The sequence below is a fragment of the Lethenteron reissneri genome, chromosome 39, assembly GCF_015708825.2.
Source record: "Lethenteron reissneri isolate LAM-NWPU_2019-01 chromosome 39, ASM1570882v1, whole genome shotgun sequence".
NCBI classification, from domain to species: Eukaryota; Metazoa; Chordata; class Hyperoartia; order Petromyzontiformes; family Petromyzontidae; genus Lethenteron; species Lethenteron reissneri.
Window position 1 is genome coordinate 3,355,322 of NC_083817.1, and position 144,179 is coordinate 3,499,500.

General features: G+C 48.6%; 2 protein-coding genes and 1 long non-coding RNA gene across 3 annotated transcripts in view; 2 read left to right on the top strand and 1 right to left on the bottom strand.

Annotated features, from left to right (window-relative positions):
* The window catches only part of MXRA8 (matrix remodeling associated 8), a 15,274-nt gene extending 6,099 nt beyond the window's left edge, over window positions 1-9,175 (top strand). Inside the window, exons 9-14 of the mRNA XM_061567736.1 lie at window positions 1,629-1,654; window positions 2,955-3,071; window positions 4,665-4,784; window positions 6,613-6,738; window positions 7,330-7,416; window positions 7,682-9,175. Of these exons, the coding sequence (XP_061423720.1) occupies window positions 1,629-1,654; window positions 2,955-3,071; window positions 4,665-4,784; window positions 6,613-6,738; window positions 7,330-7,416; window positions 7,682-7,807 (602 nt within the window). The 3' untranslated portion in view covers window positions 7,808-9,175. The remainder of the gene's footprint in view (window positions 1-1,628; window positions 1,655-2,954; window positions 3,072-4,664; window positions 4,785-6,612; window positions 6,739-7,329; window positions 7,417-7,681) is intronic.
* Window positions 9,176-36,978: 27,803 nt separating this feature from the next.
* Window positions 36,979-113,164, bottom strand: LOC133351936 (zinc finger protein GLIS3-like). The gene is given in 16 exon segments (XM_061567557.1): window positions 36,979-39,559; window positions 42,443-42,598; window positions 46,247-46,394; window positions 46,396-46,570; window positions 47,423-47,544; window positions 47,546-47,586; window positions 55,958-56,099; window positions 58,445-58,555; window positions 65,294-65,455; window positions 72,334-72,933; window positions 72,935-73,307; window positions 73,792-74,008; window positions 110,169-110,187; window positions 110,189-110,371; window positions 110,373-110,525; window positions 113,030-113,164. Coding segments are annotated over 15 exon segments (2,667 nt in total). The 5' UTR covers window positions 110,448-110,525; window positions 113,030-113,164; the 3' UTR covers window positions 36,979-39,416.
* LOC133351937 (uncharacterized) lies at window positions 39,493-60,304 on the top strand. The gene is made up of 3 exons (XR_009756238.1): window positions 39,493-39,615; window positions 40,106-40,233; window positions 60,080-60,304. It is a non-coding gene; the product is annotated as an uncharacterized LOC133351937 (long non-coding RNA).
* Window positions 113,165-144,179: the final 31,015 nt, after the last annotated feature.

Sequence of the window (144,179 nt, forward strand, 5' to 3'; positions counted from 1 at the left end):
AAATTTGATGGCTTTGCAGTACGAATCCCATCTGTGGTGCTTGCAAAGAGTTGGAATGTCCTGCACCAGGATGGGAGAAATATTGCCATTGCAAATAACACAGCTCAATGTGAAAGGTTGCATGTGTGCTGCAACAAGGAAGTTTGCCACAATTCATACTGAAAAGGGAAACGGAATAATTACACACGTTATATTTAAAGAATCACAAGTGGTGCTTATCCATTAGCCGCAGTGAGATGCAGTCATTTTGGAAAGTGATGACAAGGTCCTCACACAGCTGTGGTGGAGAGAAGGAAATGTATAAAGGATGGAAAGATAGAGGGCCCACAATTTACATCGCTATTTATGTCACTTTTTGGCAGACTAACATCTGGTTCTTGCAGAAACACAGCCACATTTCTCGGTAAAAAGAACACATTTTGCCGCAATTCATTTGGCAATTGCGAATTGGCTCACAGCTGGCGTGATTCGCTTGGGCTTATGACGGAGGCTATTTCTTGGCAATGTCCAGATGCTTTCTGCTATCCTATGCAGGGAGCAGTGAGAGGGCGGGGCAGCCCATTCAACCCGACATCACGGCTACCCAGAAAACATTTTTTTGATAACTCTTTATACAATGAGATTTTTACTCGTCATTATTTTTACGTCTGAAGCATTTGTTACTAAATATTCATGAATGGGTAACCGTCTATATACCAATTTAAGACTTCTGTTCATCTAGAAAAAAATTGACAAATTTAATTTCTCAAAGGTCCTCATAATATATATTTAATCTCCAACTATTATTCACTCAATCACGCTGCCCTCTATGTCTCTGCTATGAAGGAGCGACATTTGCAGAAATGTCGCCTATTATATATACACATACACTACGCACATATATATTCCCCCTCTTTAGGGCAGTGTTATGAGATGAATGCGTTTGAATATAAATATTTGGGCTTGTGTACCACGGCCAATGCAGTAATTTTCTTGTTAATTCACGTGAAAGTCCCCTTCCATTCCACAAAAATGTTGATGAAATTTTTACCAGTATGTGGAAGTCTGCTAACGAGTAAAACCAGCCTGTACAGGAATTGGGCACAGAGAGCAAGCAAAAGAGGAAACTACATCATGGGACATTTTTTGCCAGTATCAAAGTATGAAAAAATAAGAATAGGTTTACCCTTTACGGCAATAAAAAAGGTGTTAAGATGTTCAAAGACCAAATAAGATATCTTCTGCAAGGAATAAAGTCTGCATTAACTATACGTACTTATGATGAACAATGCAAACACACATGCTCGCTCTGATGTGTTATTGCCAGAAAGGGTAAAACATGTTCTTATTTTTTCATACTAAAGAGGAAACAGGTCACCAGGGTACTGTCGTCATAAGGTTGTTGGACTACAAATACACCCTTAACACACACACAGAGATGTTGAGAAGTTTAAGCAAATTGTGTATTTGTCAATCTTTAAAAATTGCTTTCAACATTTCCAATTAATTAAACTTTCGTAAAATAGTAAACATGATGAAACATGATGAATGCAACTTCGGTTAACAAAATTAGCAAAATCTGTTAAAACTGCAAATGGATCCTTGACTTAAATCAGAGTTTAACATCATCGGGTTTTTGTACTTAACAGACAGAACCACGGATGAAAACAGACAGGTAATTCTGGAACATGTGAAACAACTTCCCCCTGTTTATTCTTCATTGTAAAATGTCTTGCCTGCTGTGGATGACTTGGAAGTCCAACTTGGTGTAATCACAATTATGGCATTTTTAAAATCCACTGCTGGATGAATGCCTCCCTACACCTTGGGGGTTGTTTGACCACTCTTCATCACGCTGATCAGTGCGGGTTGTTGAAGGCGGAAGCCAGAACTGGTTCAGATATCCCTCACCACTGTTGTTATGTGTGGCTTGCGTTCAATCTTGATTCGCCAGGTTCATAATAATTATTATTTATAAAGTGCCCCTTACCAATCCTTCTATGGCACAACATGTGAACGGCTGCACCACCACTCCACCCCAACACGGTATTGCTGTTATTTGAATACCCGACTGAATATTGAACGATAAATTCAACAATGCGTTGATCATGTTTCACTAAATACTGCCTTTGGCATACAAGGTTAACGTGAATGCATACTCACATAAATGCATTCATACATTTAAAGTACTCTACATGTGACGTTGATAAATAGAAATAATTATGCAGTTGTGGGTGGAAGTTCCATAGGCACCTCCGATTAGCACAGTTGGCTATCTACGGTGCGAAAGGAGTTCAACATCCATACAAACATACAGTACATAGTGCCCACATCAAGTTGCTAAAGAGGCACATGACACCATATGGCTTGCCCCCAATTAACAAGTCGGGGGAAATCCCCCCCTTCCACCTGCCCACTGTTCTCATGCCCACAATTACAGTGGCACCGAATTAGCTGATCTATCTAATCCCTAAAGTAATCGATTGCTCTACTGATTGATAAGCATTCTCGTCAACTTCGCTCCTCTCTGGCCATTATCTTTCACACCCGGTTCTTTCGTTATTATCCGTGTCTTGTGAACCACGACACCGAGGCGACATTGTGAAAGGCACTCAATAAGTGCACATTTATATTATTATCAGTACTAGAGGTTTGACTGCTCGAAAAAAGGTTTTACCTCTGTTGCCACATGTTCCGCTTGACAGAAAGTGACGGAGCGGGGCTTTGTGATGTCACCTGCATCGTCAAGACACCTCGTTACAATAAACGCGGCTTGGAGGGGGGATTTTCCCACCTTTGGGAGACACAATGTGGGGCGCAGCAACCTTTTTTTTTTACAGGCGCCAAAGTAATCGACCATCAAAAAATTATTTGTTCATGTTTTAGTCGATTAATCCACTGAAAGTTGTCTCAGCGCTACACTGAATGGTTTCACCATGAATTTTCAGTGTTCATGTTCTCTGTGTGTTCATCAGGCCATTGAGGAGGAAGCGCTCGTATACAGCCAGATCGAGGTTTCACCGGCAAGCAGTGGGTCGCGACCTCAACATAACCAAAATGTCGGAGTCATTTACGCATCTGTAAACGCAGAGGTGATGGCGCATTCTGATTAAAACAATAACAGTAAAACACACGCGCAAGTGTTTTAGCTCTCCAGTGTGCATTTGGGTTGTTCTGGGTGTTGTTCGGCACGATGTCCGATGTTTCGCACCGCGTGCTGGGAGCTTCTTCAGCAAGAATTTCCCAGCGTGTGGAGCGAAACGTCGGACATCATGCCATATAACACCGTGGCACAACACAAACGCTTAGGAGAGCCATGAAGCACAATTGCAAAGAGCTTACACGGTAATGCCATGCAAAGTTTAACAATCATAGCAGCTTTAGTCATCTTAATGACTCCAAACATAGGCCCTTGTGTGAAAGTATCATGATAAAACGTCTGCTACTACAGTGCTTTATGCTTTCTTGTGATGGATTTGTAAGTGCATTTGTGCATTTACCATTAAGGAAAATATTTTGCAAAATAACTATGCATGACGCTCTGCTTTGTAATTCTGCATTACTTTTTCTTTGCCTGACAACTCAAGCATGAGACGAGATGTTTTTATTATTTGAACTACTAGGTCCGAGTTATTTAAGGAAAGTCACCATTTATATTTTTCATTCATGGTCAAAACCTATTTAACTTTTTGTGTGAATATATATGCAGTACTCTTACTAGAATATTTTGAGTATGACACCACGGCCATTTTATTGGGCGAGTGTAGGCTGGTAGTGGTGTGAGCTCATTGGGGTCACGAAGCTTTTGCTTTTCTAATGCCGGTGATGGGGAACCTACCGATTGTGGGCCTTATCCAGCCCTCAACTTAATTCCATACGATCCGTGTCCACAGGGGGCCCCACAAACGATGTATCCCTTACTGCGAGCATATAAGCTGCACAAATCGGGTACTAAGGGGGTCGAATATTATTGTCCTGGCAACACTGTATTTTCTAACTTTAACTTTTCTAACTTTAACATGCTAAGTTACATCTGTCGCTGCAAGGGCCTCTTTTCCACTCGGTCAGCGAACACGTTATTTTTCACATTAGTATTGGATAACAACACATAAGGAAAACGTTCCTCACCTTAAGTTCATGCCAAGTGCCACCACTGGTATAAGCAATGAGGATTCCGACCCTGATGCCTGCTGTATATTTGGAGTTTGCACGTTCTCCCCATGGTCACGTAGGTCTTTTTCTCCGGGTCCTCCGGTTTTTCCCTCCATGTTTAGAATCATGCGTTTTGACTATTTAGATTATTTTGCTGCTATAAATGTACAAATGATAAACCACTTTGTTGAGCTATCATTTGTGGCCAGGTCACTCTTGAACAATAAGTTAATACCTCAGTGGACTTTGTCTGGTAGGATGGAGATGGTTTCGTTGTATTTTTATGTGTTTGGGTGAATTATTTACCTTTCTTGTACAGTGCACTCCTATCATGTTTTTTGTATTGTTTGTTGTTGTAACGTTCTTACCCGACTGTACATGTGAAAAAGAGCTTCATAGCTCATCGGATTCCTCCTCCAGTATAAATATTCTGAATATTGTTCCTTGTGACAATGCAAGGCTATCTGGCTTTGTAACGTTGTAGCGCCGATGTAGTTGACAAGTGCTCAGTAATCCTTGTGTATTCTTTTAAGGATCAGCACAACAATGAGGTTGTTTACAGCGCAGTGCAAGCCCCAGCAGCTGATAACATGAAGCCCAAAGTCAAGCTGAAGGGAGATGGTGGTGATCCCAATGCAGTCGTTAACAGACCGGTAATACCCACACATGCAATTACAGAGTAGCAAACATATACTGTACTAGCTTTACTACCCGGGACTTGGATTCACCTTTGTCTCCCCAGTGGCGATGTTCACACACCACACCAGTTACTCGTTTAAGGCTGAGTCGACCTAGGGGAGGCCCAGGACCAGTTCAAATAATCGTCACCGGTGGTGGCCGTGAGCGGGAATCGAACTCGGGTCGTCGGGTTCGTAGCGCGGCGTAGCGCTAACCACTACACAATGCGTTACGCTTCCACATGCGCGGGTCACATGACAGATTTGACGTCACAGCTCACTTGCCGTGCAAAAAATATATGCATTATTGAGCTCCCCCCCCCAAAAAAAACCAAAAGTGTATTTTTATAATGTTTGCATGGTTTACAGTCTGGAAAGTACCCACATGGCAAATTTCCAGTTTGTTGCATGTCGGGAAGTACGCTAAACATTTTGAACACACACATATTCACAACTTTGCCTTTTATATATATGGAGATATCTCGGCCTTTAAAATGGTATCCCAATAGGAGATTTTCAAGCATGCGAGATTTTACTCAGATTTGTTGATGTTAACGTAAGGGGGGTAACCTCTTATGCCAGTGGTGCGGAAACTACAGATTGTGGGAATCCTTGTGTATTATTTTCAGGACAACAGTGAGGTTGTTTACAGCGTGGTGCAAGTTCCAGCAGCTGGCAACATGAAGCCAAAGCCTAAACCAAAGAGAGACAGTGGTGATCCCAATGCAGTCATTAACAGATCGGTAATACCCACACATGCAATTACAGAGTATCAAACATTTACTGTATATCTCGGCTTTTAAAAGGGTTTCTAAACTAAATATGAGATTTTCAAGCACGCGATATTTTACTCAGATTTGTTTGTTGATGTCTCGGCCTCGCTGTGCGCTGCGTTGCACCGCTATCCGAGTAGTTAACCTCGCATCAAATAAACCTTCAAAGCCAGGGTGAACATCCGAATCCAAACGTAATTTATTAAATTGAACGAGGTAAAACTGATGGAAAAACACAGCACAGATGCAGCATCTGTTAATACTTGGAAATATCAATACAATGAATGAACACTACAGCATCATAACATTGTCTTAGATAACCTGAAACTCAACAGTTGATCCTGGATGGACCAGGCACCCACATTAGTACTGAACAGCTATACAAGAGTATAAGCTACTGTGTTAATTAAGAACACATCGTGTATTCATCATACTACAACCTAAATGTACAGCACTAAACATAACACTGAATTGTGGATGAGATATTTCGTCATCCTTGCTCTCAAGATCGCAATGTGGTTACATGGGTACGAATCTGACTCGACTTATTCAATTACAAATAACATTCACAATAAGGCAAGTTACAGGCTTCGTTGTTAACTAGGCCTCATTTTATCATAACAATTTAACAGCATTATAAAGGCATTTACAGCATTATTACGGTCATTCTAACATTATAACAGCATTCCCAATATTATAAGAACATAAACGAACTTACAGACAATGCTTCTTAAAGTCCCACTATGTACAGTTACAGTTGTCTTCACTGGGACGCGATGTGTGCCGCCATTTTGAATTCTGTGTAATGGCAGACGCCAGCCTCGTGGTTGAAAGACTTTCAAATCGTAACTTGCTGTTCACGTGACCAAACTCAACCTCAAGACAGGAAATTCCGGTGTACTCACACCCCCACTTCTGCCGTGGAGTAAAACACCTGCCGTGAGGCAGAACAGTTGATGTTAACGTAAGGGGGTATCCTCTTATGCCAGTGCCACCTACACATTGTGGGAATCCTGGTGTATGATTTTCAGGAACATGACAACAATGAGGTTGTTTACAGCGTGGTGCAAGCTCCAGCAGCTGCCAACATAAAGCCAAAGCTTAAACCTAAACCAAAGAGAGACGGTGGTGATCCCAATGCAGTCTTTAACAGACCGGTAATACCCACACGTACAAATTACACAGTAACAAATGCATACATCTTGGTTGTGTTTCGGGTTGTATTTGTTGATATTAAAGTAGAGCCATCCTTTTATGCCAGTGGTTGGGAACCTACAGATTGTGGGAAGAATCCGGCCCCAATGCCATGCCATACGACCCTGGTCACATGAGACGCATCATTGAAAAAAGGCCCACAAATTATATATATGTACATCATTGCAAGCATATTAGCCACAATAATTGGGTGCTAGCAGGAAATATTAATGTCCTAGCAACACCGTTTCTGGTTTTAATGCACTCAGTCACATATATGACGTCAGAGTCTCTTTAAACTTAATTGGGACACATTTTTTGCCCTTATTACTGGATTATGACAAAATATGTATGTGGTCCCACAAAGGGATTTAAAGCCATATTCCACCTTCCTTAAGGAAAATATTCGCTACCTCTGGCTTATGCCTAGTGCCACCGCTGGTGTAAGCCATGAGGATCTCTGCAGTGTTTCGTCTGAGAGTATATGGCTACCTGACTTTGTAACATTCGCAAAGATGACAAGTGCTTAGTAATCCTTGTGTGTTATTTTTAAGGAACTTGACAAGAATGAGGCCGTTTACAGCATGGTGCAAGCTCCAGTGGCTGGAAACATGAATCCGAATGCAGTCGTTAACAGACCGGTAATATCAACACATACTACACAGCAATAAATATATACATTCGGACCTTTAAAAGGTCTCCAAACAAAACCTGCAATTTAAAAGCATGTGAAATTTGGATAGTTATTTTCAGAAAATAAATGTCATTGTGATCTCTGTATTGGCATCAATGTCGAGATATCCTCCATTTACTGTAAGAGTTGAGGTACAATTTGTGAATCATAGTATTTTTGGCCACGTATTTAATTAATAGTGTAAGCTGTGTTTTTTTTGCTCTTTGTACCAGAAGCCAGAAGAAAACCAAGTTGTGTACAGCCTTCTTTCAACTCCCAACACAAGCAAGCCAGCACTAAAGCCCAAACCAAACAAGGAAGTTGAGGCCCTCTATAACGTGGTTGCAAAAAAAAAATAGACATGTTTTCAAAAACTCAGCAAAAACTGTGTAATTTTGAGAAACTGCTTATTTGTCCTCAATGGCATTGTACCGTTATTTGTTTTTTTAAATCTTAACCCAAACCATTTGTTACATTTACGAAGCGTATTTTCATAATGATTTACTTGTATGTTAATTGGTTTATATTTGTTTCTTTTGTAGAATAACATTGCTTGAATTTCTAATTTTAAGTTTTAATTTAGAACTGTACTGTAGTTTATCTATGCATTGTGGTCAGCCCACACATTGTTTCCCAAGTTCTGTTTTTCACGGTTTAAATGTATTATGTAAATATCGGCTTCCTTTAAAAAAAATATTTTTTGCAAATACTGTGTGTGTGGGGCTGTCCTATACCAGTTTAAAGTTTTATTCAAATACTTTAAAATTTGCAGCTCTGAACATGGTAGTGAAATTACGACAGCATTTATCCAGTACTTTCTAATGTCACTGCAGTGATGTCACTAGAGTGCTCGTTAATGTATCTGCTCTTTTTTATCTTCAACAAAGCCTTAAACTTGTATCAGACGGCCCAGGTCAAAGAGTCTTGAGAATGATTAAAACATAATATCTGTTTTTGTTTTATAAGAAGTATAACTGAAAAAATAATGCTCATAAAAAATGTCGCTTCACTCTTAACTCTGAATCCAAAATATTTAACCTAACATGGTTATCCATGAGTATTTTAAACTTTAATGAAAGTGCCTTTTTTTGCAAGTAAAAAAGCTTTTAAAGATATATTTTTGAACAGTTGTGTTTTTTAAGATTGTGTTTTCAATGGTGGTTTTCATTATTTAACTTGCACCTCCACCCATAAGGCATTAAGTCAAAAGTTTAACATTGCCTGGTGTTGAATAATAGCAGGTGTACTTCAGGGTAAATCTACCAAATTCTTCGGATACTCTTATCAGTGATCTGGCAGCCCCCACCTCCATATTTCTGCAACTTACAGGCCCTGCCTACTCCACTGACCAACCACACTCCCCACGTACTCGGGTAGCAAGGGAATTTAAACAGGGATAAAAAGCTAAAATGTCCCAAAGACTTTAGGCTGTTGAGGTAGCCGTTCTCAAACCGTGACTCTTCCCGCAAATCCGTGACTTTTTTAAAACGTTATATTAACTTGAAATGTCAAAAACATATTTAATAATTCAATCCTTATTTGATAAAATACTGTAAATAAAATCCTCAGTTTATTTTTCCATCTCTGCGTCCTTGAAACCCCTTGTAAAGGATGTTGCAGTTTTGTAAGAAATTCAAAAAGCCCAATGATATTTGACAATTAACAACATTGGCAAAAAAAATCGATTTGCCTCTTTGTTGATGCGGTTTAGTGTGCGTGCTAAAAGAGAAGAGGAAATAAAAACTGTGCAGTGATATTGCGAAATATGCACTTGGGGATGTTTTATTAAAATTTCCAAACAAGAAGTAAAATAAAAGAAACAAGAAGTATGAGGATTAACTGTGCCAATTGGAATCCACATGTCATTGTCTAAATTTACGAACATGTGCGATGGGAATACACTCACTACAGTAGATGCATTGTTTAACAGTTTCCATTACTTATAAATGGTTGGATAAAATCCATCATGCGTAGCTTATTTTAGCAATTGAAAGGCTTAGAGGATTTCATTTGAATTCGAGCTATGTATTAAAATAATTATATGACGAATCATTTTAATACCTCCTTCCGAAAGAACGTGCAACAATGTATAGGAGGAAGGTAATAGGGTTTTAATTTTAAAGAACCCGATGCAGTAAGTGACTAAATCTATCCAATCACACGATTGCGCCTGCTGTGAAGCTGCCCGTATGACCAAATCACTCGGAAATCCGTCTCTCATCCGGTCAGATATCGGAAGCTAAGCGGGACTGAGCCTGTGTAGTGCTTGGATGGGGCAACGTGGATAGTAGAACAGATGCTGTAGGCTGCTGCGGGGCTGCTCGTCAGAAGAGGGAAGTGAAACCAAGTCCATTGCACTTGACAGTGCTGTGCCGTCACCTTCAGCAACCCTCGTTGGCTACTACAGTCAAGTATGGTCAAGTAACCATCACGACTCGCAAGGCCTGTGGATGCCTTCATGTGGCAGTGGATTGACAAGGGCCGTACGGTGTAAGAACAACGTGCAAATCACCACGTGGTGATAGGCGTGGCTGTTAAACGTTATTAGAATGAAAGGTATTAATGGTACAGCCCTGCAATTGCTCGCTTACGCCACCGTCAGCGGAAGGGTCTCCACAGAGGCTTGGTGTGTATTTGGCAGAGGTGGGACAAAGTCATTGTTATGCAAGTCCAAGTCGAGTCTGAAGTCATCAAATTCATGACTCGAGTCTGACTCGAGTCCAAGTCACATGACTCGAGTCCACACCTCAGAGGTGGGGCAAAGTCATTGTTATGCAAGTCCAAGTCGAGTCTGAAGTCATCAAATTCATGACTCGAGTCTGACTCGAGTCCAAGTCACATGACTCGAGTCCACACCTCTGGTATTTGGCCTATTCTTCCACGCCAACCGGACGTAATGGAAAAGGCGGACGTACCCACACTTTTACCCCATTCACTGTGGTGAACCCATTCATACTGTACTGTTGTACTGTTGGGTGGACCAGGTCAGGGCGGGTGCCTTCGTGATCTGCAGGGTGCCGCGGTAGCTAGGAGATGTTAACTACCTCGTCTGGTATACAGGAGGTCGTGGATTCGATCCCGACCCGACCCCTGACCCCTCACGCCTGCTGTATATATTTGGAGTTTGCGTGCCACTCTCGCTCCGTGGTCGCGTGGATTTTTCTCAGGGTCCTGCGGGTTTTACCTCCACATGTAGGATCAACATGCGGTCAGAGTATTTGGTTGCTACACATTTCCACACGCGAAGCCACTTTGTTGAGTCGTCATTTGTGGCCAGGTCACTTTTGAAAAAAAATATCTGTATCGTTCAGTGGGCCTTCAACTAGTAAAATAAAATATGGTAGTTTTATTTTTTTATTCACTTGCCGCACCAGCAGAGCTCTTTCGGATCCATCGATGTGTACTTGGGTGAAGGCCACGTCGTAGTTTTAGGCCAACATTATTGTCATCAACCCTCCACCACCCGACAGCGCCTGTCACGTTTGCAAAGACGAGAAGATGCCGAGACCCCTCTATGGTCCTGCGGAAGAGCCCTACTAGGAGGAGCCCTAGTTGCTTCAACTCGAACCTATGACGAAACCTCTCACGGAAGGTCACAACAGCCTTCATGGGTTAGAATGAGTAAAATCGAAACCTCTCTTATGACATTAATAGACAATAGCATCAAAGAATATATCCGTTTCATTTCAAGGACGACGTTTTAGCCATTTTTAATGCTATAACAATGTTTTAAAAGTCCCCGAGTGCTGTAGACATCCATAGGTCAAGAGTTCGAAGTGTCCAGTACAGGATCATGACATTTTTAAAATACCGAAATTGACACAAAGCAATGTTTTTTTAAGTCAGTGTTTAAAATAACATTTGTTTTATCTCTTCTTCTTCCTTCCTCTGCTTAAGTGACTTCGACCTTGTGAGGAAAACTAAAACTCCACTTTCTACCACGTTGCACGGCAAATGTGCCAAGAGTCTTGATGGGTGATGGGTCGTAAATAAAGTTTCTGTGCTGTAATTCTATAACATTGGTGGCCTTATATGGACGGTCGTAAAAACGCGCATCGCAAATCTGACTCGTTAACCTGTTCCTGATGACGACCGGTTGTAATGTTTAGCAAACTTTAATTCAACATTTTCAGTGACATTTAAAAAATACACAAATTTAATACGTAATTGAAAAGTGATGTTCCACGAATGTTACGCGCTAAAAAAATATGGCTTTAAAAAGCAATCCGGACGGACAGAGTAACAAACTCACACTTGCTCCAATATAGTGTGTTTTTATGAGATGATGATACTGTTTATACTTGCCAATCTATTGATAAAATTGTGACCAATAAACACTCCAGCTCAGCCGGGCGGCTCAAGACTTCTCGTAAGATCAATTCGCCATGATGATGTTTCACTCAAACGGTTTTTTTATAGTTTCATCAGCAGGTAGTGAGTTCGGTCTAACGCTTAATCAGCAGGCAGTGAGTTAGGTTTGGAGCTTCATCAGCAGGTAGTGGCTGATTTTAACGTGCTTAATACATCAAACAATTTGAATGATAAAATAAAGGCTCTATCCTTTCTGGCATAAATATAGGTGTTAAGATGTTCAAACACCAAATAGAAACCTTTTGCAAATAATCAAGTCTGTGTAATATTGTAAATTACGGCGGGAGACCACTTGACGGGTAGCACACTTTATTAACACTTTTCCTTGCCACAATAACATGTGTGGTCACTACAGCTCACGCTACACGTTCCACCCGGCTACACACCCACGGGCTCTCCAGCCCCGTAGCTTCCAGGGGAACTTACAGACCCACCCCAGCTTGGGTATGGATCACGACCACTGGGTCCCGCAGCCCGGTCCTCACACGGACGTCCGGCCGCGGGTCCCAAGGTCCCGCCTCTGAGCCACACAGGGTCCCGGCCCTTACAAGGACAGCGGGACTAGGCGTCTCAGGGCCCTATCTCTTCCTCCTCCGTCTTCCGTCTTCACTGGTTACCAACTCCCCGAGCGCCCGCGCATCGCCTTTTATAGTCCTCCGCTCCCGAGGAGACGGAGCCTATGCGGACCGCGATGTGAGCACCCATCCTAGTTGACCAATCACCACGCGCTGCCACACAATCCCTTTTTGCCAGCGCGTGTCACCACCACATAACCAATCACCACGCGCTGCCACACGATCCATCACTGTCAGCGCGCGTCACCACTACACAGCCAATCACCACGCGCTGCCACACAATCCCTACTGCCAGCGCGTATCACCCCTACATCTGCATTAACCACACGTACTTGTGGGTGAACATGCAAACAAACATGCTCTGATAATACTGGTAGGAACCTCCTGGTTACACCAGCCCACAGGGGATTATTGTGTCCGTCCGTCGTGCAGGGAGAGGCTGGGTGGGGAGGGTCTGGGAGGGGAGGGTGGGGAGGGGCTGGGTGGGGAGGGTGGGGCTGGGTGGGGAGGGGCTGTTCACCCCGTGGTGCCCTTATAAAACTCAACGTTTAACCTACTCACGCCGGCTTGTCCCCACCCTCACAGTCGGCCATATTTTCGGAATACACCACGCCGCCGTTGTCACTGGCCAACGTTCCTACCAGCTCCCTCCGCAGGAATGTGTTTATATATGGGCATTGTCTTTGAAACGGATTGGCCTACACCAGAGACAGCCTTCTTCATGGCCCAGTCTCACCACCAGTGTCTGACCAGAGAACACCAAAAGGCAAACAGTACAACAATGCCACTATGAGAGCATTTATAGATCAGGGTGGGTAGCTATGTCATGGGACTTTTTTGCCAGTATCAAAGTATGAAAAAATAAAAAGAGATTTTACGCTTTATGGCAATAAAACAGGTGTTAAGATGTTCCAGCACAAAATAGATAGCTATTATAAGGCATCGAATCTGCATTCACCACACATACAGTACACGGTGGTAAAACATTTTTTTTTTACAAATATTTGTTTGCATGCCTTGGCCTGTTACTTTAATGTTCTTGTTTAAATGAACAATTTATTAAGAGTTGCTTCTCCCATTGCTATGGAAAACGCAGCCGATGTGCAATGAAAGTTGTTCCTTTTTCCAGATAGCGTAGTGGAACAATCTGTAAGCGGAAATTATAATTTAGAGAAATGGGGCAAGTTTGTGATTTGGTTCCCTTAAATATGTCCACGCATGTGTTGTTTAATAATTTTCTTAGGATATATACCGTTTACAGTTTGCACGGTTTTTGTTATGTAATTTGGATTCAAACCGATATGTAGCCTTAAAATAATGAAAATCGATGTTTTCATTGATACGAGCTGAAAACCAATAAACATATCTTTCATTTTGCAAATTGGTCGTAACATATTCAAACCAGCACTCAATGTTCGTTTTAGTTAATCTTCAGTTTTGTTGTAAGTAAATAATAATTAAATGTCAGACTGTCCGCGATGTGGCGATACCACGATTTTGTACAAAAGAGATCGAGGATTATCGCATGGCATTTGTTTTTAATATCATCACATCGTGATCCCTGTTTCTGGTTAATAACTATTTCCCCCAATTATTTTATTTCCCGACAAAATATAGGTGAAATGACGATACTTAAAGTTCACAATAATGGTTTAAGTAAAGAAATATAAGCTCTTACTGTGTAGACGTTTTCCAGAGCAGTGGTTTCCTGTATAGATTGCAAAGATAAGCGATTAGAAGACTCATTGGAACAGTTGTGTTGGGTGACCTGTAGATGAATGACTTTTAAGTAGGTCATATTTATTCGTACTCGAAGTACTCAACATCAATATATAAAAGTAGGACAATACAACTGTGAAATACATTTACAACTGTAAGGGAAACTAATATTGCAATAATCGTCATCATTAAATGTATACAGGACTGTAATTACTCTTTGTTTTTTTCGGTAAAGTCACGTTGGTAAAAAACAAAATAAAATAGATTAAAATTAAAACAACAAAATTAAAACAAATACGACGTTTCGAAGGCAACACAAGCCTCCATCACCAGGTGGCTGCTCCAGCACAATTACTTCAAATCTAGGACTATTATTATATCGCGTGATAGAGCCCTAATGTTAGTGGGGTTCTAACGGTGTTATAGGTCAGCATAATGGACTTAAGTGGTCGCGGGGTCGATTGGATTTCCCGACGTGGCAGCTGAAATAATTGACAACAGTCTTCAATCCTATGATTGCTTTTTCATTGCTTTCATGGCTTTATTTTGGTGATTTCGAAAAGTGTATTGGTTTAGCCATGTTTGTTTGTTGTAGTACAGAGTTAGACTGATGGCCTTAATCTAAGTTGTCTTGTGGTTGTTGTTGTTGTTTGACTTGCATCCCACTGGGATTTTTGCACACAGCGTTGGTGTACGGTGTTTTTTCTGCAATATTTTTGCTGTCTTTTCTTGGATTTTCTGTTTGCACTTAGTCACATATTCACTTTAAGATGTTTTTTGTTCATGTTTTTGTTTTTTGTTTGTTGCGGTTGCACCCGATTCAAGAGCTGAATGGCTCACAGGGCTATACCTAATAAATGAACTTGAACTTGAATCCCCACGGCCGCTGATCTATCCAGCAGTCGACATGGGTTCCGCGTGCGGTGGGCGAAAGTGTGGGCAACCCGGGACCCCTCACAAGATGTTTGGCAAATGTAAGTTGAACTTCTCTCGCGCCGTACACAGCCAACCGTGTTAATACGAGGTGCGGGGCGGGAAGGACAACAAATATGGAAGAGTAGGCCAAGTACACTCTAGGGGGGGGGGGGGGGGGCTCCTAGGGGAGGCCGGTTCTTTCGCCAGCAGTGGCATACATTTCAGGGCAAACGTCTTTGGGGCAATCCGTAAATGACGTCACGCACCTGGGGGGGGGGGGTGTCAGACATTTGTGACGATGTGTGACGGGGGGGGGGAGAGATGTGACGTCACGTCAAAATGCGCAACTTTAAATAAATATGAACAACACGTTCTACTTAATTAAATAGACTTTTTATAAATGTTTGCTGCTGCAACATCAGAGTGCAGCGCCACATTAATTACCCACTACAATGACAATAGTTTAAAGCGATTTAAATGTTTTTTTTCGGGGGGGGGGGGGGCAGAGCTTTGTGACGTCATATTTGAAGGGGGGGTCTGACTTTTTGTGACGCCGTGTGACGATGGGGGGGGGGGGTCCAAAATCGTTCAAAATCGCGTGACGTCATTCATGGACGGTCCCTTTACCGTTCATCGCAGGTCCGTGTGGATGCAGTGCTCGGCTTTCTACGCACGATGACAATCTCGCTCAAGAGTTTCGAACTTAAGCCTCCAGTGACGCGATCGCAAACGCTGAATTCCGCTAATTTGGAATAAGCGCAGCGTGACACTGACTTGGAGTCTCCTTCCCATGTCTCAGGCCTTCGCTGCTGAGGCTAGCCCTGCTGTAGTTCTCTCACATCGCTCAACTATTTGCCACTCGCCTCACCCCTTTCAACAGCGACCTATTTGCAAGCCTGGCGTCTCGTTCCGACTGAACTGAAATCGATTTGTTGGCGTTCCAGACAAAGACGACAAAAACGCCGTCAATGTAGTTCACGACGCAAAACGTTGATTAGTATCTTTAAAATGCAAGTGTCGTCGTGTGTTCACATGGAACTCTCCCGCTCCGAGGTTTCACACCGCTCACCTGCTGCCCGCGTGTCACCTGTTGATCAGGTGACCTGTTGATCAGGTGACCTGTTGATCAGCTGACCTGTTGACCAGGTCACCTGTTGACCAGGTCACTTGTTGATCAGCTGACCTGTTCATCAGGTGACCTGTTGATCAGGTGACCTGTTGCTCAGTTGACCTGTTGATCAGGTGACTGACCTGTTGATCAGCTGACCTGTTGCTCAACTGACCTGTTGATCAGGTGACCTGTAGATCAGCTGACCTGTTGCTCGCGTGTCACCTGTTGCTCAGGTGTCTTGCTGGGCACATGGGGATGCTGGTTGCAAAGTCCAAGGGGGGGGGGGTGGTATGGAGGGGGGAGCTGAACATGGCCATCAGGGACCTCCTCGAAAGAGAGCATCTAGAGAGAGAGAATTGTGTGTTGAGGACACCGGCTGAAGTGAAGTAGCCTGTGTACAATGCGGTGTCAAACCCAGGGGAAGAGCAGTTTGAGAGCACTGTAGGAGCACTGCTGTTGTACTGCGAGAGTGCCTGCTGGTGGAACTACCACAGCAAACTGCTGCAGTGACTGATGGAACTCAGCTGCAGTGACTGATGGAACTCAGCTGCAGTGACTGATGGAACTCAGCTGCAGTGACTGATGGAACTCAGCTGCAGTGACTGATGGAACTCAGCTGCAGTGACTGATGGAACTCAGCTGCAGTGACTGATGGAACTCAGCTGCAGTGACTGATGGAACTCAGCTGCAGTGACTGATGGAACTCAGCTGCAGTGACTGATGGAACTCAGCTGCAGTGACTGATGGAACTCAGCTGCAGTGACTGATGGAACTCAGCTGTAGTGACTGCTGGAACTCAGCTGCAGTGACTGATGGAACTCAGCTGCAGTGACTGATGGAACTCAGCTGCAGTGACTGATGGAACTCAGCTGCAGTGACTGATGGAACTCAGCTGCAGTGACTGATGGAACTCAGCTGCAGTGACAGCTGTAGTGACTGCTGCGGTGACTGCTGCGGTGACTGTTGCAGTGACTGCTGCAGTGACTGCTGCAGTGACAGCTGTAGTGACTGATGGAACTCAGCTGTAGTGACTGCTGCAGTGACAGCTGTAGTGACTGATGGAACTCAGCTGTAGTGACTGCTGCAGTGACAGCTGTAGTGACTGATGGAACTCAGCTGTAGTGACTGCTGCAGTGACAGCTGCAGTGACTGCTGCAGTGACTGCTGCAGTGACTGATGCAGTGACAGCTGCAGTGACTGCTGCAGTGACTGCTGCAGTGACTGCTGCAGTGACTGCTGTAGTGACTGCTGCAGTGACTGCTGCAGTGACTGCTGCAGTGACTGCTGCAGTGACAGCTGTAGTGACAGCTGTAGTGACTGCTGCAGTGACAGCTGCAGTGACTGCTGCAGTGACTGCTGCAGTGACTGCTGCAGTGACAGCTGTAGTGACAGCTGTAGTGACTGCTGGGCTTGTTTCAGACGCATGAAGAGCTTGTTGCACAATCCATATGACGCATTTTTTCGGTAAATTCTTTATATGTCCTCGCAGGAGTCAATGCAGACCACGCACTTACAGCCAACAACGCGATTTCCCTGACGAATATGGTTGGCTCTGATGTCATCTGTGTTGGTGTTTGTGTGGAGGAAGGGAGCGGTAGTGTAGTGGTTAGCGCACTACGCTACGAACCCGGTAACCCGGGTTCGATTCCCGCTCACGGCAAAAACCGGGGCCTCCGGTAGGTCGACTCAGCCTCAAATGAGTACCGGGTGGGATGTGTAAGCATCGCCACTGGGGAGACAGAGGTGGTCGGGCGTGGTGCTGGCCCATCAACCCGCTCGTGTTCCGTGACGGCCTTCATAGGTGCTTGCTAACAGCACTTGCCCCAACAGTCTGCGAGGTTACACGGGGGGATCTTTGATTTTTATGTACGTGCGAGGTGGTTAAAACTTTCCTGCTCTGCTCTCTCACAGTCCGTCGTTGGTGTCTCTTGGGACACGTGCAGCTTGAGTTGGACTCACACAAGGACCCGTGGCACAGGGATATGTTTCCCCCTTCTTGCACATTCGACTGCGACCGAGTGCTTTTGAACTCAAGGGTTGGTGAATCACAGGAAGATTTGTGAAAAAATGTGCGGTGGTCAGCAGATGGCAGTACAGAAAGTGAATTGTTGAGAATCCATTTGGGCAGAACGTTGAGTATTAGCAGCGGCTTGTATGGGATTTTTCTGCGGGTACTCCGGATTCGTGCACAGCATGGAATAGGCCAAACATACCAAATGCAGGAACCTCAGAGAGGGTCTTGAGGCTTAGCAATGATTTCTTATCACATGTAAAGATCATGAATATCATTGAGAGCCATTCCCTGAGGATTAACGACTGAGTGGAAAATACGTATGGGGTTAACCATTGTACAAACGTTGGGTCTTTCAAATAATATTTCATGCTTGCTTAACACAAAGACAGTACGTAAAATAATTTGATATTAAGTCGCTACTGCAGTAAATTCACGCATAAAATAGAAGGTTAATTAACGAAATAACGGTTTTCTTTAAAGGCACAGAGAGTAGATTTAGACAAACTCAGAATTTCCTGAACCACTCCAGTCATCCAAAACATGATTTTTGCGACTTGTCAAACACGGGCACCCTGCTCACCCATGGCATACGATACCAAACAACATGGATGGTGGTGGCACAGTGGTCAGCACACTGCTCTATAGACCTGGCAACCAGAAATAATTATTTAAAAAGTATAGATTCTGAAGTAAATGATAAAAAAATGTTGGATTTAAAAAATCAAATTCATCAACGTTGTTGAAAAGACATGTATCCATCTTGGCCAGGCAGTTGAAACAATTAGCCATTGCTCCCACTCTTTCTAGCTGCGTAGACAAACATCACGACTTCTAAAAAGTAAAATTTTGATTTAAAGCTTTCGTGACTGCAGGGATTCATATTCATATTCTTGGTTCTTTCGGTAAAGTCACGTAGAAGGGAAACAATAAAATAATAAAAATATAAAACAATAAAATTCTCACGACGTTTCGACTGCAACACAAGCAATCGTCATCAGTTACTGTTTCCATTCTACGTGACTTTTCTAAAAAGTTAAGAACATTTTCCAATAAAAACCCCCCCAACCTTCGCTACAAACCCCCTAATAATAAACTTCTTTATGTAACATTTACCTGAACAGACCCTCTATAAAATGTAAAAGCGCAGCCCTGCACTACTTCCACTCACCACTGCAGGCGGAAGGGGCCTCTATTGGAGAGCGCTCTCAAGAGCCTCTTCTTTCATGTCCTTGGCCTACTCCTCCCACGCTGACCAAACGTCTTGGAAGAGGTGAGAGTAGCCACACTCTACACCCGTTGTTTCAACCGCCGCGTGGGCGGAATGAACCGGCGACCAACAAGTGTGCGAACCATTGCACCACGGCGTGTGCATCCAAAACGTCTTGAACTATAAAAGTTGTATTTCAGGGATTTGAATGAGCACGCCGAGCTGCCCTGATGGCCAAAGAATGCAGGGCAGTGTGGACGTGTCTATTGCTGTCCGCCGATGCATCGTTATTCTCAACGCTTAATTGTCCCCTCTCATGCTCCGCATGGCGTGGGCCACAAATGCCCCCTTGGCTGCATGCGCGCGCGTACGTCACATTGACCGTGCCATTGTGCACGCTCCCAATTATTTAAGTGGCCTTCTGAGTCCACAAAGCTGGGCAGCCCTGGCTCTGGGACGTAAACACTTTGCGCGCTGCGCGAACGGCTCGCTCTGTGGAATTTTTACACGCGTTCGGTCACACGCTCGGTATTTATTTGTTCTGGCACGGCCATAATGATGCCTTTCACACGACGGCGAAGAGAAAAAAGAGGAGAGTACAGCGTGCCGTGTTTTTTAGTATCACCGATCATTTCGAACGGAGTGAAATACGGCTCCGATAAATTATTCATTTTCTCGAGGCCACAGACGCTGGGCCCCCCACCCACCTAGAGAAAGTGTCTGCTAGCACTGGCCCTGGCCTTCAGTCTTAAGGACGTCGAACAGATTTTTAACCGAGCCTTGTCTTAAACCTTGACCTTAGTTATCATAGGTTACCAGGCATTGAAGCGAGGATTGTCGTGGTGCTTAACGGACCAGGATGGGATCAACTGAGTCGCGGTATTGACAACAAGATCGTTTTGGAAATGACTCTTTGGTTGCGTGTCTCTGTTGTGGCGGGATTCACATTACCACGTAATTGTGAATGCACCTGCCTTTGATGGATATCGGAATGCCAAGCAGGTTGTAACCTGCTGAGTGAGAGGGAAACTGCCGAGGAATATCACGAGTTGCAGCCTTGGGTTGGGGAGTGGCCAAGAGATAGCAGCACAGCAATGGATTCTTGACTCAGTGGCTTCTGTGCAAAGCTTTGTGTGTTTTCCTCTGGTATCCAGGGGTTTTTTCCCATGAACTCAAATAAATGGCATTGACCTTCCTGCAAAAGAGTCTTCAGACTCAGTGAGACTTTCTTGCATAAATAAAGGCTATTCTTAGTACCTGATCATAGAGGTGTTGCTGTCACGTGAACACTGAACTACTTATCCTCGACGATGATTAAACCAGAGTGCATGTCAAAGGCGCGGATGAGCACGGTTATTTTGCAACGCATATAAACTGCCCGCGGATAATTGAGAGTTAGCTACTCCTAACAAAGCTCCTAACACGTGAAGTGAAACGCCAGATATTAAGCCAAAAAAAACATGTGGTACAATCCAAAACCGCTTCGGAGAGCATATTAAATTAATGGTATTGATTATGACCATAATTCTGAAAAATATATTGTGTTTGATTAGCTTTGAAGGCATGCGTCTTATTGCATAAAACAACGATACATTTCTAAAAGTTTTTACGTCTACACTTTCAAAGCGTGTTATTTGCTTTAGCACTCAAAATATTATCCTCGCTTTGCATTTTCAGTGTATTTCACAGATTTATTTAAATAAAAAGTGATGAATTAGATATATATCGACAGCAATTTACTCGAGAATACAGGAGAAACGGCAGCGATTAGCAGAAAAATGAGGTTTGTGAACGCAGAGCGTTACGATTGTTTGCTCAGGAGGTTGAATTCTACTGAAATAAGTCCCCGAACAAATCCAAGAAAACAGCACTCCTGTTCAGACGTGATAAATGACACAACTACATTTATGAGCTGGCAATTTAGGGGCACTTGCTCAGCCAAAACGCGCTCAATTTATCAAACGTAGCGCCGACTCTAACCCTAACAGACCTTTGAATTTAATGCGTTAATCGGGGCCCTTTGATTAAGCCATAAAAGTGTCTGATGAATAATGTTGCTTTTTCTAGAGACGCGGCAGTGTAATAGAACATTTTCTTTATTTCTCGGTGCGGTTCAACTGCAAAATCTAAGAACAAAAAAAACTATGCGCCTGTTGCATGTAACCCACATGTGGATGAAATTGTTATTTTAACATCCTGCCCGCCGCCGCTACTCTTAAGAGATGTCGATTTGAGTGACCGTCTGCTCATTTAATTCAGTCCTGTTGCATAGGCAATAGCGCCAGTGTGAGCCCAAATCACAACGCTGGCTAAAGAGCACGTGTGAGCCCCGTCAATTTTCCAAATAAAAAAAATGATTTAAAAACAATTTGGGGGGGGGGGGGGTGGGGGAGGAGGAGTTCATATTTAAAAAATATTTTTATTATATATATCAAAAAAATCACACCCTTGCCAACTTAACTGGCGCGGGGCACATGCAGGTTGGCGGTGGCTTTAAACACATACATTCACCCGGGAGGTCTCCAAACAAAACAACGCTTGTTTGAGCATTTCACATTTTTTACTTTTTATTTTACAGATTTATTAACATTGTACGGCGTTGGCAACAGGCGCTCATGTGGGTGTGTGTGTGTGTTCCTGCGCGCGTGTGTGGCTCACTTACGCCGCGCTGAAAGAGAGCGCACATTTTCACAGGAGTCGCAGCTACAAAGTGGGACAAGACGGAGCTTAATTCCAAGGCGAGTGATTTGTGCAGGGGGGGGGGGGGGGGTGACGCTTTCGAAGGGGCGACCACGCGATTCGCGATGCCCGTTAACTAGCACCCTGGCTCAAACCAAGCACTGCACCACAGTCGGAATGTATTCACAAGATGCCCTGGCGACATTTTAGAATGACCGTCTTCATCATCATCAAAAAAATAAATATTTCAAGAGCCGCAATGCACGTTCATACGAAACGGTGGTCCTTAATAAATCACGTGTCACGAAGCAGTTCCTTAAAGAGCCACATGAGGCTTCGGAGCCGCAAGTTTCCGACTCCTCTTCTTGGTTCTTTCGGTAAAGTCACGCAGAATGGAAATAATAAAATAATAAAACATAATAAAATAATTCTCACGACGTTTCGGCCACAACGCAAGCAGCCGTCCTCAGGTGAAGAACAGGTCTGTCGGAAAGACAGCGTCTGAATGACCTGTTCTTCACCTGAGGACGGCTGCTTGCGTTGTGGCCGAAACGTCGTGAGAATTATTTTATTATGTTTAATTTTTATTATTTTATGATTTCCATTCTACGTGACTTTACCGAAAAAACAAAGAAGATGAATCCCTGCAGTCACGAAAGCTTTAAATCGAAATTTTCCGACTCCTGTTCATTAACATAATTGGCCATAGTTAATCCACCGTTGTATGAGGGCCTCCCCAAGCCACCGCCGTCTCCCGCGACAGTCCACACAGAACCTGCACTCCAACTGACTCTCTTCCTCCATCTCCTCAGTGGATGTCCTCTGAGATGCATTCCATTCCTTTCTGGCGATGTCATCATCATCGTCGTCGTCACTATTTGTGACCATTGTCATCCTTCGTAACGATGTACAGTCAAATCATTCCCAAGCGCAACATTTTTATATAATCGATTTTTTATTTACATCAAACGCGAACTTCTGTTTTCTTAAATGTAAAATATGCGCAGGTATTTAAAAGGTCCCTGCGTGTTTTGCGCAGAGAGGATTGTTGGTCTTGGGTGCCCCAATTGGGGGTTCTAAGGCTGTTGGGGCCCTGTGGAAATCAAGGGCAGTCTTTTCTTTAAACAGCAAAAAAAAAATCTCGGACCGTCTGTCAAATGGCAGATTTCTCAGAAATCCCAGCAGTCGTTAAGAGCAGATCTTGAAGGAGTTTTGTACTCGCACTCACCCGAATAAAAAAATTCAGACGCACACCCATCCGCAGGGAGCCGACCAATCAATCACCAACGGCCTTAGCTCGCCAGGGTATTGCAAAATGGGCCGAGGGAAAATTGGACACGTATCATCTTCTAGAAGAAGGAGCCTTACGCGTCAGTTAAGTCTGTGACCAAATCACACGGATTGCACTTGATTTTTGCCGGATCTCAGAAGCTTAGCAGAGTTGAGCCTTGGATAGTGCTTGGATGGGTGACAACTAAAGCTTACCACGTTGTTATAGGCTCTAGGGATAAGTGGTGAAGAGAAGAGAGAATTCGAGCAAAAACTCTGCTGTATTGTATTTCGTTGATACTACATGTATGCCAACGTGCACTAATTAGCATGGTGAAGTATGGTAAAATGAACCCTGTGATCCACGTGGCATGAGCAGGCCCTCGCCCGGCAGTGGATTGGCAAAACTACGGTACATGTACAGTTAAAGGTCAACTGGTAGCATATTTTCAGGATATTCACACACTTCCCCCCCGCCGTGTGTGAAAGCAATCGTTGGTAATGTATTGTGAGAGACCATATTTTAAACATTTTATTGACGCCGGGCACAAGTTTTGGAAACGTCTTATTTTCCCAAGCGTCTTATAATCTCGAGAATACAGTTTACATTTGGATTAAGCCTAAAGTCTGTCCTCGCCGAGAGAATAAACCTGCTGCTGACGAGGGCGACTCGTTAGCCCCAGTGGTGCCATGACCCCCATGACAGCAACTGGCACCACGTCCAAACCCCACCTCTTTAAGTCCACACTTAAGACCGTCATTCTCTCCGCCACCACTGCCGCTGCTGCGGCTACTGACTGGTCACTTCCTAACGAGTGTGCAGCGCGCGTGCGTTTGAGAGCGGCATTCGTAGAGTTGGAGCTCAATTTAAATTGATTCGGTCACCAATGGTTGGTTGGATCACTAGCTTCCCCGGTTGGGGGTGGCGGTCGGCCTGGGTATTGATGCGGGGGACGGGGACGTGAACGCTGAATGAGTCAGTTGCCCTATCTTCCTAAGAACGCTCTCCCTACTGCCTGCATTTGTTCGCTCGTGCTGTATGGCATTATGACGTGGTGGTCGTGGTGGCGAGTTTGACGACGCGTTTATATTTACGCGATCTAATCTCAAAAAACCTCGATTATGTATTGTGATGTGTTTCACCGTTGTGCACTTGAATCTGTCATAGGGCACAACCAAAAACATTTCCAGTGATCACTCCTCTCATTCTTGCGATGGTTTTATAGCTCGATTTTAGGTTTTTTTTTGTTCATTCCGCATGACAGTTCCGTACAATTCACCGTCTCCCCGCGTTAGTGTTGATTGACTTTTATACGCAAGTGTGTCAGGCCGCTGCTCAATCTGTACCACTCGTGTTTTTGGTTTTAATTTCATTGTTTATTTTGTCCCAATGTACCGTTTATGTTTATAAGCTTTCCTCTGCGCGGTATCTCGAGATCCTTTTTCGTGTTAGACGCTACGTAAATTCCAACTATTATTTTTGTAGTGCCCACGCCAGCACAATCTGTAGTGGTAATGAAGAGCTACATTTGCACACAAGTTGAGAGTAGCTCAAACACCGCTGCTAATTCTAGCGAGGTGTGGTTTGTGTAACGCTGCCCAGTCAATGAGTGCATGCAACTGTAGCTGCCAGAACATGGATTTGTTGGATCCACTTTCAATTTCCATTTATATTCTGTTTTAGAATTTCTGTTTTTGCTCTTAATTCTTGGGCATGACTTGGTCTGTGTACCTATTACGTAATTCACATTTTTGTTCACTGAGATTCATATCTCTGTGCGTGCCTATTTTTTCGTACCATAAAATGTTCTGTATTTACTCAGATCTGCTCAATTTGCAAGGCTAAAAACAAGTTTTGAAATATTTAGCAAATGTTCTGGTCGCAGGCTTTTGGATATGGCTTTTGCCAAGAAGCCTTCAATCCTGAAATGTTAAGGTTTACGCTGACCATTCACTCTCCTTTTCCTATGTTAATGTTTAAAACGTTTTATTTTTGGTGGCATGTAAACGCACGCACTGAGTTCATCTCTTGGAGCGTAAAGGTTCGTTCTCGCAAGTGACGCTGCGTTAAAGACGTGAAAGAAACATTTTTTTTTAAAAGAGACGTTTCCATTTGTTTTCCTGTGCAGACGTTTGGGAATACTCCTCTTCTATCAAAATATCCTGGAGGAATTTTGTTATATATATATATATATATGTAAAATTTGAATTTACAACATTGGATCGAGATATATTGCGGGCCTAATTCTGTAGGCTTTACCGATTTCAAACAAGAATTGTCCTTTGAATCGTATTTGTGAACACATGCACGTCCGTATTGTGTGCCGTATTTTTTAAACCACTTAATATCCTTTCAAAGTAAGTCCTAGGAGAAGTCTTATCATTTCCAAAATTTTAAATCGCCGAGAAATATTAAAATACTGTACTACAGAGAATCCATTGTCGAGAAAATTCTTAGATTTTTTTTTCCAAACCACCGTGTATACAGCATGACAGTGTCACGGAAAGCACTGGCAAAAAAAATAGATTTTTAGAATAAAAAAAATAACGACATTAGTCGGGACATCTTTGCCGTTTGGCGGTTGCCAAGGGGGGCAGCCTGACTCTGACATCGCCCTGGCGGTCCCCACTTCCCTCCCCCCCATCCCGCTCATCAGCTCGCCGTGCTCCTGACTCGCACCGCTCACGACCCCCGATCCGATGCTGTTGTTCTGAACGCCGCCTACACCCTGTCTGCGCGTCGTATTTTTTGCGGCACTGTACAATACCATTTGGATGCATAATTACGTCTAAATGTGACTGCGTCTCAAGGCACTGCACACACAAAAAGTGTGCCATGCTGCTCATCGTAAACATGAAAGGGAGGTGGGTCATGCTGTTCGCCAAGTTGGCGTTCTGTGGTCTGAAAGAAAGAAGAAGAAAAAAAAACCCCACATATTAAAACAAATATTTGCCTGGCCAACACAAGCACGACGTCCGTGAAATTTGGACCTCCGTTAGAGGCGAGCACTGCCAGCAGCAACATATGTGGTCAGCTTCTCCCTCTGTGGCCAGACACCTGACTACCACCACTACCAACACCAACCACCACGTCCTTCCTTCTTACGATCCATCAATTGGCCAGTCAGAGAATCTCAATGAACACCTGCCGAGAATCCCATTAGGGAGCACACGGACTCATTCCTTTTTTTTTTTCCAATTGAGACTTCTGAGTGCATGAGCCACAGCAGAAGATGGTACACAGTACTCGAGGTGGATCTAGAGTCCTGCCAATGGGAAGAGGGCGCTCCGGAAACGTTTAGGCTTAAAAAAAAATAGGGCCCTGCATTTAAAATAATATCTACGTATTTTCTCTGGTAACTAAAATAAAATACCCCTTGGATCAGCCACTGGTTGGTACAACCCGAGATGGCAGAGCTTTAATTTGTTCACATGACCAATACAAGTAACTATTATCCGATATTTTTTATTTGATTTCGATTTAAAGCTTTCGTGACTGCAGGGATTCATCTTCTTGGTTCTTTCGGTAAAGTCACGTAGAAGGGAAGTAATAAAATAATAAAAATAAAACATAATAAAACAATTCTCACGACGTTTCGGCCACAACGCAAGCAGCCGTCTTCAGGTGAAAACCAGGTCCGTCGAGGCGACAGAGTCTGAATGAAACAGCACACGAGCTTGGAGCATATATATAAGCTGGGCGCATTGACAAAGGAATTTGCATATCAAAAGGAATTTAGCATATTTATGGGAAATGCAGGAATGTGATTAGTACTGCATATGCATGTGCATTATGCAGGATTAACAGCATCAAAGGGAGCTGCAGTTACTGCTGCTGCTGCAGTTGCTGCTGCTGCAGTTTCTGCTGCTGCTGCAGTTGCTGCTGCTGCTGCAGTTGCTGCTGCTGCTGTTACTGCTGCTGCTGCACTTGCTGCTGCTGCTGCAGTTGCTGCCTTATCCATTTTAATATAACACTATGTATTATTCTACCCACCCTAATGTGTATCACACTGCTATATGTTTACTATACAATTACGACACCATACATTACTCTGCACACTGCACCATGCCAGTGAGTGGAACGCGGTCTGAAAGTCACCGTAAACGTGAACACAATCAGTTAAGATCCGAAATGGTTTATTACGTCCTTCCAATGATTGCTAAGCCAGAATCCATCTTCTCGGTTGAAATTGTCTCTGTGTTTGTATATGTGGATCGCCTCATGAACGAATCTCTCATGATAGCCAGATGGCTTGCAGAGAACCTCTGTCTTGGAGAAGTCAATATCATGTGAGCCCACTGAGTTGTAACAGTGATCTGCCACGGCTGAGGTGTTTGTCCTACCGTGTTTCAGGTCTGCCTTATGTTCACGACATGTCTCGGACCGCATCCGTGAACATAAGGCAGACCTGAAACACGGTAGGACAAACACCTCAGCCGTGGCAGATCACTGTTACAACTCAGTGGGCTCACATGATATTGACTTCTCCAAGACAGAGGTTCTCTGCAAGCCATCTGGCTATCATGAGAGATTCGTTCATGAGGCGATCCACATATACAAACACAGAGACAATTTCAACCGAGAAGATGGATTCTGGCTTAGCAATCATTGGAAGGACGTAATAAACCATTTCGGATCTTAACTGATTGTGTTCACGTTTACGGTGACTTTCAGACCGCGTTCCACTCACTGGCATGGTGCAGTGTGCAGAGTAATGTATGGTGTCGTAATTGTATAGTAAACATATAGCAGTGTGATACACATTAGGGTGGGTAGAATAATACATAGTGTTATATTAAAATGGATAAGGCAGCAACTGCAGCAGCAGCAGCAAGTGCAGCAGCAGCAGTAACAGCAGCAGCAGCAACTGCAGCAGCAGCAGCAACTGCAGCAGCAGCAGAAACTGCAGCAGCAGCAACTGCAGCAGCAGCAGTAACTGCAGCTCCCTTTGATGCTGTTAATCCTGCATAATGCACATGCATATGCAGTACTAATCACATTCCTGCATTTCCCATAAATATGCTAAATTCCTTTTGATATGCAAATTCCTTTGTCAATGCGCCCAGCTTATATATATGCTCCAAGCTCGTGTGCTGTTTCATTCAGACTCTGTCGCCTCGACGGACCTGGTTTTCACCTGAAGACGGCTGCTTGCGTTGTGGCCGAAACGTCGTGAGAATTGTTTTATTATGTTTTATTTTTATTATTTTATTACTTCCCTTCTACGTGACTTTACCGAAAGAACCAAGAAGATTTTTTATTTGATTAATCATTATGATGCTCCCCCAGCGTGACACTACTGACTATGCTCTACATTAAATAAAAATTCCATCCCAATTGTTAATTGGGCTACTCATTGCTTGTCATGAATGTTAACGTGTTTAAATGTAAGCCTACATTTACCTCTAGAGGTGTCATCTAGAGCTCGCTCTAGTGGAGTGCCCTTCCTCCAACAGTGGCGTGAGCGAGCACTTGCAGGTCTGCGCCTTTACCTTGTGCATTGCATGACGGTAATTGTCGTTGACTGGTACTCAATTGTACATTGGTATGATTAGCATTTTTTAATAAATGTGTTCACTTCGCACAACAATGTTCTCAGATTGCTTTATGTTTTAAACCTTTTTTAATATATATATAAATGTTGATTTGGTAACTAATTTCCAATTGAAATGAATTAAGTAAAATTTTTATTTTATTTGGTTTGATACTTATTTTTTATTTTGGCTACAAGTTTTGAGATCAAGGTCTACCTTAAAAATGTACTTCAAGAGAATAAGTCACAATCTTTATGACAAATATTATCCCCATATGGATCAATAAAAATGTTACCAACTGAGGTGACACTGATAGGTAAGATACCTGGTTCGGTTCCAATGGAGAAAATACAAGGGGGAGATCATGTGAACTTATAAAAACAGAAGTTTACAGACAGGCCCCACCATTACAAAAGGAAATTAGAAAGGAACTGGCAATTAGCCTCCTGGTGTGGCTACACTTCACCGTGAATGGCCTTTGGAATGATGGTCAAGAATAATGAAACAAAAGGAATTTTTGAAAGTAAAGTCAAAACACGATATGTTTTTTCACACAATAATCCGACTCAAATTTTTTAATATGAACTTGTATGAACAAATTCCCTGCGCAAATCTGTAATTAATGGGGTAAAGGTCGTGTTACATTACATATAAATGGCTCAAGGTTTAATAAGCAGAAAATAAAAATAAAATATATGAAAGTTATTTGCAAGCGGCCAGAGTTGCTGGCGAACTTCCACACCACTGCCACGCACACACGCGCGCGACACGCAAGCACGTGCGCCTCCTAATTATTGCACTCGTTATATAAGAATGCACGGATGCACGTTCAACTTTAGTCGCACCATACGTCGCCAACCGTGCCAATCGTACGATTCATCTTCTTAGTTCTTTCGGTAAAGTCACGTAGTCTTTCCGACAGCCCTGTTCTTCACCTGAGGACGGCTGCTTGCGTTGTGGCCGAAACGTCGTGAGAATTTAATTTGATTATGTTTAATTTGTATTATTTTATTATTTCCCTTCTACGTGACTTTACCAAAAGAATCAAGAAGATGAACTCCTGCATAGCAGGTGAGATAGCCAAGCTTGGTGGTGTTCATTCAGACGCTGTCTTTCCGAGAGACCTGTTCTTCACCCGAGGACGGCTGCTTGCGTTGTGGCCGAAACGTCGTGAGAATTGTATTTTATTATGTTTTTGTTTTTATTTTATTTTATTATTTCCCGTCTACGTGACTTTACCGAAATAACCAAGAAGATGAATCCCTGCAGTCACGAAAGCTTTAAATAGAAATCGTACGATTATTAAATTACAATGGCACAGCACTGGCGCGTCCATTGTGTACGCAATATGTTGCAGATACATTTTTTGTTTTATCAAAAGGAGGCAACAAAAACATCGAAATTTCAAATCGTTGGCTATCAGAAATATGGAAGGCCAAACAACCAATAGCATCTAATTTCCCCTTTCTTCTTCTTAACAAGAGTACAATACAACTCCCGTTTTAATTTTTACCCAATTGACGTAGGGTACATACTAATCACCGGAGCAGCATCTATTTGTCTCTCCCTGAGTACGATTTGTAGTCGCCGCACAGCTACGAGGCATTATAAGTATCACTCACACTGTATCACTACCAGCTTGCACGTTTCACACCCGCGACCCTCGGCAACATAACTGTAAGTCCCCCGAGGAACCACGGCGCTTACACCTGTACAAAAAAAACACAGAGCACCGCGAGAGGGATGAATTGTAAATGTTCACGCACTGCGCTGCGTAGCAACAGCATTTCCGTGCGCCCAGCCGCAGCGGTGGTGCTGGCTTACATTTTGGGGGCCCCGAAGCATCTCCGATTATCACGGTTGGCTACGTACGGTGCGAAAGAAATTCAACGTACGGTGCACACATACAAGCAGAATTTGTATGTGCGCCTCCTTTTAAATGTACAAACTCCCTGAGAGGTTTCGATTTAAAGCTTTCGTGACTGCAGGGATTCATCTTCTTGGTTCTTTCAGACTTTACCGAAAGAACCAAGAAGATGAATCCTTGAGAGGTGACAAAAGAGATATTCAGAGATAGAGATGTAGCGAGATGAGAGAAATGTGGACACACGACGGAGGTGTGGTGAGATGATAGAATACAAATATAGATGTGTAGTGAAATGAGAGATACGTGGACAAGAGGCAGTTGTCGTCGGATGAGAGATGCAGACGATATTGCATGCATCTTCTTGGTTCTTTCGGTAAAGTCACGTAGAATGGAAATAATAAAATAATGAAAATAAAACATAACAAAATAATTCTCACGACGTTTCGGCCACAACGCAAGCAGCCGTCCTCAGGCTCTCATGACGTTTCGGCCACAACGCAAGCAGCCGTCCTCAGGCTGCTTGCGTTGTGGCCCAAACGTCGTGAGAATTATTTTGTTATGTTTTATTTTTATTATTTAATTATTTCCATTCTACGTGACTTTACCGAAAGAACCAAGAAGATGAATCCCTGCAGTCACGAAAGCTTTAAATCGATATTGCATGCCTTTTTGTGTTCATCAGGATCTGAAAACGAACTGATATTCAGTGCATCCATATGTTGCAGGAATTCGGCTGTTTAGGGCCCTAAGATTTTGCTTCAGATTGCTTTTGCCCAGCGCCAGCACCAACACTGCCCAGCATCGTCGGCAAGATGACATAGGGAGCCCAATGACACCGCATTCGTACATGGTCTTGCAGTTTGGATCTCATTAAATGCGTTGTCTGTGAGGTTGTGATGAAATCGGCTGATGCGCGGGTGCGAGGTGGATTCATGATTACTTCCGAGTGATTGAGAGAGAAGGCGGTGGCTCGGGGGGAGGTCTTCATCCAGCAGTGTATTGATCACGGCTGATGATTGTGAGGATATTTCACAGCGTATGACCAATCTATGGCCTACCTTATAATGAACAAAAGTGGATTAAGATGCGGTTTTGTGGTTCGCGGTGGATTTTTGTGATTGGCAACGGTATGAAGTCGCCATCGTAATCCGATTCGCCCTCCTAATGAGACAGGGCAGTAATTACGCCGCCCAATCCAGCACTGTTATTGTGCAAACCATTAAAACTTACTGCTCGTATGTACGTACGTTGAACTTCTTTCGCACCGTACATAGGCAGCCGTGCTGATCGGGGAAGTGCGGAATGCACACAATTGCTTCGCTTGTGAATGATGATCGAGTCCGTCTGTTGGCTGTCATGGGTAGGCGCCGAAGTGAATCGACACGCGCTCTTAAACGTGACACTCGGTTCACCTGTTTCTGCGTGGCCAGGTCCGTCTTACCTGGCAGGTGAACATGATACGCGATTTTTGTCATATCGGAGAAACAGCTGGCGTAGGCTCGAATGCCTAGTTGGATAAAATGGTTACAAATGAATCTGTGTAATCTAAACACGTTATTGTGTATATATTCATGTTGACTGCTGAGACTCGTCCTGGTCTCCTGATTTCTCGCCTGGATAAATCAAAGTCAGCTCGAAAATTGACAGCGCGGGGTAGCCACATGAAGCAGAGAGTTGCATTCACCAGACACTTATCTGTCAACATCTTGCATTGGATTTAGTACTGCGTCGGTGTTTTCTGTTCTGCTGAATAGCTCTCCGATGTGTTTTTGCATTTTTTTTTCTCTCTCCAAAAAATGTGGTTCGGTATGCGCGACGTTTCACTCCAACGTGCTGGGAGCATCTTCGGTGTTGTGATGTCCAACGTTTCGCTCCACGTGCTGCCAGCTTCTTCAGGGACTGTAGCACCCAGCGCGCGGTACAACCCGACAACCCATTCATCATTCATTCCCAACTTGAATGCCCTAATTAAACTCCTACAAGTGAAGACCATCGTATTATATTCTATTGTTTCCAATCCATCTATTCGCGCTGCATAACGACACGATGCAATCGGTACGCACGCTTACGTTCAATGCGGGGCCGTAGGCATTTAGATCGAGAGTGGCTTTAAATAACCACGAAGGTGTCAGGCAATTAATGCCCGCAGGGTTTCGTGTGCAAAGATTTTAGCACACGCAGCCGATTACCGAGCTACCCGGGATCGCACAAAATTTCCCGGCTGGCGTACACGCACAGCCCGAGGAGGGCACCCTGGTAATGCACCGCCAGTGAAAGAGGTAATATGGAAGATTAAAAGCGCGCTCGTGAATGCTGAAAATTCCTGCTTTGGCTTAACGGGCGACGCTTATAATGAGTCCGTCCTGAAGAATGCGTTAAGTCCTTATTTGCTTCACCCTCAGACAAATGCGCTCTGTTTGCGAGTGGCTGGGCTCAAAGGACTGTCTTTTGTTCTGGACCAGTGGGCTGTTAAAAACGCGAAAATTGGCAGGCAAAATGGGAATTGCAAAAAAAAATTGCCGAGCACAATAACTGTGAAAAAAAATTGGCTTGCGTTCTGGTGGCCCCCACCTCTGGCCGCACTCCCCCCCCCCTCGTCCCCACACACGCCAATCCCTTCACGTCGACCACTGCCTAGGCAGTCCATCGTCATCCAATAACGTGCGACTGCTGTACAAGCTCGTTACTCGGATCGCTGTCGCATTTGGTGCTGCGATGCCTGGGCACCGCGCACCTACCCTGAAGTGGCAGTCGCCACCCGCCCATGGCAAAGTTCAATGCCGAGGGGCTTCTGTGGTCAATTCTTCCAAATCCTGTGTCTCGGTGTAGGTGCGTCGGTCACTCAGGGGACCGGGGCAGCTGGCGTTGGCTTGAATGCCTAGCTGAAAAATGGTTTAATTTAATCGGTAGAATCTAAAAGGTCATTGTGTATATATATATATTCATATTGACTGCTGAGAAACGTAAGGAGGTTTGGTTAGGACGCATCGCTCGAGGGGGTGATGGCTGATTGACAAGACGGATGAAATTGCAACCAAAGGAAAAGAGAGAAAGCACCCAAGAGGACGATGGGAGTGAGATGGATTGTGGCACCGCAGGACCAGGAGGGATGGGATGGGGAGGCCTTTATCGAACAGTTGGTAGACAACTTATGATAATTGTGGTGATGATGATGATGATCAAGAGGCCCTTCATCCAATCAGTGGGTAGACAACTTATGATAATTGTGGTGATGATGATGATGATCAAGAGGCCCTTCATCCAACAGTGGGTAGACAACTTATGATAATTGTGGTGATGATGATGATCAAGAGGCCTTTCATCCAACAGTGGGTAGACAACTTATGATTATTGTGGTGATGATGATCAAGAGGCCCTTCATCCAACAGTCGATAGAGAATGAATGTTGATACGTGTATATTGCTACTTTGTATCAGATAACTCATTCTTAGGCATGCGATTAGATGCTGCATCACTTTTCACCTGTGCACAGATTAGAACAGTCCGATGTAAGCAGAGCGGCCCACCATCACGACATCGGCGCGCGTCTCGCGCACTCCCCCTCCACCTGTTCCACATTTTACAGGAACAGCTCAGCTCTAACGACCAACAATCTGAGCTATCCGCCAACTATGACCGAGCTCAACCCCAATTCACAGAGTCACGCAACGGCGATGGCAACTTACAAATAAGGAAGCTTTGCGTAAAAATGTTGAAGACTAACGCTAAGCGAGCGTTAGTCGGCAAGTGCCGTGTTTCAGCGTATGAGCGTTTAGGAGTATCCGGCATAAAAGGGCTGACGCACACACGTGTTAGCTTTTAAAGATAGCTTTTATTTATTTTTTTGACATTTGAATGTGCAACTTAAAGAAATGTCTGGGGCACACGTGTTTACGCACACATACACACACACACAAGACTTGTTAAAAACAGCTGTTATGGAGCCTTTGGCCATGAACAATTCACCATTAAACATCTATGATGACCGTATAAAAAGCAAATACAAAACGTTACGTTACTCCAATTAGCAGTTACAGTAAATTACAAAAAAAAACAGTCACGGAATACCCGGTGAGACAAAAAATGCAAACGGCTTTAAAAAAAAAAGATTTTTTTTTTTAAAGAACCAATGTTTCGCGATATAAATACAAGAAACGGATCGACACGCGTTGGAGGAATGTGCATGTTCATTCGAAACGCTGGGCGCGGGACGAGCGGTAACCGCGGTTGAGGCTCGACCCGTTGTGTGCGTCGTTTTCTGCAAGGGGTTCTCCCAATGGGTTCACCACAGCGTGTTTATGTGTACTGCTGTGTTGAACTTCTTTCGCACCGTACGTAGCCAACCGTGCTAATCGGAGGCACGGGAAGAGGACAACAAGACAAACATAAAATGCAGTTCTAAAGAAATGAGTTTGTCAATCCAGGTGATTTAAAAGTGCATAGCTCCAGCAGCTTCCTAATATCGGGAAGGAAGAGCGTTCCAGACGGCCGCAGAAGCGCGTCTGAAAGCGACGCGCGATGCGGTGAGCGCCGTCTTTGTTCGATGGTTCAGCCGAAAGCCGCGACGAGGATGTCCACAGTTCGCGTGATGGTTTTGTGCTCCTTTGACGAGATCAGCAAGTCAATTGTGGCATGCACTTTGTGTGTAATGAGCGCGACCCTAGGCACAGAGCCCCATCCCGTACCACCCAAGCAACCCGTGTTCATTGTTCATGAGGGAGTAGAAACCAATCGGAATACGAATGCAAATTAAAGTGCGTTTGCCCACAGCATTGCGACCTAGGAATAAAATATGGAGAGCGTTTAAATGTTAACGAGACTTGTAACGGCCTAAATGAATGAGCGGGGTTAAACACATTTCTCAGGACAACGGTTTAGCTATACAAAGACAAAGATTGCCCCCGTGTAGCCTTCGCAGACTGTTGGGGCAAGAGCTGTTAGCGAGCACCTATCAAGGCCGGCCGCCTTTGTCTCCCGAGTGGCGATGTTTACACATCGCATCAGGTACACACACACACACACCCTATAACGCTGCACCAGGTTGTATCTTGGTTTTGTATTTTTGCGGAAAAAGCAAAACGAGTCATCTGCTGTTTATAATAGTTTACAAAGAGTGCCATTGACGTGAAAAAATCGGGGTCTGTTTTTTTATGGATCACAATGATTCAATTTATAAACAGTATAAAAAATACGATACACACTTTCATTTTAACAACCAGGCTTAAAAAACTAATTAAGATAAATAGTGAATGCCAAAAGGCACAATTGCTCATTATAAGACACGTGGGTATTCAAATGAGACATTTTAAAGGAGTTGTCTGTGTGTGTGTGTGGTGCGGGAAAGGGTTAAGTTGTAACGTGGCATTTATTTATTTCCAAACTTTCGTTTAGTGCCGTTTTGTTGTAATTGGAAACAGGCGTCGTGGGCCCTCAGCCCTGCTCGCTGTCAGTGGCGAGCTGAAATAGCATCGGCATCTCGTGTGCCAGTGCCACTCTTGAAACAAGCAATTTAAAACAAATGTTGGGGCATCCATCAACAAACAATATTCCTCCTAACATCAGACAGAATATATTGCAAATCATAACAACGTTACAGTAAGTAATAATATAAATGTAATGGTAATACATAATAGATCATTTACAAGCGTATACATATTTTTTTACATTTAAAGGCCTTGGCATTGACTGAACTGAACAATGTGGTAGACGTGTCGATCTTTTAACGCTTTTAAAGAGGCACCCACCCAAAAAAACTATCTATTGCATTGTCGTATAGTTTGTAAAGTTTTCATCTTAACGCATGTATCCAAAATATAAAATTTTATAAAAACATAAATTAAATATACATACTTTAAAATATGAATATATTGTTCTTGTTAGAGCCTACCCCGGAAAGGTTTCACATCAGCGCTCACATAACCATGAAGGAAGCTGCATTTATTTGATCTGATTGATGCATTACGCTATTTCAGACAAAGACCGTTTTTTTTCCTTCCGGAAACTGGCACGGTGGCACCCATCAGGGTCGTGAGTTTAGATCCTGGTCAGCCTTCAACTCGGCCTGCCATGCCATCCAGGCGGATAACATAGGTACCAGTTTGCAGTGGTTTTGCGAGGGAGATCAGACCGTTCCCGCAATAGGAATGTCAGATCTTCTTAGTTCTTTCGGTAAAGTCACGTAGAATGGAAATAATAAAATAATAAAAATAAAACATCATAAAATAATTCTCACGACGTTTCGGCCACAACACAAGCAGCCGTCCTCAGGTCGTGAGAATTATTTTATTATGTTTTATTTTTATTATTTTATTATTTTCATTCTACGTGACTTTACCGAAAGAACCAAGAAGATGAATCCCTGCAGTCACGAAAGCTTTAAATAGGAATGTCAGAGTTCCACAATCGCCTTTGACTCAGACGAACACCGCCAAATATCCATTACACCAGAAAAGGCACTTTGACGTTTCTTCGTAACAAGTTCAGTGGCAACCCACCTTACTCGGCTGAAATGTGCAGCCTGTGCTTTAGTTAGGGTCGTACCGTGCGAGGTTTGTGTATCGTTTAAGGGTGATTTTTTTTGTTTGTTACGTGGCATCGATTACCTTTGCTACTGGGAGGAGTGGCGGTGCAGCGGTTGGCGCCTCGCTCAACGAACCGGGCACGTGGCGTTCGAATCACGGCCACCACTAAATCTCGACGGGTCCTGGGCTTTAACCCTTCGCCGGCCCTTTGTACTGACCGGCGTGGGGAAGCGTAATCAAAACATCCCCGTGACTGAGGCAGCCTGCGGAGGTCTCTAACCAGCAGTGGCTTGTACGTACATATGTTGAAGATCTTTCGCACAGTACGTAGTTGACTAAAGCCTGTAATATTGCTAGTATTACCATCATTACTGTGCTTCTTGGGCGGTGTTTCCATACAGAGAACCCTTATTTAACAGTGTTTGACCACCGTTACAAAGCATAAAAAAGCCTTGTTGTGAGTGGGATTGGAGTCCGTAATAATAGGGCTTCTATGCCATTTAAATTGGGTCTACCAAATGTCACCCTATCATGTGATTAACGTGCGCGCCAGGCCTCAACGTATATTGCTTCATTTAGTTACATTGGCAAGACAGCTTAAAAGTCGCCATTACAATAAATTGTGTTTTGAATTCATCTAAACGTTTAAAATAATAATAATAATTTATACACTGCAATGTTGATTCTGAAATGTATAGTGCAATTAAGGCACCATTACGCAATCTACATCAAAAACCTCAAAAGCGTATAATATACATAATGCAATATTGAGTTCTCTTCGTGCATTTATTAAGATCTGGCAAGAGTGGATGAGCTTTAATTGAATACACAAGTGGTGAACAATTGAAACCATCTGAGAAAAATCGCCTGGTGCCGCCCTCTCTCTCTCTCCCAGCGGGCCGATTGCGTGCATCGATTCCCACTGCCCCGTGTTGAGGCAGTTCTAAAGAGGGGGTTGGTGGGGTGGGGGGGGGGTGATGGGGGGTGATGGGGGGTGTTGTCTCGGCACGGCACCTGTGGTCAGCCCTCGGGGTAGCGGCCGTGATCTGAGCTTGTTATTCCCAGCTCTCGGTGTGGAAGGACCTCTCTGTCCATCTGTCAAATTCTGTAATAAACCACACGTCCTAGATGAGATGTCCCGTTCACTGCCTCACCGCCCCCCCCCATCTCTCACCACCCACCTCTCACTGCTCACCACTCACCACCCCTTCCCCATCTCTTACCGCTCACTTCTCACTGCTCACCACCGACCGCTCAGCTCCCACCGCCGCCACATCTCACCGCCCCCACCTCTGCCACTATGGTTTTTCGGGCCGCGGGATTGGAGTCAAACCGTTCGGCCGGAGTGCGCCCACGTCGCCCAGGATGGGTCGAGCATTGTAGCGGGAAGTTGTCCGCGCCAGACTTGCTGCAAGAGGAACAACCGCCGCCGGAGATCGTAGGGCGCGCTGCAATCCTCACCTAATCCACCCACTGCGCGTCTGGCTGAAGACGCCAACAGAACCTCTGTGTGTATATATATATATTTGTGCTCTCCGGGAGCTCAATACTACAGAAGGCATTTTAGAGTTGTCCGACCGAGACCTCTACGTTACTTTTATTTTGTTGAATGTTGGGGCGACTGGGGAGCCATAGAGAAGTGTTGTATCGTCCAATAGCATTGTCCAGGAACACATAAATTGTGAGTTATACATTATTGGTTTTTAAAATATATTTATAAATGTAGGGAGACCAGAGAGACACATTGCAAAAAAAACGTGCCTGGGAATTGTGGTGCACGTCGGACCCCTTGAAGGTCTGTCGCATTAGGACACGGACGTCTCCAATGTGTCCGTGCCCACATCTCAGTGAGCGCCACAATATATATTTTTTGTGTGCCCTGGCTTACCCATCACCCTCGTCCAGTCAGGCTGCTGACTCACAGAACTCACTCGCGCAGTCGGAATTCATAGTGAAGTCCCGTCCACGTTCTCTACTGATATGATGTTTCCTTCGTGTGTGCGCATGTGTGTGTGCGTACGTGCGTGTGTGCGTGTGTGCGTTCCTACGCAATCTTTGGTTTAACTTTGGGGGGCGCGTGGGCATGGCGGGTCTTCTTGGCCCAAGCGGTTGTTTTCTTCTGGCGCAGCGACGGCGACAAATGCGGTGTGGTCTCCTCTCTGCGGATTAGCGCAGATGGAGGACATCAGCCCTCTGTGTAGATGGAGGACATCTGGCTGGGACAGCGATCCATGGCGGTGATGTGCAGGAAGCTCGACATTTCTTCCATCCCGCCTGACCTCACCGATTCGGCGAAGACCCCTGCCATGCCAGAGGAGAGATCGTAGCCTGCAGAATGCACAACGCACGAATACAGAGCGCGCGGTTATCGGGGGATCGCTCGGGTAACTTTACACGTTTCATCACATGACCCAGCAGTGTGCAATGTTCATGCAAACCACGCGTCCACGTACGTGGAACCGCGACATGGCTACTCGACGAGCATGTTGATGGTGTGTGTATTTTAGCGTGTTATTCGTAATAGGCAGGGCTATATTTAAAGTTGATGACTTCTCCAGTTCATCAACATGGTCCGAGGCTGCCTCTAATCATAGAGGATCTGTAAAAAAAATTGCAATACATTTCCGCCCTTAATCTTAGAGGCCAGGATTCAGAAAGGCATTGGAAATGTCAAAGTGGGGAGAGGGCCCTGAAATCGGTTACAGGTTACCGCTGCCCCATTAAGCTCAACTGCAGCGCTTGCACAAAATCGCACCGCGGCAGCAGACGAAATTTCGCACCGTGGCAATTTACGGCGGCGTTCAAGCTGCGCTTTATTGACCGTCGGATCTGCATCTGATCGACCCTTTTTGGCTCCCGCTCGCCGACGAACAGATGTCTTGCTCGGGGCCCTGGCTGGTACCCCGCAAACGGCGGAAGTAGCCGCTAAAAGGATGCACGTGAACGGGGCTCCGTGTTTCGCTCCGACCGGAGCCCCCCCGACGGGATGTAATGAGAACAAGGTGAGTTCAAACCCCCCCCCGCCTCCTCGCAGGTGAGGCCCGTTCGGCGAGCGCGAAGCCTCGGCTGCGAGCAAATGCGGATGATCACTTCTCACTCCTCCTCCCTTCTGTCGTCGCGTTAACTTGTTCCGGGCCGCGCGCGCTGAGCGAGATCCACTCGGGCGGCCGGGGAACCCTTTAAAGCGATTCCCATTCACCACGTTTATTGTCTTGGACGGCTCCCTCCCCCTCCCACCCCCCTCTTCCCCTCCCCTTACCCCCCCCCCTACTCCTCTGCCACCCCCTCCTCCACCCCCTCCTCCACCCCCTCCCACCTACATACTGGGCTAGCAGCACCCGTGGAGCGAGGAGGGATTGTTCGTGTCGGACTCGCTGCGCTGCATTATGGCCGGCACCGTGCCAGGTTTCCCACTTGCCCCGAGCCCCGACTGCAGCTGGGACGAGCCCAGCAAAGGGCGGCCGTGCTGGCACCGGCGGCTCGTGCGTGTGTGCGTGTGTGTGCGTGTGTGCGTGTTTGTGTGTGCGCGTGTGTGTGTGCGTGTGTGTGTGTGTGCGCGTGTGCGTGTGTGTGTGTGCGCGTGTGTGTGTGCGTGTGTGTGTGTGTTTGTCTGTGCGTGTGTGCGTGCGTGTGTGTGCGTGTGTGTGCGTGTGTGTGTGCGTGCGTGTGTGCGTGTGTGTGTGCGTGTGTGCGCGTGTGTGTGCGCGTGTGCGTGCGTGTGTGCGTGTGTGTGTGCGCGTGTGTGTGTGCGTGTGTGTGTGTGCGCAGGCCAGGGGCCAGCCGGCTCGCGCACAGCGACCGCATTAGTTTTCTCACGGCGTGCGTGGATTTGGTGGTTCTCGGAGTGGCACTGTAATTGGTTATTAGCTCACGGTTTTGTTATTCTCAGAATTACCCCGCGAGTGGGAATATTTCGGTTTTGAGCTGCGCAGATCTTTGATACGTTCCGTTCGTGCACGATTTTTGCTTTTTTGCGGCCGATACCTGATAACGCCACAGCCGAGGAATGTCAGCCTGATAGTTTGTTGCGAGCGATACGATCACGATACAATAAAACGTGGGTTCGTGTAGCACCGAACATGCGATGGGCAGCCCAAGACGCTGCACAGAAACGGTGGGAATATTTATTTTATGGAGAGAGGCAGTCAGCAGTGAGCCAAAGTAAACGGGAATGTCATGAACCTCGACTTAAGCAGGGAGTCGACAGCACGGATGGATGGGGGGAATCAGTTCCAGACCTAAGGACAGCAGAGGAGATTGAACGACCTCCCACAGAAAACAAAAGTCGATATAAAGGAAGGAGGACATACTGCTGAGAGTGCCGCGCAAAGCAATGAAAGCTCGTCACTGGGGCCCTCCAAAATTGATGTGAATCCGCAACGAAGATTTCAGAGTGAAGTCACGTAGATGGTTCAAAGAAAATAAAATAAGACTACGACGTTTTGTTTTCTTTGAACCATCTACGTGACGTTACCGAAAGACCCAAAAGAATATGAATTCCTGCAGTCACAAAAGCTTTAAGTCAAGATTTAAGATTTCAGAGCCCAAAATTAAACACATTCCTGCAGAGGGAGCTGGTAGGAACGTTAGGTTGCTCGGTCAATGGCCAGGGTCAACGGCGGCGTGGTGTATTCCGCAAATATGCCCGACTGTGAGGGCGGGCACAAGCCGGCGTGAGAAGGTTAAACGTTGAGTTTTATAAGGGCAACACGGGGTGACCAGCCCCTCCCCACCCAACCCCACCCCTCACACCCCCATCCAGCCCCACCCTCCCCACCCAGCCCCTCCCCACCCTCCCCTCCCCACCCAGCCCCTCCCTCCCCACCCAGCCCCTCCCCACCCTCCCCTCCTCACCCAGCCCCTCCCTCCCCACCCAGCCCCTCCCTCCCCTATCCACCCAGCCCCACACCTTCCATTTTTGGATGCACGACGGACGGACACAATAATCCCCTGTGGGCTGGTGTAACCTGGCGGTTCCTACCAGTACAAGGTTTTCGTCATTGGTTCTGGGGAGGTCTCTACCCAGCAATGGGTAGAAAAATAATAATCAGGCTGCTGTTGCTGATTACAATGCTGATGTAGATGCTGATGCTGATGTAGATGACATTAACAACTTAGCCAGAACACTATTCAGGAGAAATGGTGCCCAAACTGAGCGTGGATTCCCGCGAGACAATTCGAAGTTCCACGCGGGGCCACGAGCTGGGTCACCTGCGTGGGCCGACAGGGTTCGCTGGAAGACATCGAACTCTCCCGCGAGGCCACCGGGTGGCAGCTCGTCGTAGGAGAGGCTGCACGGGCTCACGCGCTGGAACGACTCGGCGAGGCCGTGCGTGGACGACATCGAGTAGATGTTGCCTCCGTAACCTGGACGGAGACAACAGCAGCAAAGAAGAGAGAGCGAGATATATATATGTGTATTTTATACCGGGGGTCACGGGCACACACACTCGGCTCCAACCATTGCAACAATACGGACACGTTTGAGGCAAAAAATTAACCCGTAAAAACAAAGTTTTTCACTATAAATCCTTTATATGCGTGGCATCGGGGCGGCTAGAGTCCTCTCGTCCTCGCTCGAGATGGCTGCCACCTATGGGTCAGATGATTGTCTGCCACCATTAAGCAATTGGTAATTTTTTTTCCCTAAACAGTATAAAAGTTGGGAACATTTTTTTCACGAAAATTAATTGTCACGCACATCGAGTCTGTGTGCAAAATGTCAGCTCGATTGGATCACGGGAAGTGGGTTAAAAAACGACCGAAAGATTTGCACGGTCGTAAGCAAGCAAGCAAGTGAACTTAATATAAAGGATTAAAAAATATCGGCCAGGGACAAAGGTCCGTAGATTCTCAGAGCTCCAGGTTGGGGAAGCAACAAACCGTGCCGTGGGTTTTTTCCCAGTCTCAATTGATGCACGCAGGTGGGATGAATATTGTAAGCTGAAGGCAACGGGCAGTGATGCTGAATTGTGATCCATTGTTACGACGATGGTGATAATGATGATGCACCAGTGCTGCGCGCCACCAGATGACTTCTCTAGAGAAGCCACGTGGGCTGCATGTGCATCGTCCCGTGGTGCAAATGTTGACCAAGAAGCCACTGCCATCACATTCCACGACCTTCTTGACAAAGGCGGCATGAGGAGGCCGTCTTTACAACAGCGAATTGTCCTAACCGCTGTAAGAAGATGTTGTATGTCAAATATCGATGGGCGGTATCCATTGCAGTGTTAAGCATGACACACAGCCTCGATTAAAAACTAATTTCTCTCGATTAAAAATGCATTTCTTGAGAACTGATTTTTGCGTTTAGTTTGTTCTCCGTCCCCCCGCACCTCCGATTAGCATGGCTGGCTACGTACGGTGCGAAATAAGTTCAACATACATACACATCCCTTCAACCGAATTGGCTGTCGCCCCCCCCCCCCCCCGTGTGTCGGGTAATTTATCTAAACTCATCCTGACCTAATTGGAGACTTGACGACCGAACATGAGAGCGATGCGACGATAATGCGGCGCTCAACTTCTGCTATTACTGAACCCGCCGAGTACTGGCCCACACAGTGACGACTGTCTAAAAAAATATATGCGCCTCCTCCGTGGAATACCCGTGCTCGTAAATGAGCGCGAATCACAGGTGCTGCTACGACTTTTATTGTCCCACGTGAAGCCGATTGTGTTTCATCGTTTAACAGCAGTAGCAGCAACAACAACAAATCTGGCAGTTAAACGTGGAACATGCCAAGGGCATCTCGGATCGCACGCAGGAATGCTGTCACAGGGACACTTGGAATCGTTAATGGCACGAATCGCATGCGCGCCCTTTAAAACGCTTTTTAAAAGATTATATTTCGACTGCAGACTTGACTGACGTCAGCGATGAAGCAATTGCTGTGGGCTTTAAGTCCCGGGCAGTGTGCAGGAATTTAATTATGTCTTAATCACACAGATACACAAATCCAGCCACGTTCTTTTGGTCGTGGCAGAGAGAAAACTTTTTAAAGTTTGCTCGAGCTGTCAGAGCTGACTGATCAACTTATTGTGCATGACCCATGACTCGAGATATTATCGCTCAGCCGAAATACATTTCGCCTGCAAGCTTGACGGAACCTGTTTTCATTATTTTATTAACTCCGCTTGCCAATATTTCTTGACGTTGTTCACATGTGAGCGCCAACGCTCTCCAGAGTGGCCCGAGGCGATAGCAAAAGACGTCCACATCAAGGATCCTGGCTTGAAGACATGCTATTAAAAAAAATGTATATCACGTAATATATAAACACCCGTGTCTAGAAATAATCTGCAAGTTAAATGATCACGCCCCTCCTGGCAATAATTTTCGCTGAAATCGGACGTTATTTATTTAACGCAGCTACAGGCTCGTCGTCGTCGTCTGCAGCGTGCGAGCGAGACACGGGGAAGTGCCCCGCGCAGATTACGGATGACGCTACTCGGGCGCTGGGGATGAGCAATGGTGATGGGTTAGGGGAGTGACGCGCCGGGGCAGGAAACGTTCGGCCGGGAATCACATCACGCTTCAAAGACTTGGGGGCGGCGATCTGCTTTAATGGAAGTCGGGGCACAAGTCCAAGGGTGTCATCTCAGCGATCGTCATTGCTCGTCGTTGTTTCAATCGAGTGACGTGACAGTGCCAAGGGTTGGCAGCGAGAACGGCGCTCGACGATTTTTTTTACTTTTTGTCCACCGTGACAAGACGAGTGGATAGCTTCGCTTGTTACCTCCCTATCGCTTTACTATCTCCGCTCCCATGGTGACTGTTTCCATGAACTTGACTCAATGATTCCTTGTGAGAAGGAGGAAAACAACCAACCCCTGTTGCCTTAACTTATTGTTTATTTTATCTACCACTTACTTTTCTTATGCTATTCGTTCAGCTCGCTGTTGCAATTTTGCTCTGCCCGGTCGTTGTTAGGCGCTGGGGTCGTGATGGTTTCGTTTGTTATTCCTGTTGCTCCGTGCCCTACCGGTACCGTTCCCGCTGCAATGTGTACTCACGCCCACTTTACGGAGGGCGATATTGAAACGTAAAAAATTAACCCGTAAAAACAAAGTTTTTCACTCTAAATCCTTTATATGCGTGGCGGCTAGAGTCCTCTCGTCCTCTGGCTTGAGATGGCTGCCACCTATGGGTCAGATAATTGTCTGCCAGCATTAAGCAATTGGTAATTAAATATTAACATTTTTTCCCTAAACAGTGTAAAATTTAGGAAAAAAAATTTCACGAAAATTTATTGTCACGCACAACGAGTCTGTGTGGAAAATGTCAGCTCGATTGGATCACGGGAAGTGGGTTAAAAACGACCGAAAGGCTTGCACGGTCGTAAGCAAGCAAGCAAGCACGCAATCACGCAAGCAAGCAAGCAAGCGAACTTAATATAAAGGGTTTAAAAATAAAGATTGATTGACTCCTCCACACACGTTGAGGACTCGGTCTCGCAGAATGATTCGTCTGGCCATCAGGTCCCAGTGCTAGGCAACAAAGATAACAAACAAACAAAAACGTGTTGCCCAAAACTGTTTAGTTTGATCACAATTACACTTGTCAATATCTTTTGCGTGTTTGGCCGCCATGCTCTGGTGGTGGTAATAGTGGTGGCCTCGGTCCCCTCATAACAAGTTTGTTTATTATTTAATTATCAGCACCCCACCCCTACTCCACGCCATCCTCTCGACGGCAGCGCTTGAAATCGTTGAACGAGCGCGCCAGAGAGAGAGAGAGAGAGCGGAGCGAGTGAGCCAGAAAGAGAGAGCAGAACAGAGTGAGCCAGAGAGAGAGAGCAGAGTAGAGCGAGTGAGCCAGAGAGAGAGAGAGAGAGTGCGGAGTGAGCGAGTGAGCCAGAGAGAGAGAGAGAGCAGAGCGAGTGAGCCAGAGAGAGAGAGCGCGGGGCGAGTGAGCTAGAAAGAGAGAGCAGAGCGAGTGAGCCAGAGAGAGAGAGAGAGCGCACGGAGCGAGCGAGCGAGCCAGAGAGCGAGCGAGCGCTCGTGGCGCACCGTGCAAGTGGGACGTGACCGGTGAGGAGGTGCTGGGTGGATGGCACGGAGGCGTTGTGTTGGCGTAGCCCTTGTGAGTGTGGCCTGCAGCCGAGATGCCCGTAAAGTCGGGCGAACCGAGGGGCGGCAGGTGATGAGGCTGCTGCTGCTGGCTGGTGGTGGTGCTGTTGCTGGTGGTGCTGGTGGTGCTGCAGGGGCTGGTGCTGATGCTGTTGCTGCTGAGGCTGCAAGCCCTGATGGGGCGTTCGCCGGTGCATCTGCGGGGGAGCGGCTGGTACCCGACCAGGGCTGATGTGGTGGGGAGACGGCGTGGGTGGGGCAAACCTGGCGGCAGAGTGGCACGGAGAAAGGCGGTGTAAGCATGCGACATTTGGGAAAACGGATGCACGTGATGTCGCTCAATTTACTGCGTTCAACATTCATGGACGCATGTTAAAGTGACAACCTTTCACTTTAATTGCTCTGTGTATGGGGTATCTACAGCATGATTTAGCAATGCAGGGACTTCCAGTGACACTACTGGAGACTCAATTCCAATGTCAAGACATTTCTCCTTCATCTAAAGCAATATATTTATTTAAAAAAACATATTTCTCCATTTCACCCCCCCCCCCCCCCCCATGAAACACGTCCCACTATACCACGCAGCACCTTGAGATTCAGTTGCCTTGTGATGCTATCCAAATCCTATTTTAGTTTTTATTTATAATGACCTCTGCTAAAACAAATGTCTCATTATTGGGTCATTGACTGGCTCACTTGCCCTCGCGGCCCACGCTGGGTCTGGCCTGCATGGCCTCTTGGCAATAATAATAATAATACACATTTATTTGTATGGCGCCTTCCACTAATGTCTCAAGGCGTGTTCAAACATCGAGGCACGTGTTGTATATGTACTGTATGTTGAACTTCTTTCGCGCCGTACGTAGCCGACCGTGCTAATCGGAGGTGCGGGGGAAGGACAACAAAACTAAACACAAATAAATTCGAAAGAATATTTTTTTCAATCTAATCAATATCATAATGTGCTGCTGGACATTAATATTTGGCGTTGCGACTTGCTGATCCGCCCATACCGGACCATCTGTTTCGTAGCTGCTTCATAGCTCATCCGGATTCCTCCAGTCTAAATAAAGATTCCGATGATGCCGAACATTCCCTCCCGCAGTCCCTCACCTGTCTCTCCGCTCATCTCGAGGGTGCAGTGCCGACACCTGCGGGTGCTGCTGCTGCTGCATGTGGTGGTGCTGCTGTTGCTGCTGCACTGCTGCTGGAGGCTGTGTCCCGGAATGCACGCCCTGTGACCGTGACCGCCGAGCTCATGTTGGACACAAACATTCCTGGGAAACGAAGCGGTCAGAGAACGCGCAGGGCAATGGGTAAAGGTGCAGCCCTGCAATTGCTTGCTCAAGCCACTGCTGGTGGAAGGGCCTCCACTAGAGGGAGCTCTAGAGGGAGATGGCAGTACTGCATAGCAATTCATGAACCCATCTGTGTGGACCTCAGTGTGTCTCCCTCCCCACAACCCCGCCCCCGGACGGTATTATGCATGGATATTTGGTACGGTATCACAGTTGTATTCCCACGTAAAGCCAAACGCTCATTACAATGGAATAGGACTAATATCCCAAGTGCAGGACCCTCCTGAAAAAGGGTCATGAGAGTCAGTGATGCCCTCCTAGATAAATAAACGGCACGAAACCGGTATAAAATGTGTCATTTTACAACAAGGCCACCCTTTAAACTTAGCAGTTCGTGATTGAATTGGCTTTTACGTGACTCCGAATAAAACGGTGGATTCGGCTGCATTCAACCACCAGAGGTGATCATCGGCGAGTGAACCCGGCAAGACTGCAATTAATTCCCCGCCCCCACCACAACACCCACCACTCGTCATCGCCCAACCATTCTTTCGCGACGACGTGGAGGCAGTGAGCACGGCGCGTGTCGTGGCGAATGGGAATGCTGGCGGGGGGCTTTTGTTGTAAATTATTTCTCTGCCCAACGCCATCACACACACACAAAGGATCAGCAAGCCGTGGCTCGAACAATGCGTACGCCCTTGTATGGACCGTATGTTGAACTTATTTCGCACCGTACGTAACCGACCGCGCTAATCGGAGGTGCGGCGAGAAGGAGAACAACACTAAATACAAAAAGTTGTTCTAAACACATGGGTTCTCAATCTGAGTGATTTAAAAGTGCACAGCTCCAGTGGCTTCCTAATATCGGAAGGAAGAACGTTCCAGACGGCCGCAGAAGCGCATCTGAAAGCGGTGGAGAACGCACGCACACACGTGCACCGCAATGTGCCCAACCACCCACGTGCACCGCAGTGTGGCCAACCACCCACGTGCACCGCAGTGTGCCCAACCACCCACGTGCACCACAGTGTACCCAACCACTCACGTGCACCACAGTGTACCCAACCACCCACGTGCACCGCAGTGTACCCAACCACCCACGTGCACCACAGCGTGCCCAACCACCCACGTGCACCGCAGTGTACCCAACCACCCACGTGCACCGCAGTGTACCCAACCACTCACGTGCACCACAGTGTACCCAACCACTCACGTGCACCACAGTGTACCCAACCACCCACGTGCACCACAGTGTACCCAACCACCCACGTGCACCGCAGTGTACCCAACCACCCACGTGCACCACAGTGTACCCAACCACTCACGTGCACCACAGTGTACCCAACCACTCACGTGCACCACAGTGTACCCAACCACCCACGTGCACCACAGTGTACCCAACCACCCACGTGCACCGCAGTGTACCCAACCACCCACGTGCACCACAGTGCATCCAACCACCCACGTGCACCGCAGTGTACCCAACCACCCACGTGCACCGCAATGTGCCCAACCACCCACGTGCACCACAGTGTACCCAACCACCCACGTGCACCGCAGTGTACCCAACCACCCACGTGCACTGCAGTGTACCCAACCACTCACGTGCACCGCAGTGTACCCAACCACCCACGTGCACCACAGTGTACCCAACCACCCACGTGCACCACAGTGTACCCAACCACCCACGTGCACCACAGTGTGCCCAACCACTCACGTGCACCACAGTGTACCCAACCACGCACGTGCACCACAGTGTACCCAACCACCCACGTGCACCACAGTGTGCCCAACCACTCACGTGCACCACAGTGTACCCAACCACGCACGTGCACCGCAGTGTACCCAACCACCCACGTGCACCACAGTGTACCCAACCACCCACGTGCACCACAGTGTACCCAACCACCCACGTGCACCACAGTGTGCCCAACCACTCACGTGCACCACAGTGTACCCAACCACGCACGTGCACCGCAGTGTGCCCAACCACTCACGTGCACCACAGTGTACCCAACCACCCACGTGCACCACAGTGTACCCAACCACCCACGTGCACCACAGTGTACCCAACCACGCACGTGCACCGCAGTGTGCCCAACCACTCACGTGCACCACAGTGTACCCAACCACGCACGTGCACCGCAGTGTACCCAACCACCCACGTGCACCACAGTGTACCCAACCACCCACGTGCACCACAGTGTACCCAACCACCCACGTGCACCGCAGTGTGCCCAACCACTCACGTGCACCACAGTGTACCCAACCACGCACGTGCACCACAGTGTACCCAACCACCCACGTGCACCACAGTGTACCCAACCACCCACGTGCACCACAGTGTACCCAACCACGCACGTGCACCGCAGTGTGCCCAACCACTCACGTGCACCACAGTGTACCCAACCACCCACGTGCACCACAGTGTACCCAACCACCCACGTGCACCACAGTGTACCCAACCACCCACGTGCACCACAGTGTACCCAACCACTCACGTGCACCGCAGTGTACCCAACCACTCACGTGCACCGCAGTGTATCCAACCACCCACGTGCACCACAGTGTACCCAACCACCCACGTGCACCGCAGTGTACCCAACCACCCACGTGCACCGCAGTGTACCCAACCACCCACGTGCACCACAGTGTACCCAACCACCCACGTGCACCGCAGTGTACCCAACCACCCACCTGCACCGCAGTGTACCCAACCACTCACGTGCACCGCAGTGTACCCAACCACTCACGTGCACCACAGTGTACCCAACCACCCACGTGCACCGCAGTGTACCCAACCACCCACGTGCACCGCAGTGTACCCAACCACTCACGTGCACCACAGTGTACCCAACCACTCACGTGCACCACAGTGTACCCAACCACCCACGTGCACCGCAGTGTACCCAACCACCCATGTGCACCCCAATGTGCCCAACCCAATGCTGCTGCTCTCCCCCAGCACGGCCGCGGAGTGGAGATCAACTTGGGGAGGGGTTTTTTTGTTGCAACGATAAATTCGTGAATTCGGCAAGTGTCTTGGCTTTTGCGGTGCCACGGATGATATCGTATGACGCGTCGCGCTGATGGCTTCAAGTGTTTTTTCGTGTGCTTTGAAACAATGTTTGTTGATTCATGTAGGCCAACCATGCTGCTGTTGTTGGAAATAGGGTAGTCACGAGATTAATTCCAGACGTGAATGCACTTTGCCTTCCAGGAACGAAAAACAACATGTGGGACGTTATGACATTGCAACATCCAGGCAGATACTTATTAGTGTTAGTTCCAATTGTTACTTTTCATTGATATTCCTGCTTTTATTGCACACACACACGTATACCGTATTGCACACACTCACACACATACCGTGTTCATATACACAGTAAATGCAATAACAGCCGAATTAAAGCATGCGTAGGATTATTGGGACGTACCCATTATAATGATTGCTTGAGGCACATTGATCCAGGCTGTGACGTCACATCTGTCACGTGACCCGAGCGTGTGGAAGCGTCACGCGTTGTAGCGTAGCGGTTAGCGCGCTGCGCTACGAACCCGGCGACCCGAGTTCGATTCCTGCTCACGGCCACCACCGGTGACGATTATCGATTATTTGAACCGGTCCTGGGCCTCCCCTAGGTCGACTCAGCATCAAACGAGTAAGTGGTGTGGTGTGTCAATATCGCCACTGGGGAGACAAAGGCGGCCGGGCGTGGTGAATCCAGGTAGTAAAGCTAGTATAATATATGTCATTGTCTTTGCAACTGATTGGCCTACGCCAGAGACAGCCATCCTTCATGGCCTTGTCTCACGACCAGTGTCCGACCAGAGAACGCCGACACAGCCAAGTTTTTATGAATTTAGAAATGCCGATGATTTATTGGAGAGCTGCATTGCATTGGAAGGCACCAAGGCTCTTGATAATGATTGTGTAGAACAGTGGTCGGGAACCTATGGCTCGCGAGCCATATATGGCTCTTCCAGTGACGGCATATGGCTCCCAGACAATTTTGAGTTGAAACAATAATTTAAAAAAATAAAAAATAAAAAATCAGTTTGGAACTAATTTTAAAATACTTGTGATATTACTTAATAATACCGTGTCATTTTAAAGTAAACAGAAATTAGTTTTGAAGATAAATTTCACGGGTCACGCCTGCATGAAGCTCAACCTCACCACGTATGAACCAGACTACAAGGCCATCAGCAAAACCATGCAGCACCAGAAGTCGCATTAAAAGTAAGACATTTAATTTATTATACGTTAAAAATACTATATGGCTCTCAATGAAATATATTTAGAAATATTTGGCTTTTATGGCTCTCCCAGTCAAAAAGGTTCCCGACCCCTGGTGTAGAACATCAGATATTCAATGCTTCGTGTAATGAGTGATAGGTGGCTGATACACTGCATTGGTCTCCTCCTCCTCCTCGCACCCGCCTCTCATCCGTTTCGCTTTCCGTGCGGTCGAGAATTCGTTTCAAGCCCGATCGCAGTAATCAACGTCACTGTAATCGAAGTCTTAAACAACAAGACTGGCCCACACTGCTTGCTCGGGCCACTGACACGGGTGATGATTAACACGGCCATTAATATTGCTAGCCTTGACAATTTACCAGCCACTCAGCCAAGCCAGCCAGCCAGACGCGTGATGGACTCACATTTGTCTTGACGTCAGCTCTCCGTTGACCCAACCCATCCATGATACATTCGTTAAGTCGTATAAATGATATTTAAACGCTACATTTGAGAGCAAACTGATTAAATGCTCTTGGCATGCAACGTTTTACTTTCTCGACGAGAAAAGAAGACTGATTTGAAACGTTTGTTAGCTCGAGGCTGACGGCAATTGTTCTGGCTGTAAAGACGTCTGTGTTATTTAGAGCATGACTTTGCTATCGTGCCCTCTGACCCGCGGAATGATGGGCTGCAATTCATCTTGTCATTTGTGCATTACATGTAAAAAAAAAAACACCGCATTTTTGGGAGACACAACCTACACATGTTCTATATTTTTAATGCCCCCAGTCCTTGCGGTTACAAAAAAAGAAAAAAAGATGTATACGGCGTACTCAAACACAACAGAGCACTCGTGATTTCCCAGTGGGGAGACAGTGGAGCGTACCGTGGTGAGAGCGCAGAAGAGATACTGTACATAACACACACAAAAAACATCTTTATAAACTTAAACAAAACAAAGATAGATGTTACAGGCACACCTCTGGGGAAGGGCAAATGCAACACAACATGATTTAAAAAAATAAAATTGCAAAGCAACGCAATTGGCAACATGCTGACGTTACTTTAAAACCAGGATATTACCGAGCGCGCGTAGAGGCACGGGCACATTTCGCTGCGTCGTCTTCGTCGTCCGCATGTTGAACGGGATCAATTTCTCCCACGCGAATCTGGGTTGGGTTAACTTTCAAGTTTCTAACCACATGCGCCGCATTTTTAACAGCTCTGCTAATTCGCCCCCCATCCATCTCGCCTTGCTGCCCATCTGGCCTCTTCCCTTCCCATTCCTCCTCGTAATTCCACAACCCTCTTGTTGGAAGTGTTCCTTTTTAATGTGAGCAATACTCATATTTTACAGCTCAAATAATGTCACCACCTTTCAACGGCTATTGGGCAGCGCTCATCCCCAATGATGGGCCACGGCTGGTGACGACATTGTGACATAATTCCGATGGCAGAGTGAAGACCACCGCTAACTCTCCATGACACAGGTTATACGCCGCGTCCGGGTACAAGCAGAGGTGCAATGGGTAGTACGCTGCAACTGCCGAACCCGAGGGGAGGCGATGGCGAGCTACGTTTCTGTATCTGCATCTGGCGTATTGTGCTTTCAAACCCGGCGACCTGAGTTCGAATCTTCAGCCATGGCAAATGATATGAGAACCGGTCTGGCCATACCTCCCCCCCCCACCTCACTCTTTCAATAACTCAAACTAACCAGCATGGTAAAGTATAGTTAAAAAAGAGATACCCATGACCGACATGGTGTGGGGGAGACTTTCCTTCATCTGTTGGCGGATTGAGAATGGCTGAAATGATATGTTTATAATTACAAATAAGTCTCGATTTGCAAAAGGGTTACAGTTTCACACGCAGTTTTTTTGGGAGGGCAGTTTTGGGAGTGAGTGCGGATCTAGATGAATAAAATGTGGGAGGGGGTTGAGGGGGCAGCCGCGGCAACTGCCATGTGGACATCTGAACCGTTTAGAATAATTCTGCCTTGCAGCCTTTGTCTGAAATGTCTCCCTTTTGACGCAGACATCTGAAAGAATATCTCCCTTTAGGCACGCATTCGCACCCAATCACCTCTTTTTTGCACGGTCAACCTCTTTCCTGGCTTTTTTTGTTAGATGCTAGCGTAGAAAAAATAATATTTTGTACGTAGGCATCTGTGTCTATATTTTATGGTCGAATCGAATTCGTTCTCTCTGCAAAAATGCCTTTTGCATTTGTAGCACCTGCAAATAATTGAGTGGAAATTGGTAGAATCGCAGCCTAGGGCAAATACTATTTATAAATTGCCTGTCAGCTCATGAGGTTATGAGTTCAATGTCTGTGGTGGTTGAGGCCAGGCAGTAAATCTGCCACCATGGCCTTCGGTTTCAGTGCCAGTGCAGTTCATCAGGAGCCAGATTTTTCTTTTAAAATGTAGCTCTGTTTTTGCTTGATGATTAATGTATCTGCCGCTAACCGTATCACAACGAGAATTGTCATGGTTTGTTTTACGATATGGTTCCTCCTTTTGTTATTGTAACCGCATGTGCTGCGAGCGTATTTTATAATTTACTGTTTGTGTTTATTTTTTGGCCAGTGTGGTGAAGTCAAAGCCCACATTCATGTCAGTAGAACACAAACGCAACAAAGAGGGTTATTTATCACCAGCCGGGCCTCAGCTGATTGATCGGTAATCATCACAGACTCCGATGAAAAACCTTAAACGTTTTGGAAATCACCATGGACATTTGGGAAATCACCAATACTCCCTGCTGCCCTCCTCACGGCTGATACCATAATGGCACCTCCTACCTTGGATTATACATTTATTTTGACCGCTTTAAGAGCTGCAACAATATCGGTCACGTGTTTTTTTTATTTATTATAACAAACGGACAAATGAAGCCTATTTCGCTAATGATCGAGGTGTGTAAATTGTTCCGTTGAGACCTAATTGGGTATAATCGCGCAATTAACGGCTCGCCCCATTTTGAAATAATTGAGTGCAGATTACGATGTGCCAGGGTTATGTTTAGAGCTCAGGTTGTTATTTTTGTTTTTTTTCTTCGAAAGACTCAGGTATGAAAGGTTAATATTTGATATACCCATTCAAATGGTGTAGGACTCAATGAGAACTCTTTAGCACACAGTAATATTGTACTGTGCCTCAACATCTATGCTCCCAGCCTTCAACCTGCACTCGCCAGCGTGGTGAAGTATGACCAATTAACTTTAAGCACTCACGTGGGGGGCACTGGATTGGCGTGTACGTACATATTTCTTCGTCCTATCAAATTCCCAGAACATTATTCGCCGTACGAATGGCACACAAACAGGCGTGTGTACTTTACATCCCCGTAGCAATCCATTTCTGTGTCAGTCGTAAAGATTGTTTGACCACACGTGACTGGTCATCTCAGTCAGTCAACCCATGGCACCTGCTGGGTCTGTTCCATGACCTCCTGCCAGCGGGCCTTCGACACTTCACGTGGCTTCAAAGTGCACCTAGCATGGCACGAGTGCCGTAGGTGACGTCACCGTGACTTCGTGGTGAACGGCGGTTGTTGTTGTTGTTGTGTTGGCCAGTGTGGGGATGGTGAAGGGAGCTGGGGGATCCGGGACCGGTTCAGATCTCATTCAACGCTGATATTTCCATGGCCAGGTATCGAACTCAGGTCATCAGATTCGTAATGCGGTTCGCTAACCATTGCACTGGCACTAAGGAGTGAAAACAATTACACCCCTATATATGCTTAATGAAATAAAAACAATATAACCCCCCCCCCCGTGGTATGATCTAAAACGCTCTACTCGTATCACGGGAAATGTGTTAAAAGAAGCCACTGGGGCTATGCACTTTTAAATCGAGATTGAAAACTAATTTCTTTGGAACTTATTTTTGTGTTTAGTTTGTTGTCCTTTCCCCGCACCTACGATTAGCACGGTTGGCTAGGTACGGTGCGAAAGCGGTTCGAGAGATGATATCCCTTCCAAAACGATACGCAACTCCAACCTCGTATGCACACAGCTGCACGGGAATAAAATAAAAAAAGTTCCACATTCGAGAAAGATAAAAAAGTAGTTCGCTGCCCAGCGTGCAACTCCGCTCACCCTGGTTGAGGTGGTGCGAGTCGCCCGGTGCCACCCCTCTTCCGTCGTAGCGCTCCGACGATGTCGCCATGCCCAGGTGCAGCCCCTGCGCGGACAGACACTCGCCCAGCGGCTCCTGCTCGTCCCCCAGCACAGACCGCAGCTGCAAGCCGGGCGGGATGGGAAACGGTTGAAACGGTGAGTGGAGGGAGGGGAGGGGAGGTGGAGTCATGGATTTTATGGTCAAGTCCTGGATTAATTGCCCAGTTCTGAAGCGATCGGTGGATCGTAGGCTGATTGCGGTTCTGTCGGTGGGGCAGAGTCTGTCCCTGGGCCTGTCCTAGCTCCGTCATCGACACGAGGACCTATTTTCTTGTTTGAATGGTGTGTTATTTCCACTCTTTCCGTCCAGTATCTCCACGTGCAGTGGCATTATATGCTCTGAAAATCCAATTGATGCTGCTGCTATTATGGAGTGGACGCTGTGTGAAAGGTCCCATCGTAGTAGCCATGCGCTCTGAGCAACAATGCTCCTCATTTGTCCGTGAAAGCCTCACCAAAAGTCTCCGTAGTCTCCTGCATGAGGGTTCTACGTCGGATGGTTTGGCCGAGTTCTGAACGAGTGTTTTTGTTTTTTTCTCTCGCAGAATCCCATACACAAGAGGGGATATTTATCTTTGCAAGCCAGCCCGGACACCATCACGTAGCGGGAGCATTCTATTTCACAGGGTTTCATTCGGGAGGCGCCGACCGTACCGCAATGTTGCAGCGCGGTACATGTGACGCAGCATGTTGAAATTACAGTATTGGAAACAAAAGACGTGCGCGCTGTGGTCAATGCACCGAGGTCCGTACTAAATAAAGCCTAGTCCACAGAGAGCTCTCGCTGTCCATGGAGATGCGATGTTACCGGCGAAGGGGGGCGGGCGGGGGGGGGGGCATCGTATCATTCACGGGTGAATAAGCGCACGCACCTGCGCCTATCGCAATTACGCAAAACGGGGTAACACTACCGCGTAGGTTTTCAGAGGTTGTGTGCTGCACAGCTCTCCGATGTGTTTTTCTGGTGGTGTTGTTTGCCACGGTGTCCGACGTTTTTCCGCTCCACGTGCTGTGGGGAGCTTCTTCAGGATCTCGAACTTAAGGATTGTGGGAAAAAAGCGTGTTCAGGAAAGAGAGGCGACTGAAAGAGCTCCCCAACGTATGGAGTGAAACGTCGGACATCGTGCCGAGCTACAGGACGGTGCAAGCTAAAAACTGATCGGAGAGGAAAATGGGGTAGTTGTGTTGGCCGACGAACGGTTTTCGCATTACTTTAAGTGACTTTTTTTTAACGGAGATTTCACTGAAATCCCCTCTCGTTTCCCTAGCAGCGGCGAGCAAGCCAGCAGTTTTGATTGAGGCAGTGAAGGGGGATTTACGGATGTAAGCAGGAAGCATTTGCTCATGAGCAGCAGCTTCTGGGTCTGTGTCTAGCTTGACATGTGGCACTGAAGGCTGGCAGCGCTGGAATTCCAGAGCCAGGAAAATATGAAAAATATTTCAACCGAAAGAGAAATATTTCATCATTAGACTCGTTTTAGCTTTGCCCACAGTGTGCCGTAAATGCTATTTAAACTTTCCCAAATGGTGTTTTGTGTGTGCTGCTTGAGCAAATTATAGTTACATGAAGTAAATAAGTGGAAACATGGGATTGGTTAATCCCTCAAATAAAGTTTAATCCAGTAGCCGGTGGGACTTGGAGATTAATGACTCCAGGTATTACTCTCAAAGGAGCTTTTGTGCACAATGTGACAATGGACATTAAATAATGTTCCTGTGAGTCGGTTTGATGGCAGGTTTTTGACAGCCAGTCAATATGGTGCAAGATTGACTCATCATCATAATCAATGATCAATCATTAATTAACGTCCTCTTAAAAAATAGGGCATTCACATGAATGAGTTTAAAAGGGACATTATATTTTTTGGGGGGGGGGGTATGATTACATTTATTTTTAAACTGGTTAATCAATATTCATCCTTGACATTTTGTTTCATTCGTCTCTAGATATGACATTATATTATCGTCTCCCTTTCCAGTGCTGCTGCACATTTAATGGGCAAGAGTCCGTTTGATTTCCTATATAAATATTAACTTCAAATTCTATAAAAAACAACGAGTCCTCTGAACCAGCGTTTTGCAGTAACGTTTGTTGAAGACAAACCACTGGGACTGGCTGATTCACAATACAGTACATATATATTTTTGGTTAGGCCACGTAATAATATGACTATATCCCCCCCACCCCGCCACCAAGCACCTGACATCGGTTGTAGCTTATTTGAAATTCCTATCTTTACGGTGTGGCCTGTAAACGCGTTCTTGCTTCGTGCACATGCTTATGAACGTAAAACCAAGGGACGGGGGCAGTGCAGGTTGAGTGCTCGGTATAGAGGGCGGAAGACTGCCCTGGGCACGTGCGACGGTGGCGGTGGCCGTGGCGGGTGGCGATGGTGGCGGCGCTACCTTTTTGTGAGTGTGATGCTCCTTGGCGGAGTGCGCCTTGACGTGCTTGCGCAGGGAGCTGGGGTCCGTGTAGCGCTTGCTGCAGCCCGGGATCTGGCAGGCGTACGGTTTCTGCAGTGACAACAGAGATGTGCGCGTGAGCGCGCGAGTCACGGCCCATACTTTTGTTGCGTTGGTGTTGTCGTGAACGCACGCGTTGACAATGATCTTGGGTTGGTTCAAATACAAATGACTGCAGTCTCTATTCAGGAATCGTTTGGAATGTTTTTTTTTGAATTCGGTTTTCAAATCGCAATCGGTTCGCTCGAACGTCCACTCCTGCTGTTTCTGGTCTTGTGTGCTGTGCTTTACGCACTGTTGTTATTATAGTAGTGTCATGATTATGAATGGATTCGGATACAATTTTTGCTGGTAGATCATTTCAACTTAAAACAAATTCACTGCATCCTAAATGCATTTATTTGGCGGTTTGCAAGTCTCCTTAACTGCAACTACTGTACAAAAAACGTCTCAAATCTTTAAATTTTTACATTTCTGGGAATATATTTGTTGGTTTGACTGCGATCTAACAAAGCATTGATTTGTAGCGGAACATTTGGAAAGTGTGCCCCCTAGTGTGTAGATGAGAAAAACAATCCCTTGAAGGAATTTCAGAAGCGGTTCTTTGATATCTCCTTCAGCGGGCTATTATCTAACACAATTACGATCCCTTGCTCTGCAGGTTACAAATTGATACTTGGTATCGGTGTCTCATTAATGATGCCCCTAGCAGAATCTTACATTTTTCCACCTATAGATTGTTTTTGTCTTCCCATTGTTCCTGCCATTCAAGTTTACGCATTCCTCGCAAGCGATAACCGACAATTAACAAAACTGAGCATTGCCATCAACTAAGGGATGGAGATACAGCTCCGTGGGCTCGTTGTCTGTCCGTGTGTGTTTGTGTGATGAGACGGCGTGGGAGTGGGGCTGTTGGCCTCATTTGACCAGTCATGGTCGCCACGCGCATCTGCGAGCGGATGTTACGGCTCAACGAATGACAAATGGGTTTTTTAAAATCATTTTTTCTCTTTTCCAGCAATTGACTGCTTCGGCCCCCACTGTATTCTAACGTGAAACATCTCACATAAAAGTCAAACTTCTCTCTGCTTAAACCAGTGGTTCTTAACCTCGGGTGCATGCACCCACTGGGGGTGCCGAAATGCCCCTTCTGGGGGTGCGAGACGTGGCCAGATGTTTTTTTTGAAGGTAAATCATCGGAAACACAAATTAAGCACAGGCACGCAAGTACAATTTACGTTGTTTCATCAAACCCTATGTATGTATTAACATTTTATATATTTTTTTACGATTGAGAACCAAAGGGGTGCAAGGCTGCACTCAAGGTTAAGAGCCGCTGCCTTAAACCGAGCGATGCGGTGCGGCGTTCTTCTCCGCGGACAACGCCCAACGCACTGAGCCTCATGTCAGCCGACCACCGCTGGGATGTTGTCGGCTGACATCAGGCTCGGCGCGTCCAGCGGTGCGTTCTTTGGGCCGAGCATCTCGGCAGCACCGCGGCTGAATCGTCCAAACGTCCGTCGCTCTCCTTCACCACGGCCGACGTTCTCGCTCTGCACCCCCCCCCCCCCGCAGCTCTACCAGTCCCTGTGACACTCCGCTCATCACCCACCCCCTCTACACAAAGTGGGACTCCACGGGGTGTCCCTGCGCCGTGACCTCACGAAGGTTCCTCACCGCTCGCAGCTGTAAAAGCGGCCGTGCGGGTATGGGCGACACTTCGCAACGCGAGCTGAAAAGGGAGGTCTCCCAGGCGCCCCGAAAAAGAAAAAAAAACCCCACACATTGGAGACCCTTACACGTGCTGCGATTACTCATTCTAAATGTGAAAGAAAGGAACACGCAGAGACAGCTCGCTTGGCATTTTCAAACAAAAAAACCCTGGAGGGTTTTATGACCAAATAAAAAAAAATGCCTTTTTGCTCGGTTTGCTTTCATTGACTCTATAAAATAACAGTTCCCCTTACACCTCTTTGTGCCGTCAGCTGTTCATTTGTAAATCTTTTTGAAGCCGCGGGTTGTTTGAAATCTCGCACACACGCGCGCGCAAGCACGCACGCGCGCTTTACTTGAAATGCACTCGCACATCCCGATCGAGAGTTTATTTCGTGTTGGTGAGGAGGAGGAGGAGGTTGCGCTACGAAAGGGATGAACGAGTTAACCGAATTGGAGGCGATGAGATGGAACGGTGAAGCAAGGGCATGCGATGTTGGCGATGGGTTTCGGCTGCAAGGGGATGGGAGGCCGATGGGAATGTCCAACACAGGGGGGTCCCTAGAATCTTAGATTGCCACGAAGCAAGAGAACAACAAAAACACGTGGTTAACAAATATCAGCCTATTCTAGATTTGAAGCTTTCGTGACTGCAAGGATTGATATTCTTAGGTTTTTTCGGTAAAGTCACGTAGGTAAAACTTTTACCTATGTGACTTTACCGAAAAAACCTAAGAATATAAATATCAGCCTCCGTCGGGCTTTTAAGTGCCCTGAGCTACGCTTAAAATGGGGACATATTCAGTTGGTGATCCCATTGCATTGGGAAATGAGGGTTGGTGGACCACGCCAGTCTGACATGCAGATCCGCAACAGGAGCTGGGAGTGAGAGGAGAGCAGGGGCAGTCCGACCGCAGGGAGCCAAGGAGGGACCCTCCTGTGGTGGGTCCCTGACAGCACCTCGCCCCTCCTGCGTCCACCGTGGGGCTTTTTAATTGCAAAGCCGTGAGCCGTGGTGCGAGTGGATCGGCGGCGGTGCAACGTGGCAGGTGTGAAAAGAGCCCCCCCTCCCCTCCCACCGGACCGATATCGAAACGTCAAAACGAAAAGTCAAAAAATTAGCTTGAGTTTGTAAAATGGGCTGGGGGTGGTGGATGGATGCCGGGGAGTTGTGTGTGGCGATGCAGCTGTTGGTGGTGGTGGAATAGCGGCGAAGGGAATCCGAGAGATTTTTGAAGGAAAAGGAAGGACAGTACCTGAGTTCGAGAGAAGGGCACTTTGCTGTGCACAAGTAGCAAAGAGAAATATAGAGTTAAGACAGAGTCAGCAGAGACTGGTAAGGCACAGCAAGGGGCAATCCACTGCTGGTCGATGCCCTCCTCACAATAAGTCAGTCATAGCGGGTTGTTTGACCACACTTCACGCTGGTTGGGGCAGGTTGGTGAGTGAGCTGGGATGCGACAGGGGAGGTTCGGATATCATTCATTCCTATTAGCTTTGGCCGTGATCGAACCTTCGTGAACTGTACACTGGCTGCCAGTCAGTCATAGAATTAATTTGAAAGTTATTTCATTGGTTTTTAAACCGTTGAATGGTTTGGCACCAGCATACACGTCTTCTATGCTTTTAATATATGAACCAACAAGATCCCTAAGAACCTCTGGTTCTGGTCTTTTAGTCGTCACAAGGGAGACGGCGCCTTGAGTGTGGACACTCCGCGCCTGTGGAGCAGCCTGCCAGGGGATCTCTGACAACTTCGCAATCATCAAGCAATTTCAAGTTCAATCTTAAAAAACTTACATTTTAAAGTTGCCTTTACTTAAATTCTTCATAGTGTCATTTTTTTAATATGCCTTCGATAGCAATTCATTATAATGCAATTTTGTTCTGTATGGAAATTGCTTTTATTAGTCTTGCGCTTTCGTCATTTAACAATGTTTCCTTTTATTTGTACAGCACTTTGAATTGCATCTTTTGCACGAAGTAGTGCTGTAGAAATAAAGGCTTGATTGATTGATAGCACAGTAGTGCGCTAACCATTCTGCCATCTCCTCCACCCCCTGACATGCACCGCAGCAAACAAATATCCATCTGTGAAAATGCTGTTCGAAAAGCAACCTGGCAGTTACTGAGTTAGTGAGTCACGGTCTTTGCCCCTGTGAATTGTCGATCCGTGCGGACCACCGCACCCCTCTCCTCGGTTTGAGAGACGTCTCACTTCGTGTGCACTGTTTTCATTAGCGTCGTGTTTTATCAGCTGTTCGACTCGTTTATTCTTCAGCCACGCCGGCTGACGGCGAGGACACGCCCGTCGCACGGTAGCCAAACGCAGAGGGGAGAGAGAGAGACATCGTAATGCTCGGTTGCTGTAAAGATGAATTCGAAACGAGCGTTCGAGAAGAGCTGTGCACACGGTTTCGATTACGGGTGGCGATGGCAAATCGTAACAAAAATATTTTGCCGTCAATATTTTTAAAATCTCCGAAACCCTGGCAGCTCTATGCGACCGGGTTACGCTTTTATTTTTGCTACTCGGTTAAACGGCGGTAGGGATTTCACGAAGGCCAGCGGGTTTTTCTTCGCCTCCCCACCAATGTTGTTAGACGACGGCTTGCTCTCGTTTCAGAGTCATAGGCGAAGTTAACATTCTACGTTGTACTTTGCCGCATTTTGACGCAACGTGTGAGTAATGCACTCCAACGTACGTAAGTAATGATCTAGTTAAGCGATTATATTTTTTCTTAAGTTCCTGAAATTAAAACGCTCGTGCCTGCTTGACCCCGGTTTTTTTTATTATTAAAACCAACTGGTCCGTGATTGATTGGAACAAATGGATTGGAAAAATGAGCCCGTAGCATGAATTAGTCAGGCGAGTGCCTAAGATATTTGTTTTAGATTATGGCCCTTGACAAGTTTCGAGTCTCTTTTTTTTCTGACAAGTCGGGGGTGGGGGGAGGGGTGTCGTTGTTGTTACGTTGTTATTAAAAGGTTCATTTTTTGAGAGCCCGTAACTGAAATTAGGCAAACCTTAACTCGGGCTATTGTGTTTGTGTATTTAAAGTGAAACGGAGAACTTATTACGACGGTACGATCGCGTAAATGATAATCGCCGACGCGAATGTCTAAAACAATAATTAACGACTATTAGAAATCGTTAAAACAACACCACCCTTCTGATGTATTAACAACTCTCTTCATTCCACAATCTTCTTTTACAGGAGAGAAGCGATCGCAGGCTTTGTCGTGAGTGTGGATTTGCAGAACGACCTTGAGGTCGAATGCCTTGCGTAATCTTCCATCTTAATCACGGTTCGATGCTGAGCTGTCGATTATTTAGTATCACTTCGCTCGCACTTGCATTTGACATTCACCCTTACTGTTTACATTGTTGTACTATGTTCACCGTCTGTTTTATTTCTCCGTAACCTAATTTGTCATCGTACTATAATCAGCCAAGGGAAAATCTGCCCGAGCCAACTTACACTTTACGAAATATTTTTGTATATTGTGCGTGATAAAAACAACTTAACATTATAGACACAAATGTGGTGCAGTGGTGGTGGTGGAATTCACACACTGCACGATGAACCCTGTGACCTTAGATGGCCAAATCGACCTGAGTCTCAATATCTGAACTGATCCCGTGCCCTTCCTTTACTCACCCGCAATGACCAGTGTGGTGAAGTATGGTCAAACAAACTCCCCAATTGTCATCCTGGCATGGGGAGAACCGTCGTCTAGCAGTGGATTGACAAAGGGGCTGTAATTGTGTTGTTTGGACACGCACTGCATCGACTCAAAACACAAGATAAACGTACAATGGGCAGAAGAAGTGAGCACGATAATTGGGGTTGCTTCTTCTCTACTGCCTGGCATTCCCTTCCTCCCTCTGGCTTTCTGCACCCGTGGCTCCATCCCTCTTTTCACGTCTCGACTTGAGATCTTCCTCTTCTGCTTCGCCTGTGTCCATCTCCGCCAAGGAAATGGGTCACTATTGAAGTCATATCTCACAGCTCCCTGCTCTCTCTAACTTCCCCGTTTCACCATAAATCATAATTATAATTCCCCTCGTCCTTCGCCCACCATCTTTCACACGCACATCTAATTTGTTCTTACATCCCGTCGCTTCTGTCTACCCAGCGATTTAAACGGGCACGCGACAATTAGTCCGCTAGCAGTGACCTCAAAAATATATTTTAGGGCAGCGCCTTTACCCATTTCTAGTAAAGGGTACAAACATGAACGTGGGTGGACAGGCGGAGAGACGGGTTGGCAGATATGGAACCGTATCCATCACAGACACAGAACTTCCAGGTTAAAAGGAGCCACATTCCAAGAATCAACGGCCAGGTCATCCAGGTGGTCTCTATAAGCCTGCAACTCAATACAGGCCCTCGCTGTGGGAAACGTAACGTAAGAATGCGTTGCGCGCGTGCGATGCATTAAAGGTCTGGTTTATTTTTCCTTCACGTGTAGTAATATTACTCATACATGTCCAATAAAAAGTAAAGCGGTGGGGGGAGAGGGAGGGCCTGGTTGGAGGAGATGGTGGTGGTGGCGTTAATCGAAACTTTGGACGCCTGCACGCACACGGCGCGTGCGTGCGGGGGGTGGTTGCGCTGTAGAAGGTGATAGCGAGGGCAACCCTCATGCACCGCCAGCCACCTGTCGCACCTGCGGCCCCACCGCAGAGGCTGGCGGCAGCGGCGGCGGTGACGCGAAAACTCAACTCGTCTTTTTTGGGAGGCTCAACCGGAGACGCGTGGTGAGCTCGCAGGCCCCTCCCTCTACCAAACAGCCCCGCCCACTTTCGCATAGACACGCCCACTGAACTCACTAGCACGCCCTTCTACCCGGCGAGTGCGTTCGCTCTCCCTGGTGTCAACTTGCTCATCAGGCTCGGCCTGCTCCCCTGGCAACCACGACTCGGGTAGCCCGCTCACCCCTTGCGCCCCTGCGCGTGTTTCGCTAGCCGAGCACGAGGTCACAGACGACTTTTAAACCGTGACGAGCATCTCGGGGGCCCAGCCTCGCCGGGGGCCCGCCGGCAGGAACGTCGCGGCTAAACGGCCTCACCGTGTCGAAGTGCGTGCGCTGGTGCTTGGCGCGATCGCTGGAGTTGCTGAAGGCCTTGTGGCAGCCGTGCTGCTGGCACAGGTAGGGCCGCTCGCCCGTGTGGCTCCGCAGGTGGATTTTGAGGTTCTCCAGCCGGGAGAACGCTTTGCTGCAGCCCTCGAACTGACAAAGGCACAGACCACACCACCCGCATGTAAAGCCTTTAACAAGCTGTTGGAGCAAAGTGCTGTTCGCGAACATCGAGATGGAGGATGACACGGCAGGCGAGTGCGTTGAGTGACCAGCACAATTCCAGGCTGCTTTTGGCTCCCCGTGGTTGATGTTTATACATCGTGCCAGGTACGCTTTTTCAGATCACCGATATTAACCGTGAGCAGGAATCATGTTTTTTTAGGGGCCTGGGAAAAAAAGAGTGCAGTGGGCTAATCACTACACGACCGCTCCCTTGAAGTGAGATCCATACGGGCACCCAGGAATGAATATCAACATGAGTTGATGACCCAGAAAAACCTCCAGCAGGCCCATCACATCCAGTAGCCAATTCGCTTGGTCGTGACTACCAGTCACCCATAATAATAATATTCTAATAAGGGGCCGTCCATAAATGACGTCACGCGATTTTGGACGATTTTTTACCCCCCCTCCCCTTCGTCACGGCGTCACAAAAAGTCAGCCCCCCCCCCCCCCCCCCAAATAAAACATGCTTCAAATCGCTTTAAACTATTGTCATTGTAGTGCGTATTTAATGTGGCGCTGCACTCTGATGTTGTTAAACGTGTTGTCTATATTTATTTAAAGTTGCGCATTTTGATGTGACGTCACACATCGTCACAAATGTCTGACCCCCCCCCCTAGGTGCGTGACGTCATTTACGAACGGCCCCTAATACATCCTGTAATAAAAACCAGCTGATCAGCCCACTTTTTCAAGTGATGCCAAGGTTAAAACAAGCTTACAAAGATTCGCGTTAAATCACGGCAAATATTTGGAAGTGCGGTCTGACAAGACAAAAATAAGTAACAAAAAAAAAACCATACACATCAGAGGAATAGAAGCAAGACAACATGATTCGACATGTGCACACAAATGTTTTTTGTGAACGAGCCTATGGCTTAAATGCAAATCCTATCGTGTACTTGGAAATGAGAAGGGGAGCCATTGCTGTGTTTGAAAGATGAAATCCCGGGCATAAACATTGCCTTCAGAGACCAGAACCCGCACGGCACCATTCTTTGTCCACCCCCCTCACCCCCTTCGTTCCGTGCCTCTCACACAACCAACCCCGCTTGCATCGTCTATCTGTGAAGTCACGGAGAGCCTTTGCTTTCTCAAAGAGGCAAACCTCGCCCTTGCTGAGTTTCACCTGTCCTCTCCTTAAACCCCTTTCACGTGCACGACTCCCCGCGGCGCAGTATCTTGAGACAATGGTTGCATTAAAGACGCTTTACTCAGCCAAATAAATACACGCTGCCAAGCTCAGCAGGGTTAATTACGACGCTGTTTTGTCAGACAGCTCTGTTTTTCACCTGAGGACGGCTGCTTGCGTTATGCCCGAAACGTCGTGAGAATTTTATAATGTTAAATGTTTTATTATTTTATTATTTCCCTTCTACGTGACTTTACCGAAATAACCAAGAAGATGAATCCCTGCAGCCACGAAAGCTTTAAATCGAAATTTACCGAAAGAACCAAGAAGATGAATCCCTGCAGTCACGAAAGCTTGAAATCGAAATTCAACCGCCTCTATGGGGAGGGATTCCACACAACTTTGAGATCCTTCAACAAACTCCGGGATAAGAAGGCTCAGCTAGTCGAGTCTCTCACCTTTCTGAAGAGATGTAATACCAATCGCATTTACACTAACCTCTGTTGCTGTAACTTCCTCTATTGATATGTAAACTCCTTTGTCAAAGCACTTTGCTCCTTCCACCCAGCTTAAATACACGCTGCCAAGCTCAGCAGTGTTCATTACGACGCTGTTTTTCAGACAGCTCTGTTCTTCACCTGAGGACGGCTGCTTGTGTTGTGGCCGAAACGTCGTGAGAATTTAATTTGATTGTTTTATTTTTATTATTTTATTATTTCCCTTCTACGTGACTTTGCCGAAAGAACCAAGAAGATGAACTCCTGCATAGCAGGTGAGATAGTTAACATCTCGCCACCGCGGTATTCTCTCCACGCTGCGCCATTGATTCACCATACTTCGCTGCCGCTGCTCAGTGAGGATTTGTGAACAGGGGAGGCCCAGGACCGTTTTCGATATCACTCGCCACTGATGTCAGTGGCATTAGTGTCAATTTTGTAATAACACATATATATACAAACACCCAGCTCTGTCATTCTGTGACTGTGATTAACGCGGCACGGATTGGTTGAAGTGTGTCACGTGACCGCGAGCAAGCAGCCAACCAGAGGTACGCCCCTCCCAAACATGTGCGCCCCCGGATTGGTTGAAGTGCGTCACGTGACCGCGAGCAAGAGACGGGTGAGTGAGAGTGAGGAGACGGCTGAGTGAGAGTGAGGCAGAGCCGTGCTCTGTCCACTGCTGCCCTGAGAGAGAGCCGTGCTCGGTCCGCTGCTGCCCTGAGAGAGAGCCGTGCTCGGTCCGCTGCTGCCCTGAGGGAGACGGGTGAGTAACAGTGAGGCAGAGCCGTGCTCCGTCCACTGCTGCCCTGAGGGACCCCCGTGCTGTCCACTGCTGGCTTGAGGGAGAGCCGCGCTGTCTCCACTGCTGCCCTGAGGGAGAGCCATGCTCTGTCCACTGCTGCCCTGAGGCAGAGCCGTGCTCTGTCCACTGCTGCCCTGAGGCAGAGCCGTGCTCTGTCCATTACATTAGTACCGGAGTTTTTTGTGTGCTTAAATCCACTGCTGGATGAAGGCCCACCGCACGTTGTGCGAGTGGATCGTAAGGATTTACTTGACCAGTCTGTTGGGGTCCGCCACAGGCTGTGGTTGTGTTATATTGTAGATACGAGATACTCTGCCTGTGCTTGCTGAAGTCTTGCAAATTGTCTTGCTTTTGTGAATGCACACTCATGATGTGGCATGGGTGCACAAGGCATGGTTCCAATGCAGGATGAATGTATGTATGTCGAATTTCTTTCGCACCGTACGTAGCCAACTGTGTTAATCGGAGGTGCGAGGGAAGGACAACAAACTAAACACACAGAGCAGTTCTAAAGAAATTAGTTTTCAATCGAGATTGAAAAGTCCATGGCTCCAGTGGCTTCTTAATATCACAAGGAAATGAGGGAAGCCTTCAAATGTCGACCCCAACCCACACCCCACGTCCACCCCAACCCACACCCCACTACCACTCCACCCACACCCCACGTCCACCCCAACCCACACCCCGCGTCCACCCCAACCCACACACCACGTCCACTCCACCCACACCCCACGTCCACCCCAACCCACACCCCACTACCCCCCCACCCACACCCCACGTCCACCCCAACCCACACCCCACTACCACCCCACCCACACCCCACGTCCACCCCAACCCACACCCCACGTCCACCCCAAACCACACCCACATCCACCCCAACCCACACCCCACGTCCACCCCAACCCACATCCACCCCAACCCACACTTCTCTACCACCCCACCCCACACCCCACTACCACCCCAACCCACACCCCAAATCACGAGACGCGTACACTGTCACGCTCTGGATTTACAATCACGCGAAGCAGTGCGGATCTTTTGTGCGAGCGGTGCAAAGTTTTTGACCGAGATCGGTCCTGAAACAAAACATTTATTTTTAAATTACAAGTGGCTGTTATGAAGTGTGTAAGAAAGGAAAAGAAAATATTTGCCACATGTGAGAGGGCGTTCGAGCGCTTTAAATGAACAAAGCGTCCAAAAGCACGTGTACGGCAGGGTGCGAGGAGCCAAAAATACCAAATATTAATGACCCACTATATTCTCACGCTCTTTGAAATAGAGATGTTTATGACCATTGCGCAACTTAAGCTCAAAGTTATTTTAAAGCCACTCGATAAGTTAATTTATTTTAAAAAAGCATATATATAATATACCACGCAGCCATGAAAAAAAATCTTTCCAACGCAATCCTCCAGTGCATCGTTCTGGAAGAAAATCTCTTTAACAAATTGCTCGCAATATGAGAAGAGAGTTTAAGATCATAACACGGCGAGCTTGGAGTTTTATTTTACAAAAATAATATACGTCGGAGTGTAATTCTTTTTTTTTCATGCACACAGCCATTTGCCCAGGGGGTTGGTTTTGGTTGGAGATTCATTCCAACTGATTTTAGTCGAATAACCACACAACCAGCAAATGGGGGGGGGGGCTTTAATTCAGTATTGGGTTGACAAATTGGCTGCTTTTTCTTTAATTCTGATAGAGTATACAGAAACAAAAATCTATGTTCGGCCAGACTTTAACGGCGCAAGCCACAAAATTGCATGGGTCTCGGCTGAATGTGTCCTGTCACATTTTTGTGCGGAGGGGGGCGAGGGAGGGGGGCAGTGGGGGATTCGGTGGGGGGCACAGAGTCGCTCACTGATGGCCAAGACTAGAATCCTGCGGGTCCACTCTCTCTCGAGAGATTTAACACAGAGGGCCCCAAGGACAGACGCTTGACAGACAATTAATTTAACTTAAAAATAAAAATTATTTAAAAAAAAGTACCACATTGAGCGATTCAACAATCCCCTCTTTCGGCGCTCCCCCCCCCCGCGTGTGAAAACGTGGAGATTGGCAAGCATCATATTTGGATATGTACGGAGCATTTAAAAGCTCTGCGAGGTCATAGCTCCAACTTGTTATTCTCGTTTGTCAGCTGGTAGAACGGTCTGCGCTGCACAATAGCACATTCATGGCTCCATATTTTTTTATAATCGCACGGCTGCATTGCCACGTTTGATTATTTTTCGTATCAAGAACAATAACTATGGGCTTAGATTGAACAATAAAAAAACACACGCAAGTGAGATTAAATAAAAGCTAACCAATAAAACACATTTTCATGGTTGTGATGAACCAATCATCCCTTTGGCGTTTGTGAAATGAGTACTGCTTTGTGCAAAGTCAACTCAGTTGGTGGGATTTGAGGACTTAATAGAATGATATTTCACACAAGTGTTCCAGTGAGATTTGGGACTGTAATGGAGGCAAGCAGGCTGACCTACGCGAGCCCAGATGCTCCTCACAGGGCAATGGATTTAAACAATGAATCTTCCTCTCCGTCCCATCACATGAAATGCGAGCTTTCAGACTAATCTTAATCAAGAGAATTATTATCAAACGTGAAAACTCCGGAGCAACTTGACAAAGGGCGAAGAGTCCTCCCTGCCCTTGGCTCCAGAACGACCACAGAGCAGCTAACGCCGGTCAGAAATCAACTCGCACAGCGAGGCACATCGCCTGCCACGTGGGTGGGCAGTTTTTCAGGTTTGCCATCAAAGAGTGGGCTCCATTCTCCCTCCCCCCTCCGCCAAAGGTGATGAGACGTGAACGCCCTCACCTGGTAGCCATAGGTTCGACCCCGACCCCGACGATGCATTATATTTTTTATTAAATCCTTTATATTAAGTTCGCTTGCTTGCTTGCGTGCTTGCGTGCTTGCTTGCTTGCTTAGGACCGTGCAAATCTTTCGGTCGTTTTTTAACCCACTTCCCGTGATCCAATCGAGCTGACATTTTGCACACAGACTCGTTGTGCGTGACAATTTATTTTCGTGAAATTTTTTTTCCAAAATTTTCAACATTTTAGGGAAAAAAATATTTTTAATTACCAATTGCTTAATGGTGGCAGGCATTCATCTGACCCATAGGTGGCAGCCATCTCAAGCCAGAGGACGAGAGGACTCTAGCCGCCACGCATATAAAGGATTTATAGTGAAAAACTTTGTTTTTACGGGTTAATTTTTAAATCCTTTATATTAAGTTCGCTTGCTTGCGTGCTTGCGTGCGTGCTTGCTTGCTTACGACCGTGTAAATCTTTCGGTCGTTTTTTAAGACACTTCCCGTGATCTAATCGAGCTGACATTTTCCACACAGACTCGTTGTGCGTGACAATTAATTTTCGTGAAAATTTTTTTCCAAAATTTTACTACTGTTTAGGGAATTTTTTTTTTTAATATTTGATTACCAATTGCTTAATGCTGGCAGACAATCATCTGACCCATAGGTGGCAGCCATCTCAAGGCAGAGGACGAGAGGACTCTAGCCGCCACGCATATAAAGGATTTATAGTGAAAAACTTTGTTTTTACGGGTTACGTTTTTGGAGTTTGCATGCCTCTCTCCCCGTGATAGTTGTGTGGATTTTTCTCCGGGTCTTCCATATTTAGAATCACCGTGCGTTCAGAGTATTTGGCTGATATACATTTCCACGTGATAAGCCACCGAGTTGAGCTATTATTTGTGGCCAGGCGGTTTCTGAAAAAATAGCTATATAGCTCAGTGGGCCTTACCTGGTAAAATAAAAAAAAACGAATAGTTTAGTTTCCCACGCCGTTCAACAAATCCCCTGGCTCAGGCGTGAGTGGTTTAAGTGAGAGGGACACCCGGCCAAGTTTTGAGTTTCCTTTGTATTTCTCGGTTTTTTTGTTATCATCATCATCACCCCACACCCATTGGCTAATCTAGCACGCACTACGTGGGTTTGCAGTAAATTGTAGATCAAGAACGACCGCCCTGTTGCCTCGATGCAAATGAACGCTAAGCCGTTAACAACTCGCCAACTTCACGAGTTGATGAATTGTCGCGCAGCAATTATGGAATCGCTTGTGATGTTTACCATCGCGGTGCGCCGAAGTGACTCTTGCGGCTGCAGAGGCAACGTGACCCGATTGGACTCAACATTCATGTAAATTAAATGGTATGCAAAAGCCCTCTGAGATGACTTTACTCATGTGAAGTGCGCGATTTAAATATAGATTTCTTGGTTGAACATGTATATGCATCTAAAGCAATTTATTCTCACACGGACAATTCGGTGCACGCATCACGAGCGTAACTGATCGATTTGAATTTGACGGCCCGACGTTCCGCCGCTACACCTCCACCCACCGTGCACTTGTTGGGCTTCTCCCCCGAGTGGACGCGCATGTGTATGAGCAGCTTGTAGCGCGCGTTGAAGGGCCGGTAGCGCCTGGGGCAGCCGGTCCAGAAGCAGGTGAAGTCGTCGCTGCCCTTGCGCTGGTCCACGTGGGCCCTCTCGATGTGCCGCACCAGCTCTTCGCGCCTCTCGTGCTGCGACGCGGCGCAGTCCATCCACCGGCAGCGGAACTCCACCTCGTCCGGCTCCAGCGGCGCCGCCGCCTCGGCCCCGGGGGCGCCGGCCTCCGGGTCCCCTCCGCCGGCGCGAGCGCAAGCGCCGGCGGGACCGCGGTGAGCGCCGTACGGCGGCGGCGGCGTGAGCGGGCAGGCGTCCGGGTAGCCGTTGCTCAGCGGCTCCTGCTTGAAGGCGGCGCAGCGCCCTCGCCGCGCCGCCGCGCCGACCGCAGCCTCCCACGAGTAGTGGCGCTCGTCGTCGAGCGACGAGCGATCGGCGGCGCGGCCGGCCAGCTCCGCGTGGCACTGGCCGCCGGGGGGCGAGGGGCCCCCCGCCCTGGCGCGCAGGTGCTGCCCGTAGACGCCGGCCTGGAGCGAGACGCACGAGGGGGCGGTCCCGGGCGCCGGCGCCGATGTACGCCGCGAGAGACGTGGGCGAGGTGCGGGCGACGGCGTCGATGTCCATGTCGACGGGGAACGCTTGCGGCGCGGAGTGCGGCGCGGAGTGCGGCGCGCGCTTGCGGTGCCGGTCGAGGCGCCCGGCCCGCGCCGTCGCCGGGTCGCCGAACGGGTAGCGGCAGGCGCCAGGGGCGGGCGCCGGCTCGCTGCCGCGGCCGTGCATCTGGTCGCCGTCGCAGGCGCCGGCGGGCGACGGGGAGATGGTGCCGTAGCCGCCGGGCAGTGGCCACTCCTGCTTCAGAGCGGCGGTTTGGCTGTCGGCCAGGCCGGGGCCGATGGACGCGGTGGACTCGTGGGAAATAAGCGATCTGCTAGGAAGAGGAGTTGATAAAAACACAATGCCGATTTGAGCGCCGCGAGTTGCACGAAGGGAAAGAATTCAGTTTAGTGCGATTTAAATCAACCGTTCGTGTAAGGCCAGGTTAATTAGATTTTTTCTATAAATGTAATTATTTTTTTAAGATCATGAAACTAAGCTGGTTTATTTTGAATGTCATGTAAAAAATCATTTACAGTAATTTATCAATCCACTGCTGAATGAAGGCTTCCCTATCCAATCAGTCATGGAGGCTCGTTCACCATACTTCACCACGCTAGCCACTGCAGTATGGTAAAGGGGGTGTGGGTAGCTGTGGCTAAACGTGGCTACCGAGTCCATCGTGCAGCGCGGTAAAGACTGCCCCACCGCTCCCTCACAGGCCACGTTGGCATCTCGCACTCCCACAGGCCCCACACGTTGACAGCGACACACAATTCCGCACGAGCCCTGAATGCGGTGGTGGCCAGTTGCCTCACCTGGCGTCGGGATGAACCGCCGAGGGGGGCCCCTGGTGCATTCCGAGGAAGTGGGGGCGGCAGCCGGCGTCTGTGGCTGGGTACCCCCCCGGTGCGGCGTGCACGGTCGGTTCGAGCCGGCGAGGGGCCGGGGGTCCCTGTGCCGCCACCGCCGCCGCTGCCGCCGCCGCGCGGTGCCGTGCAATCGCGACGCACTGCAGCGCGTAGCCGTTGCTTCCTGCGAAGGCGCGGGCGCGGTGATGGTGGGAGGTGGTGACGGTGGGATGGTGGTGGTGGTGGTAACGGTGAAAGGTGGTGGTGGGAGGTGGTGACGGTGGGATGGTGGGATGGTGGTGGTGGTGGTGGTAACGGTGAAAGGTGATGGTGGGAGGTGGTGACGGTGGGATGGTGGGGTGGTGGTGGTAACGGTGAAAGGTGGTGGTGGGAGGTGGTGACGGTGGGATGGTGGGATGGTGGTGGTGGTGGTGGTAACGGTGAAAGGTGATGGTGGGAGGTGGTGACGGTGGGATGGTGGGATGGTGGTGGTGGTGGTAACAGTGAAAGGTGATGGTGGTGGTGGTGACGTTGGAAGGTGGTGGTGGTGATATTGCGAGTTCGGTGGTGGTGATGGTGGAAAGAGGAGGTGGTGGCGATGGTGGTGATGGCAGCAAGGATGAGGTGCGGTGGTTAAGGTGGGGTAGCAGGAGAAAACAACAGGGATGAGAAGAAAGTTATTCCAACAATGGTTCGTAACGTGACCAACACACCCTTTGTGCCATTTTCGAGAAAATTAATCCAAAGTGCAGATTTTCTTTTTTATTAAACGTGCCGTTGGCACAATTTGCCAACAATTGCTGCACTCTACTTGAGTCGAGTCGGTGTTTACTCTGCAGAGAGGGAGAAGTGACTCCGATCGGGATTTTTTGCATGCAAAGAAGTTTGCACTAAAATAGGTCGCAGAGGAAGGGTGGTTCGTCGGACTCGCGATGGCCACGTTCGAGCGCTGAGTCAGCGCCGCTGTGATCCTACGCTCAACCCTAGATGACCATCTGCGATAAAACTGGGCTCGTGTGTGTGTGTGCAGTGAGTTTCGCGGTCTCGTTCTGTTTGCCGGTGACTTTGGGGGAAAAGACAAAAAGACCCCACCCATAATGTGACATTTGCATGTTCTGCCAATTCATTTGACCCCGGCTCAAATGGAGAAAAGTATAAAAACGAAAATGGACACACAGCAAACAGCTCTTTATATTCTTTGGTTGAGGCGGTGTCACCGAGTGATGGGCGAGGGAGGCATAGCAGAGATACAGTGGCGTGAGCTGTAGTTGCATTTAAACGTGTTTTAAATCCACATTGAGTCATTTTGTGAATTGTTGTTTCATTGAAGTTGGTTAAGTGGTGTCATCTTGCAGGGGATTTTCATGGCATAACCTGTGACTCCTGACTTGGAAGACCTGGAAGGGCCGGTCTGGGTCTCATGATAATACGACTCCGATCGGCACACAAATGGGATTCGGATGCCAAAAAAAAATGCAGTACAACAAAATAAAAACAAATGCCCGTCAGAAATATTCATCAACTATGGTCAAGACATCGCTGGATGAAGAGCACCACCACCTCTTATGTAATATCCCATACATAGCCTGCACGTGGAACTAATTTAATCGCTCTATCTCCTCTGTGTGCAGCCTCTCGGCCACGATCCATTCCCTCGCAGCCTCATCCGCAATCCGCGCCGTGTCTTCGGAGCGGCTCCGTTCGTCGTCGCCTGCGCCTCGTCACTAACCGCCGGCTCCATGGTGGCACCGCACTGACACCGTGCCCTCGGGGCCCCCCATCTCGACAGAGGCCCCCCACCCCCCCCCAGGGGAGGCGAGGCGTGACGCTCTGTGCCCCCTGCGACGCGCTCTGCCCTAATGCTGCCCCCACTCCCCTCCCCACGACAACACCGTGCTGCTAACGAACGCTGGGGTCTACCGAACGCTCCGGTCTTTGTGTTGTTGGTGTTGTTGTTCTTGTTGTTGCCACCACATTTTTCTTCACGCTGTTTTTTGCGAAAGTGCTTACTGCAGGCGGAATGAGCGGCCACCCTCGCGCGCTTACGGGTTCAAGTTCGCTATAAGTGTGACATTAATGATGTGTCGCACGAGACAAATGACACATCTCGATTTAAAGCTTTCGTGACTGCAAGGATTCATCTTCTTGATTCTTTCGGTAAAGTCACGTAGAAGGGAAGTAATAAAATAATAAAAATATAAATATTCTATTATTATATTATTTTATTATGTTTTATTTTTATTATTTTATTACTTCCCTTCTACGTGACTTTACCGAAAGAACCAAGAAGAAAAATGACACATCTTTAATGATTTCCCACACTTCTGATTAGCACGGTGGGCTATGCACGGTACGATACAAGTTCGCCATACATACACATGTAAGCTTAATACGTAAAAAATGCACTGAATAGTGTTTTTTATTGCATTAATGTTTACTCGCGTTTTCAATGAACTCATTTTCCGCCTGATTTTCCACTCGGCGATCAATGCAAATGCAGCCGTCGCCTCTTCCTACATCATCATCGTCATCGTTGACAGGAGCCAGAGGTGACTGAACTCCTCAACACTGTCGGTTCGACAGATGCACCCATGGCAAGGCACGCAATGATGCTCTCGCTAAATAAAGACAATTTAACGTTGCGATGTGTTGTTGTTGTTGTAAGAAATAATTATTATTCGACCGTTGCCATGCCGGCTCTGACCGATCCACAAAAGCCAAACGACTTGTGGATAGCAACATGATGTCTTAATACAAGTGGGGGGGGGGGGGGGGGTTACCTTGGCCGCAGAGAATGAAACAGGGCAGGGCCGATTCCGAGCACACCAAAAAGAAAGCACTGGGCGATTGAGAAACTCCCCACCCCGTCTTTTACAATGCGCTTTACGATGTTACGCGGACGCCGGATGCTCAAAAGGAACGCTCATTAAGTGTCGCGATCATTCACGGTGGGGGTGGGGGGGGTTTATAAAGGAGGGCGCAAGCCCGCACACGAGGCAGGCAGCGATGCTCAACTAAACCTCGCGTAAAAACAAAAAAACAGTCTTTGCGCAAGCTCGTCGCCTCGCAAGTCCGCGTACGCTGACATACTGCGCTGCAAGAGACGGCGCAGATGTAGAAGGTTAGCGCTGTAACGGAGCGTTGATTAATAATAATTCGTTTATTTTCAAAATGGTACCGTTCGTTAAGAGCTCACAAAGGCCCGTACATGCAAAAATGTATTTGGTGGGGGGGGGGGGGGGGTTCATATTCTCGCATTGCAGATGCTGGAAAAGGTTGAACTTGAACTGAACCTGAACTCCTTTTTGCACCGTACGAAGCTTTCGTGACTGCAAGGATTCATACTCTTAGTTCTTTCGGTAAAGTCACGTAGGTAAAAAATGAAATTAAAATTAATTGATGCAGAAAATCTGGCTGTGACGGTCCCACCTGATGACGGAGACTTGTGTTGCCTCCGAAACGTCGTGATTTTATTGATTTATTTTATTAAATTAAATTTAATTTTTTACCTACGTGACTTCACCGAAAGAACTAAGAGTATGTAGCCAACCGTGTTCATCGGAGTGTGCGAGATGATCGCCACGACAGTTGCTCATTGTCAGCGGAGTGCACTGGGCACTGCTCTCATTCCCATTCCTCGTCGCCAGCAGCACCCACACCAGCAGCACCCACACCAGCTGCACTCACACCAGCTGCACTCACACCAGCGGCACCCACACCAGTTGCAGCCACACCAGCAGCACCTACACCAGCAGCACCCACACCAGCAGCACCCACACCAGCAGCACCCACACCAACAGCACCCACACCAGCGGCACCCAGACCAGCAGCACCCACACCAGCGGCACCCAGACCAGCAGCACCCACACCAGCAGCACCCAGACCAGCTGCACTCACACCAGCTGCAGCTACCCCAGCAGCACCCACACCAGCAGCACCCACATCAGCAGCACCCACACCAGCAGCACCCACACCAGCAGCACCCAGACCAGCTGCACTCACACCAGCAGCACCCACATCAGCAGCACCCACACCAGCAGCACCCACACCAGCAGCACCCAGACCAGCTGCAGCCACCCCAGCAGCACCCACACCAGCAGCACCCACACCAGCTGCACCCACACCAGCAGCACCCACACCAGCAGCACCCACACCAGCAGCACCCACACCAGCTGCACCCACACCAGCAGCACCCACACCAGCTGCAGCCACACCAGCTGCAGCCACACCAGCAGCACCCACACCAGCAGCACCCACACCAGCAGCACCCACACCAGCTGCAGCCACACCAGCTGCACTCACACCAGCAGCACCCAGACCAGCAGCACCCACACCAGCTGCAGCCACAGGAGCAGCACCCACACCAGCAGCACCCAGACCAGCTGCACTCACACCAGCTGCAGGCACACCAGCAGCACCCACACCAGCAGCACCCACACCAGCTGCACCCACACCAGCTACAGCCACACGAGCAGTACCCACACCAGCTGCACTCACACCAGCTGCAGCCATACGAGCAGCACCCACACCAGCTGCACCCACACCAGCTGCACCCACACCAACTACAGCCATACGAGCAGCACCCACGCCAGCTGCACTCACACCAGCTACAGCCATACGAGCAGCACCCACACCAGCTGCACTCACACCAGCTGCAGCCACACCAGCTACAGCCACACGAGCAGTACCCACACCAGCTGCACTCACACCAGCTGCACTCACACCAGCAGCACCCACACCAGCAGCACCCACACCAGCTGCACCCACACCAGCTGCAGCCACACCAGCAGCAGCAACACCAGCTGCACCCACACCAGCTGCACCCACACCAGCTGCAGCCACACTAGCAGCACCCACACCAGCTGCAGCCACACCAGCTGCACTCACACCAGCAGCACCCAGACCAGCAGCACCCACACCAGCTGCAGCCACAGGAGCAGCACCCACACCAGCTGCACCCACACCAGCTACAGCCACACGAGCAGTACCCACACCAGCTGCACTCACACCAGCTGCAGCCATACGAGCAGCACCCACACCAGCTGGACCCACACCAGCTGCACCCACACCAGCTACAGCCATACGAGCAGCACCCACGCCAGCTGCACTCACACCAGCTACAGCCATACGAGCAGCACCCACACCAGCTGCACTCACACCAGCTGCAGCCACACCAGCTACAGCCACACGAGCAGTACCCACACCAGCTGCACTCACACCAGCTGCACTCACACCAGCAGCACCCACACCAGCAGCACCCACACCAGCTGCACCCACACCAGCTGCAGCCACACCAGCAGCAGCCACACCAGCTGCACCCACACCAGCTGCACCCACACCAGCTGCAGCCACACTAGCAGCACCCACACCAGCTGCAGCCACACCAGCTGCAGCCACACCAGCAGCAGCCACACCAGCTGCACCCACACCAGCTGCACCCACACCAGCTGCAGCCACACTGGCAGCACCCACACCAGCTGCAGCCACACCAGCTGCAGCCACACTAGCAGCACCCACACCAGCAGCACCCAGACCAGCTGCACTCACACCAGCTGCAGCCACACCAGCTGCACCCACACCAGCTGCACCCACACCAGCTGCAGCCACACTAGCAGCACCATCACCAGCTGCAGCCACACCAGCTGCAGCCACACCAGCAGCACCCACACCAGCAGCACCCACACCAGCTGCACCCACACCAGCTGCAGCCACACCAGCAGCAGCCACACCAGCTGCACCCACACCAGCTGCACCCACACCAGCTGCAGCCACACTAGCAGCACCCACACCAGCTGCAGCCACACCAGCTGCAGCCACACCAGCTACAGCCATACGAGCAGCACCCACGCCAGCTGCACTCACACCAGCTACAGCCATACGAGCAGCACCCACACCAGCTGCACTCACACCAGCTGCAGCCACACCAGCTATAGCCACACGAGCAGTACCCACACCAGCTGCACTCACACCAGCTGCACTCACACCAGCAGCACCCACACCAGCAGCACCCACACCAGCTGCACCCACACCAGCTGCAGCCACACCAGCAGCAGCCACACCAGCTGCAGCCACACTAGCAGCACCCACACCAGCTGCAGCCACACTAGCAGCACCCACACCAGCTGCAGCCACACCAGCTGCAGCCACACCAGCTGCAGCCACACTAGCAGCACCCACACCAGCTGCAGCCACACTAGCAGCACCCACACCAGCTGCAGCCACACTAGCAGCACCCACGCCGGTTGCCCTGGCCGAGAGCACGAGACACGCACACTGTGAGCGGTGGCTCACAGTGTGCGTGCGTTCGTCGCTTGTCGTACGTGCGCACATTCAGAGCACGCGCGTGCAGAGTCACCAAGTACTACCCTCCACCCTGTACCGCTCTAGCCGTAGCCCTACAGCCTGTACCACGACAGTAACAGTCATGCTCCTTGTATGTACGTTGAACTTTCTTCGCACCGTACATGGTCAACCGTGCAACTTGGAGGTGCGGGCGGGTGGGCAAGAACAACCAAACTAAACACAAGGAGCAGTTCTAAACAAATTCGTTTTTCAGTTTAGATGTAAAAGCGGAAGAGCTCCAAGTGGCTTCCTTGTTGCGGAGGTTCACGGCTCTCACCCAGCGGCCGCCCTGATTAACACTGCAGGTGTATCGTATAAAATACAATTCTCGACGTCTGCTTCACAGGGCACGTTTTAAAGATCCCGTGAGGTCATTTGTAGCAAATGTCCATTGTGTGCCGGTGTCATGGCCCAAATTTTCCAAACTTCGATTTATTTTTAAAATTGCACCGCAGATTACTCAAGTTGGATCACTGCGCGGCGATCGTCACCAACCTTCCTGCGAACACTCAGCAGGACCCTCTTGGTCCATAACAATGAGACTTCGGCCGAGGCTTCGTTGGGTGAAATGAGGTTAACACAAACCTGTCCTCGTGCGCCATTTAGTTCCTGCCGGAAGCCCTCCGTTGGCGAAGGGTGGAACCGTGTCCTAATAATACCTCTTGCCCAGGGCATGATATTAGCAGCTGTCACTGGTTATTATAGCTCGCGGTGCTTAATGCGGTCATTACTTCTAATTAGCGAGATGCATCTATGATGCACCAGGGTGACGTAAACTGCAACGTATAAATAATAATACGCTCGATGTGTTTTTTTCTGCTGGGATTTTTTTTTTTAAAACAACCAAAAAAAAAATCCTGCTGCGTTTTTTTAGTTTTCCCTGCTACGGCCACGGATTCAAACGTCGCCGCAGCCGCAGCTCAGCTCTGGGCCGGGTTTTCTCGGCAGCCTCGTGTCGCTTGCCGGTGTTGTTCCCCCCTCCTCCTCCTCCCTCCCCCCGTGCGTCACCCCGACAGCACCATGGTGGCATCGTGATCCTGTCGTCCCGTGTTTATTCCCGGCTGTCCCCCCAGATGTGTTTTTTTTGTGATGGGGGAGGGAGAGGGGGAGGTGAGTGGGAGGGGGTTGCCGCCGCCCCTGCTATTGCGCGCTTTAAGCAGAGAGCGACGAGTGCCATTGCCTCGATGTCAATGGGAAGCGATGATTGCGTTGGTAATGACGGGTCTCCGCTAAGTCGATTCGGCCTCAAGTGTGTACTCGGTGCGGTGTTTAAACATCAGCACTGGGGAGACAAAGGCGGTTAGTCGTGGTTCTGGCCACAACACCCTCTCACTTGACGCGCTGGTCTTAATAGGTGATCGCTAACAGCACTTGCTCGTACAGTCTTTGCGGGATGCACGGGAGGAACTTTGTCTTTATTTGTCATCTCAAATTAGTGGCCTTTAAAAAAAAAACCTGTGCAGTACATTGTATGGTGTACGTGCCTCATGCCAGCACGATCAGCAGTGGTAGCTATAGTTAACATATCGATGGTTTCTAAATGACTGTGTCTCGAATGACACGGTCTCCCAGATCGTAAGTGAAGCAATTGTGGTTAAGTTAATCAACTCTCTTCCCTTCAAAAAGGATTCCTACCCGGCAATTAAAAAATTTCAGTTGCGTTAGTTACGAGGTCACTGACTTTAAGTGCGTTTGAACTCTGCCCTATGCAGCTAAGATGTATTTTATGGGAATTAAAGTCACCTAAAAACATTCGTTTAAATGTTTCAGTTTGTTCTGAGTGTTTTGTGATATTGTTTCAACTGTTAGTGTATGTGTTTTAGTGTAACTAAGTCTCCCTTAAAGGAGAGTGTGTCTCACGTGGTTTAAATGAAGTTACCGACTGAACAAATACAAAGGTATAGGCCAGTGAATAATAATAACAACGACAAATCACCCTCATTGCTGGAATCCGCATCATGAATTGTAATCGTGATATTAATGCAGAGAGCTGATGCGCTAAATGAATGAAATAAAACGATGAATTCATATTTCCACATTTCTCTCCATTCAACGTTTCCCCGAGGTCCCCTCCAGCCCCAGAGGAACCCCCCCCCCCCCCCCCACTAAGTTTATCCCTTACCGCTTTACCACCCACCACCAACCCACCCACCCCCGACCTTTTCCCCGGGGGTGCACGGTGCGAGCGATGTATAACACAGAGGTAGCACGACAACAAATTACCAGACACATCGCGTGTGTACGTCCATAGCTTGCAACCAACAGGGCGTGCGTGCGCGCGTGTGTGTTCGCGCGAGATTTTTCCACTCACAAAACGAACGGAGAAACGAAAAAATGCATCGGGCTGCGGGAATCTGGTGTGTGAGCGCCCAGCGGTCCAGATATTGTGGTGCGTGCATGTTGAAATGAAACGATGTCAAAGTTAACTGTGTTTTATTTGACCAGGTAAGGCTCACTGAGCTGTATAAGCTCGTTTTCAGAAGCACCCTCGCCACAATTAGATAGCCCAGCGAAGTGGCTTATGTAGAAACGTATCGCAGGCAAAAACTCTAAACGCACGTTGATTCGCGTGACGACTACGGGGGAGAAGAGACACGCAAACACGAAATATACAGCAGCAGGCATCGTCAGCGTCGGGATTGAATCCACGACCATCCTGTATAGCGGGCGAGGCAGATAACATCTCGCCACCGCAGCGTCGGCAAGAAAGGAGCGCGCTCTTTGTGAGTGAACCAGAAAAACTGGCGAGGCGTTAAAGTCGCAGTGAAACCTCGGCTACGGACGCTGTCTCATTGTGAACGCAGCGCCAAAGTGTAGCGCGCCTGTTGCCCACGTACAAACGCACGCGCACGCACGCGCACGCGCACGAACGCACGCGCACGAACGCACGCGCACGCACGCGCGCACATGCACGCACGCGCCCGCTCCCTCGCTCGCCCCCTCAACTCCCTCCACCGGTTCACGGTCCTAATTTTAAGTTATGCTTGCCTCTGGCAAAAGCTAAATGAAGGCAGATTTATAGTGGTCACTTTTGGTTTCGTTTGACAGAATTATTGTTAAAACAGTTGCAAAGGGATTTATTTCTTAAATTAGCCGGAATTAAAACAAAGTATATCTCAGATAATTGGGGTATGTGGATTTTTCCGAGCTACGGTTATGTTGTCGTTGTAGTGCTGAGCGCTTCTGCCAGGTGCTCGTTACCATTGGGCATGCGAGATCAGCTGCTACGGGATGGATTGTAATCCCAGCTGCAGCGATTGAGAGATAAATTTTAGGGTCAACCCCAAGTTTGGAGTGGAATCAGTTCAGCCATTCCTGCTTCATTTCCAGCGCTCATTTGTGCAAATATCTCACCTGGACTTCTTTCGACTGCACAGTGATTGATAAACATTTCTTCGAGTGTCAAACCTGTGGCACCACCGCCTTTAATGAAACATATATAGGTCAAGGTGTTCTTTGTTTCCAAAGCTTATCGTGATTGGCTTGTTGTATGTTCCTGTTACCCGTGTCTGGCGATTTCAATGTCACATCACGTTTACAGAGCCTCCGAAACCTGTCACGCCGGTGTGCAGCGCTCCGTCAATAACCACTGGTCCAACAACAACAAAAAAAACACTTTTTTTCTGGCCTGGACTTTTGCAGCTGTTTTAGACTAATTTCAGGGTGCTGATTCCAAATCTGATCTCAGATTTGCTCTATCAAATCTGATTTTTATGCTGTCGGCATACCCCATTTTCATTGATTTTACCCGAAATTAACTCTGTCACTTATGATTGCAAGTTGTTGCGAGTCAGTGACTGCTTTAGTGTTAAAATATGGTGTGTATTTTTAGGATAGTGTGTTTATAATATAATTTTATGTAGATATCCACATTCATTTAATATTTTTCTTCTGCAGTTTTTATTGAAAATGCAATATTTGATATCTCAAAAACCTGATGTGATAGACAAAAACTGATGCCCCCCAAAATTACCTTAGAATCGTTGGAATACCTTATGCCATAAGAAGTGTGTTGACCAGTGTATAATCGATGGTGACGATGGCGATGACGACGGAATCATTCCCCCCCGAGTGAATCGAGGAACTGGATCTTGCCACCCCCCGTTCACACCCGAGGCTTGGGCCACAGCAGAAGCAGCCACGAGGTCGCTGACTTCCCCCTCTCATACCACGCCCCCCCCCCCGCAGTACCCCCCCCCCCCATCCCAGCTGAGTCTCTACTCCAGGTCCCTCTGCCTCGCCGAGATCCCAGGTGTTACACACCGACACGAGTGCCCCTCGCTAGCGGATTCGTGCAAACGTCGGCGCCTTCAACTCCTCGCTCTTGTAACGATTTGAGCGTAAAGCGCCGTGCCAAGGATGCCCCCCCCCCCCACGCTCGCGCCCAGCGTCCGCCCCGTAACACGCAAATAAGGTCGTTGTTGTAAAACTAAAGAAAGAGCCGCCGTCGTTTGGCGTTTGAATCGTCGTGAGGCCGCTGTATAAGCGGCGTCGTTACGCGGGCAAGAACTTTTTAGGATTGGCGGGGCGGGGGCATCGGCGTTATGGGCGGTGTTGCAAACGCTGCCCCTTGACGTCTGTTAAAATAACAAACGCTCCGCATGTCGGCACACGCGCCCAGTGTGTTGTTGTTGTTTTTTAATACGGCGCAGGTGCAGCACGGTCGGTGGTTCGCACCGAGACGGGAGTCGCGAAGTGCGTGAGACTTCCATCGACAAGGCAACAACGTACCCGCAGGAGATCGTCTAGCAAGTTGCATCCTAGCCTACAACACAGGATAGAAAATTGCTTCCTAACCTACAAGATACTAAAGCGAGTATCTTCCTAATATACAAGATAGTCGAGTGAGTATCGTCCTAACCTACAAGCAGAAAGTTTGCCTATTTTTTGCGTCGGTGATTTTTTACTAAACAATAAAAATATGCAAGGAATTGTCCAAATATTGTAACAGCATCCTCTTGAAAATTAGGATTGCCATTATGTCTTTAAAACTAGAAGTTGCAAATAATACTACAAATAAACTTAGAAATGAGGATAACTTTTGCTGTCACGATTTTTCTCCGCAAGTGGCTTCAGGTGGACGTTATCTCATGGAAAATAATGTGCTCATTTAGACAAACGCCGCCTGGTTCGAATTGAATGAGGAAATTCTGCACCAATGTGAGAAATATGTCCATCGCAAAAATACCCAACCTCTTGCGCATTAAAACACATCTGCCTATATGTAAATACAAAGAGATACTTTACGTAAGAAACAGGGATGTTCGCACGGTGATGCAAACACGCAGACAAACGAACATTTACACCGATGTCTCGAATAGAAATTTCCATATTCTTGATGCAATGTTCCGTAACTCGCACGTCAAGGTTGGATCCAGGAGAATGTGGACATCCGTTGAGTCAGGATACCAAAAAGGAAGAACAGCAAAGTCTTGGAACACAGCAAAGGGGACTCCGAGTCGCAGCACTTTCCTCTCTCTCTGTGCGTTCCCTATGTCGGTGATGTGCACGTCTTCTTCGAACGCTAGGGAGCCGGAAAAGCACTCTGCACCAGCGTGGACGGCACCCTATGAAGCGCTTGCTCGTCACCGCGGCGTGCGCGATGACCACCACCACCACCACCACCACGTGACTTTTCTTTCGTGTTGTGCGCGCTGCATTTAGCGCCACAGCGCGTGGATTTATAGCGATTATGTGTTTACTGGTGACTGTGTATTTCATATCGGAATCGGCAATAAAAGTTGTTTAAAAAGTCTGTGCGCTCCCTCGGAGCAGGCACCAGTTGCTCGCTACCAAAAACAAAATGAAACGAGTTTTAACGGCGCATTTTTTTTTAATTAAAGGATATTAATTTGCTTGTTGTTGCTGTTGTTGTGACCACGTTAAACTCAGCGGCAGTCCTCCCACTGGCTGAGACTACAACGAGTGGAACGGTGGTGCTCGCATTCGAGAGGGCCCACGAGCAGCGATAGTTTTGTAAAACGGCATTTGTCCGTGGCTCCTCTCCGCCCGGCTGTCTCGTTCGAGCTCACAGCAGGGACGCCAGGGCTCGCTCGGGCGCAGGGAGCGCACTCCGAGCGGCCGCTCAACTTGCTTGCATTGACGCTTCCGGCGCGGGTTTGTCCACGCGGTTTTGTTGTTGGTGTGCTTGATGTTGTTGTTGTTGTTTTTGGGTTCACCTCCCCGACGTCCTGTCGCACGCTCGTCGCACTCATCCGACGCGACAGTCCGCGGGGCCCTTCTCGGTTCGAACTTGTTCATCGGGTTTTTTTTTCTTTCCGAGCGGCAAGTCTCAACATTCTCAAACCCCCACACTGCCCGCCCCCTTAGCTCTCATTAGCCACGGACCATTAGGCCTAATGGGATTGGTGGCACTAATTAGCGGTTAATTAGGCAAACAGCGTCCGGAGCGGATTGTGGCAAGGATCGTTGACCAAAACGGCACCCTCTGTTTGGCTGGTGGTGGTGGTCGTGGCTGTTAGGGGGCTGTCACGGGAGTGTGAACGAGGTGGGGAGTGGGGTGGGGGGGTGCCAGGCAGATGTCGAGGTTCGGTTGCTCCCTGTTGCCCCTGACCACCCCACTAGCCCACCGGTGCACGGAGGGGATTACAAATAAACAGAGCCGCCTCTGTGGCCTCTCACTCGGTTGTTTATGCGCCGGGCCTCAAGGGGAGTCTCGAAGTTTTACAGCGATGATATATATTCATTTCGCCGGCGATACATTTATTATTAAATGTCGTGTATTCGTTGTGCGCGTGTCGATGCGACACGAGTGCGCGGTGCGTTTGTGATCGTGTCGATACGTGTTCGTGCCGATACGCGTTCGTGTAGATACGCGTTCGTGCCACGCAGTGGTGATGTAGCGGTGAGTACACTGCTTAACCATCTCCGCGACCTGAGTTTAATTCTCAGTCACGGTTGGATGTATGTTGAACTTCTTTCGCACCCTACGTAGCCAGACCGTGCTAATCTGCGGCACATTAATCAGAGGTGCGGGAAATCATTGGTGAGTGATTGCTGAATTGGTGCAGAGTCTCCACTTACGTTTGTTCAGCCTTAAAAGAATGTGTGCGAGTGTGTGTTGTTTGTTTGTGTGTGTGTGTGTGAGAAAATCAGCACTGGGAAGACAAAGGTGGCCAGGCTTGAGCATGACCACACCGACCCCGAGAGTGCAGTGCAGCCCTTAATAGGTGCTCGCACACAGCAAATAGTATGTAAGGGGGATCTTTGTCTTTGTTTACATACGCCAATGTATTTATGAGTATTTCTGCCCATAAATCTTGTGCAATGTATGTGGCCGCACTGTGTGTTAACTATTCCAAAGTGCGCACGTGTGCTGCAGTGTGAACTGACTTAAACAAAACCTCGCGGCTTTCTCGAATTACACCACTAAATGAAGCTGTCAAATTGCCGAAGGCGTTACATATATTTTATTTTACATTAATACATAATGCTCCATATTATGGAGTATTGTTTACTTACTCCTTGTTATATTTAATTTGTATAAAAAAAGTAAAGAAAATTAAATTGAGTAATGGCATGTTAAGTTGTAATACTTTAATCGCGGGGGGAAACGGCGGCAGCGCTGCGCTCGATATCTCGCAGGCGAGTGATACCTGAACCGGTCTTGGACTAAGAAATATGATGACTACCACGGCATGGACAGGTCTTCGTAGAGCAGTGGGTGGATAGAGGGCTGTCAATTTAATCACAATTAGCAACCAGACAATTGAACCGCGTCCGTGTGGAAGTGTGTCATGCTGAAAAGGCCAACGGTGAAACCTCGTGGATTCGATTAAACAGTTTTTATACCACAAAGTGAGTGGCGGTGCAATTGATGACATTCTAAATAGCTCAACCAAATGAGGATAAATGAAAAGAGACATCACCCTTAACACGTTCCCCAAACGTGGGTAATATTTTGGGCATATTCACCACCGGGGCTGTGAACAGGAGAATGAGCATTGCCTCAATGCTCAGCAAATTATCACTCTGGCTTTTTTTACTTTGTGTTGTTTTGATGAAGACTCATTGAAAGCGAATGCTGTGGCACCACTGCCTTAAGTGAATTTAACTCTAGGTTAGGTAACCCACCTCGTTGACGCTTATCGTGATTATTTTTTTTTGGGGGGGGGGGTGGGTTTCCTCTTACCGCTATGTGACGATTTCGACGTCCAATCACGTTAAGGGCCTCTCAAGCTGTCGCTGCACGTGTGCGGCGCTACGTAAATAATCAACCTTGTGACGAAGACGACGATGGGATACGTCATTATATTCCCCGAGTGAATCGAGGAGCTCCGACTCGGTCCTTCCACCATCGCCTTGCGCGTCACACCGCCGAGGCTTGGGCCACAGCAGATGCAGCCACAAGGCACTGACACCACCCCACCTCCTCCCCCTACCCCCCCCCGTCCCCGCTGGGCCACCGCTCCAGGTTTCTCTGCCTCACTGAGGTGTTAAACGCCGATTGCGCAAGTGACCCTCGCTCGCAGATTTCACGCAAACGCCGGTGCCAGCCCCCTAACGCCTCGCACAAACGGAGGACATTAATGGAACGCTTCACTCGACTTAGACCTCCCTCCCACGGGTTTTCAGGTTGTTCCCGCGCGTTGCCGGGACACGATGCTCGACGTTTCGCTCTCCCCGCCTCCCCACCACGTGCCGGGGAGCTTCTGCGGGGACTTGAATAAATAAGAGGCTCTCTGTGTGACACGCGGGGCGAAACGCGGGACATCGCTGCGAACGACACGCGGCACGATCCCAAAAGCCACATCGGGCAGAGCCGGGCGGCACAACCGCGAAAAACCAACGCAGCGCTCTTTCAAGCTCTTTCCTCGTCACGGAGTAAGGGATTTCTTTAAAACGTGGAGTGGTAATAGGTTCAGCATCCTTAGCTCCCCCCCCCACCCCTCTTCACAGTCTACCACCAACCTGGCATTCCGCGAGGAATATATAATATGTAATATAGCCACTAAATAAAAGAGCGTGGGGGGAAAAAAATGACCTTTGCTTATTTTTGGCAGCACTGAATGATTTGCGGCTGTGAGTTTGGCTCGCCGCTCGTTTTTTGGGGCAATAAGGAAGGCACTGTGCTTGGGCCTGAGAGCTTTTCAGCTCGAGTGTTTGAAGCGAAAAAAAAAGAACGAGGAACGTTTTCTCTCCGCTGGGACCCGGGCGGTCCAGCTCTCTAAGCAGCCAGCGAAAAGCCATTAATTGTAAGCATTTTCCATGGGGGACCAGAGACGGTGGCGCTAATACTCTTTGGAAGTCACGGCGCGTCGAATGGCCCTCACCTTTTCAAACGCTGTCGCGCAAATTTTACACGCCGTTGGAAAATGTTAATTTCAAATAAGTGGCAGATTAACGAATATGAGGTTTGCATTTTGTATTGCACACTATTCCGCGGTGTTTTAGGAACGTGTCCAAAACCGCATTTACGTAAACAACCGCGAAAAGTGTGGAAGAACATCACGTTGAGTTTTTTTTTCCAGCGCACAAGGCCGCATTCACTCTGAGATCCCAAAACATTAAATATTTCTTTTGACTCTTTTTTTTTGCCCCCAAAAATCGAGGATTCGCTTGCATCAAGCAAATGAAAACGTGGCAAAGCAACACAGCGTCCGATCAAATTCACAGTCGTGAACCCACATTTTTTGCCGCCGTGTCGGGCTGCTCGAGAGAACGACACGGAGAGGTTGGGCCCTCCTACTCGCCTCTGCCTGTGGTGGCAGAATCCTCGTAGCCCAGCTCATCCAGGAGGTCCACAAGTTGCGGGGCTAATGAAACAGAACTCCACAATTTGCACAATCGTGTGAGCGCAACTCACGGTTTGTCATTCGGAGGCGAAATGTTTTTGGTTGTTGTTGTTTTGTTAATCATTTAGGGATTAAGCGGTGGCACAAAACACGTTTCTTTACATGTTCGAATTAAGCATTATTAGTCGCTTTGAAGGGCAGCATTTGATTATTCTACTTTGGCGATTGTCTCTCTTATTAGTGCGATTGAAAAGATGGATATGCTTAAAACGCACTACTGTATTTCACGTTTTAATAGCTTCACCCTAATTACGTCTCTCCTTTCTCCGCCGTTGTAACTGCAGGGTTCTGTCAGATCCATTCAGCCGCTTTAAGTGACGCGTTATTTCATTCCGTTGCCACGGACGATGTTCTCAGGGCAGCAGAGAGCGCTATGGTAACAGCTGCTCGGAGAGGCGTCTCTGCATTCAGGGCACACGCGTGCAGAGGCACCAAGCACTCCCCTGCCACCCTGCGCCGCTCTGGCCGTACCCCTACAGCCTGTAACCCCGACAGCCACACCCTCTTGTACGTGTGCACGTGTAACGTCTGTCGCACCCCGTACGTGGCCAACCGCGCTAATCGGAGGTGCGGAGGAAAGACAACAAACTAAACGCACAAAAGCAGTGATAAATAAATTAGTTTTCAATCGAGATGATTGGGAAGTGCAGAGCTCCAGCGCCCGTATAGTCATAACCACGACGGCCTGTAGCTGTCACGGATGTACTTCTCCAGTCCCTTCCTCTACTGCTTTTACCCATCCACCCTGTAACTCCACTCCAGTTGGATCCCAACTACAATGTATCCCTCCACCTGTACCTCAACCACATTGTATCCCTCCACCTGTACCCCAACCACCATGTATCCCTCCACCTGAACCCCAACTACATTGTATCCCTCCACCTGTACCCCAACCACAATGTATCCCTCCACCTGTACCCCAACTACAATGTATCCCTCCACCTGTACCCCAACTACAATGTATCCCTCCACCTGTACCCCAACCACAATGTATCCCTCCACCTGTACCCCAACTACAATGTAACCCTCCACCTGTACCCCAACCACCATGTAACCCTCCACCTGTACCCCAACTACAATGTATCCCTCCACCTGTACCTCAACCACATTGTATCCCTCCACCTGTACCCCAACCACCATGTATCCCTCCACCTGAACCCCAACTACATTGTATCCCTCCACCTGTACCCCAACCACAATGTATCCCTCCACCTGTACCCCAACTACAATGTATCCCTCCACCTGTACCCCAACTACAATGTAACCCTCCACCTGAACCCCAACTACATTGTATCCCTCCACCTGTACCCCAACCACAATGTATCCCTCCACCTGTACCCCAACTACAATGTATCCCTCCACCTGTACCCCAACTACAATGTAACCCTCCACCTGTACCCCAACTACATTGTATCCCCCCACCTGTACCCCAACCACAATGTAACCCTCCACCTGTACCCCAACTACCATGTATCCCTCCACCTGTAGCCCAACCACAATGTATCCCTCCACCTGTACCCCAACCACAATGTATCCCTCCACCTGTACCCCAACTACAATGTAACCCTCCACCTGTACCCCAACCACAATGTATCCCTCCACCTGTACCCCAACTACAATGTATCCCTCCACCTGTACCCCAACTACAATGTAACCCTCCACCTGTACCCCAACCACAATGTATCCCTCCACCTGTACCCCAACCACAATGTATCCCTCCACCTGTACCCCAACTACATTGTATCCCTCCACCTGTACCCCAACCACATTGTATCCCTCCACCTGACCCCCAACTACAATGTATCCCTCCACCTGTACCCCAACCACCATGTATCCCTCCACCTGACCCCCAACTACAATGTATCCCTCCACCTGTCTCCAACTACAATGTATCCCTCCACCTGTACCCCAACCACCACGTATCCCTCCACCTGTACCCCAACCACCATGTATCCCTCCACCTGTACCCCAACCACAATGTATCCCTCCACCTGTACCCCAACCACAATGTATCCCTCCACCTGTACCCCAACTACAATGTATCCCTCCACCTGTACCCCAACTACAATGTATCCCTCCACCTGTACCCCAACAACAATGTATCCCTCCACCTGTACCCCAACCACAATGTATCCCTCCACCTGTACCCCAACCACAATGTATCCCTCCACCTGTACCCCAACCACCACGTATCCCTCCACCTGTACCCCAACCACAATGTATCCCTCCACCTGTACCCCAACCACATTGTATCCCTCCACCTGTACCCCTCAACCCTATACCCCTAAACCTACCGCCCCTACCTAGCCCCCTATACCTTACCCCCCCCCCCCCACTCCATATCCCTCTTACTTGTACTCATTTCTGAATTTGTTTATAATTTTTAACAAATTTTCTTGGTAGTAGGGGCTTTCATTTGCTTGGTAGTGGCTGTACATGGGATTTAGTGCTGTTATATATAATTAATGTACAGCGTTATGGGATGCTATTAGCATGACTGACGTTGTATAAAATGAAAGTATTATTATAACACACACGGTTTCCACTTATTCTCCATCAGTCCTGCGCTCCTCTGTGGTTGGCGATCCCAAATCATAGGTTTTATTTTAATCAACAAGTAACTTTAATTTTATAATGTCCCACGTTTTAATGCAGGCACCAAAGTGCAATGTTGCTGCGTCTGGGGCACCTTTGTCAAGATAGGAATGGGCTGAATACAAAATAAATGAAACAATAATATATTTTAAATAGTTTCCAATAGATTTGAAATGTTAACTGAGATATTAAAACAAATGTAACTTTCACTTTACTGGTAACGTCGACGAGACTTAAGACCGTTAGACGTGCCCAAGCCTAGACTGACACTGAAGTGTGGGAACAGATTTCCAATTAAAGAAAATAAATCTCTAATTTTCAGCCTTGAAGACTACGGAGCAAGTGATGTTAGCGACAACCTAATTAAGGCCATTTTTGTCGTGTGGCAGGACACGCAGCTCTGGAGGCGGTCTCTGTCAACCGCTCGCGGCGATGTGGAGGGGATGGGCAGATGACGAACCTTCTTGTTGCTGACAGCATCGTCTCGTTAGATGGACCAAGGCCACCTGAAGCATGAGGGGAAGTTGATAGTGTGGCCAGCGCCAGAGGTGGGACAAAGTCATTGTTATGCAAGTCCAAGTCGAGTCTGAAGTCATCAAATTCATGACTCGAGTCTGACTCGAGTCCAAGTCACATGACTCGAGTCCACACCTCAGAGGTGGGACAAAGTCATTGTTATGCAAGTCCAAGTCGAGTCTGAAGTCATCAAATTCATGACTCGAGTCTGACTCGAGTCCAAGTCACATGACTCGAGTCCACACCTCAGAGGTGGGACAAAGTCATTGTTATGCAAGTCCAAGTCGAGTCTGAAGTCATCAAATTCATGACTCGAGTCTGACTCGAGTCCAAGTCACATGACTCGAGTCCACACCTCTGGCCAGCGCCACGCTCGGCTTGCCTCGATATCAAAACTGAGATAGATTTTTTTTTATGAACTGCACCAGGTACCCATTTGAGGTTCGATACGCCTAAATCAGTGGTTCTTAACCTGGGTTCGATCGAACCCCAGGGGTTTGGTGAGTCAGTCTCAGGGGTTCGGCGGAGGTTAAGACACACACCCGACTCATATGATTGTGCACCAGTAAAACATATACCTGTGTTTTGAATTTGAAAAAATCATATTTTATTTTTCCAATTAAGAAGGGTTTGGTGAATGCGCATACGAAACTGGTGGGGTTCGGTACCTCCAAAAAGGTCAAGAACCACTGGCCTAAATGAATCAGAATCTCTATATATACTGGTGTAAATCCGATGAGCTATAAAGCTCTTTTCTACAGATGTCCAGTATGTTTCACAGATCTCCAGCAAGCCCAATACAGCACACATTCAAGTACGACTTGCCAATGATGTACAGGCTATATGGCGAGGAATCAAACCCAAGTCTCTGAGACTGTTCCAAAATACGCTAACCTCTCTAGTGCCACTCCTCGCTGTAAGCACACACACACATACACACACGTCCTTATTGACGCATGTCATCACAATCACAAGACCAAACAAAAATATGGCGAGTAGTGGGGGCTTCCACGTGTTTCTGCTTGTCCACCCCCTTTGGTCAAGACAACAGTTGGCTGCTACGGTGTGGTTATACTTTACCCTGAAATGTCTTCTGCATTCAATCTTTCCAGCTTATTTTGGAATTAATGCAAAAAAAAACCGAATCCAACTAAGTTCGTACAATGAGCCCTTTGTCGAGAGTATATTATTCTAAATGCGTGTGCGCCTGGCGTCGCTGATTCTTTGCCCGGCGATTATTCGACGTTCGGCACAACTCTGCGTTTGCCAAACTTTGGGGCTTAATTTAAAGTGGTGGTGGTGGTGGAGAAGGCGGTTCCTCTTTTTCGTAACCCCAATGTTTCATGACGCTGTGTTTGCTTAGTGCATGTTACGCGGGCTTTGACACGCAGAATGACACGCGGCAAACGCCTGTTCCACGTGCGCGCAGCTTCTCCGGCGTGCACACGTGCGCATTTTGCGCATGGGTTGGCAGGCATTTGGCAAACAATTAAGCGTTGGGTGTAATTTTTTTCTGGCGTTTAAAGAAAAGAAGAAGTGCTCTTTCAGCAAAAGTAAGTCCTCCTCTTATCCAAGCAACCAACCAGGATAAAATCAAACTATGAAAACAATTTATTTTTATTTTAAACTATTAATCTATTTTTATTTTGCCAGGTAAGGCCCACTGAGCTAGCAGGCTGTCTTTCCGAAGTGACCTGGCCATAAATGATAGCTCAACGAAGTGGCCTATCATGTGGACATTTATACCAACCAAATACTCTAAACGCACGTTTACTCTAAACGTGGAGGGGAAAAAAAACAGAGGACCCGGAGATAAATCCACGCGACCACGGGGAGAACACGCGAACTCCAAATATAAAAGCATCGTCAGGGTCGGGATCGAACCCACGGCCTCCTGTAACACGAGTGACATTCTTCTCAAATCGACGCCACGCAGTGCTGGCTCAAAACATCGTTGCCTACAATTGACCCACAATGCAACGCTTTGTTGCTGCCCGCCCGGCACCGTGGCCACTCACTCACTGCCACGTGCGGCTGTGCGGCTGCTGCCCGGCACCACCGCCAAGGTAGCAGCCGCAGGACTTCATCCGTAAATCACGCCGGCGTTCTGCTGCAAATAATTGACTGCGATGGAAATGAGGTCGTTAACTTCCCTAAAGAGTGGCAGTGTAAGCACCGGCTGGCACTGCGTCGCCTCCTCGCGGCGCCAAACTCTCCACCTGATTTGCCAGGCGGGGTATGGGAATGTAATGCGATGCTTCGTGTGTGTACGTGTGTGTGTGTCGTCGTGGGGAGCGGTGGTCTAGTGGTTAGTGCGCTGCGCTACGAACCCAGCAACCCGAGTTCGATTCTCTTTCACGGCCAACACTAGTGACGATTATCTGAACCGGTCCTGGGCCTCTCCTAGATCGACTCAACCTCAAATGAGTACCTGGTGCGGTGTGTAAAACATCGCCACTGGGGAGACAAATGCGGTCGGGCGTGGTGCTGGCCACACACCCCCTCGTGTACCGTTCCGGCCTTCATAGGTGCTTGCTAACAGCACTTGCCCCAACAGTATTTTTCAGGTTATACGGGGGATCTTTGTCTTTGCATCCAGGCCAAACCCCTGCTGACTTTCCGGGGAAATTTGGTCATAGTCCTTGACTCTCTAATGCTTTAATTATGATAAGACTTTTTAACGATTTTAATTTATCTTCAAACAAACATTTGGTGACACAAAAAAAATATATTGAGATTCTCCCCCTGGGTGCCTCTGGAGCACGTGCCAGTCTCCTCCTGCGCGAGCTCCCCGACAAGCATTGCTTTGAAAAAAAAGTTGTGTTTTGTTATTTTAACGAGCGAATCGCTTTCTAACACAGAGCCGCACGCTCTTTGCCGATCGCGGAGACTGCGAATGCTTTATCGCCGGGGGGGAAGGGGGGGCACGGCAGAGCGCAGCCGAGCGGAGTGGCTCGGAGCGACCTGGAGCGGCGGTGCGACGGCACGGAAAGGGTTAAAATCGAAATTTGAGGACAGCGCTGCCCGACGGTAGCGCCGTGGGCGACGACTGAAGCGAGACATTGTGGGCGCTGCCAGGGGCCTGTCGCTGGCAATTTGCGCGCAGGGTTAACACGCGTCACACCGCCACGCGTCACACCGCGACGCATCACACCGCCACGCGTCACACCGCCACGCATCACACCGCCACGCGTCACATCGCCACGCGTCACACCACGTGTCACTCCACCACGCGTCACAACACCACGCGTCACACCACGTGTCACACCACCACGCGTCACATCGCCACGCGTCACAACACGTGTCACTCCACCACGCGTCACAACACCACGCGTCACATCACGTGTCATACCACCACGCGCGTCACACCACCACGCGTCACAACACGCGTCACACCACCACGCGTCACATCGCCACGCGTCACAACACGTGTCACTCCACCACGCCTCACAACACCACGCGTCACATCACGTGTCACACCACCACGCGCGTCACACCACCACGCGTCACAACACGCGTCACACCACCACGCGTCACATCGCCACGCGTCACAACACGTGTCACTCCACCACGCGTCACAACACCACGCGTCACACCACGTGTCACACCACCACGCGCGTCACACCACCACGCGTCACAACACGCGTCACACCACCACGCGTCACACCACGCACAAAGTCGCCGAGTGTTGTACGCGCACCAGAAGAGAGAGAGAAAACTAAAACATGTTTTTGTACGTGAAGGCTGTGCGGCAATGCGTGTAACGATCTGGCTGGAAAGGGCGCGAGCTAATACAAATAACATTTGCACCATTTCGAAATAAAAAGACGTCATTTGTTGTTCGTGATTTGAAGCGGTGCATACCTTTTTTTGGCTGCGAAAAGTGCAGTCGTTTCAACGGCTCGCCGCGCCTTTGATGTCGTGGCTTACGAAGTGCGATTGGAGACCGATAAATGATTTGAGCGGAAGGTGTGAAGTTGCGCCACGTTGCGCTCGCAGCGTTACCCCTTGCGGGAACGTGGCCCGCCAAACGGAACGCGTTCAGGGCGTGATAATCTTCGGGAATCGGCACGCACCGGAGTTGGAAGTCAAATCAACTCTCTGCGATTTGTTATTGAGAACGTTTGGAAATGTCTACGCGGATTATTTCCCATCCGCATTCCTCTCTACCTTTTCCTTCATCCAGAAGTGTATTGACAAAAATTATGTAATTAGTTGCATTAATATTCAAAGTGTGTTTCCACATTCCCAGTGGCATATTAGTTTCAATAAAATATATGTATTTATGTTTTTTTCTAATTATACATTTCCTAACACCTTTAAAGTTTCACTCGTGTAAAGAGCGTTTGTTGGTGCAAAGGAAGAAACTGGAAACCCAGTGCGAGTGAAATGCGCGTTGTAAATACAGCAAAGAGTGGTGGGTGGGTGATTGGGTGGATGATTGGGTGGGTGGGTGATTGGGTGGGCGGGTGGTTGTTTGGGTTGGTGGGTGATTGGGTGGGTGGGTGGTTGAGTGGGTGGCTGGGTGGTTTGGTGGGTGGGTGGGTGGTTTGGTGGGTGGGTGGGTGGTTTGGTGGGTGGGTGGATGGTGGGTGGATGGTGGGTGGATGGTGGGTGGATGGGTGGTTTGGTGGGTGGCTGGTTTTGAGGGTGGGTAGTTTAGTGGGTGGTTAAGTGGGTAAGTGGGTGGGCGGATGGGGCTAAAGACTCTAAATTGTAAGTCAAGTGAACAAACGTTGGTGCAATGTTCGTCACCGGCGGTGGTTTTCAGAGTTCCAGTTCAGCAAACACCCATGATCTTATATATATATAAAAAAATGCCCATGCGTGTGAATTCAGTTAAGTGAATCAGCATACCCTCGTAGGTTGGAGGTTGACCTACAAGCGTAGGCAGTAGCTCGCCCACAGTTTGATGCAGCCATGTGTACAATTAAGCGGCGGTGGCCGCACCGTTCACTCGAACTCACACTGCGGGTGAGAGCCAGTGCAGAACGCACGACGGGACGAAAACCGATCGCACCTCTTTCTCATTTATCTCGTGTTTAATATTTACTTAAACTTTTGTTTTAACATTGACCGTGTCCGTGCCCCATCCTGAGTTCTTGTATGCACCCCTCTCCCTTCGTCCCCTCCCCCCGCACCTCTTTAAACAAAGGTCACGTGGCAGGCCCGGCTCATGGGCTGCGTTTTCCGAGCCGCCGTTGCGTCGCAGCATTGCGAGCTGGACGGCTCTGCACCCACGGCTGCCGGCCGTCGTTTTACATCGCACGACCACCCCCCTCCCCCCAAGTTCCGAAGCCCCGCAACTTACAACCAACCAAAGAGGCAGCCACCGCCCCCCACCCCGCCTGCCCACGACCGCCGCCGGCCACGTGAAATTGAAAGGACGACTCCCTGCCGAGCTAGCCACCACCCCCCCCCCCCACTGGTTCAACAATCCCTGGATATATCGTGAGTAGTAATTGTGCCTTGTAAAAAAAATAATAGAAAACAATAAAAGAACTGCATTTATTGAGCTATTTAAGTGGAGTGTTTTACAAGAAAAAAATACAAATACCCGTTGCGTGACGCATACAAGTGTGTGATGGGGCCGGTTGTCTGGTATTGATCAGAGGTCCGATTGAAAGCAGGTGGAGAGGTCTTGCTGTGCACGTGTGTCTGTGTGTAAGTGCGTGTGAGTGGGGAGCGGTCGTGTAGCCGTTCGCGCGCTGCCCTTACGAACCAGGCATTGATTCCCGTCCACGGCGAACACAGGTGACGATTATCTGAACCGGTCCTGGGCCTCCCCTAGATCGACTCAGCCTCAACATGAGTACCTGATGCGGTGTGCAAACATCGGGCGTGGTGCTGGCCACCATCCCCCTCGTGTACCACAGTGCCGGCCTTCATAGGTGCTGCTCGCTAACAGCACTTGCCCTAACAGTCTGTTTTGTCTATAGGGGGGATATTTGGCTTTGTGTATGTGAGTGTAACAACGCCAGACAGCAGGACGCACATGGGCCCGTCTGATTGCTATACGAGATCTCGTTAACGGCACACCCCAACTCCTTTCCGTTCTCATTAAATATTTTCTGGAGCCGTTTTAAAATTAGCTTTTTCTCTCTCTCACTCTCTTGCGCCTCCACTGTTAAGCGTGAAGAGGCTGCCCGCGTTGCACTTTTCGTCGGCTTGCTCGCAACGAGAGAGACGTAGAGAGCGAGCCACGGATATCCACCGGGCGGAGCAAACTGAGCAGCGGTGCGCGGAGGAATCAGAAGTTTTTTATTTGAGAAATCCGATGAGCTGTAAAGCGTTTTGTCCACAGATGTCCAGTGGAGGCACGGGGTATGGACGTTACAACAACAAACAATTCATAAACACCCGCGACAGGAGTGTAAAGTACAAGAAAGTTACAAACAAATCACCCGAACGCAGACAAATAAAAGTAAACCATGCCCATCCTACCAGACAAAGCCCACTGAGATATTCACTTATTTTTCAAAAGCGACCTGGCCCACACGTCATGATAGCTCAACAAAGTGGTCCCATCATCATCGGGAACCGTGGCTCGATGGCACGATGCGCCACGCCTTTTGGTTTTTACTTTATTTACACTTTGTACGTATATTTTAAAAAATATATATATATAAAGCTATCTTATTCTTGGTTCTTTCGGTAAAGTCACGTAGAAGGGAAACAATAAAATAATAAAATATAAAACCAAATATAAAACAATATTTAATTTTATTGTTTTCCTTCTACGTGACTTTACCGAAAGAACCAAGAATATGAATCCCTGCAGTCACGAAAGCTTTAAATCAAAATATAGCTGTCTTGTTCGATACAAATTAATGGAAGAAAATTATCAAATTAATCATCTCTAACTTGTCCAAAATTAAACCGAGTCATCTCTTTCTCTCTCTCTCTCTGCATGCCTGGACACTTTACGTATTTACCATTGACCGAATACTTCTATAAACATACAGATTTTTTTTATTGTTTTAATTTGTGCCGTATAAATATCGCCGCAATATGCACCTTTGCTAAGCGAGAGATTGATATGACCTGGCCGTCGAAGAAACCCCTCGAGTTGCACCTTTGAGCTATGATCCCCGTTCCACGTTAAGTACGTTGAACTTCTTTCGCACCGTACGTAGCCAACCTTGCTCATCGGAGGTGCGGGGTAAGGACAACAAACTGGACGCGACCCCTCCTCATCGCCCGGTCGCCGCTCAGCAGTCACTCCACTTCGCTCACAACGCAAGCGCTCTCATATATATATATGAACTTGATCGAAGTAAATAATTGCTTAAACCTTTCCAATCATAATAAAAAAATGTTCGTACAGTCAAATCCCGGTGTACGCCGGGGATGCGTTCCTGAAAGGTGCGGCGGCAAATATCGAAACGACGTTCATCAAAGCAATTCCCCCTCCCCCCCCACGATAGAATACATCAGTGCCGACCTTATTAGAGACCAATTCACACCTCATTGGTCACCCCGTACCCGTATAAATCCCAACGTTCCTCCTACAAAGTCCCATCACAAGGGAGAAACACAAACAAATAGACACAAATAATGGTGCCCGTATTGCAACGGCTGTAAGCTGTATGGATGTTAAAACTCAATTAGCCTGTACAAGAATACGGGATAAACCCTATGCGTTGACAGGTATGCGATAGCTAAATAAAGACAACGGAGGTTGATGGTGATGCTGTGTTAATGGGCCAATCTTCATCAGCCACGTACCCACAACGCTACATTAAATCACTAAGAAAATACTGTACTCAACACTAGCGTACAGCACTAAACTTGAACACAAATTATACGAGGTACAATAAGATACGGTACACTACGTAGAAACAATCACGAATATTGTACACAAATAATATATTGTACTATACAGTACGGTACATTTCGTTGTGCGTGACGCAAAGTGGTTCGTGCACAGCGTTATGGGTTGAGGCGACGCAAATCGAGTAGCGGTGTTAATAAAGTGCCGACGTATTTGCGAAACGACGTATAACGAGGAGACGTAAATCTGGGTATTATATAAAATAATAATAATGATGTAAGAACGCTCCTGGTGCTGATGATGATGACGACGGAGCAGATACTGGCAGTGTCTAGGAAGCAAGGCGTGGGTTGAGAGTAGGTGGCTCAAGTGGACTTTTTGTTTGAATGATTAAGTTCATTTTGCAACCAATGTTGGGATAAAAGGTGGATTGTGAATGTGGTGCAATCAAGTTGGCATGGGCTGTCTTCAAAGAAAACAATAATGGTTCTAAAACTTTATCAACAAGACACTCCATATCACAGTGTATATGTTACACACGAACAGTTAATGCTGGAAATCCATGCTGTACCCACTTAGAGCAGCATGCCCTGCGAAGGACCTCTGCATCGGGACATCGTTGCATGAACCGCCCGTTCAGAATCAGAACATGTATGTAGACTGGAGGAATCCGATGAGCGAAGAAGCTCTTTTTCACAGATGTCCAGTAGGGGCAGGTCAGAACGTTACACCAACAAACAACCCGATTGGAGTGCAAACTATAGGAAAGGTAAACAAATCACTTTAAAACAAACAAATAAAAGGCAACTATATATATTTTTTATCTCCCCAGGTCAAGCCGACTGAGCTATTAGCTTCTTTTTCAGAAGCGACCTGGCTATCACAAATGATAGCTCAACGAAGTGGCTTATCATCACGTGGGAATCTAGCGCAGCAAAATCATCAAAAAAACAATAATAATCTGTTAGAAGGGATTGTCACGCGCAGGTGTGTGTGCACATCCGCATCATCAGCACGAGGAGGTGGGGGGGGGGGGTAGACGTGAATTCCACGAGGGCAAGAAGCAAGAGCACAGCTGCTTGAAGTATCCCCCCCTAGCCCCCCCCTCTAGTTCCCTCCTCTAGCCCCCCCTCTAGCCCCCCCTCTAGCCCCCCTCTAGCCCCCCCCCTTTAACTCCCCCTCTAGCCCCCTCCTCTAGCCCCCCCTCTAGCCCCCCCCTCTAGCCACCCCCTCTAGCCCCCCCCCCTCTAACCCCCCCTCTAGCCCCCCCTCTAGCCCTTCCTCTAGCCCCCCCTCTAGCCCCCCCTCTAGCCCTTCCTCTAGCCCCCCCTCTAGCCCCCCCTCTAGCCCCCCCCTCTAGCCCCCCCCTCTAACCCCCCCTCTAGCCCCCCCTCTAGCCCTTCCTCTAGCCCCCCTCTAGCCCCCTTCTCTAGCCCCCCCTCTAGCCCCCCCCTCTAGCCCCCCCCTCTATACCCACTGGGGACGAGCGTGCGCGTGGAGGTGGCGGCGTTAACCACGTGGAGCAGCCATCGCGTCAGAGGCCGCGACCGCTCGTCAGCGACATTCTTCTGGGATCGCGGAGCAAATGGGTGACGAACATCGGCGGAGGCAGGGTTACGCGTGAGCACATCCACTCCCGCGTGAGCCCATCCACTCCCGCGTGAGCCCATCCACTCCCGCGTGAGCACATCCACTCCCGCGTGAGCACATCCACTCCCGCGTGAGCACATCCACTCCCGCGCGAGCCCATGCCCTCCCGCGTGAACCCCGCTCACCGGACTGCGGGCCACGCAATTGGCTCACGCGTGTTTTATTGTTCTTTCGTGTGTGTTGTGATGTATGGGAGCACAGGACCAGTTCAGCAATCACTCGCCACTGATGGCCGTTCGCATCAAATTCAGATGGGCGCGTTGGCTGCACACTGCGCTAACCGCTGCGCCACCGCTCCACCCCCAGGCAGCACAACGACTTATATGGTGAATAAAAATGAATTACGCGATGAACTACACAATTGAAATGGCCTCCGATGTGCTGTCGGGTTAAAACCGCGTGCTGTTCGGCGTGATGTCTGACGTTTCGCCCCACGTTCTGGTGGTTTTTCCGGGAGCTGAATTGAGCGGCTTTCTCCCTCGCTTTGATTGAACAGCATTGCCGACAGCCAGCCACACGGCGGGCAACACGCCAACAGCACGCGGAACAAACTGAAAACACATCGGATGCCTTTTAAATTGTGTAGCTTATCGCGTAATGATTTTTTTTTATTGACCATGTAAATTCACAAATAAACCGTGCCACTAATGTGTTGCCTGGGGTTGGAGTGGCGGAGTGGTGGTTAGCGCAGTGCGCAATGAACCCGCCGATCTGAATTTGATGCAAAACGGCCATCAGTGGCGAGTGATTGCTGAACTGGCCATTCGCTCCCCCTTCACTAACACGTAATGACCAACGTGGTGCGGTAAGGTTAAACAACCCCCCGAATCACCAACACAGATATGTGAGGCCTTTCATTCAGCAGTCTATTGTCAAAGGACTGTACTTGTTTTTTTTGTATAACGATTATTACATCATGTACGCCTTTTGGCATCCTCTGGTCTAACACCGTTTGAGACGAGGCTCAAAAGAAAGCTGTCTCTGGTGTGGACCAATCCGTTTCAAGGACAATGCATCAATTATCAGTGTGTTTTTGTTTGCATTCTGACCACAAGCATTGTGGTTAATGTAGACATGATTCCTTGTAAAAGGTTTCAGTTTGGTGTTTTAACATCTTAACACCTGTTTTGTTGCCAGAAAAAAGGGGAAAAACCTATTATCTTATTGTTACATGTAATAATGTTTTACCTTCTCAAGTGGGTTACCGAGAAGTGCAGTTTTGGGTTCGAACTCACGGGGTTTTTTTTTGTAAAAAAACAATGTGTCGTTGCTTCTACCCATTGCATTCCAATTGCGCCACCAGCGTCACGGTTTACGATACGCAGACGTCGATCCGGGACTCTCTCGCAGCAACAACAAAAAGCGAAACGACTTTTGTCAGAACGTCACTGGAAAATGTTGTCATGGACCTGCGCTTGGAGCCACTCTGAGTGGACCTCCAAGTTCGCATTACGCGGTGCACTAAAAAAAAGTGTTTGTTGCACATTCATTAAACCATTATACGTGCGAATTAATTCCCAGAGCCGGAATTTTTGCCAAATTAGGTGATACACATTTGTATTTATTTTAAAACGATGGTTTTGTTCGTGCGGTAATTGCTGAACGGGTCCTGACACCATCAACTCGTGACGCTTGTGAACTCGGTTCAATCACAGGTGGTTGAAACCCCAGATTCTGACTCGGGCTCTCATCAGTGCTGGCTCTGTGCTGTTGTTACACAGCGCTAGCCCCCCTCGCCCCAGAGTCACTCCCGGCCACCCTCGCCCTGAGCTCTGATTTTGCGATTAGAAGGGACTGCAGCACTTCCATTTGATTGGGCGCGTTAATTGTTAACCAAGCAAAGTGACATTCCGCCTGGCACAGTGGGCACACGGTGCCCCTACGTTAATGTCACTTACATTTCAGGAATGTCCCATTAGTGCATTGCTGAGCCGTGAGAGAGTGAGAGCGAGCGAGATTCGGAGATGATGAAAAACCCCCAATGAGGGAGTGCGGGCACACAGGGTTGTTGATGCCGCCACTGCCGCTGCTGTACGAAGGTACGACGGATTTATTGCAGCGGCTGCGAAGTTGTTAAAGGGTCACGGCTCATTCTTTTGGAGAGAGAGAGAAATAACAGCGACGGTCAGCGAGAGAAGTGGCTCTTGAAAAACGCCCGTGGTTAAAACGCGCGATTGTTCAAATGTTTAAAAAACAAATTCGCACGCAGGGGATGAGTGGTGCAATAAAAACAAAGATTCGGATTATATATATAAAGACAAAGATCCCCGTATAGCCTTCACAGACTGTTAGGGCAAGTGCTGTTAGCGAGTTGCACCTATGAATGCCGAAAGGGCACACGAGGGGGGGTGTGTGGCGAGCACCATGCACGACCGCCTTTGTGTCCCTCGTGGCGATGTTTACTACACACCGCACTCGGTATTCATTCGAGGCTGAGTCGACCTAGGGGAGGCACAGGATCGGTTTAAATAATCGTCACTGGTGTTGACCGTGAACGGGAATCGAACTCGGGGTCGCCCGGTTCATAGCGCAGCGCGCTAACTACTACACGACCGCTCCCCACATATGTACACACACAAATACTGGCATCACCAACTTTCTATTGGCTTTAAAGTCACACTCCAGGAGAAGTGAATGACTCGGTTCACTGATGATGGCGACTGTGTATGTCAGTGTTCTTCACACATTTTCAGAGGAGGACACTTTCGCCGATAAGACATCATTAGTGTGAAGGCCGCCACACACTGCGAAACCATTGGGGGTTTGAAAGCAGCACGATGGTGATGACTGGGGGGGGGGGAGGGTGTCACGTGTTGTTCTATTGTCGGGGGGCCCACTAAAGCGATTGGTCCGCTGGCCTTGCAATGAAGAACACCGGTTTACGTGTTGAGCACGAGACCCAGAGCAACCTGGAGCATGAGGCTCAGCCGAGCCTACGAGTGACGCCAGTCAACCTTCGCACATCGCGTAGAGTGCGTGGAGCAGTCACGCAGTGATCTTGGTGTGACCGGAATTCAATTCCAATTCACTGCTACCATCAGTGGCGAGCGATATCTGTACGTGTGTACGTTGAACTTCTTACGCGCCGTACGTAGGCAACCGTGCCAAGCGGAATGTGCGGATATCCGAGCGGGTCCTGTGTCCGCCTTCACCAATCGGCATTGGCAAGGGTGGTGAAGTATGGACAAACAACCCCCACTGCCGACGTGGCTTGGTGAGACGTTTATCCAGCAGTCAATGGATAAAGGACTGTGAATTATTGTATTTAATTGTGCTTATTAATCGATACAAGTTTTTTTTTCCTGCGTACAGTATGAATCTATATTCTTGGGTTTTTTCCGGTAAAGTCACGTAGGTAAAAAAAATTAAATTATAAAAGTAAAATACAATTTTTACTTGATACAGCGAGCGTGCTGTGACGGTTCCACCTGAAGACGGAGGCTTGTGTTGCCTCCGAAACGTCGTGATTTTTATTTTATTTTAATTTTACTTTTATTAATTTTAATGTTTTACCTACGTGACTTTACAAAAAAACCCCAAAAATATGAATCCTTGCAGTCACGAAAGCTTCAAATCTAGAAGTATGAATCTAACACAGTTATCAGACTGTGCGGCACACAACATCCATCCAACATGAGTACACAACGAGTACACACATACCACGACTTACGAAGATGGTACACACACAGGTGATAGGTACATATACAACGGTGACAGGTATGCACAGGAGAAAGGTACACGCAGGAGATAATTGAACGCAGGTGACAGATGCTGACCGATTACACGCCGGTGACTGGCGCACGCAGGTTACAAATGCACACAGGTGACATGTACACACAGGTACACACATGTACACATAGGTGGCAGGTGCATGCAGGTATACGAGTAGGCGCGTCACGCTGCACGCAGGCGCGTGTTGGTTTAAGCGCAGTGTTTGGTGCCTCGTTCCCCACGACCACGGGGCATTTATGTTTAATGAGACGCGCTTTGATGTACTTAAGGGTTAGGGGCTCAGTTTCAGGGTTATCATCATCATCACCATCGTGATAATGTGTTTTGTTATTCAAGGCATGTATTTCAGGAGGATCCTGCTTGGGGATTGTTGTACCTATTCCACCGATTCCATCAATGGCACGTTGGGGAAAATCGGGAGTATGTACCAGGACCCCCTCCGCCCCCCCCCCCCTATACGAGGCAAATATCCGCACAGATGGATTCAATCCATTGCTATACTGCCATCACGCGGCCACCTCACAGCCTAAGAAAACAACGCACGTGGTGTTTTTTTCTCTCCCTAAGTTGGCGGTGCGTCCAAGCACCACTCACCGGGCTGAAAATCCCTGCTGAGCTTCAGACATTTAACGAGTGCGGGCGAATTCACGGTGATTTTCGACTTTTGACACCAGCTCGCGGTCGCTTCAGAGGCATCACTGTCGAAGTCTATCACACTCCTCGTTAGTATAATGGTCAGTATCCCCGCCCCCCTCCACTGCCAGATGTCTATTTTCTTGGTTCTTTCGGTAAAGCCACGTAGAAGGGAAATAAATAATAATAAAAAAATCAAACAATAAAAACTCTTTTTATTTTATTATTTCCCTTCGACGTGAAAGAACCAAGAATATGAATCCTTGCAGTCACAAAAGCTTTAAATCAAAATGTCAGATATAATTACACGTTACGAAATGAGATTTAATCAGTGCAGACAATTGCGTAACGTCTGCTCGCAATTGCAGGACATTAAATACTGCGTAGGGGTTCTCACGGAGAGCAGGCATCAGATGTGCCTCGTCACCGTATGATGAATGTTAATGTCAGTATCAAGCGTTTCACACTTCGCAACGCGTGTAGCGGGACGTGTGTGTGTGTCCGCACTGTCGAGGAGGCTCGTGAAGGAACGCTGTTGCTGCTGCTGGGCATTGGGGAGGCAGTCGCACCTTCAACAACAACGGAGGGCAGAGGAGCGACGCTCGTAACAACGAGCGGAGCGCCGGGCGGCTAAAAACACCGCAAGTTGGCATCGTAGGGAGGCACAGGTGGTGCATCTGGCGGTCATCTCAGACATTCAACCCATGGCATCTTGGGTCTGTCCCATGACCTGCCAGCACTTCATGTGGCCTGTGCACTTAGCCTGGCACAAGCGCCGTGGTGATGTCACCTCCACTTAGCCTGGATGTTGTGCGCGGACTTGCCCGCATGTTTCAATACAATCGTGTAGAGTATTATTAACAACGTTATACTATTCGGTGAGCTTGAACAATACAAAAAGGTTGATTAAATATAATTACAGGCGTTTGTTTTAAACCTTCACTGATTGTTATGAACAATCGCGTTTCAGCCAACTGGGTTTCTTCTTCTGCAGGAAATTATTTCTTCACTAAAGAGTTCCGTGGAGTACACGGTGCTAATGGATGCATTTTCAAGTCGTTCTGAACACAAATCGCTGTGTGTTGCATCACTATCTTACATTTAAAAATACTATAATGTGACTTAAAACCTGGCCGAGTCTGATAACAGTTAAGTAGTTCCCAATAATATATGACCCCCCGAGTCTTAACCTGAGCTTCTACCGTATCCTATAAAAATTACGATATCGTCGGTGTATATACAGCGTGTCGAAAGAGTCGATACATCACGAGACGCCGTAACTAGGGGCAAGGATACAAACATAAACGGTGCATTCACACAAGGTGAATCAAGTACATCGCAACAACAAGAAGAAAAAAACACGGGTTGCACGTATATACGTTGAACTTTTTTCGCACCGTACGTAAGCCAACCGTGCTAATCGGAAATGCACATATGGAACATCGAACCCAGGTCGTCAGGTTCATAGCGCAGCGCGCTAACCGCTACACTACCGCTCCCCACAAGACACACACAGACACACACAGGTACACAAAGACACACAGACACACACAGACACACACAGACACACACACACAGACACACACACACGCGCGCGCCGCCTCGAATATCGCAGCCCCGCGCGGATCGACACGGCACCGCTCTGATGATAACGAGTGGAAAGTGGTTTTCGCGGCTCGTGTAAGCGGTTTGTTCAGCTGACCGAGTGAGGATGTTCTAATTCCCTTCCACCAGTCGACGAGAGTAGCCCCCCCGTTCCATCGCTAAGATCGAACCACCTGAGCCCATTCACCTCTCCCCGTGTTCCCGGAGAACAAAAAGCGGGGCGGAGGGGGGGGAGATATATTTTTGTTTTTTAATCTTTATCTGAGCACACAACGCGCACTCGTGAGCAGTTTGAAAGCGGCTCGTTCCGTTTGCTTTGCGGAGCATGGCTCTGTTTAGTCAGCCGTCGAGGGCTCGCGCGGCACGCGCCGTGTCCTCTGTAAACAAATGCGTGCGCGGGGAAGATTATTGAAGGTGCTGTCGATTATCCATCTACACGGCAGCGGAGACCTTTATTTGCTGTGTATGTATGTACGTTGAACTTCTTTCGCACCGTACGTAGCCAACCGTGCTAATCGGAGGTGCTATGAAGAAGGGTCCTAGCCAGGAACGTCGGCGATTTATATATTTTTTGCTATCTACGTGACTTAACCGAAAGAACCAACGAGTATTTAAATATTGTTTTACTTTTAAGGCCAATGTGGCGTTGACGAATGTGAGGTTTGCTTAGATGGCTGTTGGGCCGAGTTTAATGTCTCATCGGAATATTACTGAAACGAGTAAGAATACTGGAATGATTGCACATTCTGGGTGATTTTATCACTCGCCGAATAATCATAGTAAGTTGTATTTATTATACCGTAAGATTGAGAGATATGGCAGGCGGTTTGGAAAGGTCTTCTTCATCCCGCAGTTGATATACCATGGCTGATGATGAGACCAATTATTGTTGTTGATGATGATTTATAATAAAAGTTTTTGGGTTAGATTGCGTTATTTATAAATGTGTCGTAACCCTCCACCACCCGACACGGCCTATCAGCCCACCGGTGGGCTAAAGTAGTGAACTATTTGTCTTTTGTCAACGTGAGCACTTTTTTACTGATTGGCCGTGTCGGGTGGTGGAGGGTTACGACACATTTATAAATAACGCGATCTAACCCAAAACGTTTATTATGAATAATATTGGTCTTGAAAGCCTCCGTGTTAAACTGTTGTTGTTGTTGATGTTGTCAGGATACGCCCGCTCCAGAGGTGCACGTGACAACAGCCGCAGCCGTAGCGAGATGCTGTGCGACCGGGCGTGGATTCTATTTTCGGGTAATCGATTCAGCTAACATGGAACCACGGGTAGGGCCCCCCATTGAGTACCGTAATGAATACGAGTAACCTAAACTATTTTTTATTTTACCAGGTAAGGCCCGCTGAGCTTCTATCGCTCTTTTTTTCAGAAGCGACCTGGCCACAAATGATCACTCAACGAAGCGGCTCATCGCGTGTAAATGTATAGCAGCCCAACACTCTAAACGCACGATGTTGTTTCTAAATGTGGATGGAACAAGCCGGATAACTCGGAGAAATACCCACGCGGTCACGGGGAGAGACACTCCTAAAATATACAGCAGGCGTCAGGGTCGGGATCGGATCGAACCCACGACCTCCTTGCATACCAGTGGAGGTAGTTAACATCTCGCGACCGTGAATATGTACCACCACCACCACCACTCCTCCCTCCCTCCTACCTTTCGATGAGCCGTGCGTACGCCTCCTCTGGTTTTCGAACTCTCCCGGTCTGGGGGCTCCTGTGGACGACGTAGCCCGGGGGGGGCCTCATCCCCTCCGCGGGGGGCTGGGACCACGACTCGCGTCGCTGCGCTTGGGGAACCCGCGCCTCCACGCCGCCCCCCGCGCTCAGCGTCCCGGCTGGGGTCCCCGTTGGGGATCCCCGTTGGGGTGCCCGCTGGGGTACCCGTCAGGGCGCCGCGGCCGAAGCCGTCACTCAGAGCTCTCTTCATCATCATTGCCGGGCGCCTACGGCTTCATTGAGGGAGACGGCGCGGGTTGGACGGGGCGGTTGTGGCGATCGGAGGAGGGAGGACCTGCCGAGGACAAGAAGCACGAGACATTGCTGGGGTTGCTACGGGGGGGGGAGGGTGGGGTGCGATGTGTGCGTGATGCGTGGCCGTGGGGTGTGATTTACACCCAACGCCCTATCATCACTATCATTACCATCGTGTTGACCGAATTGTTATCACCGTCATCGTTCTCAGAGACAGGAGTCATCGTTGTGTTTTCTTATCGGTGGCATATTTATGAAGTTAAGCATGTTTTTTACTCAGCTGAAAGTGTGTTTTTATTTAATGTGTATGCATGAAATGCACTGTAACCGTCAATGGTAATGGGTGTTATCATCATCACAATCGTCAATGCCACCTTATATTTGGAGACTGAGCGAATGGTATGAATTCTAAAGATATCCTAATGAAGGGCTATAGCACACACAAAGTCGTTTTTACGGGTACAACGAAAACCATTCTTGATACCAATTAAAACATTGTTTGTCACGATGCACATACGGTTTGGAGGTTAATTGGTTTAATTGATGGCGCAATGAGAACTCACAAGTTCGACATCGTTTCGTGGTGAACACGCGTATCCTAGCCGCATCACCATCATCATCAGTGAACCAGCAAATTCCACTCCCGTGAATGTGTGACGCTAAAGCCGAATAAAAGCTGTCCAAGCCCGATGCAGGCTGCTCGTAGCTGAGTCATACCGAGCTACTACAAAGAAGACATCAATCAGCAGTAGATTGACAACGGACGGTACATCGATGCATTTTGTATTGTATTTTCGTAAAGCAAAGACACTGCATCATCCTCATCATCATGGGGTTTGTCAAATCGTATAATTTCAACGTAGCATTTTGCCGCTCAATTAACAAAGTTTAGTTGTTTGTTCTGCTTCCGTCAACGTCTACGACTTGTGCACACACGGGCGTGTATCCGCCTCGGCTACGCATGCACGTATATTGAGTTTTTTTCGTACCGTACGTAGCCAACCGCGATGATCGGAGGCGCGGATAACGAAACACGAAATCCATTAAAGAGCACAATAAAAGTTACGACTTTGCAGCCGTGGTCACGCCTCCGATGTTAACATTTATGCCACTGGTCATTTCATAACAGGGAGAGACAGGTTTCGTGATCTTTAATACTCATCAGCTGCCACGGTTGAGCAAATAAGGGTGCGTGCGAGGTAGGTTCGGTAGGTAGGGTAGGTGCGGTAGCGCGCTGCGCTACGAACCCGGCGACGCGAGTTCAATTCCTGCTCACGGTCAATGCCAGTGACGATTATCTGACCCGGTCCTGGGCCTCCCCCAGGTCGACTCAGCCTCAAATGAGTGTGTGGTGTGTAAACATCGCCACTGGGAGACAAAGGCGGCTGGGCGTGTTGTCGGCCACCCACCCCCTCGTGTGCCGTGCCGGCCTTCGTGGGTGCTTGCAAATAGCACTTGCCCCCACAGTCTGCTCAGGCTATACGGGTAATCTTTATCTTTGTATGGTAGGTAGGGTAGGTAGGCTATGTAGGTATGTGTGGAGGGGTCGTGAGGAAACAGCAGGGGAGAAGAGATGCAGGCGACAAGAAGAAGCGAGTAGAAGTTAGCGTCAACGGATATTCACACAACGCCCCACAGTCGCCTATCACGTCTCGCGAATGTTTTTATGACGGTGAACTGAGGCAAGGAGGACCACAATATAGAGTACTTGTACGTGTGTATACTGGACTTCTTTCGCACCGTACGTAGACCAACCGGGCTAATCGGAGGCGCGGGGAAAGCACAACAAACTAAACACAACAAAAAAGCGGTTCTAAATAAATTCCTTTTTAATCGAGATTTTGTTTAGGACTTTCTTTTTTTCTATACGTTGTTGTTACGGAATCTCGAACTGCACTATTCATCTGTTATGATGATGCTGTTGTTGTTGTTAATGATGATAATAATGTTTTTTTCTCTCTCTCTATCGTCATGAGCAGATTTGACAAACGTACTGATAAGGCATTGAGTGCAAGTTCCCGTGCGCGAGCGAGGTGAGAGGTTGTCCATCTCCAAGTAACGGCGACGCTAACGCCACCTGCCTGCAACCTCCCCCGACGTTAAACCGGGGCTCGTTCCTGCGCGAAGACATCCAGCCCAGAGCGGCCCCCATATCCCATCGTCTCAAAGGGTCAGATGATGACACGGGGCGCGTTTCGCGGTGTTGAAGGAAGGGGGGTGGTGGGGATCGGACGGAATGAAACGACGCAATGTAACACGCGGGATGATGCGCCTGCATGGCGACGAGCGGGCATAACGGAGCGACGGATGGATAAATGGACATGCGGACAGATACACGGACAGACGGGCTGATGTATGAACGGGTAGGCAGACGGATACGCAGACGGATGGATAACCGAACGGGATAATATACACAGGTAGAGACTAGGACGAAGATGCACGCAGGCTGCCAGATGAACGCACGGATGGACAGACAGAAACATTGACTGAACGGACAGACAGACAGACAGAGGAGGGCTACGCTTGTCATGAGACGACACCTACCAGCGAGTCGTTTATGGGTCTTCAGATCGGCGAATCTCGGCGCTTCCGTCTCGCCGGAGACTGACCTCGCAACCCCGATGAGCCGTGCCTTGCAACGCTCGCCGCTACCGCCGCTGCCGCCGCTGCGGAGTGTGGCATGTGGCTCCGGAGTTTACGGTTGGGGAGCAGAGCTTTGAGGGAGGGAGGGAGGTGAGGGAGGAGGCGGTGTTGGTGGGGAGGGGGGGAGCCGTGTTCGCTGGTTGCTCCGGCGAGAGAGAGAGCGAGCGAGCGAGCGGGGATGAGGGGGAGGAGGAGGAGAGGGAGGAGGGCGATCTTCACCGACGGGGAGAGGGGTCGCTAGGGAGGGGAGGTCGGAGCGAGGGGACGCGAGGCGCTCCGTGCTTTGGCGGGCTTAGTGCCGCCAAGAGAGAGAGAAAGCGAGAGACGAGGGATGGGGGGTAACGGGGGCTGCCGGACCCACGGAGAGGGAGGGGTGCTGCATGGCAGCAGACAGACGGTCGCTGCTCCGGGCACCGCTGTGGTGGTGGTGGCGGCATTGCGACGATCGTTGGCAATGGGCTCGACGCGTTTTTGTTACTCACATCGCTGTGCAAAAATAAATATCTGCAGAGTCGGTGATCCGTGAACTTTAGTCGGGATAGTCCGAAAGGCTTGGCGAAGTCGCGTTATTCTCACTTACTCTGGCCTCGTTTTTTTGTGACTTTAATATAAATATATTTCTATAAGTGTGTTTCAATAAATCAGATTGTGTAGAGGCGCGCCGTGTACTCTCGTGGTAGTGCCTTACGCCGATTACCCATCCTCCAATCCAGCCCTAGCAGCGTTGCGGGTTGATCCATTTATAGATATCCCACTGATTTTAAATAAAAATGTCCCCCCCCCCCTCTTAAAAATGTTTTGAATACGGTGAAAGTGATGGGTCCATATTTTACAGAGGAACATGGTCAAATGTCTAACGCGTATGTTGACATTGGTGGGAGACATACTGAGGCATAAAATGGGCTGGTGTTTTAGGCCAAAGGTCCTTCTTCAGAGCACAGATATCAACGGTACATCGTGGAGACCTCAAACACTTGAAATAATGTTGACACAAACGTAACAATTATATTTACTTATCTCGCATTAACAGTACTGTATATAAACTTCAAAGCGCCTTTACAATACCGTGTTGCTGTACTAGTTACGAATTGGCACGTTCTGTTTACGTGACAAACCTTCCTAATTGGCTGTGTCGGGTGGTGACGGGTTTAACGACACATTTATATATTTACGCGATCTAACCCAAAAAAAACTGTATTATGGATGATATTGGTCGCGAAAGCCTCCCATGTTTTAAACCGTGTGATCGCCTTTGAATGTACGGTATGAACAGGTCATGGGACGTTTCTTGCCAGTATCAAAATATAAAAAGAGGTTTTACCCTTTCTGGCACTAAAACAGTTGTGTTAAGGTGTTAAAACACCGGACTGAAACCTTTTGCAAGGAATCATGTCTGCATCAACCACACGTACTTGTGGTGAACATGCAAAAAATAATAATTATCTGGTAAAGAAAGCTGTCTCTGGTGTGGCCCAATGAGTTCCAAAGACAATACAAATACTACCAGAGCATGTGTTTTTGTTTCCATGTTCACCACAAGTATGTGTGGTTACTGCAGACATAATTCCTTGCAAAAGGTTTCAGTTTGGTGTTTTAACATCTTAACACCCACTGTTTTATTGCCAGAAAGGGTAAAACCTATTCTTATATGGCTTGAATATGTGTTCACAGGTTTGAATTGTAACCACTGTCAGCTACGGCCCACACAGAAAGTTACATCTTTGTGCAAAAACAAATGAGTCTTTTGGGATTGTTTTTCCTTTCCAGCTGAAGAGCCGTCGCCCCTTAATGTTAGTTCGTGGCATTTCTGGTTTGAGACTGATACAGTATACCGTTTAATAATCAACCGGAGCATTTGCCATTGTGAGTATGAATGGTCTATACTTGTAAAATAACACCCAAATAATCGTAACAAATATAAATCCTCGTGCAACGCTCATTCCAATAGAATTCCAAGTGATTTTCCTTAATGTATATTTGCTGTGCAAGGTTAACGACCGGGATATATATACATATATATTTATTTATGAGTGTGTGTGTGTGTGTTTATATGTTTAAACAAAGTCACAGTGTTAATATTATTATCATCACTAATGGCCGCGGGTGAAATCGTTCAATCTCATCTCTCGTCTGGCTCTCGCCGCGCGCTCAATTGTAATCGCAGACGCGAGACTTTGCAAACGCAGCTCCAGCCACCGTGCTATCGGCACGCACGCACTCCCCTGAAACTGATGAAGTTAAACCAACCCCCACCCCCCGTCTTACCGCTCTGACATTCGTGCACAAGACACTAATAACGCAAGGTAAGCGCATTCGCCAACAGCGCTGCGCTAAAGACGAAACATGATACGGTAGCTGATCGTCTCCCTGATATCAAAGGGGCCATTGCCTGAAAAGTCGCTTATTATTATTATTGCAAATAAATATTTACGGCAGTTTTATTGACACATTGGTTGAGCCATTGTTAAGACATATATGGTACGTATATACGTGGTTGTTTCAATAAGTGAAGACTTTATATTTTTAGTAACCTATGTAAATGCGATGTTCATTAAAAAATTATAATTGCGTAGTGGACGGGGAATAATTGAGGTACTGTACTTGTCCCTCTGCTTTTCAGATCGGTCGCTAAATGGCAGAAGTATCACGTGATCAACCCTGATGGCACCCTTGCCCAATTGCACATCAGGAGAGCAGCAAAACGACCATTGTTGATTGTCCTGTGAGAGTGTAAACACATTCCTGCGGAGGGAGCTGGTAGGAACGTTGGGTTGCTCGGTCAATGGCCAGGGTCAACGGCGGCGTGGTGTATTCCGCAAATATGCCCGACTGTGAGGGCGGGCACAAGCCGGCGTGAGTAGGTTAAACGTTGAGTTTTATGAGGGCACCACGGGGTGACCAGCCCCTCCCCACCCAGCCCCCCCCCACCCAGCCCCACCCTCCCGACCCAGCCCCTCCCCACCCAGCCCCTCCCTCCCCACCCAGCCCCTCCCCACCCTCCCCTCCCCACCCAGCCCCTCCCTCCCCACCGAGCCCCTCCCTGCACGACGGACACAATAATCCCCTGTGGGCTGGTGTAACCAGGAGGTTCCTACCGGTAACTAAACACGAGTGAACATCGTCTTCAGAACATTTAGCAGTCAACCTTGCCATGCTCCATTCAGTGTGTCGCTATACCGTGGCTTCATTCTTTGATACATTTAACTTGCATATACATCATCACAGGACCAAAAAAACCTAATACTGAAGCAGTGAACTGTTCTTATAACATGTATACGTGATACGTCTGGCATCCAGCGGCAGAATCAGCGTTACAAATATTGCATTTCATTACCAGGGCCATGTTCCTCTTAGCAACTCAACCTTTACTCTGAATCGCATTCACATCGGGTTACAGCGACGTCATTGACATTTAAAGAAACACATTCGTGTAAGTATGCTTCAGTGAAGTCGCGTGCACGCAGCCTTTGTTTGTCAACGGCGGTGAGCGTTTGATTCGGAAAGATTGCTCTCCGTAGAGCAGTGGTTCTTCTTAAGCTGGGGTGAACGCCAGATCTTTCGAGAAGGTAAATAATCGAAAACACAAATTACGCACGGGCACGTCAGTTACAACTACTTTGTTTCATCAAACCTTATGTAGTTATTAACATTACACGTGTTTCAACGATGGAGAACCAACGGAGTGCAAGGCTGCAGCGAAGATGAAGAACCACTGCCGTAGAAGATTGTGGAATTTCCATGACTGGATCAGGGCCACGACGGAGCTGAGCGAGCACGTTGAGCAGTGAGGACGCACTGTGACCTTCGTGTGTATCAACGCCGTCATCATCATCACCATCGCGAGTCCCGCCTCGTTCTTTGAGTCAATCGACACGCAGCCCCCGAGCTTACAAGTACCCAGGTTCCTTACGAGGGCGACAGTCGTGGCGACCCCGGCGCGTCTCCTAGAGGGCGGTTACACGAGTGCTTCTTATCCTTGACTGCAGCCTTGGCTATCAATCGTCAACAAATATAATGTATAGTGTTAATAAATACATAGGCTTGATTAAAACAAAGTATTTACACCATTGGAACCTCATTTGCCAGTAGCAAAATATGATAATTGGTTTTTTACCCTTTTATCTGCCAGATAAAAGGGTAAAAAACCAATTATTATTATAAGACAAAGTAGTTGTACTTCCGTGCCCGTGTTTAATTTGTGCGTTTAGATGAATTACCTTCTAAGCAAATGTTTGGCCACGTCTCGCACCCCCAGAACTTGCATCTCGGCACCCCCCCCCCCCAGGGTCTGCGATGCTCCCCAGGTAAAGACGAACCACTCACTGCTCTACACGAACGGGGGTCGCGATCGGCACAGCCGGCGACGCGCGCTCGCCGAGTCTGCCGCGTTCTCGTTTGCTGGTGACTTTGTTTATTTCACATCGGAATCGCCTCCAGTGCTGTTGCTGCTGGCGGCAATAAAAGTTGTTTAAAAGGCAAAAAGTCTCGTCTCCGCGACGGCGGCACTCAAAAGAGCCCCATGATGCCCACACACAACGGCAGGAGGGCCGAGCTCCTACAGTATTCACGTGTACCGGTGTGCACGCGCGCGCGTGCGCGTGTGTAATATACTGGGGAGCGGTGGTGCAGCGGTCACCGCGCTGCGCTACGAAACCGGTGACCCGAATTCGCTTCACGCTCACGGCCACCGACACCAGTGACGATTATATGAACCGCGCCTGGGCCTCCCCTAGGTCGACTCAGCCTCTAATGAGTACCTAGTGCGGTGTGTAAACATCGCCACTAGGGAGACACAGGCGGTCGGGCGTGGTGCTGGCACACACACTCTCCACGCGTACCGTTCTGGCCTTCATAGGTGTTCGCTAACAGCACTTGCCCCAAAAAGTATGTTGAGGCTATACGGGGGATCTTTGTCTATACAATACTGGGGAGCGGTGGCGCGGCGGTTAGCGCATTGCGCTTACAAACCCGGGCGACTCGATTTCGATTCCCACCTTACCGCCAATAACAGTGGCAGTGAATATTTGAACCGGTCCCGGGCCTCTTCGAGGTCGACTCGACACCTCGTGTGCCGTGCCGGCCTTCATAGGTGCTCGCGAACAGCACTTGCCCCTAGAGTCTGTTAAATGTCAAATGCTATAGGGAGATATTTGTTCTTATTGTTATATATATACACACACACACATTGCGTGGGTGGCTCTATCAGCCCGACTACCTGAGTTGTATTCCGCGGCGAGTGATGTATAAACAGGTTACGGTTCTGCCTGGGTCGTCTCGGCTTTAAATGACTACTCGGGACGGTGCGAAAACGTCAACGCTGGGGAAACAAAGACGGCCTGCGCGTGGTGTTACTGTCAGCGCGTGCACCACAGCGAAGTCTATCACGCAGTATGCGGGGGGGTGGTGGGGGGTGGGTAATCTTGATGTATATGGTATGTTCGTACACACTCTTAGTTCTTTCGGTAAAGTCACGTAGGTAAAAAATGAAATTAAAATTAATAAAAATAAAACAATAAAATCACGACGTTTCGGAGGCAACACAAGTCTCCGTCATCAGGTGGGACCGTCACAGCCAGATTTGCTGCACCCAGGCAGAACCGTAACCTGTTTATACACTTAATGCAGCAAATATGGCTGTAATGGTCCCACCTGATGACGGAGATTTGTGTTGCCTCCGAAACGTCGTGATTTTATTGTTTTATTTTTATTAATTTTTATTTCATTTTTTACCTACGTGACTTTACCGAAAGAACTAAGAGTATGAATCCTTACAGTCACGAAAGCTTCAAATCTAGAATGTTCGTACACATTTGTGCGCATCTGTTTTACGTTTATCTTCGAGTCCGCACTCTGTGGCAACGAACCCGGCGACTCGAGTTCGAAACCCGGTCACGGCTAACCACGAGCGGCTCGTGGCATGCGACCCGCTCGGTGCGATGCAGAACGGCACCCGCGCGCGGTGCTTCGTGATGGCAGTCAATGAAAATGCAGCCTTCAAAAGGGAAAATTACGTATGATATCCAACGTTTCGGGCAACGGTCCTTCTTCACGGCAATGTCCTACGAAGATGGGCCATTGCCTGAAACGTCGCGTATTATTTATATATATCTTTCCCTTTTATGGCCACAGTGTGAATGACTTGGTGGGCTGAGGTTTTCATTTGCTGCTATTTGTGCTCGGGCACCACTGCCAACGCAGCATCAGCATCGCCACGTAACCTGTCACATGGTGCGCGTGTGTTGTGTCTTGTCTGTGTTTGCACAGCTGCGGTGTTTCATGTACAGGGCCTGCGTATACGGTATGCGTGCGTTAAAGGCGTTGCGAAGCAAGCCTTCACCAGTCTACTGCTTAGTCATCATATACATACACGTGTCATATATTAGCAGATATGTACAAACCACAAACTCAATATCAGTCACAGCAGGCCGGCACGCTGTTTCGGCAAATATTTTGGCACGCCACATCCATATTATGTTTTAAATATTCGAAACAACCTGTTAATATGCATTTAGCAATACAGGGTACAGTACAATTAACATAGTATTTATTTTGGTAGATGTTTGTTGTACTCTCGTGGCAGTGCCTTACGCCAATAATTCCTACACTCCTTAAACATGCACTGACCGAACATACCAATACAGAATAGTCGTGAAAGTGAGTCTTGAGAATCAGTGAATATTTTGCGGATACACAAGTAGCTTAAATTTCGATCAAAAGCTTTCGTGACTTCAGGGATTCATCTTCTTGGTTCTTTCGGTAAAGTCACGTAGAAGGGAAATAATAAAATAATAAAATTAAAACATAATGAAATACGATAATAAAATAATAAAAATAAAACATAAAATACAATTTTCACAATTCTGTGAGAATTGTATTTTATTATGTTTAATATTTATTATTTTATTATTTTCCTTCGACCTGACTTTACCGAAAGAACCAAGAACAAGTAGCTTAATTATTTATATTATTACTACTACTACGTAAGCTTACCAAAGTAATATCAATAATGACAAATCAATGACAACAACCGTGATGATGATGGGCCAACAAAACCATCGTTCTACGTCGCTTCTTTTCATGTGTTTATTGAAAAACTCAAAAGATGAATGTATTGGCAAGCGACCCAATCATTTATGATTGCGTTGCAGAACGACATACAAGTGGCGTGCGTGTAACCGAGAGCCGCAGCTACTCTAGACCGGTGTTCTTCGATACGACATCAACAGTGTGAGATCCTGCCACACCATTCGAAACCATCGGGGGTTTGACAGCAGCACGATGGTGATGATGGGGAGTGCGGGGGGGGGGGGGGGTGTCACGTGTTGTTTATTGTCGTGGGCCGCACGTCAGGGACCCCGATAAAGGCCACCATGGGCCCCCAGTGGCCCGCGGGCCTTGCGATGAAGAACGCCGCTCAAGACCCTTCACACGTTTCCTCCTCCTCCTGTTCGCCTGGCAGCAGAGGTCGCAAACGGGTTTTGATTCCTTACCCGTACCCGGCCGCACCAGGGTCGCAATCGGGTACCCGTACCCTACCCGATACCCGGCTACCCGTACCCGGCCGGGTATCGGGTAGAGTACGGGTACCCGATTGCGACCTCTGGGATGAAGCCACGTTGCAGGCGCGTGTGGGTTGATTCTAGGAACTTGAATTGTGAGAAGAGACAAGACGTTGGGAAATGAGTGACAAACGGTTACTCACCAGTGACTCACGGCCTACCCATACCCGGCCGCACCAGGGTAGCAAACACGTACCCGTACCCGGCCGGGTACGGGTAGCCGGGTATCGGGTAGGGTACGGGCATCGGGTACTCGGTTGCGACCTCTGCCTGGCAGGAGACACCAGACACCAGACTGCGCGCGTGAATATTGACGCAAAACCAAACATTCACCATGGAAAGCCCCGCCAAGTCTCAACAGCGTCGTCTTTGCACGCACCCTGCCCTGGTGCCCGAGCACGTACAGGCTGTTGGATGAGGGCCTCGAGACACCGAGGGGGGTAGGGGGGGAGTTATTGACCATACTTCACCACGCTGGTCGTTACGAGTTGAAGGTGGAGGAGATGTAGACGTGGGGGTATCGGCAGTGCAGGGCAACAATTGATTTGCTCCACTGCCCTCTGCTGTGCTAAATGTAACCCCGCAGCCTATAACACCTGTTATGCAAGCAATATACAAGTCTAAGAAGGGTAGTTTCCGAGATCTGACAAGTTCAGGAGTCTTATATGGCCGACTAATTAAATTTTGAGTGTTTTATTAATCTTGTCCTTTAGATTGGATTGAGGACAGACTTGGTGGAAAGTCAACGGTCGTTGCGCTATTGAATGACTCGCTCCCACCATACAAATGCGAAGTTTTCTCCACCAACTTTGGAATTTACGACTATAATGATCCAATGATGTCTGTCCCGCGCGTGACGTCACTCCACGTCGAGCAGCCCCCCTCATTAATAATCATGAAGAGGTTACGTCCTCCACATGGACCCCCCCCCCTCATTAATAATCACGAGCGGGTGACGTTACTACGCATGGAGAACCCCCCCCCTAATTAATAATCATGAGCGGGTGACGTAATTCAACATCGAACAGCCCCCCTCATTAATAATCATGAACAGGTGACGTCCTCCAAATGGATACCCCCCCTCATTAATAATAATTAGCTGCTGACGTCACTCCACATGGGGGGGCGAGGCGCCTCCTCCCCCCTCCCCGGCGTCAACTCACAACCCTCACTACAAAGGCAGAACCCTCACGTCACGCGATCTCCGTCACGCTGTTGAGACATAGAAGTAAAAAGGACGTCATGATGAACAAGGGATTATCACTTTTAAATCAAAATAAGTCTGTGTCACCGCGGCCTTACAAATTGCACACGAATGGATGCAATGAATATCACATCGCAGTCTGCTTTTGGCTTGCAAGTTTCAGAATTACTGCAATACACCCGTCCTTTGACGGCCAAAAGGCGAGTGTGGAATATTCACCATTGTCTCTGTCCTTTAAGCAGTCGATGAGCAATGGCCCCATACAGTACTTGGTTAAGCGGGAGAACTGGAATTATCAGAGAAAACTCATGAATCCAAAAGGAAACATTCAAATTCCATGCAGGTAACCAGTGAGAAGCCATTTTGTTGGCGTCATGACCAGTCCTAAATATATCCTAAATCTGGCAGCAATGCACCATTAAATGGATTGTCAAAATCAATAACCATTCATCATACGTTGCTGCAGTAACAGGTCTCCCTATACGAAATTTGGTAATCTCCGTGGGCTCACACCTAGTAGAATAAAAGGACAATTAGAATTGTTAATGATACTAATGACCCATGCGGTGTAGGCTTACAAGTGTGTCACTCTCACTTTTCACAACTTGCCTTCCATAAACCAGGGACAGAATGAAATGACTGCCAGTGCAAACGATTACTTGAGTAGAGGTGATACGCGCTGGGATTAAGGATCGTATGCACAGTGCGTGATGATTGGCTGTGTAGGTGGTGACGCGCGCTGACGGTGGAGGATCAGGGGTCAGCGCGGGGTCGTGGGTTACGGGGTACCGATTGGCTGTGGGCGGTGACGCGCTGAGAGGGAGTGATCAGGTGGCAGCGCAGTGTGATTGGTGGAGTAATGTTAACACGCGCTGGGGAAAGCGGATCGTAGAGAGAGTGCGTCGTGATTGGGTCATTAAGGAACGACGCTCACGTCGACGCCGCATCAGCTCCGTCCCTCGTGAGCAGGGGCTATAAAAGGGGATGCACACAGGCGTAAGGGCAGTGTGTAACCAGCGAAGAAGGAAGACGGGGATGAAGACCTAGAGCCCTGCGGTACCTAGCCCCGCTGTCCTAAGGGGACCGGGACTCTGTGTAACCCAGAGGCGAGTGTAGTGGGTGTAGCCATAGGTCTACACGAGCCGAATGTACTATGTGTAGCCAGGGCATAGGGCTTACACGAGTCGAGTGTATTGTGTAGCCAGAGGCATAGGGCTTACACGAGTCGAGTGTATTGTGTAGCCAGAGGCATAGGGCTTACACGAGTCGAGTGTATTGTGTAGCCAGAGGCATAGGGCTTACACGAGTCGAGTATATTGTGTGTAGCCAGAGGCATAGGGTCTACACGAGTCAAGTGTATCGGGTGTAGCCAGAGGCCTAGAGCTTACACGAGATTAGTGGAGTGTGTCGGAGGAAGAAGAGAGACCACACGTTGTATTGTGATACCTAAAGGATTTAATAAAAGTGTGTTACCCGTCAAGAAGTTCCTGCCGTCAATTCCCATACTTCAACTGGCGTCAGAAGTGAAACGGTCTTCCAAGCATGGATACAAGGGGGAGCCGTCGGACCCACGGGATTGACCACGGGGACAACCTCGACGACGCGGGCCAGCTGGCATCGGGGGGTGAGGAAGAGGAGTTGCCCACGGGGCAGGATCCGCCGACGGCGCCGGACGAGCGACGGGGGACTGACGCCGTGCTTCGCGAAGCGCTCTCCCGTCTGGCGGAGCTGCTGCTCGCCGCCGCGTCCATCCTGGCGGAGATCAGCTCGTCGGGAGGAGCGGGGACGGCGGCCGACGTTCTACAGGGTCGCCCTGCAGATTCCCGCCAAAACAATTTGGCGATTCCCGCCATTTCATCTGCACCGACTTTTGGCGGGAACGGCCATCACCACGTGGCAGCGGTTCTCCATGCGCGCCCGCTGACGTCACCAACGCGCGCGGCGGACCGCCATCACACACCCGCCGCTGGGGCCGCCATCTTACACACCGACGGGGCGGCAGAGAGGAAGCACGAGGAGGAGGACGACTTCATCTTTCAGCAGCGCCTTCCCACGTTGTCAGCATTCAAGGCGGAAGGCGGGGATTGGAGCCAATTTCAGCGCAGATTTTTGGCGCATCAAGAGATGTCCGCCTGGTCCGACGCTACGGCACTGCGGGCACTGCCTGCCATGCTGGACGACAACGCGCTCGCGGCCTTCACGTCCGCACGCAGGTCGGACCGCTCCACGCTCAAGGATGCGCTGGCTCTCATGGCAAAAGTCTACGGTCCTCCCTCGGCGTGCCGCCATCATTTCTACGCAAGACGGAAGGCGGACACGGAGACCGTGCTCGCCTACCGCACGGCGTTGCTCGCTCTCGCTGACGCCGCGTTCCCTCGTATGGACGAGGAGGGCCAAGATGCGATGGTTTTGGAGCAGCTGCTCAAGTTGGCGCAGGACCTGGGGGTCCCCATCAACACGGCCGACGAGACCGATATTTCTTCATTACGGGTCGCCACGAGCATGCAAGCGCACGAGGTCCTTCAACGAAAGCAGGGGGTCGTCTGCAACGCTGCCGTGGCCTCAACTCCGGGTCCGGTTGACACCGTGCCCCAAGTCGTCAGCCCACGAGAGGACGCGTTCATCGCGGGACGAGCGGGGGACTGGAGGTCGGGGGGTCGTTCGCCTCTGCGAGCGGCCCGCAAGCTGGAGCAACCGAGATCTCCGACTACTGTCATCACCTGCTATAACTGCGGCCTTCGTGGCCACGTGGCCTCCGGTTGCCGCGCCCCACATCAGCGCGCCATGGGACCTCGGCTGGACGACGACCAAGGCCCCAAGTCGTCCCTGCAAACCCCGGCAAGTCGCGGCACCTCACATGCTTGGCCCGCATACTCGACACATATGGGTCGTCGCGTCGCGGCGGGGGAGAGCCGAGTAGAGTTCGGGGATTCGGTTCGGCGAGGGGGGTTCGGCCGGGTCCGGGGAGACGTTAAATGGTCGGAGTTGGGGCACAGAATAGTGGCTGCCAGAGCGGGTTCATCCGTCGTTACGGGATCTATTGATGGGGTCGAGGTCAGGGTGTTAGTGGACACGGGGGCATCGGCGACTATTATATCGGATCTCATTTACAACATTCTCCCTGTACAATGTCGTCCGCTGCTTCCAGTGGATGTGCCATTTTACGCCGCTAATGGGGGATCGTTGGGCATTATCGGTCAGATTAGGGCGTCTATTTGCATTGGGGATATCAAATTGTCGGGACCCGTTTTCGTTTCGTCCTCCCTGGCGGTTCCTTGTCTATTGGGCACAGATTTTTTGGCAAAAATGCCCATCAAAATTCTCATTGATCAGCGTTGCATTGAACTACCATCGGGTCGCCGTATTTCATTTTTGACGAACCCTACTGAAATTCGGACGGCGTGCGCTACGATACAAGCGTTAGCAACACAGACCGTGCACGTGCCCCCGGGTTCACAAATGTTAATTCCCCTCCGGTTGCGGAAACCAGGGGAGAGGGAGACCTCGGATCAAGGCACGCTTTTGGGTCCTTCTAATAGGGCTGTTGGAGGTCTCGATTTGTCGGTGGCTCACACTTTGGTTGGGGCTGACAGGGATCCGGTTGTCAGGGGTTTAAACGCTGGGTCGCGGCCGGCCGTCATTCAGCAGGGCACCGTGCTAGCTCACGCGGCGCAGGTCCCTGCGGAAGAGCGGCTGGTTGCGCAGGCTGGTCCGAGCCCCACGCAAAACGTTAATCCGAAGGAGGACCTCGAATGGGTCGATTCGCTGTGCGCGCGACACACAAATGCTGATGCTCTGTCGCGATTGTTGCCTTGTCACAAATGTGCGTGCTTATCGGGATCGGCGCGCTGTAGACCGCCAGTTACGGAAGGCGAGGGGGCATTGGTTGCGACCGCGGGCACACCAATTGGGGATGGTCCCGCTACCCCAGGGGGTCACGACTCGCTGCTCTCACTGTCGCTGATTGAGTGGGGCCGTCTCCAAATGGCGGACAGCTCTCTGCTAGCATTGCGCCGAAGGACGGGGGGTTCCGAAGGCGACCATGAACGAACTGGCTCCTACGTACTTAAGCAAGGCCTGTTAATGAGATGGGACAGTTTGTCCCGGCGGCACGCGATTGTGGTGCCTTCTGCTGTGAAGGGGAAAATTGTCTTGGCCGCACACGAACGCCTCTTGCATTTGGGAGTTAGCAAAACGCTTGCCCTGCTTCAGCGTGACTATTATTGGCCGGGAATGGGGGGTGACGTGGTGATTATTCTGAAGGGTTGTGTTGAGTGCGCCAGACGGAAACCACCGCCCGTGGCAGCTAATCCACCGCTGCAATCCATCCAGGTCTCGCGCACTAACGAGCTCGTTGCACTCGATATTCTGGGGCCTTTTCCGGTCACGCCTAGGGGTAATAAGTACCTGTTGGTGGGGGTCGAATATTTTACCCGGTGGCCTATGGCGTGGCCACTCGCCAACCAGTCGGCGGCGGCTGTGACGGACGCCTTTGTCCAGGGCTACGTCCTGGACAAGGGGGCTCCCGAACGCTTGCTGACTGACCAAGGGAAAAATTTTTCGAGTAAATTACTGCAAGAGGTGTGCGACCTGTTGGGTACCAAGAAGGTGCGTACCTCCCCGTACCACCCGCAGACGGACGGGATGGTGGAGAGGCTTAACAGGACATTGACTTCTATGTTGTGCCAGCAGGTGTGTGGGGCACATGTTGATTGGGACCTGCAGGTCCCTGGGGTCCTCGCCGCGTATAGAGTGGCCCCCCATGCAGCTACGGGATTTTCCCCGTTTTATCTGATGTACGGTCGGGAAGCCGACCCGCCCATGGAAACGCAGCTGGGTCTGCCCGCACCACGAACTAATTCGAAATTGGCAGAGCATATTAAATTCAATATTCATAAGCTGACAGAGGCAAGGGAGGCCGCACGGCTTAATTCACGGGCTCGCCAAATTGCAAACGAGCGGTTGCGGGCACGGAAGGTGTCCGTGCACAATTGGGAACCAGGTGACAGGGCCTGGCTGCATTGCCCTCAGGCACCTTTGGCTACGTCACCTAAATTGTTGAAGCCGTGGCGGGGACCCGTGGAGGTCGTGCGGGTTGCACGCCCCCAGTGCGTTCAGATAAAATGGGGAAAACGCCGTTGGTACGTCCACCCCTCCCGACTGAAACCGTTCTCGCCTCCATATGGCCTCCCCTTGTGTCGTGAGGGCCGAGCATGTGACGTGACCGACGACCCTAAGGGGGAAAGGTCTTTGCTTGATCCTCACATGTCTCCGCCTGATCCGCTCCCAGGTGTCTCGGAACTGACAGCTGCCGACCACCGGCGGCCGGATCTTCGCGGCGGGGCCGGTCCTTCCAGGCCCGATCCGTGCCGTCTAGAGCTGCCGGAGACACCGGACGGTCGCCAACGTCCCATTCCATACGACGGACCGGCCAGACGGACTCGCGCTAGGTCGCGCTACTTTGTGTAACCTACCACGTGCGGAGTCGAGGCAGCCGGAGCGCCTCGGCACTGCGTGGGTCACAGTGACACTTGGCGCGTTCGTTTTACGGTGTTCGCTTTTATTGTGTTGTTCGTCGGGCTGTATATTGCTTCATATTTAAGGTTGTGTTATGTTGTTGTTGTTGTGTTACGGGGCACACTGGGATGTGGAGTTCTTTATTACTGCGTTGCGTTATGTTGTGTTGTAGGTTAACAGCCGGGCCGGCTGCAAGCTATGTGGGAGGGGGTGATGTAGAGGTGATACGCGCTGGGATTAAGGATCGTATGCACAGTGCGTGATGATTGGCTGTGTAGGTGGTGACGCGCGCTGACGGTGGAGGATCAGGGGTCAGCGCGGGGTCGTGGGTTACGGGATACCGATTGGCTGTGGGCGGTGACGCGCTGAGAGGGAGTGATCAGGTGGCAGCGCAGTGTGATTGGTGGAGTAATGTTAACACGCGCTGGGGAAAGCGGATCGTAGAGAGAGTGCGTCGTGATTGGGTCATTAAGGAACGACGCTCACGTCGACGCCGCATCAGCTCCGTCCCTCGTGAGCAGGGGCTATAAAAGGGGATGCACACAGGCGTAAGGGCAGTGTGTAACCAGCGAAGAAGGAAGACGGGGATGAAGACCTAGAGCCCTGCGGTACCTAGCCCCGCTGTCCTAAGGGGACCGGGACTCTGTGTAACCCAGAGGCGAGTGTAGTGGGTGTAGCCATAGGTCTACACGAGCCGAATGTACTATGTGTAGCCAGGGCATAGGGCTTACACGAGTCGAGTGTATTGTGTAGCCAGAGGCATAGGGCTTACACGAGTCGAGTGTATTGTGTAGCCAGAGGCATAGGGCTTACACGAGTCGAGTGTATTGTGTAGCCAGAGGCATAGGGCTTACACGAGTCGAGTATATTGTGTGTAGCCAGAGGCATAGGGTCTACACGAGTCAAGTGTATCGGGTGTAGCCAGAGGCCTAGAGCTTACACGAGATTAGTGGAGTGTGTCGGAGGAAGAAGAGAGACCACACGTTGTATTGTGATACCTAAAGGATTTAATAAAAGTGTGTTACCCGTCAAGAAGTTCCTGCCGTCAATTCCCATACTTCACTTGTACACATGCAGCCGCTTATCAATCCACCTCTGGATATGGGCCGACCAACCGTTGGGAGGGCCGTAGGCGATTACTTTACCATACTGCACGCTGGTCAATGCGGGTTGCTTAAGGTTGCTGAGCGTCGCCGTGTGACCATAGAAAGTACAGTACAACAGTGTGTGTTTTGCCGTGCTGCTCTCTGCTGCGCATAAGTGGCATGGACCCATTTGCAGGGAATTAATTTTGGGGTCGAGAGTTTGTTTTTCTTCCCACTTCGTAGCGTGGCACCTGGGTCCCGTATTGCATCAAATGTCTCATGGGTTCCAGTGCAGTTGCACCGCCTACGCACTTACGGTGGCCAGATGTTCATTCTCTCGCCTGGTATTCAGGAGGTCGTGGGTTCGATCCTCGACCCTGACGCCGCTGTATATTTGTGTCTCTCTCTTGCCCATCGGTTGCGTGGATTTTTCTCCGGATCCTCCGGATTTTCCCTCCACATTTAGAAAGGTGCGTTGCGAGTATTTGGCTGCTATAAATGCCCACGCGATAAGCCACTTCGTTGAGCTATCATGGTCGCTTCTGAAAAAAATTAGCTATATACACGCAGCGGGCCATACCTGGTAAGATATTAAAAAATAGTTGAGTCTCGTTTTATTTATTCCAGTCCTCAATGGGGGCCCTACCCATGGCTCAATATTATTCTGGGTCGGCGACCCAAAGTTATAATCCACACCCGGCACACCGCATCGAGAATACCTCCCTCTCGCTATGGCGGTGGCTATTGTCACGTGCCACATCCGGAGAGGCCGTATCTCTGCGTCACGTAGTTTAGTCTCCTTAATAGCTATGCCACTGCACAATTTACAACAACAACAACAAAAAATTAAACAACCCCACAACTTTACACGATCAAACAACGCCAAAAACACATCACCCAGAGCGGCACGGCCGTTCAGCGCCAGAGGTGGCGTCGATGTCATCGGAAACGCGGCGACGTTCTCGCTCTAGGCCAGCGGTCGGGAACCTATGGCTCGCGAGCCATATATGGCTCTTCCGGTGACGGCATATGGCTCCCAGAAAATTTTGAGTTGAAAAAAAATAATAATAAAAAATCAGTTTGGAATTTATTTTAAAATACTTGTGATATTGCTTAATAATACTGTGTCATTTTAAAGTAAACAGAAATTAGTTTTGAAGATAAATTTCACGGGTCACGCCTGCATGAAGCTCAACCTCACCACGTACGAACCAGACTACAAGGCCATCAGCAAAACCATGCAGCACCAGAAGTCGCATTAAAAGTAAGACATATTTAATTTATTATACGTTAAAAATACTATATGGCTCTCAATAAAATATATTTAGAAATATTTGGCTTTTATGGCTCTCCCAGTCAAAAAGGTTCCCGACCCCTGCTCTAGGGTCTAGGCGGACCGAGTCTTTTGTTCCACGATCGTCGCACACGGAAGCCGCACGGAGTCACCATAGGAACCGCGGGCGACGTGGAGCCGCGCGCGGCTCGGCGGGCACGCGGTGGTGGCTCGCGGTCTCCGGGGAGGCGAGAGAGAGAGAGTGGGGGGCGGGGGGGGGCTCTTCGTGCTGGGAGCAGGCGACGGGGCGAGGTGCTATGTCAGACGTTGACTGTGATTATAATAACAAAAAATTATCACAGATTAACAGGCATTTGTATAATCCACTGCTGGATGAATTACTGGCCTTCTCTCCCTCGCCCGCCCGACGACCCCCCCCCCCCCCCGCATTCCCACCTGCCGTGTTGGCCGTGGGCAGGGGTCGTGAACCTGTGGCACCGGGGCCGCATGCGGCTCTTGCAGGACCGCTTCGTGACGTTATTCACATGGCATTACGGCTCGTGAATGATTGAAAAAATGTATGTTACCAACTAAAAAATGGTTCGTATTGTTATGGGGGGGGGGGGGGGGGGTTAGTGGGGTCGTTTGATGTCCACTGAAACAAATCAACAAATTGTTCACACCCTAAATGTTGGCGCGTGTGCGATGCAGCGAAGGCTCTGCTGTGCCAAAATGCGCCCCGGGTGTCGATGTTGTTCCACTTGCGGTTCTCTGTCCCCCACCCTCAGCTCATCGTTTTTTGACACGTTCTTTCCGCAGATGTATGTACGGCGAACTTCTTTCGCACCGCACGTATACAACCGCGCTAAATCGGAGGTTGCGGCTAATGATAACTTGCAGCCCTTTGTCGTTCCACTGCCGGATGAAGGGACTCCACTTTTCCGTGTGGGTCGTGAGAGCCACTTGACCGTGCACTCTCACCACGTTTGGCCCGTGAGGGTTGATGAATGGGGAGTGGGGAGTGAGCGCACGACCGGTTCAGATTCCACTCGCCGCTGATTGTAACCGCCGTCGAAAATCGACTCCACGTGGTCAGGTTCGCAGTGCAGTGCGCTTACAGTCGCGCCAATGTCCAACCCGCCTCGCTCCGTTTGACGATAATGCGATGAATTATCACAGCCCTCTCCCACCGCACCTCAGATTAGCACGGTCGCCTACGTGCGGTGCGAAAGAAGTTCAATGTATGTACGTACAGCCGACACGCAAGCCCTCCGAGTGTGATCCTAATGAGGCATCACACCTGGGCACCTGGGCGAGGCGAGGGATCACGCGCGGGCATCGTCGACGCGCGCTCCACAGCCTGGGCCTGACACGATTTGCTCTCCTTGGGAGGAACAAAAAACAAACCAAGATCATTAGCCAGGCAGCTCCCACGTCAAGCCACAACACTCGTGCATTGCGTCATGGACGTCACCCTACGCCTCGCCCACATCACTACTTGAACACCTCACCCACATCACTACTTGAACACCTCACCCACATCACTACTTGAACACCTAACCCACATCACTACTTGAACAACTCACCCACATCACTACTTGAACACCTCATCCACATCACTACTTGAACACCTCACCACGCCACTACTTCAACATCCCAACGACGTTCTACATCTCATCACATCACTCACTCTACACCTCATCATTTTGCTGCTTTTGCAGCTTATCTACCTCGTTCCTTTCACTCCTCGCTGCTCACATCTATTCGACCTCGACAGGAAGATCTCGTTTAGATGTACAATATACATTTAAATATTTCGTAACCACAAACCATTTGAAAGAGATACGATAATCACCGCAGCGGGACAACATCCATTCGGCTTCTCACGCTGGCCTCACGGTGATTTCACGTTCGTTTGTTAAGCCAGCTCAATATGAGACGTCGCTTAATTATACTGGTCAACACACTTTTTCTGGCGTAAGGTATTCCAACGGTCTTAATGTAATTTTGAGGTGCTGATTTCAAATCTGGCATCAGTTTTTGTCTATCACATCAGGTTTTTGAGATATCAAATATTGCATTTTCAATAAAAACTGCAGAAGAAAAATATTAAATTAATATGAATATCTACATAAAATTATATTATAAACACACTAGCCTAAAAATACAGCACCATATTTTAACACTAAAGCAGTCACTCACTCGCAACAACTTGCAATCATAAGTGACAGAGTTAATTTCGGGTAAAATCAATGAAAATGGGGTATGCCGATAGCATAAAAATTAGATGTAATAGAGCAAATCTGAGATCAGATTTGGAATCAGCACCCTGAAATGAGTCTAAAACAACTGCAAAAGTCCAGGCCAGAATTTTTTTTCTTTTTGTTGACCAGTGTTACAAAACGACATTTTTAACATCAAGCGACTGAACTCGCCTTCCTCGCCAGCTCCGCTACGAACTCTCCCCCCCCCCCCCCCCACACATAAACCACCCTCACCCCTCGCCGTGCCAAATCCACGACGAGTTTCTGATCCGTGGTCAAGTTCTCCCGTCGCAGTTATTGGCAGACGGCAGCGCGCAAGAACCCTCCGCGGCCTCGTTAAATCCTCAGGCGTGCCTTAGCTCAATTGACCACAATCGCCCGCGTTGTTCCAAGCAAAATTCCCCGTCCGAGTAACCCACAATTCCACTCTCTGGCTGCCCGTCGAACACATACGGTGGTCGCTGCATTCGCGCGCCGCTTTCAGATGCGCTTCTGCGGCCGTCTGGAACGCTCTCCCCCGCCCGATATTAGGAAGCCGCTGGGGATATGCACTTTTAAATCGTCATCTAGATTGACGAACTCATTTCTTTAGAAGTGCTTTGTGTGCGTTTAGTTTGCTGTCCTTCCCACGCACCTCCGATTAGCACGGTTAGCATACGTACGGTGCGAAAGAAGTTTAAAATACATACCTATACAACTACACCGACTAAAACACACACACATCCTACGACGTGCATCTTAGGGCATGCAGCGCGTTGGTGCCGGTGGTTCATTTGCACAAGTTCGCAACGTGTCGCATGCGTTAGCGACCACTAGGAGGCCGACATGAAACCTCTCAATCTGTACGTATGTTGAGCTTCTTTCGCACCGTACGTAGCCAACCGCGCGAATCGGAGGTACCGGGGGAAGGACAACAAACTAAACACAGAAAGCAGTTCTGAATAAATGAGTCTTCAATCTAGCTTATAATTGTGCATAGCTCCAGCGGCTTCCGAATATCAGAAGAAAGAGCGTTCCAGACGGCCGCAGAAGCGCATCTGAAAGCGGCGCGCGATGCAGTGGCCCTCTTTGTTCGATGGCCAACGAAAAGCCGCTGCTGCGAGGGTCATGGGAACAATAAAAATATCTCTCTTGAACGTCTTTCCGTGAAAGGTCGTGATCCACGCTGTGGCTCCGGATTTCGTTGTTAAAATTATTTTAATAATTATGACTATTATAACTCAATACGGCCCAGGAGACTTTTCTGGGTCAACGACGCTGCTGCCCCCATTGCGCAGTTGACAGGCGGTGGGTGCCGTGCGCGTGTCGCCACGCAGATCCCGGCGGTTCGAGCTCGGAGGATTGTGCGAGTGGTGGTTGGCGATTGGAGCTTGTGGCTTTCTCGAGTCGCGTTCAGAAGCGGGCGACAAATCTGCGCTCTTAACCGCAACCCACGGGGTTGCGTGTCTCGGTTTCGCGTCGTTATTGAAGCCACCTGGAGTAATAATGCGGTCGATTATTTGCTCGCTCGCGTTTTTTGGCCGCTGGTTTTGCACAGATCTGGTGCCTGCGAGGGGCAGTCTTGTGTGCGGAGATTAGCACTCCCCTCGCTTTTGTTTTTAAGAAAGTGTGTGGGGGGGGGGGGGGTGAGAGAAAAAAGGGCTGCGTGTTCGGATTAGTTGTAATTCTATCGTTTAAATTTTGTTTGTTAATTTGTGGGAACATCGTCGGCAAAAAAAGATTCAATTCTGCGTTGAATCGTAACCCAGCTTAGTCTAATCAACCTGGGCAGGGAATCAATCTTAGCTTATGTAGGTGACGACGTCTGTGTCTTTGTTTATTCACAACCGTACTAAATCAATTAATTATCAACAACACTCTAAATGTAATATCTGCAATGTGTCCAAATAACGTATGCATATTATAAATACAAAAATAATTTACGGCTCCTTGTCAAATCACGACTGAATGAAAGCGCCTCCCTGTGCTACATCAATCATGAGAGCTCTCTGACCATACTTCACCACGCTGGTGAGGTTAGTAAAGGATTGGGGAGGGGGGCTGTGACCAGCACAGACTCACCACTGGCACAAGCCACGGCTGGGAATTGTACTCATGTCACGTGGTTGATAGTCCAGTACGCTAACCACTGAGCCACAGCTCCTCTAACACAAATTATAATTATATCGACGGGATATATTCATTTTCGATTTAAAGCTTTCGTGACTGCAGGGATTCATCTTCTTGGTTCTTTCGGTAAAGTCACGTAGAAGGGAAATAATAAAATAATAAAAATAATAAAAATAAAACATAATAAAATAACAGACCTGTTCTTCACCTGAGGATGGCTGCTTGCATTGTGGCCGAAACGTCGTGAGAATTGTATTTTATTATGTTTTATTTTTATTATTTTATTATTTTCCTTCTACGTGACTTTGCCGAAAGAACCAAGAAGAGGGGGATATATTCAACACATAATCAGCTATAAGTAGGCGTTTAAAAAAATCTCATTTTTTCTGAACATTATAAATGACATTTCGTTAATATTACATAACACTGCTTTGGCAATTTTTTTGTTAGGATATTTTTAAGAAAATATTTACACTGTACCCAAGACTATTATGAATTCTATAACATGTCGGAGCTTACGGGCCCTCATCTCCTCGGTCCTGCGGAGGGCTTGGGGAACTTCGGGCTTCAAATCTAACCTATTAAGCCTAAGCTAGTAAAATCTAAACGTCTCTAAGTAACAAACGAAAAGACACCATTCAGGAATATATTTGTTTTATTTTATTACAAAAGCAACGTAGTAATTTTACATTTCTTTGTCGACCACATTTCGAGCCGTGCTTTCTGCATCTTTGTTCGGATACGAAGCCTTCTGAGCCACAATCTTTTCATGGCTTTGTTGGACCCGACGCGCGAGTTTGCCCACGTGTCTGATATCGGCCGTGACTCAACGCGCCAGAAGGGAGGAAAATTCTAAATTGTCTCCGGCGTTTGTCTTTGGCTTTTGAATGGCAATGACATTCCTGAACACGAGCTACAAAAAAGCTATTTTTTTTCACAACAAAGGCGAGAAATATGGGATTTGATCATATATATTAACCGGTCATTTTGGGAAGATGCGTCGTAAAATGAAGTTTCTGCGTCTTAAATCGATACACGGTGGTATTATATAAACGTCGTAAATGTGGCTCGTAAATCTGACGGTCGTAAACCGGAGACCGCCTGTAATGTTTCACAAATTGTAAATCAACATTCTTACTGACTTTTAAAAATACATTTTAAAAAGTAAGCAATATTCAATTTCATATTAATGTTTCACAAATTGTAAGCGTTGAAAAAACATCGCCTTAAAATAAATAAATTCCGGACACACAAACAGAGTATGGGGCAAAACCCACACTTGCTCCGTTATCGTATGACGATGATGCGCCATCAGCATTACATGCTCAGCGCGTTATTTACAAGGACACACACAAACACATGCACGACAATGTGTGTGTATCTTTCCCCGCTGCATATGTGCGTGTTGTTCGGTGACAACTTGCGGTGCCCATCGGCAGAGCACGTGGCTTGCTATTGCTCGTAGGGGGTGGGAGTGATAACAGGGAGACCGCAACTTTCTTTGAAAAACAAAAAGCGGTACGATTTTAATCTCACAGAAAACGGCTTGCGAGACGGACCATTGCCACTCATTGCACAGATAAACAGCTTTGCTCTTTAACAGAAGGAAACTCCAAGTGTATTTTTATAAAGCTGAACTTCGTTTTGTTTCTTCTTCTTTCGTGTAATTGACTTCTGCAAGCCAATATGTCCCGTCTTAAAACGTGCAGTTCGACAACACCATGCCCCATTCGTATCGGTTTACTCGAAGGCACGCTTACGTTCTGTCCCAGCACCAAGCCTGCTCGTATAGCGCTCTCTGGCCATTGTCCTACCCAAGTGTTTTTATTTGTTGATCGCATCGCTGCCGGTCCGTATGTGGCCCACTGCGTCAAATTTAAATTTTCGATTCGCTACCAGTGTTTGCCCGTCATCATCGCAACCACCATCGTCATCATCACACCGTCGTTATTACCAGCCATGATTTATCCACTGCTGGATGACTTTCCAAGCTGTCGTAACATCTCTCGCGATCTCGCAATGCAGCGATCGATCCATCTCGCTCCCGCTCATGCTTCGAATTTCATCGCTAAATCACCACGGTGAATGAGACCTCTTGAACTTCTTCCTTCATCTGGCCCTCTTGGTCACCAAACAGATACATTTCGAATGTTTGTCTTTGCAATGTAGTTACATTTTTTGCAAACTAAAAACTCAATTATGTATTTTTGTTACATTTCATTTTACCAGGTAAGACCCACTGAGCTAATGTAGCCCGTCACGAAAACTTCAAATCTCGACTGATACAGCTCGTTTTCAGAAGCGACCTGGCCACAAATGATCACTCAGCGAAGCGGCTTATCACGTGCGCGTGGAAATGTCTTGCAGACAAATGCTCAGGCCCCATGTTTCTAAACGTGGAGGTGAAAAACGGGAGACAAAATCCACACGACCACCATAGGGAGAGACTTGCCTTTTAAACAACTTTTATTGCCGCCAGCAGCAACAGCACTGGAGGCGATTCCGATATGAAATACACAAAGTCACCAGCAAACAAATAATCGCTACAAATCCACGCGCTGCGGCGCTAAATGCAGCGCGCACAACACGAAAGAAAAGTCACGTGGTGGTGGTGGTGGTCATCGCGCACGCCACGGTGACGAGCGAGCGCTTCAGAAGGTGAACACGAGGGTGCCGTCCACGCTGGCACAGAGGGCTTTTCCGGCTCCCCAGCCTTAAGAGAGAGAGAGAGAGTGTTTGTGTTTACGCGTATACAGGCAGAGAGAGAGAGTTCACACGACCACAGGGAGATAGAGAGTTCACACGACCACCGCAGAGAGAGAGAGAGTGCTTACGCGTATACACTACACACAGAGTCGTGGACACCACAATGCAAGGATTGACCCTCAAATGCATTTCCAGGAAGCATTCGTCGTTGTAATGCCCCTACGCTTTCTATAGATGGCGCTTTTAATCATTCCTTTGGATCGACTTGCCACTCCAACACCGCAACGCTTCGGCGTGCGAGTGACGCATCAGGGGCCGTGCCGTGAGCGAGCGAGCGAGCAAGGGCAGGGTGGGTCAGGCAGGGAGGGGGGAGTCGAGGGGCGGCCGCTCCGGGCACCATTCCAGAGTCAGCCGCAGCCCGAACGTGAAGCCGAATTGATGGAAACGAAGCAAACGGGGCAACGGGCTGGGGGCTCGCGGTGTTGGTGGGGCCGTGCTAGCACCGCAAGAGCGGTGGGTTGTGGGTGGAGGGGGTAATGGGTGTGGGGGGATTATTATCGATTATTAAGCTGAACAAAACGCACGTTAAATTTCGCGGTTGAGAATTAATGTTGTTATTTTTGTTGGTATATGTTGTAGTAGAGGCTTCGCGTGACCCCTGCAGCCACGTGAGGCAGCTGTCGTCACAGAAATGTTAATTGACAATTTAATCGAATGGGGGGGGGGGGGGGCACACACCCCTACATCATGCAAATTCATGGAATCGCCAAGGTGGGCGAATTGGGTGAGCGGTGGTTGTGAATCGATCCACGGCTATGAGCCGTATAGGAAAAAAAAGTACTCCGAATTTTAGTTTGGGGTCCCATACAACAACACGCACACAGCCTACACACGAACCACATACTTCCATACTACCCACAACGTAAAAGCACGTAAGCGACCTCAACACAAGTTCACGTGACCCATCCTTTTATTCGAGGCCATTGCAGTGACCACGATATTCAAATAGATAAATAATTCATTGCCGATTTAAATCTTCATCCTTCGGTCGTCTGAGTGTGGGTTATTGTGTGTGCCGAGGTCGCACCTCCATTCAATGGGTGACCCGGGGGGGCTTTTCCCATGTTGCCCCCCAAGTTGGAGAATTCACTTCCATCGAATATTCCATCTGCGGACTCCCTCGAGTTATTTAAATCCCGCCTGAAGACATATTTTTCTCTTAAAGGCATTTTCTCCTGATTAACTTGGTTATGTGTTTTGGAAGTGTGGTGGGGAAGGGGGAATCTGTGATTAAATCATGAGCCTGCGCGCTAAAATAAGGTTTAAGAATTTCGTGAGTTATTTACTTGTTTGCATTTCTCTCTGTGCAGCGCCTTGCGACCTCTGGGCGAAACGGACTTTATAAGTGTGAATTATTATCATTATCCTGAATCGTGACAATTGATACATTCACATTCCACCGACTATTACACAACGTGTGCTTGAGAGTGTCTGCCGATGAAGAGGGGGGGGGGGATTGTGGATTTTTATTTCGAACGAGGTACACTCCGCACACTCGGCCAAGGTGTTTGCAGATGACGTGAGCGATTCTTCAAGCAGGCAAACAGGCAGACACATTTCATCGTTATCATCACCGCCACCATCACTATGTAATGTGTAATGTCCCCCGCTCGATAAATTGCTTCCATATGCCCTGCGCTCCGGGCACGATTCGTGGAGACGCTTCCTAAGCCTTGCCAAGTGATAACTTAAACACAAGCTTTTGGGCCGTCGTATTAAAAGATGCATTTCGTAATTATTCCGCACAGGATGATGGATGTGCTTCACACAGTTCTGTCATCTTTTTGGTTCTTTCGGTAAAGTCACGTAGAAGGGAAATAATAAAATAATAAAAATAAAACATAATAAAATAATTCTCACGACGTTTCGGCCACAACGCAAGCAGACGTTGTCTTTCCGACAGACCTGTTTTTCACCTGAGGACGGCTGCTTGCGTTGTGGCCGAAACGTCGTGAGAATTATTTTATTATGTTTTATTTGTATTATTTTATTATTTCCCTTTTACGTGACTTTACCGAAAGAACCAAGAAGATGAATCCCTGCAGTCACGAAAGCTTTAAATCGACAGTTCTGTCAGTTCTACACCGAGCGGTCCGCGCGGTCCGCCGCTTCACACGGGGGGTGAGGCCCCGTACCAGTAAGCCCTCGCCGAACGCGGCGGTTACGTGCCTGGAAAACCGCGTTCGACAAACAATAGACCCTATGGGAAAGAGAGGGTTGCGTTCCTGGCTCCGATGATTATCACCGCCTCCCTCTTTTTTCTCCACTCATTCTACATCGACTGTATTTGTTGAACTAATCCTACATGCGCTGTATTCGTTTCGCTAATTCTACATGGACTGTATTTGTTAAACTAATCCTACATGCGCTGTATTCGTTTCGCTAATTCTACATGGACTCTATTTGTTGAACTAATCCTACACGCGCTGTATTCGTTTCGCTAATTCTACATGGACTGTATTTGTTGAACTAATCTAACACGCGCTGTATTCGTTTAGCTAATTCTACATGGACTGTATTTGTCGGGTTTTCACTCTGAGTTGGGGGATTGTCTGCAAGGTGCAATGGTTGTCTCCGTCACATCGACGAAAATTAGTCGGGTTGCTTGGTCCAGCACTCATCGATCCACTCCCGTCACTCGCTCGCCAGCGGTCAGTCGCCTCCTTATCACTCTTGCATCGCAACTACCGCGGTTACTGTTCGCGGAAACTTCACTCCTTAATTCGTCCACCCGTTGTCGAGGTAGGGCTCGATCTAGCCAGACTCTTTCCTCACCACTGCGTTCAATCACCACCCAGCAGGTCGCGACATTTTCCCCTTCTTTGCTCACAACTGCTTGACTGTTTTCACCCCTACTTTCTGAAATCAATGAATGGATTAGCTCTTAATGATATTGTTAGACATTCAATGGTGCTGCGTGTTGCTGGCCGCCCGGCGTGTTGGGCCTGTGCTTCAGCAACTGTGATTTGCCTTGCTCGCACAGATTCGCCCTTGTTGGTGCGACGGTGGCAGGGTTGCCACTTAAGCCATCATATTTATGGGCCACACACACACACGTGCGCGCGTGCCAGCAAAACCACACACGCAAAAAAATAATCACTCACACGTTGTCAACCCCCTGACAAAAATGTTTATGGAGATCGAGTGTAACTGGGTCTCTGGGTCTCTGTGTCCCATCACGAAGGAGTCACAAATCAAATTACTGTGGTCGACCCTTCATAACTTTTGAGTGAGCAGATGGAAATGTGCATTTGATGGAGAGAAATGTTGAGGATTTGAAACACCTTGCCCTGTTTTTACCCTTCCAGTTATGACACAATTATGGCGTCGGCATCATCGTGAGATGAAGGGTCCATTCGGATCTATTGCAAAGCAGTGCAACCATTCGGTGTTAGAGAATGCCAAACGGAAGTGGATATTACAGAGCTACCGCTCAGATCCATTTAAGTGACCTCCAATCCGCACAGTAGGAGGCAGCACTTCTCCCCACCTATGCTTGTTGAATGACAATCAAAGCCAACTATTTAATTGTCAGCGGTGGAATTGAGCCGAATTAACCACAAACCCAAATTTAACATGACCGGGACTTTTGTGTGTTTGTGTATGGGGAGCGGTAGTGTAGCGGTTAGCGCTATGCTGCGCTACGACCCTGGCCACCCGAGTTCGATTCCTTCTCACGGCCAACACCCAGTGACGATTATGTGAACCGGTCCTGGGCCTCCTCTAGGTCGACTCAGCCTCAAATGAGTACCTGGTGCGGTGTGTAAACATCGCCACTGGGGAGGAGACAAAGGCGGTTGGGCGTTGTGCTGTCCACCCGCCCCCTCGTGTATCGTTTCTGCCTTCATAGGTGCTCGCTAACAGCACTAGCCCCTACAGTCTATTAAGACTATACGGGGGGTCTTTGTCTTTGTATTTGTCTTTGTTTGCATGCAATCGTGGGTGAAGAGGGCTGAATAACGGTAAACTCACGATGCAACCCTTGCGCAGCCGGTTTAATCACAAGGGCCTGAACACCTACCGATTCAACAAACACAGCAGCTCGGCACAGCGAGCTCTAAGCCACCCGGCCCCATCTCTCGGGGGGGGGGGGGGGGGGGAGAGGCTTCATTTAAGTGACGCACCGGGGGCCACTGCGACTGCGAGGCACGCGGCCGTGTTCATTTTCCTCCAGCGGTTGAGCATGTTATGCTCGGCGTTCGCGGTCCCACCTTTTCGGGGGCGTGGGGGAAGGAGGTGCCGCAGAAACCGAACAAAGCTGGGGGGGGGGAGCTTCCCCCCCCCCGCCCGCCCCCCCCCCTATTTATTTTTCCCTGTGACCTGTGCCTGCGTTGAAAACCTGACCCCGACTCGCGAATTCAGTGAGATGAATGTATTGGGCCACGTGTGCAGTGTTCAAAAAGTGAATGTGACTTGAGTGTTTTCTACGATGACTAATAGGGCTTCAGACCCGCAGATTGCATGCGAGCTGCATTCCGCCGAATTAAATGCTCGGCGGTTGTTCATTTATTGCTTAAGTTCACAACGGCAAAGATTCCCCGTATAGCCTGTAACATACTGTTGGGGCAAGTGCTGTCAGCGAGTAGCACCCTATGAATGCCGGAACGGCACACGAATGAGTGGGTGGCCAGCACTACGCCTGACCGCCTTTGTCTCTCCAGTGGCGATGTTTACACACCGCAGAAGGTACTCATTTGAGGCCAAGCCGACCTAGGGGCGGAGGCCCAGGACCGGTGTAAATAATCGTCACTGTTATTGGCCGTGAGCGGGAATCGAACTCGGTACGGCTGGTTCGTAGCGCAGTGCACTAACCGCTACACCACCGCTCCCCACTTAAGTACACACACACACACAAAACGTTGGCGCTGTTTTAGTTGACCTTTCAGATTGTCTTGATTTGTGCTTTCTTACATCTTCTCCACCTGTGCGCCGGTCACGGCGGTTATTTGACCATTCTTCAACCCTCGCTTGTCCGTGTGGGTAGGTAAAGGCGAGAAGAGTAGATGTGGGAGCGTAGAAGTACGGTACAACAATGGATTTTGCTGAACTGCCTCCTTGCTTCCTCGCTGAGTCTCCAGGCTCTTCTTCTTTTTGCCCGGAGGTTCCTGCAATTTGGGAATCATGGCAAATACCACGAGTGCACGGTTTCGCATGTGGGAGGGAAGTTTGGCACGAGGAGAAAACCCACTCACGCAAGTGCATGGCACTGCCAGGTCCAAACGGATGGGTCAGGAACCCACTCGCCTGCCCTTCAATATGCTGGTCACTGTGCAAGCCCAATGGGTTTGGATGTATCCCACATTTCCACGTGGTCCACCAACCCTCACCTCCAAATCGCTGGATCATGTGGCGTGCGCCATCACGACGTCCTGGGCTATGCCTGGGATATCACACAGATTGTTTAAAAAAAATTTCAACTCAATGTGAGCCCGCCTCAAAGCACCGATCACAGAACGAGAAGGAGGGGGCGAGGGGGGCTGGCGAGGGGGGCGGGCGGGGGAATGAATCCCGCAAGCAAAAGCCCGAGATCGACGCGGCAGAGTTTGAGGGATATCGCGCATCGTGGCGTCTGTGCACGCCGAGGTCTCCGTAGCAAAATAATCAAAGCGTGTCGAGCAAAATAATACGAGGCAGCTCGTGTTTACGCTGCGCCGAGTGGGCGCTCGTAAACCTTTCACCTCTCCCAAGTGCGTTCTGTCACCGAGCGTTCGCGAAGCGGCTTCTGGCTAACGAACTTTGCATGTGACCCGCGATCGCTAAGCCTCGCCTCCGCTTGCCTCTCGCTCAACGCGTTTACGTGGGAGAGGAGCGGCGGGGGGGGGGGGGGGGGGGGGGCTCGAGCGTTTTGAAACCAGCAGATTTGGTCGGAGAAGACTATTAGCCCTCTCGTCGTCACGGCTTTGACGGAGAGCAGGGCAGACGCCGTATCTCATAATGCAAGCAGTGCTCCGCTAACGAGAACGCTTGATAAATTGGCTCGGGCACGTGAGCTGCGTTCACTCTCTTGTGAGGTTTTCAGGAGGGTTTTTTCCCTTTTCCTTACACTGCCTTTTGCCTGCTTTTTGACAACCCACCCACCACCCCCCCCCCAAATGGGGCTGTGAAATGAAACAGCTGCTTATTGTCAAAAGATGCATGCATAACTGATCGCACAATGCCATCATTGTTTAGTGACTGGTGAAATGCAAGGAGGGGGCACCGTTTCGGCATGGATTCATTTGGATTGGGTCAGGTAAAAAAAAAATCATTAGATGTTCATTGCAGCAATTCTATTCCTCGTTTGTACTCTGATGTTTTACGCAGTGTTGTGTATGTACGCATACATGAGCCCTTGCCAGCATTGTCAGGTATGATTTATTCACTGCTAGGTGAAGGCTTGCCCATGCAGTGGCCATCTCTCATCGCCTCGTGATGCAATGATCTGTTGAACACCGGCACGTGAACTGATTCATTCGCTCCATCTCCGCTGGGGGCGTCTTCCCTCCATTGGCCGCCACTCTGTCATTAGTCTCGACCACCGGACCTTCATACCTTCTCCCGAGGTGTCTTGTCCAAATCCCACTTTAATTTTCTTTGCGGTCAATTTGACGTCTCTAACCTATATACGTTCTCTCCTACCAAGCGTGGGTGAATTGTTACACGCATGTCGTTTATATATACGTAACCTTAAAACTAAAATACTCCCAAGCTTGCCTTCTTAAAAACCTCGCGTTTTCTGAAAACCTCACCTCACAAAATCCCCAAAACCCACCGCGAATCTGAGCTCCGTTGAGTGTCTAAAGCCGTAATGGCACGAACGCTTGTGGGACTTCGCCGTCAAACTTTTTAAATAACGTCCCACATTAATACTAAATTATACATTACAATTATTTTCTTTGGTAAATATCAACAACGTAACAATTTTGCGAGTCACAAGGGGGGGGGGGGGGAGAAGAAATCAGCCAAATTACCCCCCCCCCCCTCACTCCCCTGGATCCACCACTGGTGGTGAAAGATGGTCAAATAACCGCAGTGGCCCGCATGGCATGGGGAGGCCCTCAGCCAGAAGTTGATTCACAGAGTTACGTTCATGTCCATATCCACGTTATTTATGGTGGCTGTTGACTCATTTTTTTCTCCCTCTCTCTCTCTATCCAGCTTCTTGGGTCTCCTGGTTCAATCTGCTGCCTCTGCTGCTGCCTCTCTCTCCTCTCCCCTGCCAATAGCTGGGCGATGGGGCGGGGGGCGATGGGGGGGAGGAGATGTTGACGCCGGGCGCCCGTTGTCTCTTCTCG